This window comes from Parasteatoda tepidariorum, chromosome 6 (assembly GCF_982258835.1).
Source record: "Parasteatoda tepidariorum strain Cologne lab strain chromosome 6, Ptep-v5.0, whole genome shotgun sequence".
Lineage (NCBI taxonomy): Eukaryota > Metazoa > Arthropoda > Arachnida > Araneae > Theridiidae > Parasteatoda > Parasteatoda tepidariorum.
The window spans coordinates 112,757,571-112,901,749 of record NC_141760.1 but is presented as its reverse complement, the minus strand read 5'-3'; the positions used below and the strand labels follow the sequence as shown (position 1 = coordinate 112,901,749).

The 144,179-nt window shown below is 30.6% G+C and overlaps 1 protein-coding gene across 1 annotated transcript; it reads right to left on the bottom strand.

The window, feature by feature from the left end:
* Positions 1 to 62,972: 62,972 nt before the first annotated feature.
* Positions 62,973 to 140,451, bottom strand: LOC107436533 (uncharacterized). Its single transcript, XM_016048295.4, has 2 exons — positions 140,107 to 140,451; positions 62,973 to 65,026 (listed from the first exon to the last, which is right to left on the bottom strand). Exons 1-2 carry the CDS (start codon positions 140,206 to 140,208, stop codon positions 63,827 to 63,829), a joined length of 1,302 nt encoding a protein of 433 aa, XP_015903781.1. The 5' UTR covers positions 140,209 to 140,451; the 3' UTR covers positions 62,973 to 63,826.
* Positions 140,452 to 144,179: the final 3,728 nt, after the last annotated feature.

Below are 144,179 nucleotides of genomic sequence, written 5' to 3'. Positions count from 1 at the left end.
AAATAATAATAAATAATAAATAAAAAATAATAATAATTAAAAATAATAATTAATAATAATTGAAAGTAAATTACATACGATTTTTTTAGATAAATAAATTTTATAATCTAGTGCAGAAAATTCAGTACTGCAGTAAGAACGCGCTATAAAACAAAACCCTCTGTTCACCCTTTTACCTTAATTTGCGCTTCTGTTTTCATATTTTGAAATCTGGCAATCTTATTACGTAAATATTTTAAATTATTCTTGAAAATTTTCTCGTTCTTGTAAAATCATTTGAATTCGCTACTCGCTTTATAGATTTTGTTTTTTATGTTTTGTTCTGTTTTTTCTTTATATTTTATTGTCTGCTTTTTACATGATATTTATTACTTAATGTATTCCTTTCTATTTTGCTTCAAAAAAATTTTTTGGAGTGCTCCTCACACTTGTATGGATACATTTTGCTCTGTATACACAACACAATATTAGAAAGCACTCTTTTTTGCGGATATAATCGTGCGAGCTGATGAGGAAGGAGTTCATAAAAATCCGGAGAAAAAAAAGATATAAAGTTTTTAAAATAATTTTCTTTTTTTTATTATTATTCTGAAATTTTTTCCATGTTTTCTCTACATTTTGAATCTCTGCATTTACCTTGAGATTCAACTTTATAATTCGAGTTGTTTTAAACTTAAAATAAAATTTTAAAAAATAAATTGTTGACCTGTAAGTTATTCCTTTCTCATTTAACAGTATTTTTTTCTATTTTTTTTTAATCTGTTGTGAGTTCATTTAAAACCAAGAATCTTCCCATTTAAAACCAAGAATCTTCCCATGGGTCAGTAATAGAGACATATACGGAGGATGGGGAAAGGATGATTTGATATTAGTTTTCCCCAAGGAAATGTTAAGCTCTCTAGAAATAATAGATACATTTGTTTTCTTATATTTAGACATAATAAAAGTTGTTAATTTTATTACACAAGTATATTGGATGAAAAATTCTAATCTTAGAAGGGTTTGTCTCAAAATTTTTATATTGTGAAGGGGCTAAAGCCCCCTTTACCCTCCCGTGCAGAGGTCCCTGGACCAGGACCCCCTTAAGATAATTCTAGTTGGAAGAATACCCGTTTCGCTTAGCACAGATTTTAATCTTAACCCATAAGATTGGATGGGTAACACTTCGTGTTATCCCGCAGTCACGATCTTATCGGGGGAAAAATAGTTCAGGGTTATCTAAATCCAAAACATCTGTAAGGTACAGTTAAATATCTAAATTGTACCCTATAATTACCTCCGTAAATTAGTTCGATAAAAAAAATACCTGTCCAATGATGCGGTAATAAAACTCTTGAATATTAATTTCTTCGGCTGAGAAAGCCTCTGTGTTTCTTCAAGGCGAGAAACAATCGAACTTTTTGACCTTCGTAAGGACCTGTTTTGTCCTAAAGCTAAAATTGAAAGAACAAAAAAAAAAAAATTGCAACAGAGAACAAAAGATTTTCAGAAAAGGTAATAAAATGTATTTTTTCTCCCAATAAATTGTGCTTTCGCTAGCAAATAAATAGCTTATTTACATCGATTAAAGTTCTGGTCAAGTCCGTGTTATGTACAAATTTCTCTTAAGTAATTCATTCCGTTGATAATATAACAATGCGTTTGTTTGTATTAATGAAGTTTTGAGAAAAAAGTGATAGTTTTTAATCGTCTTGCTTTGTGTTGAAAGGTTTGTTCGCGGATAAACCGGCTTAATTTGTTATTTTTTTTTTTTGCTAGCTAAAAACAATTTTGAATTTATTTGGAAATGCATTGTTTAATTTTTTTTTCTTACTTCTGAACAAACTCATTTGAAGGTTAAAAGAAAGATTTGAAATTCTTTAGTTTAGCACCAGAAAACAATTTAGAATTGTGGTTTAAAATTGCTTCGTATATCGAACGTAAACATTACACTCCAGTGAGCAGATATGAAAAAAAAAACTCTATTTGATTTAACTTCATACTTCTTTTGAAAAAAAAAACACATAGTTTTAATTTCATTTATACCCCCCCCAAAAAACTATGCATATTTTTGTATTGAAACTAGAGTAAAAAGTGAATTAGTCAGATTCGGATAAAATTGGAACAGTATTTTTAAATATTTCCGAAAGTTAAAGAAGTCAAGCGCAAGAATAAATAAAATAAATTGCATATTAATTTTTAGATTAGAGTATTTTTCTCAATCAATTTACAGTCCCCCTGGCCAAACTATTCGACGCACCATTAAATTCTATGTAAAATCTTAATTATCAGGTAATACGATACAGCTTTATTGTTTTTACGCTACTGAAACTCCGATTTTTGAGTTAACAAATTTTCCTTTAACATTTTTCGAAAGAAAAAAGAAAACTCTTCCCTGTACATAATCATACTGCATAATCATACCATATCAAATCAGAACATCTGTAAACTGGAAAAACTACTGTCAAGCTAAAGAATAAGATCAATAAATTATACCACGAATATTTCGAAATCATGATTCCTCATCTCGAAAACTATATAAAACATTTATTTGAAAAGTTAGTTGTCGATTTTCTTTTTTCCACAAGTTGGGGGGAATTGAGGAAAGCAGGTTCCAGACGAAAAGAATATCCCAAATAAGGAATCTTAGCGAGTTGGTAATCTCATTACCACGTGCGAGTCGCTCGCCAATACTATTAAAAAGACTTAACAAAAAGGTAATTTCCCGATGAATGATAGTTCATAAAAGAAGTGGGCGATTTGGCAACTTGTGGGCGTACAGCGAAAACAGAAAGTTGGCGAAAGGTCCCAAGCAAAAACAATGTTCTTTTTGGAATGGATAAAAGTTTCACCCCCAAAATGACCTGCTAGTCTATTGTTAAGAAAATTCTTTAAAAGTTGATAAATGATTATAGGTGTTCTTCTTTAATAATTGATTGCTGCTTAATGATCGTTAGGATTTTTCTTTCCCTCTTCTGTTTGAAAACTTTTATGGAACTTTTAAATCTTTTTTTCTTCATTTTTATCTCTATTGAAAATTACTTTTAATAGCTTAAATGTTAAAGGCTGTAGGCTGCATTTCCCAAAATGAATCAGAATGTATTTTAATTGAAGATTGGTTGAATCTATAATTTGAAAAACTTGTGCCGAATTATTGAGGATGAATAAATATTATAGCATCGATTTGGGACAGTGTGATTTTTTATGGAGAGCCACTTGTTTCGTTATGGCTGATTAAAAAAAAGTAACGGAAGTTACCAGTGTTATTGTTTGTTCTGTTTGTTACCGATTTAGCGCAGCGTTAAAAGTAACCTATGTAGTGCAAAATTATTTCAAATAATGTATGGGTTATGCGGAAAAGCATATTTTCTAATTTACTGAACTTGGAAAAATCTATGCAATGGCTATTTTTTAAATTTTATGGGCATTCTCTTACATTTATAAGTGACGCAATTTATCCGATTCAATCCAAATCTATAATGCATCTCACAATGATCTACAAAAATGATATTTACATAACTAATCTTGTTATTTATCACGATTCATTGTGTTCGTAGATCCTCATCCTGATTTATAAGATGCAGTGTACCCGAATTCGGTTCCTGTCCTTCTAAAATCTGGTATAAATCTGAACCACTGAGACTTCTCTCGATGATCTACGAAAGTGACATTTGCATAACTAATCCTGTCATTTATTGTGTTCGTAGATCGTTAACGTCTTGACGCTTCTGCCATATTTACTACCTCAATGATCGACGATATTTATGTGGTGCATTGTAGCAGAATTCGGTTCCTGTCCTTCTATAATCTGGTATAAATTTGCATAACTAATCCTGTTATTTATTGAGATTTATTGAATTCGTAGATCGTTAACGTCTTGACACCTCTGCCATATTTACTACCTCAATGATCGACGATATTTATGTGGTGCATTGTAGCAAAATTTGGTTCCTGTCCTTCTATAATCTGGTATAAATTTGAATAACTAATCCTGTTATTTATTGAGATTTATTGAATTCGTAGATCGTTAACGTCTTGACACTTCTGCCATATTTACTACCATAATGATCGACGATATTTATGTGGTGCATTGTAGCAGAATTCGGTTCCTGTCCTTCTATAATCTGGTATAAATTTGCATAACTAATCCTGTTATTTATTGAGATTTATTGAATTCGTAGATCGTTAACGTCTTGACACCTCTGCCATATTTACTACCTCAATGATCGACGATATTTATGTGGTGCATTGTAGCAAAATTCGGTTCCTGTCCTTTTAAATTCTGGATTTTATCTGAGAGAACTTCAAATCATTTGAAAAAGTGATATTTACCAGACTAATTCTCCTATTTATGAAGATTATTTTTTTGCACATTCTGGAAAGTTCTCGAATTCCTTATTCTGGATCAGTAGCATGTTGAGATTGTTATGATACAAAATACAAGTTATTATTTCGTCTTCAAGTAGATCTTTATTGCGGTATTCGGAACAGCAAGACAAACAATTTTATGGGTTGTATTAATGTCCGAACTATAATTTTTGGTTGTCTTAGTCGAGCCGTTTAATCACCAATGAGTTAGTTAATTGCCTGATAGGAAATGTTTTAAGGAAATGACTCTAAGAATGAAAATGAAAAAAATGTTTATTTCCATGTATTGCATGTTACCCATATACAATAGAACCTCGATTACCCGAGCTCGGATATCGGAGATCTCTGCTAATAGATACTGTGTATAAAAACTACCCTTGCATGCAAATTTAACATCTTTTGAAATAAAAAAAAACAACAGAACGTTTTTTAAATGATAAAAATAAATAATATGTAAAGTTATGTTTCACAGCTCAACAAATTTAAAAGGGAAATCAACTATTAGCAGTAAATTTTAAAAAGCAAATAGTAATTTTTTTAAACTATTTTTAAAGTTAAACTAAAAGATGCCTTTTCAAAAATAACATAAATCTCAAGAAATGATTGTATTTTTGAAATTTAATATACGTTAATTTATTAATTTTACAGTAATTTTATTACAATTTTACAGTATTTATTACAATTTTAAAGTATAATTTTACAGTATTTATTAAAATGTCCTGTTACCTTTCGAGGCAAAAGTACAATGTTACAAAAGTACATTGTTACAAAAATACAATCCGATTACACATTATACCTGGTGTTCAATAGGGCCACTGAAAACAAAGCATTATTTGCCGCTGTTGACTTCTCAGGGTGTAATATTTATTGGAAGTTGAGCCGGACTGTAGAGCCGGACAATGAACTAAAAGGAAGGCCGGGATAGCCTGGTTGGTAGGGCGCTGGACCTATGTCCAAGAGTTCGTGAGTTCGATCCCCGCCCGGCCTAAGACTACCCGTGTAGTAAATGGTGACTCATGCTCGTTACATCTATCGAGTCCTCCATTTTTCCATAACAAATAAATACCTCTGGTTGTACTCATCCGGGAATTTCCTTGTCTTCTTGATTGGTTCAAAATTACAAGGTTACGGAGTTGAACATTGGAAATTACAAACCCAAAATTGGGTCGGCTGTTCAATGACGGATATTAAAAAAAAATGAAATAAAAAGTGTGGTCTTTTTTCAGGGCTCATTCAGAAAAAAAAATCAGACTTCGTTATCAGCTCGGCTAAGAGAAACCTCGGTTAATTAAAGCTTAGTTAATGGCAGTTCTACTGCAGATAAAAAAATATCTAGGTAATTAATGAAAAAAATATTTCACCAAGAAATACTTCGAGCGAGTAAGAGGGCATATGATATTCTAAAAACGACACGAAACGAACAGAAGCAAGCTTTGTTTCAATCAAAACAAATCCATCAACATTTAATAAAAATAAATCCATCAACAAACCTACTTCTTTAAAGAAAAAGCAATTAGAACATTGAAGTATTTATCTTCCACCCTGTAATATTCCAAAACCTAATGTCAGAAAGGAACAGAAGCTCCCCAAGAAAAATCAGCCTCTTGGGTGGCGATGTATGTCTTCCCTCTTTAAAGATGAGATAAAATGGAACGATATCTTCGACATGCATCAGTCCCTGTCACTGGATGGAACGTACCTGACAAGTGATCGGTCACTCTCCAAGACGAACTCACACTTGTTTTGCACGCGAGGAACGCGTACTAAAAAAAAACTGCCACTTTGTTGATAAATAGGCAGAGGGGGCACCAAGCTGAGATGACCCTAATGTAAATTGTTCTGAGTTGAGCCACCGTACTTGTTAAGTTAGACGAGGGCATGCCCTTTTGGGTAAGAATTTTATTATTATGCATTACAGGAAGGAGTCTTTAAAAGTGCTTCGAAATTGATGGGTGCGTTCGGAGGTTTATGCCTGTTTTCTGTAAACATTTTAAGGAAGTCCACACGTGATAAGTTTTTTTCTCTCGTTACATAATGAATAATAAAAGTTTAACGTCACAAATACTGGGAGGTCATTATCAAAAAAGTTTATTGGACCACACCTTTACTGTTTGACTTATAATCGATATCATCTAGAGAAAATTCCTACATGGGCCCATAGTGAGTGATGGGGGAAGAAAACCTCAAAGATTATCGAAATATTGCCAATATATCTTACGATATATTAAAATCTAATGATGGTGTCTCCTTTGTAGCCAATACACTTTTATTGGTCGGAAAATCACATGATATTATGCTGTTTTCCCAGATTAATTTTCAAAACGGTTTGGTTGTCATCAGCATAAAATTGATTTAAGTCATAAAGTAATTGTTTTCCTATAAATGTTTTTATTTCCCTAATTTGAAGGTTAAAATTACCTGTACCGTTATTTGATTTTGTTTGATTTTTAAATTAAGAGTTTAGGAAAATTGTTTTCATTATTGTTATTATTAAAATAACATAATTCTTCGTTATATTTTAGGATAATTTTATTTAAACCGGTGTCTGATCTTATTAACTGTTTAACAATTATTATTTTTTGTTGCAAATGACATACGAATTACGGTTTACGAGATTCGTAAAATGATTTAGAACTTGACTTTCAGCTTCATGCACATTCAAGTGATGAATGTTAAAATTGTATTTAAAATACATTCCTCCGTTTGGTATATTAAATGACAGTTGTGAATTCACCAAATTTGACCTTTTAATTTTAAATGTTATTTTAAAAAAATGATTTACTTAGAAAAATGATTTATGTTTACTTATACAGTGTTTTCTCAAAAACAGGGTGAGATTTCAAAAAAAAAAAAAAAAAAAACCCCAAGAGACTTGAAAAAAATTCATTTCTTTTATTATAATGCATTTTTAACATCTTCTAATTTTTAAAGCATTGAATATTTTTGCTGCATCATGATATGGAAAATGTTCCACATCTACTTTTTCATCAGCTATTCTCATTAGGTTGCTCAAATGCGTATTTGTTTCGTTTCTACCCACATTTGTTTCATTTTCATTTGTCCGTTTCGGAGTAGAAGATATTGGCTTTACAAGGTATTTGTCCATCTTACATTAACGAGCAAAAAATTTGAACATCTTACATGAAGAAACCTTACCTACGGTAAACACGTGGTTGCAGAGAAATGCGTTCTGAAAGAGGTTCGGAAGGATGGTGTTCTGTTGTTCTTAAAGGTTCTGAACAATACTGGTAAATAGGGAAGCTAGATAATGGGGCAGATGTTGAAAATAATAAAAGATCCAGGAAGAAAAGTGAAACGGATTTTATTCTAAATGGCGCAAATGAGAAATTTTTTTCAAAATGTGAGAAATTCGCAAATTTTGAAATTGGTTTATAGAATGCGCGAATTTCTCGCGGTAATAATTTTTTAATATAAAAAAATATGCGAGATTCTCGCGTTCTCGCGCTGTAGTGAAAACACGACTCGGAGTCGAACTCGTTTATAACGAGCACAAAGGGACCGTAACATGTACTCGTTAAAGCCGAGTGCTCGTAATAAACGGGTACTTAAGACAGGCGTGCAACCAGAAGAGGGGGGGGGGCTTGGGAGGTCAAATGATTGAATTTACTTAAAATTTAATTAATACTTACTTACTTTAATTACATTAATTAATTTAATCGCGTTTTTTTTTATTTCGCACACATTTCTTATCATTTTGAAAAAAAAGATAAGACAAAGACTAGAAAGATGAGAAAAGGATTGCAAGACAGAAAAATATTGCTTGCTAAAACCGGGTCTTGCTCGTTAAAAGCGACTTCTGTTCCATAGACTTAATATTGATCCAAACAAATATTCTCGTTTCCCTCGGTAAATCCGAGTTCTCGTTAAATCCGAGCTCGTTATAAACGAGTTCGACTGTATCATAAGGGATATATTTGGACGTGGGAAGTGGAGGCACAAGTGTTCTTTTTAGTACAAATATTTTTAGTTGAATAATTTCAATTGTTTTGTGCCGAGAAACAGCAATTATTGCGAAGCAATCATCGGAGTTAGTGAGTGTCAGTGAACAGGGTGCTTAGCCCCCCCTTGTAACTTGATGAAATTGCACAGTATCTGTTGTGCAGTACACAAAGTAATAATAATAGCAGCAACAAAAAAAAACATTTTCAATTATGAAATTAGACGCAAAAGCCCACTCCCTGTGAAAAAAAAATTTCTTTCATTTTGATGGTTTTGGATAAATATTATAGATGATAATAATAATGATTAATTATTATGGATGGGTTAATAATGATTTCGAATAATTATTATTAACCCTCCATATTTATGAATGGTTACCTTAATCTGGAAAGTAGAGTTCTGGTAGTTCAGGCAACTGAACGGTTCATTATTTCTTCCGCCTATTGTTTTACTTTTTTCACTCTGAATAATATCAAGAATCGTAGTTTCAATTTTCCTTTCTCCAGAACTGCTTCACCAATTCTGTATAAATTATGCATTTTAAGATTTAAAATTTCATGGTTCAACATTGCGTAAACATCTGTACACCTTTTATATTTTTAAAAACTTTTCGAACATTCTCACAATAGACGATAATAAAAGTAATTTTTTAGAATAGAATATTCGGGTAAACGAGTGTTACAATTGTGTGAAAAAATTATTTAATTGCCTAAAATATTTCTTAATGTATGAACATACGCAAGCAAAAACGTGAGATTAACATTTAGGGATTCAAACAAAGCGCTAGGTTATTTGAACCCTATTTATCAGATTGCCATATATTTTGAAAATCAAGATTTGAAATCCGGAGAAGTAACAATTCGGAAAAAAATAGCATTTTCGCGTCCTAACTCAAAATTGCACTTCATTAATTTAAGGACAGTTACTCGATTTATTGAGATGCATGGTCAAGCAATTTTTTTCTATGCCTGTGGGATCTAATTCTTAGCACACGAGAGTCTACTAAATTTTTCTGATTCCGACAAAATTTTCTCCCCTTATTCCACACCTTTAGAAATGACTGTACTTAATTGAAAAGTGTAGTGGGAAAAGGCACCAAGTTTAGCAGAAGCCTGAAATTTCGAGATCAAAAATTTATGGTTCTCTGTATGTATTGAATATTTGTTCTTACAAATATAATTAATTATTCCTTAAATAAAAGGAAGACTGATTACTTAACTGCTTTCCTTCTTCCATTAAGCTCTTTCCATTGTAGTGGCCATAGTCAATAATTATGAATCTTTGTCTCATTTATATCGACTTTATTTTTCATAAAGTTTCATACGAATCAACTGAACATAAAAATGTCGCCAGTTTATCATTGATTTTTACGAACTCCCCCTTCAGCAACCCTATCTGGCTTATTCTAAGTGAGCTTATTTTTCGGGACATAGCTCAAAATTCGTGTTTAATGAAATGGACACAGCTCGAAATGCGTGTTTAATAAGCGTAGATTAATCCTGACCCGCCCCCGTTCTGGACATCCAGGGAAACCGGTGACCCGGTCGTGGCAAGAGCTCTCGAGTCAGTGCGGAGGGACGGTGGTACATGGACACGAGATCCATGACTCCGAGCCGCTCACGATGAAGCATCCGAATCGCATTGAGATCTAAGGAGGCACAAGATGACCGAAGGGCGGAGGTGCCAATCCCTCTGCAAGCGCTTACAGTCAAGGCCGAGAGAAGGAAAGGACACTGCGACCCATCGAGGCATCCTCTGACTGGAAAATTTCAAAAACCATTCTGAACTTTATTGATTTTACAAACCGAAAACGACCACCTACTTGGTGGTCTCACAAAAATGTTATTTGCAAAGAAATAGCTTCCCCGGAGGAGGTGGAGGACACTATTTAATGGCTTACAATAAATGGGATCAGTAAATCCGGCTATTGCTCTTTGGTTTGAGGGGCATGTTCTTTTATTTGTAGGATGATTAGTATTTATTTTTAAGCTATACTTCTTGTTAGCAGCTTCGCAGTTGGACGCATTTACTTTTTCTTTTGCTTTCGCTCATCTTGCGTCCCTCTTCACAGCAGTTAGAGCAGCCTTCACGATTTAAACAGTCCTTCGCCATATGTCCGAGTACGTTGCACTTGTAACACCTCAAGGGTCTTTAATTTATAGATGGTCAAGCCAAGTTTTAACTTTCTCATGATCTTCTTGAAGACACACTTGGGTGTATCTGAATGACCCAATGCGTACCCCTTTTTCTCTTGATTGGGAAGCAAATTTCGAATTTTTTCTTTTTCTCACTGTTTTGGTCAATTAATTTTTCTTCAAGCTCTTATTGAGTTTTTCTTCTACGTCAAATAAAATGAGTCTTGAGATTTCCTTTTGATGGTGTTGAGCCCTTAAATGTTTTATCGAGACCTTGGTCTACGGTTTCTTCTTTAATTATTCTCACATCTTTTGTGAATACCATTTCGATTACTACTCCACCTCTTTTAATTCTTCTAATTCCATTGACTCGAACTTGAAGTTCCGTTGGGTTGATATTCACTTCTGTCTCCTCCGGGGAACTATCAGACGAGGACGTGGTCTGACTCCACTCTAGAGGGCAGCAACTTGTGCACTGCTCTTTGCGATTTCCGCGTATGTTTTTTGCACTTTCTTAGCACTTTTCTCAATTACTTGTTTTAAGGCATTTTGCGCTTCATCTTGGAGCCTTTTCGTGTAGGCCAAGACCTCGTTTTGGCTATTTACAAGGTTGTTGTAAGCAAAGGTAATTTTCGTAGCGTTTAGTTTTTTTTAAATTTAAATTCTTTTTAATAAATCATGAAAAACGCTCATTCAGCTCTTCTGATACCTTCGACCATGCTTTTTGAGACAAATCGAAAGACTCGTCGAAGTCCTCCTCCTTGATAGAATCCCCTTTTTCACTTTCACTCATGTGTGTGAGTTTTTGACTTGAAACTCAAAATGATTTCAAAAGTTTCGTATTGAGTTCTATAGTCAGCCCACAAAAAGCCGTCTTCTGTCTACCGCACCCTCTGTCTGCGTTTGCCATCTGATGGACTGATGTTTCACCCTCGTACCGTATTGAGGGGCAGAGCAGGATGTTAATTGCTGATATGTGATCAGGGGTCTGTCCAGACATTTTGTGAAAGGTCCGTTTTTCGTGAAATTGTGAAAAAACTACTCACATTATTTCAACCAGGGTCCGCTTTTATGAATTTGTGCAAATAGGTTTATATTTCCATGTATTGCATGTTACCCATATACATTCCATGTATTGCATGTTACCCATATATAGTTTGTCTAAAATAAGAACTCCTTCAGACATTCTTCTGGATCAGTGGCTGTGACCATGGTAATGAGGTATGACTATTTCAAGTAGGGGTGCAGGGTCGTTGTTTGGGAGTGGTTTCCGTAGTCTGTTCAACGAGAACTGATAGTGGAAGTAAACATAAGGGGTTGCTGTTTGATCGCCAACGTTTGCCACTTCAACGGTTTCTTCGCTGAATGGGCGATTTCGTTTGAATCGACAGCTAGCTTTCGCTTTTATAGAAAAACGAAAACGATATTCAGTTTTTGATACCTTAAAATTAGGTAAGAAAGTGCAAAATTAAAATATTTACATGAAAATACGTTTCTAATTGTTTCAATAAGCACATAATTTTATTTTGAGAATAGTTTTAATGTATTTTTTTTAAGTTAAAATTAAATTAGTTTTAATATATTTTGCATAAATATCTATGCAAAACATAACTTTTAGAATTCCATCGTAAAAGTCGTATCGAATTGAAAGAATATGTTAAAAAAATGCTCTTTATTTTCATAATTAAAAATTTTTTTTTAAATTTATTAAAAGTTAAATAATATTTAAAATAGTTTTATGTTTCACCGATTGATTTAAAAATATATTTGAAGGAACTTCATTTATTTCTATTTTTAAACTGTTATCTAGGGGAAGTATTACGAAAATAATTACACTAAAAGAAACTTGGAACTTTTTTATATGTCACACAAAATCTTTAGTTAAGGAAAATATACCCACTTAATCTATAAAAAAAAAAAAAAACACTTTGAAAACCTCGAATTCAATAGGCTTTTGAAAATTGAATGAAGTAATCAAAAATTTTTAATTTTAAGTAGCATTTGAATTTTTGTAATTAATTAACAACTGTACCGAAAGCAAAAATAATTATATTAAACTAGGCAGAAAACAACAAAATTTTAAGAATTACTGTATTAACGATGTATTAATCATAATTAATCATGGATAATAACAAATAATTATATCATTAAAAAGTAAAAATGAAACCAGTTAGATTTTTGATGTTTGAAGCCTAATTTTTTTAACAGGGAATAAAATGTCGTTATTTTAAAGTTTGGTAAATCAGAATCATCGTTCACAGATTTGAGAACTTTGTTTATTCTCGCAATTCCGTTACGGCGGAAAAATCATGAACTTTTCTTCTTACAGCATTTTTGTCGAAATCGTCAATGTCGTCCAAAAAAGTTTTACGAGATTTAGTCCTCTTCAGTGACTGTAATATACCATCCCTTTTATATTCTTTAATAATTCTGAAAACAGAAGCTGTGCTAACTCCGCATGGTCAGCCACATCAATGATTGGAACATCTGGTTTTGAATGCACTTCTGTTTTATAAATGCTCAATATTATTTCCTTTTCAGCTTTACTTATGTAAGATTTCTTCTGCCGTTTTTTAGGAGGACTTAAATCTATCACTTTATTTTCCTTATTGCTCATGAAACACCTGCAAAAAGACACCACGGAGAAACAAACAACCCTTTAAGACAGTGTTTCCCAAAGTGTGGTACGCGTACCCCCATGGGTACGGTAGCAGTTTAGCGGGGTTACGCGTTCTTATGCGAAATATCTTGCAACAAACTAAAATTTCAAAAGATTTTATTTAAAAACAATGCTAGCCTTGAAAATTTACGATTACGTATTTTTCTATTGGATATTTTTTGCAGAGTTAATAACAGCCAGTTATGATTTTTAACTTTTGTGCAGTTTCTTTATAGTAAAAAATACATTCATTTTTTTATTAATGGTACACAGCGTTACGAAAAATTTAGAAAGGGTACACAAAAAATATACGTTTGGGAAGAAATTTGTAAGAATAACATAAATAAGAAAGAAAATAAATAGAATAAAAGTTTTTGCTCTAAGAAATAAAAGTTTTTGCTTGACTGATAGGCGCTATTTGTCATTGTTCCGGCACCAAGCAGACAACGGTATTGCGCCAAATAGCACTCCGCTTTGTTTACTTTCACTATCAGTTCTCGTTGATCAGACTATAGTCCTAGAGTAAAGCTAATCTTTCTAAAATGCGCCATTCTTGCTTCTTTAGCACCAGACGACCTCAGACTTTGTGGCGGGAGGAGTTCTTAGCTTAGACTAACTATACTCTTGGCCCTTGTTTCACCACCAGTAGGGGAGAGTGGGGTCAATTGTAACATTTTTTACTTAACTATTTTTAACTAACAAAAAATCCAATATATTATTAGTAGTAATTGATAGACGAGTAAAGTAGACTATTCTCTACTAGGAAAAAAAAATAAATACCTTATTTTAAATGTTATTATATTAGTTATTAACAATTTTTGACAGTCGTGCACTTGTTACAATTGTCCCCACTTACGGGGTCAATTGTAACAGTTCATAAATTCAACTAAAACATAGTTAATTATATATATTATCATAGTTGTGATATATTTTTTTATTGATCAAAATGTAGATATTTTAGGAGTAAAAATAATAATGAGCAGAGACCTAAAGGGTTAAACTTTTAACTTTAAGGGGTTAAAATTTTTAATTTATGCTGTGAAAGGTGACAAATAAAATAATGCACGTGCAACATAATATAAATGATATACGAAACTATTGGTGGTTCCTAAAGAGTTACGTAATTTTTTGTAAACATAAGATTATTTATTTTCACCTGTTACAATCGTCCCTTTACTTATTGTTACAATTGTCCCCAAGACGCCATTTCAGCTTCATTTGTTAAAAGCAATGCTAGCTAATTAACAAAACTAATTTTTTTTTTTTACTGAAATGTTAATTAAGGTGTCCACTCACATATTCGGTTAATAATTTTTATTTGTTTAAACAAAATTACTTTGTTACAATATAATATTCTAATACCAAAAAAAGTACTTGCGTAGCGTGAAAATATCTTTTGTGATGTAACTCTTTCAAAAGTACATAAAAATGGTTGCCAGCAGGGGTGTACATGTAGATTTATTAAATGCACCTTGTGCGCCACCTAGAAACCAAATCTAGAACCCGACACTCGAAATTTTCGCTCTGTTACAATCGTACCCTGTTACAATTGACCCCACTCTCCCCTATTCTTTCTCGACATACTTTTATAGCTCGTTCGAATTCTAAGATGCAAGAGGGTGCGTGTTTAATAAAATTAACATAGCTCGAAATGCGTATTTAATAAAATGGACACAGCTCGAATTGCTTGTTCAGGAAAATAGATATGGCATTTGATTTAGTTTTTCGTACTAATGAATCAATAATCGCTAATGAATCAAAATAAATCAGTAGTATACACATTTCAGTTCATTTCGTAGTACACTTTGTATATTCTATTTAAAAGTATTTTTATTCAAAGATTTTTGATTCGTTGACTAGTTGGGAAATTTTAATTTTAAAGTTTTATTTTTTGTTTAAAGAATTTCATTCTTACTTCGAAAAGCAAGTGAAACGTTGAGAATAATGAAATCAAGGGATTAGTGAAACCTTTCATTCTATTATTTGAACAATTTCCTTCCTTCAGACAATGAAATTGAATTTTAAAACGCAAACACTTTTATTTTTCATTTCCTTCAAATTGAAGGGAAACGTGCGCAACGTCCCTGAAAGGTTTGAAGTTCATTTAAAATGTCTAAAAAGGAGGCAAAAGAGGCGTGGTCGTATTTGATAAACTGCCACAACAAAAGAGGCTTAAAAGAGCCGTTTTTTAAAGCCAAAATGGCTCTTAAGGGCATCACGAACTGTCCCTGACACTTAATAAGTCCCTTTGGCAAGGTGGGGATAAAAGGTAAAAAGAAAAATATATAGTTTTTCACAACGTTCCTTACATATCAGATGAGTATTATTGATTGATTTTACCACAACCTATTGTAAATGGATCTCTGACAACAAATAGGTTCGTAATTACAATAGAAACCACTACAATGCATCGAAAAACCATCGAAACAGAACAGAAAGTTAGGAGAGATTCTTTTGTTTTAGTTCATTTCTCTAAAGTAGTTGAATTTGTTTTACCTTGATGTCTATATTGATCTGTGTGGTAATTTACATACTTTTAGACGAGGTAAGCTTCTGTGTTGCGGGGGAATCCAATTATCGCCTTCGCCAAATAAAACGTGATTTAAATCTAAACCACTTCATTTGGCAGGAAATTCATCACGTTTCTACGTGAGAATTTCTCTGCAACGTGAGAACTTGATACCTTAACCGTGTCCTTGTTGGCATCAGAAAGAACGTTTTCCCATCAAAAAAATAATATCGATTGTTCTTTTTCTTTTTAATGTGTTAAGAATTAAACTCCAAAATCTTTTGTATCAATGTCAAACCTTTGACTTAGAATCCTGCAATCATGAAATAAAGTGTTAATAAAGAAAAAAAATACAGTCAAATCCCGCTAAAGTGAAAATCGGTATACGTAATTATTTTGAAGTAGAAATTTCAAAATTATTACAAAAAAATGAAGAAAATAAATCAGTTGAAGACAGAAAAAAGTTCATAATATGCAACTTCCTCTCTTGTTTTGGTTCACTATATCCACAAAAAATAACGCTATACGTGTGTAGTAAGGCACCGGAGCGAACATTTCGTTCACTATATCCGGGAGTTCACTATAAACCGTGTTCACTATAGCCGGGTTTGACTGTAGTGTTTTTTTTTAAAAGAGGATTCTGATTCTTTGGAAATAACAAATTCCCGAATAGCGGGATAATGTAACTATGAAAAAACAAAAAAGAAAAAGTTCACAAGAAGACTCTATACAACGGGAGAAATAATTCAACGGCAAATTCTGTTCTACCACCATTAGTAATTTAAAGTAAAGGAAGAAGAAAAATGAAGAAAATAATTTTTCCCGTCAATGAAATAACATCGATTGTTCTTTTCATAATAAACTATCAAATGAGAGACTATCGTGTCTAGAGTTGGGTACTGATTCGAGGATTCGAATCTCTGAATTGATTCTTTGATTAGAATCACCAACTTGCAACTGATCCGAATCAGAAAGAGATTAGAATCACCAAAGTGAACTTATTCTATTGATTCGAATCACTTAGCTGATTCGTTTTGTCCAACTCGAATCATGTCTCTATCAAATGAGTTGGATAAAAAAAAAAGAAAATGAAAATTTAAATAACGGATTTGAAACTAACTAAAGCCAGGCAGCAAGTTTTACCTAAGCAGTCTTTACAACATCACGAGCTAGAAAAACTACAGACTATGCTCTGCAGTGTTCCAAAGAAGAAAAAAATGAACCACCCTGAATAACTTTTAATTTAATGATGGGTTCTTCACGTCCTAGGACTCCATCTTTATGGTTCAAGGGGATTGCTAATTAATTAGAGAAGACGAAATCTTAAATTATAGAATCAGACGCAAAAACGTTCTTTCTCTGAATAAAAACACAAAATTTTTTTTCCGTCGGATTCGGATTTCTGATCCCCAAAGTATCTGATCCCCAAAGTCGAAAGTTTACTTTTAGCCTATTTCGCCATAGCTCGATAACTTTTAAAACGAATTGAATTATTTTTATTGTTTTATTAATTAATCATCCAATAAATTTTGATTTGTTAAGTATACAATTTTTATATTATTTTAAAGTATCTAATTTCATTACGAAATGCAAAATTTGAGCGAAATCGGTCGAATAGTTCCTTAAAAATCTATTTTTAAAGACTTCGTTTTTTTAAAATTCAATTTCTCAAGTTACTAAAAGTAATTCAAGGTAGTCCGTTTTTTAGTTAAGATATAGATATAGTTAAGATATAGATATAGTTAAGATATAGATATACACTGGTTATCATAAATTAAGGAAAATTCACAAAAATCGCGATAACTCAAGAAATTACACATGGAATTTTATGAAACTTACCCACAATATACAACACATAGTAAGGTATTAAACAACATAAAAAGAAATTATCAGACATTAATAGTAGTATAGAAATTAGCACATGTATAAAATAAACAAATTGGAAGTATCGGTTTGCAATAGAAAAAGTACCTTTAATATGGAATATGATTGCCTCTAGAAGCAATACAGCACAAACAGCGATGTGTGATGCTTTCAATTATGCGGTCTATCAGTTCAATAGGAAGTGAGAGCCATTGCTCTTGTAAAGCAGTTGCAAGCGTGGCAAGGGTCTGAGGGGGCGGATTGATGGCAGATACACGCCTCCCTAGAGCATCCCAAACGTGCTCGATAGGATTCAAGTCCGGGGATCGAGCTGGCCACTCCATGCGAGTAATTGTTTCCTGTTGAAGATAATCATCAACAATGCGAGCTCTGTGTGGTCTTGCATTATCGTCCTGTAACAGGAAGCAATCACCAATTGCCCCGGCATATGGGCGCACATAAGCATCAAGGATGTTGTCTCGATAAACCTGAGCATTCACGGTTCCCCTTGGAAAGACATGGAGGTATGTGCGCCCTCCTAAGGATATGCCTCCCCAAACACAGACACTGCCTCTTCCGTATGCATCTCTTTCACGGATGTTTGATGGATGATAACGGGTCCCAGGTTCTCTCCATATCAAATAACGTCTACTGTCACTTTCTAGACTAAACCTGGACTCATCCGTAAAGAGAACAGGCCTCCATTGATCTGACGTCCAGTGGACATGTTGTCGGGCCCACTGCAAACGGTCTCTCCTATGGCGTGATGTGAGCGGCACGCAAATGTCTGGTCGTCTCGCATACAGACCACCTTCGTGGAGCCTTCTGCGCACAGTTGACGTTGACACCAACCTTCCGGTGGCTGCAGCAAGAGAGGATCTAAGATGTGTCGGAGTAGCGGTTCTATTCCTGCGTGCACTTAATGTCAAATATCGGTCATCGGCACTGGTCGTAACAGTTGGCCGTCCTTGACTGAACCTCCTAGATGCCGAATCTGTGGTTTGAAATTGCCTCCAAAGTCTATGAACCACAGATGGACTCACATTTAGCCATCTGGCCACTTCTGATTGACTCTGCCCTGCCTCTAGTCTCCCGATGGCTCTCCATCGTAGTTCTTCAGGCAAATGATGCCTAGAGGTCATTATTACGAATTGGCTATCTCAGATTTTCAATGTCGCAATCACAGTAAAATTTGTGTGCTTTCTCTCAAACTTGGACTTTTATGCTCCAGGCAGATGACGTAAGCCGAGTGCAGCGCCACTAATTTGCATATTGCAATTTTACTCAGCTACTCTTAGTGGACAACATATGCAAATTTTGCACGGTTTGGCTTACTTTTGAAAGAGTTATCGCTATTTTTGTGATTTTTCCTTAATTTATGATAACCAGTGTAGTTAAGATATAGATAAGATATAGATAAGATATAGATAAGATATAGATAAGATATAGATAAGATATAGATAAGATATAGATAAGATATAGATAAGATATAGATAAGATATGGATAAGATATGGATTGGATAAGATATGGATTGGATAAGATATGGATTGGATAAGATATGGATTGGATAAGATATGGATTGGATAAGATATAGATTGGATAAGATATAGATTGGATAAGATATAGATTGGATAAGATATAGATTGGATAAGATATAGATTGGATAAGATATAGATTGGATAAGATATAGATTGGATAAGATATAGATTGGATAAGATATAGATTGGATAAGATATAGATTGGATAAGATATAGATTGGATAAGATATAGATTGGATAAGATATAGATTGGATAAGATATAGATTGGATAAGATATAGAGAAGATGGAAGAAATCAGAAAATGTGATTTCTGCACTTTATTGGTATCATATGTTTTATATATTAGTTACAATTATTCAACAACAGTTTCAGACTATAGAATTTTAAGCATATTTCCAAAATTTCTTTCTTTAAAATGTTGATTAACCGGCAAACTCGATCGCACACTTTGAAAAACATGCAGAACTTTAATGAGTAAGTTGAAATTATATTTGAAATTAAAATGATGGGGAAAAAACACTTGAAATCAATTTATTTTATAGCTTATCAATCGCTGATTCAAAAGTAGATAAGTTATGGCGTTTAAATCTAATAACTTGGGAAATATCCAAACTAATTCTAGTTCATAACAATTTAGAAAATAAAATTTAAAGAAAAAAACTGGCTGTATTCCTACCTATTGTTCGTTAATCAAATAATAAAACACGAAATTTATTTTAAATAAAAAAAATCATATTGTTTGTAAAATGCAAGGAAAACTAGTAGGATACCATAAGGAAGTAAGTAAAACGAAAACTAGAACCAAAACTATTTAAATTATCTAATATTGAAACCTGTTTCATGACTTTCAGCTGACAGGACCGCCGCAGTTTTATCTGTAATTACGAGTAAAATCACCCATTAGTAGTGTTTCACACACTCTATAAAATTTAAATATATTTCCCATTCGATTAGTAACGGGTTCTATTATACAAATTTTATCTATCCCTAAAGAAAACTAATATCCTTAAGTCGGTGTGCGTGATTATTTTATATTTGCCAACAATTGCAATATGCTTCCTTGTAAAATAAATGAAAAGTCAGTGTTCTGCTTTTTGGGGGGGAATTAAAAGTGCTCGTTTAAAAAGTAAATGTTAATTATTTTTCGCTTTTCTATAAATAAACATATTTTCATATCGATGCAATTGTTTTTCAAATTCTGAAATTATAGTTGTCAAAATAAAAAGTATCAGGTGCAATTAAAAAAATCGTCCATTGAAAAACAAAAATCCAAAATTCAGGTAAAGAGAATGTTCAATGCCTTCAATGCTGAGCTGGTTTTTAATATTAGTACATAATTATACATAAAAACGTAGTGACAGCAGCAGTTTAAAACGATGTTTTAAAACACTTTTTTATGATTTATATTTTCGGTTTTTATTACCCATTGTCAAACTGGGTGTTGTTTTGGGTTTGATGGCGCGCACCTTATTTGGACGTCATTACACTTTTCAACTGTGTTCAAGAGCAATAGAAAATAGTGCGCATGCGTCGTCATTGCATGCGTTACTATGGCGATCGCTGCTGTTTGATATTTTTTTTTTAGAATTCTTTTTTTCAATTTTAATTTTGTTACGCATTAAGTTGGTGAGTCTTATTTTTGAGATATGGGACCAGAGAGATCCCATAAATACTTCTTGAGTTTTGAATAAAAGAGAATTTCATCATTTGAACGATATTCTTTTGTTTTAATTGTTTTAATTAAGAATCAGAAATTCTTTCCTACATTTCAAACTATTATTGAAAACTGGATCGTTTTCAATAATAACTCGGGTGAATAATACAAATAAAGAGGGTAAAACTAGAAAAAAAATTAGACAACAACCATTTCGCCAATGGATAACCTGTGATCGCCTTTTCGGTGATCACAAATTTTTTCATTATTGAAAATTTAAAAAAAAAAAAAATTTAAATGGATTTTTTTACAAGAAATGTCTTTACCGTACAATACCGGTAATAGTTTTACCTATTTCTTTTTTTTATTATTGTTATATTTTTATCTATATTTCGAAATTAAATAATTGAGATTAGAAGTAAATAAATTTATGATATTCGAATTTTTTCAAACTTTTTTAAAACTTTCTATTTGATTTTTACTCAATTTCACTTAAGAATTTACAAATAAAATTCTTTATATTTATTTTAGGTTTAAAAGAAGATTAAAAGTATAAATATTAGCATAATCTCCATGCCTTAAATTTAAATGTAAACAGTAAAAACTGACATAGAGAGTATAAAAAAAACGGTACAACACGCCAACGATCATTCCTCATATCTGAAATTTTTGGTTTTAACGGTCACCTTCAGAAAAAGAAATGTTTCATTAGAAAATATAACAGCATAAAATGGAACAATAAAAAAAACGAAAAAAGAAAAAAACAATATCATAACAAAGAAAAAAATAATTAAATGAAAATTGAAAACTATTAAATTTAATTTCTCTTTAAATTAAAACTATTAAATGAAGATTCAATTTAAACCTTTAGCTCTGTCTAACCCACACACTAACTCTTATTTTGTAAATTTTTATTTATATTTTTGGTAAAAAAAAATTTGGTTTTATTTTTGAGTGGTTAAATATTTTTCCAATCACAGAGAAAAGTTAGGAATTATGAGAAAAATTAATACTCAACATTGTTTAGAATTTTTTATATTTTTTCCTTGTTTTAGTTGCGTATGATACTGGACAGAATTACATAAAAATTTATTTTAAAAGTAAATGTAGCTTACTACTTTATAATATAATAAACGAACAATAATTTTACTTAATTTAATTTATTTAAACAGCACAAATATACTGTTGGAGTAATAAATAACATGCAGGTAATAACCGTTGTAACTTTAATTAATTTCACTGTGATAACAGCCGAAGATATCAGGATTTTCTTTGTTTGTTAAAGATTTTATTTGTACTATGAGAAAGCAACGTGAAACAGTTTTAGATTATCTTTTTATGTTATATAGTGGTTTTGTCATTTCAGAATTTTGTATATTGCGCAAAATTTTGTATAAGGTACGGTTTAAAATGACATGTTGTGGTAAATTGTTAAACTACAAAGAATATAACGCCTTCTTAATATAACGTAAACACCAAGCGATAAGAGAGGTTTGTAATTTACTTATTTTTGCAGATGGGGGGGGGGAGCAATGCCTACATAAGAGCCGTGGTGGCTCATGGGATAGAGCATTCGTCTTCCGATGAAGCGACCCGGGTTCGAATCCCAAAGACGTCTGGCCGATACGAATTCCGCACCTGGCTCTCACCGACCACAGTGCTGACGTAAAATATGTTCAGTGGTACAGATCATGGGTTATTCCCCTTGCAGTCAGGCGAACCATGGGTAGTCTTCGTGGCGTGTCTCTCCATGTAACGCTAACTGGGGTTAGTTCCATCAAAAAATTCCTCCACGAAGGAAAACTTCACCCAATACTTGACCCAGGAGTTCCCTTGTCTTCTGGACAGGGTTCAAAATTACAAGGCTACGTAGTTGAACATTAGCAGTAGTAAACCCCAAAATTGGATCAGCTGTTCCACGACGGTCATAAAATAAAATAAAATGCTTACATAAGACATAAAAATCCCCTTATTTTCAAAATGGTTTTAAAAAGAAAGAGAAAGGGACACAAAAAAAAAAGCGACATGTTGAAAAATTTCAAAACTGGAATTTTGAAAAAGAGAAAAATTGGAATTAAAGAGTTTGAGATAAGGAGTTTTAAGCACGGATTGAAAACGCAAAAGGTTCTTAAAGGATATTCGAAAAAAATTTATAAAACGAATGAAAATGCAAATTTTTTTGTACCAAGTTATATCTTTCATTTGGATCTTAATCTACAGTCCCTTTCCAAGTTATTAGACACACTATAAGATTCTATGTAAAATCTTAATTATCACGTGATACTCTATACAGCTTTTATTGTTTTTAATGTGATTGAAACCGGTTTGTACTTGTTTAAGTTTGTGTATCAATTGGTTAAATTCCATGATAGGATAAATGACACGATATATTATATGAATATAGAATATTTAAGCATTATATTAGTACAGTAGGGAACCGATTATCCGGAACGATCGGGACCATCGCTATTCCGGATAACTGATTTTTCCGGTTTTCTGAATTGCTACAAAAAGCCGTTTTTTTATTGTTAAACCCAACTAAAAAAAAAAAAAAAATTGGAAATAATCTTAAAAAGAGGAAAAAACGATGAAGTAATACACTAATGATTATTTCCAAAATGATGGTAAGGTAAACATCTTTCAAAAAAGAAAGAAAAATCCTAAAATCTTATGAGGAAAAAAATTTTTTTTTTTTAAAAATGGGGGGAAATTTATCGAATTTCGGTCCGGTTTTTTGATTTTCCGGTTTTCTGAATTCCGGATAACGGGTTCTGTGCTGTATATTATAATAATTAGATCAAATTATTAGACGCACTGTAGTTTTTTAATAATGACATGATTTGCATGAGTTTATACGCAATACTTTTATATTTATGTAATGGGTTTTCATTCATATACTTCCTGTTTGCATTTATTTTTAAGGAATTGCATTACAGTGTTAAGCAATTGATACACCAACATAAGCGAGTGTAAACCGGTTTCAGTCGCATAAAAACAATAAAACTGTATTTTCACCTGATAATTACGATTTCAACTGGTAATATAGATTTTACATAGAATCTTATAGTGCGTCGAATAATATGGCAAGGGCAGTAAAATAAGATTACTACAACAAAAGTAAAAGAAAAACCAGAGGTGGTGTTGCAATATTCTTATATGAAAATATTCTTATATACAATTTTCCTATACGCAATATTCTATGCAAAATTCTTATACGAGTCCAAAACTGTGGAAAATATTTTAACGGCCCCTATATAGTTTTTGTATTCTATTTTTTTTATCATTTTGCTGATCTTTTACTGTACTATACCATACAATAAATTCAGAACGTGATACTGGATTTAACATCATATACTCCGAAAATATCTTTTAGGAAATAAAAATTTATAAAAAAAAGTCTTTTCATAAGAAGAAAAAAAAAGTACCAACCGATTATTAAAAAAAAAAGGAAAGAACAAAAACGGTAAATGCATTTTCCAATTTTCATTACATCAAGTAAAAGACATATTAATTTAGGAAGACGTTATGGGGAAGGAAGCAGAAAAATATGGAAATGCTTTTAAAATGGGCCTCTTGAGATGGAGGCTGGCCAAAAACTGAATTTTTATTCTAGGCCAGTGACGGATAGTTTATGCTGAAACGAATTTCGGTAATCCTCTTGGGCAATTCCTACGATTTAATAATATTCATAAAAATTCGGTTTTGACGTTTAGAATTGTCTTGTGAAAAATGGAGATGTGGAAAATATAATAAGAGTTTAGTTATTTTACTTTTGGAATGCTATGCAACAGTAACGGGTCACGTGATCGACGTGCGAAAACGTCTTATTCAGAGGATTAGAGAAACTCTTCGTTACTATTTTGAGTAATTTAAAGTGAGTTAACGGGTTCAGGTTAACATTATTTGGACCCAATAATAAGTTATGCGTCGCGTCTACAAAAAGTTACTGTAATCGGATAAAAAAAAAATACTGATTTGCTTATAAAAATTCATTTTGGCGTAATTTTGAGGATCGAGTTAAATATTTTTTTTCTTCTTCTTTCCAGTAGAAAAAATCATTTGCCAATACTTTCGCCAAACCACAATTTTATTCGACAAATTTACGATTTGATTGCAATTTGCGAGGTGGTTAATGCTTAGCGGGGACAATGCTTATTGTATACTCTAATAGAAAACTTATATATGTTTCCTTGGCTAGACTAGCTGTTATTAGAACAATCACAGAAAACGTGTGTTGCTTATTGCTTAAGAACGAACCTTGAAAAAGTTATTTGAGGTGATTTGGTTAGAAATTGTTGTTTGGGTAGCTGTTGATTTAAAAACTTAATTTGATTTAAAACTGTTGATTTTAAACTTAACAATTAGTGACTAAGACTAACATTTTGCAAACATAGTAATAAGAAGGGAATGTTTTTCTTTTTTTTAACTTCTACTGATCAGAACTAGTACAAACTCTCATTTTGCAAACAAATATTGCACTTCTCTATTTTGTAATAGATTTTACTAAGTTCTTCACCTGTTTTGAAATAACAGTCAGTGTTTTGAGTATCCAGAATAAACTTGGTTTTAAGGGTGCTATATTTAGGGAAACTTTTTTCCAATGGTATACAAAGTTATACATTACAGTTGTACAAAGTTATACATTTCAGTTGTACAAAGTTATACATTTCAGTTGTTCAAAGTTATACATTTCAGTTGCACAAAGTTATACATTTCAGTTGTACAAAGTTATACATTTCAGTTGTACAAAGTTATACATTTCAGTTGTACAAAGTTATACATTACAGTTGTACAAAGTTATACATTACAGTTGAGCATTACAAAGTTGCACATTACAGTTGTACATTACAAAGTTATGCATAACTGCTGTTCATTACAAAGTTATACATTACAATTATAAATTAGAAAGTTATCCATTACAGTTGTAAATTAGAAAGTTAAAAATTTCAAAGTAAAGCATTACACAGAGGGCCCGATTTGACCTAATTGGTTCCACGGGGCAAAAACTTCGTTGGGACTCCCTCTGCTTCACTACTTTAGTAATGAAGAAACGAACTTTATGGAGGTATTTAAACTTTGAAATTGACTAGAAACTAAAGAAAATTGACTAGAAACTAAAATAGCTGTAAGGTCCCCATTCCTTCACTGGTCAGACGAAGTATCGTTCTGTCCATTTTATTGATTTCTTGACCATTCTATGTCCATCATGTCGAATGCAGTTTTCTGATTGTTAACTTTGTCATCGAGCTGCGAAAAATTCATATCCTTACTGACATGAAGGCGTAATTTGTAAGCATATCGCCTTTTGCAATATGTAAAAATAGCGACTTTTCATTGGGCAAATTTGTCCATCGTAATTGCGAAAACTTAGCTGAATACTGCCCTAAAAAACAATGGATTTACGATGTGTTCATACGATAGATTAATAAAGAAGCTAACATAGAACTGACGGATTTTACACTGTACTGATATTTTGTTTTTAAAAAAAAGTTCATTAATGAAGGAAATGTGAAGTAAACTTTCTATTCGATTTGGGGCCCCCTCTGATGTGGGGGCCAGGGGCAAGTGCCCCACATGCCCCTGCCTTACTCAGGCTCTGATTACACATATTTCTCAACTTTATCCAGGCGTAGTATATTTTATTGGTTCTTTTATATATATTTGTTTTGTCAAGTTAGATCGGAGCTGAGAAATATGCGGCATTAATTATTTAGCAAATCGTCTTTTCATCAATCATTCGGCTAATTACATAGGGGACATTCGAATTATTTTTAAGTATTTATTTCGAATGTTTACAACTTCGACTTATTGCGTGATTTAGTGATCGGGAACTTGATGCCTCGAGTGTTAATGATATCTGTACGATGGTGTCATGTATGTCATTATGAAAAATGTATTTGTAGCATTGTACCCTAAAAAAAAATGGCTGGTTCTAAATTAGTTTTTAATAATATAATCACTACTATCTTTTCTCGATCCAATTATTTCTTTGTCACCTCATTACATGCTTGATATGCGCACTTGTGTCCTCCATCTGTATTAACATAGTTTTATTTCTATTTTTTCACACATAACTATGGTATAAAAGACGACGAGTCGAAACTACTAAAGGTCATGGGCTAATTAGCGTGTATGTTAATTTTGTTTAAACTAAAACTATATTGCTTAATTATACATTTAAAAAAATGCTATAACCTTATAATAAAAGTTAAATCCATATTGAACTTCATTAAATGTGTTCTAATTATTTTATTCATTATTAGGGATGGATTTTTTTTGTAGTTTTGTTTGAGTTTGCAGAAACTGTATTAAATTTTTTTTTAAATCTATATTATGAAAGGTACATGCATATCCAGTAAATATAAAAGCTGCTGCTTGCTTCATAACCGCTATGATTACATTTGAGTTTTATGAGTTAAAGTATGTTTTAAAAGTATTTCAAGTATATGGAATAGTTCAACTCTTTACTAATGTGGTGCTACGTCTTGGTAGTCGAATTTGCAAAGTAAATCTGTAGTACAATCTTGATTAATTCAAATTTACTTGCGATACCCTTATACAGTCAGACAGACGGTTGTAAAACTTAATCTAACTTGCATACAGCAAGATTTAACCATTTAGGGTGGATAAAAGTTATACAAAAAATGATTTTAAAAAATACGTGAATGAGATTCTTGTATTAAATGAGATTCTTAAAATTTCTTAAGTTTTTTTAAATATGATAAAAACTTTAGTAAAGTTCATTTAAAATTTTTTCATTAATACAGAGTATGCTTATCATATTTAGAGACACACATGAAAATTTGCATAAGATGACCACACATTTCCTTCATAAATAGGCTGATTTTTTAGGGGACTTATAATTTCTTAACGCACTGTATTTGTTTGCAGGATTTAAGTGGAGTAATTTTTTTTCCTGCTATGGATCACAAATTATTTTTTTCCGAAGTGAATCTAACTTTAACAAGTCATCTTCTTATAAACTGCTATGTAAAAACAATTGCATCTTTTTTATTTCTTCACACATTATCTTACACCAATCACCCCAGCTTTACAAAAAAGTAAATTATTAAAAAAAAATTTATGCATTAAACTGATTAGAGTGCGATATGAAAGAACATCTTGAATAACTTTTGATCTCATGTTTGGATTTTCACGTACTTGGACTCAATCTTAAAGTTTCGAGGATTAACCGTGCTAATAAACTTGTACAGGTGGTAATTTCAGTTATGAAATCAGGCACATAAGTTAGATAAATGAACCTTTTTCGTTTAATTTTTCAGCCTTAATATATGAGATGCCGGAAAATAGAGGCACATCTTTTTTAGATAAGAGAGTTCCACTTTGAGTTCTCAAAGAAATCAATAATGCAATCAGAAATGCAAAATACGCCCCAAAATTTAAAGAAAAATGCCCTATAAATTTAAAAAAATGCTCTAAAAGACAAAAAATGTCCAAAAATGCAAAAAAATGCAAATGTCATCAAAATCCGGGCCTTATTGATAACAATATTCCAATATACAACTAGCAGCAGCAGCATCCGGACGTACAACTTTTCTTTCTTTTTCTTTATTTAATTTTCCTTATAATATAGTTGAAATTTCCATAAAAATAAATTTGTATCCATGCATTAATTTAATTTTAAACATGAAATTATGCAGACGCAGTAATTCAACAAAGACATTCCGATAAATTAGTTATGATATGCCATTAAGAAAAGTGCTTTCCCTATAACATTGATAACAATATTCCAATATACAACCAGCAACAATAGTTTCCGGATCTACAACTTTTCTTTCTTTTCTTTTTTTAATTTTCATTATAATGAAACCGGAACCTATCCTCTCTATTAATGTCGAGTTGAATTACTAAAATGAGGCGCATTCAGCTCTTTTTATCCAAGGTGATTAATAAGAGTGGTATACTGTAAAGCCGTAAACACAGTTTCAGCCGCCTCTTCTCCCCCATAAGACCCCCCATCCCATTTTACTCATCTCGTTTACCTTTTATTATGGCGCTTCAAAATGGCCTAGGTGTTTTTACTTTAGTGAAAAATCAAGGTGCGTTATTGTACTAGGCGCCGGCTGCTTTTTAGAGGGATAGACCACAAATTTAAACAGATCTTATCGAGAGATCGATTTAAAATGAAGTTATCAGAATACTTAATTTTCTGAAACGATTATGATGGATTGCCTTACTAATTTTAGTTATAATACTGTAAAAGCTGAATTATCACAAAATGGTATAAATTTTTTTATTGTATTGCTAAAACTAAAATATATCAATTTAAAAACTTTAACACGATTTAGTTTTTAATGTATAATTCTAAATGTATAATTTTTATACGTTTTTTCTATCATTTTTTTTTCACGACGAGCATTATTGAACTTTCGTTCTTAACCTTGGAAGATGCCTGAAGTGTTGCTCATTTAATGTTACCCAGAGGGCACCTGTGAACCTAAGTCACGGAGGCGAGCAACATTGCCCACGCCACACTGCCACAGATACCCGTTCATAGGATGGGCCACATTCATAGATCACACAACAGAGAACAACACACAGAGAGAAACATCCAGGCCCTAAACGGGATTCGAACCCGCAACCATTGTCTTCACTGTCAGGCATGCTGACCACTCTGCCACCTGGCCAGTGAAACGACTCGAACGAAACGAAACGACAGTACGAAACGACACGGTGGGTAAAAATGTAGATTTAATTCAAAATATACACCATAGGCCTGAGTACAACGATCCCACTGCTGAACAAGCCGCAGGGTTCCTTGTTCCCAGAATTCCAGTGGCCGTGACGAGACCCAGTCCTTCACAGCGTCCTTGAGTACGTCTTCCGAGTTGAAGCGCTTCCCTTTCAGGTGTTTTTAGACCAAACACATGGAAATCGCAGGGCGACATGTCCGGACTGTAGGGCGGATGGTCCAACGTCTCCCACTTGAACTTGGTCTGTTCCATGTGTGTGACTCTGGAGACGTGTGGACACGCGTTATCATGGAGCAGAACCACGTCCTCCGTGAGCAGCCTCGGTCTTTTGTTCTTGATGGACCTGCGTAGGCGTCGGAGTGTCTTACAGTACACATAGAAATTAATGGTTTTTCTGTGCTCGAGTTTCTGTTCTTCAAACGAACTGCCGCATCATTTGGACGCCAGTTTTTATAAGAGCCTCTGTTCTCTCCTGCGCATGCGTGCTCCCGATCATGCTCCGATCCCAGTCAGAGGCTCCAATCGCATCCCGAGATGTCTCGCTACGTTCTCCCATGGCGGAATATGCAAATATTTAACTGTTACGTTTTTATGTCGTTCTGTACCTTTTCATTTGATCACTCCTTGTATAAGATATTCAGTTTTTCACATATTTTAAAGATAACATCAGTGATAATTTCTAACTTATAGTTCTATTTGAACAAAAAATGGTTTATTGCGAAAATCTAAATATTTAAATATTTTATATTCACTGTCAAATAAATTCAATAAAGAACAGTACGTGTGGTCCACGTCACCTAATTGATACTTTTATAGTAGAGGTCTTGAATAAGACTTCATAGTATAGTAGCCTTATTTTACAGTAGTCTGATACCACGCGCCTTTTTCCAATTCTTACTATTAATTCACACTCTCCCTATATATATTTGTATATCTTGTTCAGATTTTCAATCGTAAATAAAATACTTTTGATTCATCCATTCGAATAGGAATTGACTTAATTTTCATTTTTTTTTATTGTTTATCTTCTTTTCAAGAGACGTCCATGATAATGTCACAGTTCTTTATTTATGGAATTTTAGAAATAATTTAAAATCTATCCGACAGCTATTAAATGATTCAAAACCACAATAGTAGGCAAAAAATTTATTAAAATTTTTTTTCATTTCTGTCAAAACTCATTGTAGTGTTCCACTATCATACAATATATATGCTCATATATGCTATACAATATATATCGTACAATATATATTGTATATACCGCATGGTATATACCAGGGGTCTGTTTAGAAGAAATTTGGGTCCGTTAACGGACCCTTCACAAAATATTTTAACATACAAACGGACCCTTCACAAAATATTTTAACTTAAAAACGGACCCTTCACAAAATATTTTAACATAAAAACGGACCCTTCACAAAATATTTTAACATAAAAACGGACCCTTCACAAATTTGTTTAGCTTCATTATTGTTTTGTTAATCAACTAAACCCTTCGCAGGGCAGAAAACAAGAAAGATGGATGTAAACGAATTAAGTTTTGTCTTCGGCAGACGATTCTTCCATTATTCGTCCGAAATGAATATTCTGCGTTCGGCAGTCTAGGCTAAATACCAAATATTTGTATGTTGCATCTCTAATTTAGTAGCAGCAATTACTGTTTATTTTTGAAAATTAAATTTTTTTTACTATAATTTTACAGTGCTGAGCATAATCTTGTATTTATTTACAATTTAAAAACTCCTTGAAAAAGTTTTTTGCAATAACCGGACGCTATTTGCACAAATTCATAAAAGCGGACCCTGGTTGAAAGAATGTGAGTAATTTTTTCACAATTTCACGAAAAACGGACGTTTCACAAAATGTCTTCAACAGACCCCTGTATACAATATACTATGTAGTACTAGAAAAAGCAAGGACAATAGTCGGTACGCAGCCCCGTTTATGTTTGAAATTTCTATAGCTCTTTTCTTTTAGAAAGATTCAAAATTTTTAAAATAATTAATCAAAAAGGTTTTAAATAATTACTTTGTGAGTAAATTTTTATTTTGATAAAGATACAATATTATTCTTAATAAGTACTTAACATTTAACCCATTTTTAAAACAACTTAATGTTATTACTTAAGGCAACATAACAAAATGAATAATAACTATAGTGTTGCTAATAGACTTAAAATAATACAGAATAGACTTAGAATTACCTGAGTGTATGGTGCCACATAGCAAAAATCTATAATAGATGAACTTCAAATGTATAATATATAATCTATAATATATAATTTTATCGTTATTACTAGGAGGATAAGCCCCCTGTTCGCTGCCGCTCACCAACCCGATGACTGCTTCGCAATAATTGCTGTTTCTTGGCAATTATTCAACTAAAAAGAACACTTGTGCCACCACGTCCAAATATATCCCTTAGGATACTACTAAGATCTATTAGCGGACACAAATTATTTTTCTAAGTAATCATTTTTTGAAATAACATTTAAGATTAAAGGTATATTGTTATAACAAATTTGGTGAGTTCACAAACTCACTTAACGAATCTCTTTAACCGTAATAGTATATTAATGTCATCTGCACCAAAAAATAATAATTGAAAAACGCAGACACCGATTTAAATAAAATTATCTTAAAATATAACGAAGAGTTGCATTATTTTACTACTACTAATAATAAAAACAATCCTCCTAAACTCATCATTTAGAAATCAAGCAAAATCAAAAACGTTATGATAACAGTACAGGTAATTTTAATCTTTAAATTAGGAAAGCAAAAATATTTATAGAAAAACGATAACTTTATGACTTATATCAATTTCATACTGATGACAACCGAACCAATAAGAAAATTAATGTCGGAAAACTAGATCCTACCATGCGAATTTCCAGCCAATAAAAATGTATTGACGACAATATGACATCATCGTTAGATTTTTATAAATAGTAAGATATCCTGTCGATAAAAATGCTTTAATAACGTACGAAGAAAATTAAGAAACGAAGGAAATGCAATGTACCCATAATTTACTTTTCCATATTTTGCAACAGGACGACCCCCATAACTCAACGAGCACCTAATATACTTAATGCTTTATTTTCAAAACCTACACTCGAAGCCATATATATATATACATACATATAAAAAATAAAAAAAAGAGACCCCCAGAGACCAGAGCTCGAAAGGTTTTGCATCAGGTAAATTAAACAGCTCTCGGATATCGTTTTCCTACCTGGGGTGGGAAACGAATAAGAGGGGTTATTTCTAACAGAATCATTTCACCTCCCATATAAAAGCAGACGAAATAATAACAAAAAAATTGTTCAAAGGGAGTTTCGGTCTAGTGATGTAGAACGCCACGCGGTTTGCGGTCTGCACGCGTGCTCTTGCTATTGTTGCGCCACCATGCGGTGCCCATTTAATGGATGAGTTGATTTCACTGTCAACTGCAGCGTCGGAAGTTTATGGTGTATCCTTTTTTTTTTTTTTACCACTTGCTTTCTCTCTTTCTTTTTTTTCTTCTCTCCAAAGCGCTTTTTTCTAACTGAATTTTCACGATGAACTTAAAAACGTATAAGAATTCCATTTCTTTATTTTATTATATTTATGTTTCCACATTTTTAATGCTCTTTATTTTCTGCCTTCTCTAATTATAAATTTCTTTATAAAGCAATTTTCCACGTTGGTAAAGCTAACGATGCACTGGTTGAATATACAGTGCCTGGCCTAATTATTAGACGTACTATAAGATTCTATGTAAATTTTTAATCATCAGCAGGGGTCTGTTTAAAAGAAATTTGGGTCCGTTAACGGACCCTTCACAAAATATTTTTTCATAAAAACGGACCCTTCACAAAATATTTTTTCATAAAAACGGACCCTTCACAAAATATTTTAACTTAAAAACGGACCCTTCACAAAATGATTTTTCTTTTAATCGGACCCTTCGCAAATTTATTTATCTTCATTATTATTTTGTTAATCGAATAAACCAGGGGTCCCCAACCTTTTTGTGCCTGAGAGCAAATACCAGAATATCGGTCGAGTGGCGGGCACCATTTATTTTTGCAAGATAAATTTATAGTTTGTAGACATAGGAAATAATATACACTGCATGTAATGCACAAAAAATTTAATTTAACATATGAATATAATCAGTATTAATATCCTTGAGTAAAATAAATTATTACGAAATTGCTTGAAAAACATACAAAGTATAAGAGTTCATATATTCAATTCGCGAGTGGTCAGCTATATTTTGCTTTGTGCTTATATCTGTGGGAATGGAGATCCTTTTCCTGGCGATTTCTATTTTGGTTAGGCTTATCATCCATATTGAGAAAGCAAATCAAATTACATAACATTTTATGGGAAAATTGAAAACGGAAATATTTTATTCTTGGGCACAAGTAGCGGGCGCACCTAAACCAATCGAAGGGCGCCATGGTGCCCGCGGGCATAGGGTTGGGGACCCCTGGAATAAACCCTTTCCAGGGCAGAAAACAAGAAAGATGGATGTAAACGAATTAAGTTTTGTCTTCGGCAGACGATTCCTCCATTGTTCGTCCGAAATGAATATTCTGCGTTCAGTAGTATAGGCTAAATACCAAATATTTGTATGTTGCATCTCTAATTTGGATGCAGCAATTGTTGTTTATTTTTAAAATTTAATTTTTTTTATTATAATTTTACAGTGTTGTATGTCTTCTTGTATGTCTTTACAATTTAAAAACTCCTTGAAAAATTTTTTTTTTGCAATAACGGACCCTATTTGAACAAATTCATAAAAGCGGACCCTGGTTGAAGGAATGTGAGTAATTTTTTCACAATTTCACGAAAAACGGACCTTTCACAAAATGTCTGGACATACCCCTGATCAGATGATACTATACAGCTTTATTGTTTTTACGCGACTGAAACCGGTTTGTACTTGTTTACGTTCGTGTATCAATTGATAAAATTAGGCGATACATGATATAAATACGACCATTGGATAACTTAGACGATATATTATATAAATATAGAATATTTATTATATGAGATATTATATAGGTGTATTATAATAATTAGACCAAATTGTTAGACGTACTATAGTGTTTTAATAATGACATGTTTTGCACGAGTTTATAGGCAATACTTTTATATTTAATCATACATGTAATGGGTTTTTATTCTGGAGATTTTTCATACACTTCCTATTTGTATTTGTTTTTAACGTATTGCGTTACAATATTAATCCATTGATATGCGAACAATAAGCAAATGCAAACCGGTTTCATCAGCGTAAAAACAATAAAGCTGTACAGTATCACCTGGTAGTTAAAACTTTACATAGAATCTTATATTACGTCTAATAATTTGGCCTGAGACTGTAGTAAATTACAGAGTGGCGGTATAATTTTCTCTCCCCTATTATCTATCCTTTAGGATTGTTTTTAATTGATGTTTAAACGACCACAAATAGTGAAACCTTATCCAATACTTCTAAAAGAATAATTTATTTGCACTGGAGTTAAGCTGCAATTTATGCACGGGAGATTTATATAAAAATATTTCTCAATTTTTTAACATTTTAATAGACCTAATTTTCCCGTGTTTGTGCAAATAAGGCAGATACTTTTAAACCAAAATGCTCTCTGCAAATCTCATTTATTAAATTAATATTAAATGCTTTCGAATTGATCCTAATTTTACTTAAAACTGGCAGTTGAAAAATTGCTTTTGGTAATTGTTTTGAATTTTAACATTTCAATGAACACTTACGAATGAAATATTTATTTATTTTTTTAGTTATTCTTAAAAGGAATGGCACATTCTTTATAAGAATGACACTTAAGAATTATTTTGCTTGAAGTTCGATCAACAACTTTTGATTAATTTATCTGATGTTAATGTTCTAAGCAGAATTCAAATTAAATATTGAATCTCTTCAGAAAATGTAGAACTATGAGTTAATGAAACTAAATATTTATTTTGCTTTATCTATATACGTTTATTTAAATAAAACAAACTTATTTTTAATTTAAATATACGTTTTATTTACATTTCTTTTTATATCCATCAGCATCCTTTCAATGGAATGTACCTCTTCACTACATCAACCTCATTCTTTTTATAATTGAAGGAAAGTAAACCATTAACTAAACCCTCCCACGTAGTCAAACATTTTCATCTCAATCGTGCAAAGGCAATCTCACTTTTAAAAGATGAGAAGATTCAATGAGAAGAATCTTTAATTTCCTCCTGTCTTCTTATTTATGATCACGCCACAATCTAGAAATCTCGCTTGTGGTCAAAAAAAAAATTTGGACCAAATTTGATTTGCAGGAAAGTTTCAAATTGCTCCCTTATAAGTTAAATAGCTTCTAACTTTTGCTCTTTCCAACAAAAACGATTTTCTTATTGGTAGTAAAATATAAATCGAAAAGTCAATCATAAACAAATATTGAGAAAAATTAGACATGGAAATAAATATAACGCAATTCCCTCCTGTCTTTTCGTGGTCAAAAATTGTTTTTGGACCAAATTTGATTTACTGGAAAATTTCAGATTGATAAATTCTTCATAATTTTCATACCTGCTAACTTTTTTTTTCCAACAAAAACGATTTTCTTATTATTAGTAAAATATAAATTGAAAAGTCAATTATAAACAATTATTGAGAAAAATTACACTGAAAAATATAACACTGAGAAAAAATGATTGGTCAAAATCACCGGAATAAGGTCGAATTTACCATGTTTCTGGCTCTATGGAAACGCCAAAGAGCTCCCTAATTTTTTTCTTAGCGGTTTGGAGAGGCTTTTGGTAAAATTAATTATAAAATATGGTTTGGGTTAAAATTTGGTAAATTTGTTAAAATTTATCGGGATTCCTTAAATCAGAAAAACAATGTATACGGTTAGATTCACTTTTCAGTTTTGTATTTTTTATTAAATATGTGATAATAAGAAGTTAGAAAAAAGTTTAAATCAAAAGTTTAAAGTTTAGAAAAAAAGTGAATTCAGGTGAACCTAGAGTAAACCATAAAGTTTCAAACGTTGAAAGTATGCTTTAGCAATACTTAATTTTTAACAAATTAAGACAGAAGGCTTACACTGTGAAAAAGTACTTTAATTTATTTGCATTTCGATATTTTGGAAACATTTATTCAGCACTTGAAATGCACATGGTTTACTGTTGAACTCATAAGTAAGAATATTTTGTTAACAGATTAATTGTTACAAAATGAATGATTACCTGGGTTTAAAAAATAATGAACTGTAAACGTTTAAAAAAAATTTTTGGAACACACATTATATGACTCAATACGAAGAAATAAATAAGAAGTATTGTCTGGTATTAAATATATTCCATTGTATAAAGAGTGCATTTCGTTTTTCTTTTGACAAATAGTTATTAATTATCATGTAAACGAAAATAATTTGAGTAGTTTATCTCCAGGAGAACTTAAAAAATCATCCGAAATCTATTTTTCTGCGTTCCATTGAAGTTTTTATGAGCATTGAGATTTTCGGGGTAATCAAAACGTGTTTAAATTTTTTTAAATTATTGCACATCTTATAAATGCTTTATTTTATGTACCCCTGGACAAATTATTAAACGCACTGTAAGATTCTATGTAAAATCTTTTTATGTACTCTTTCTATGTAAAATCTATTTATCAGGTGATACTATACAGCTTTATTGTTTTTACACCACTTGCACTTGTTTACGTTAGTCTATTAATTAGTTCAACTAGAGGACATATAATATAAATTTGACTATAGGATAAATTGGACGATATATTATAAAATATTGTAAAATATAATAAACATGAAATATTTATTATATCAAGCATTATATTAGTATATAATAATTAGATCCTATTAGACACACTGCATTTTTACATGATTTGCACGAGTTTATAGGCAATACTTTTATATTTAAACATATATGTAACGGGTTTTTATTCAGGAATATTTTATATACTTCCTATTTGTATATATTTTTGACGTATTGCATTACAATGTTAACCCATTGATACACTAACGTAAACAAGTACAAACCGGTTTCATCCGCGCCGAAACTACAAAGCTATATATTGTATCACCTTATGAATAAGATTATACATAAAATCTTATAGTGTGTCCAGTAATTCAGTCAGGGACTGAATTACTAGACGAAGTTTGATATGAAGTTTTTTAAGTTCGATTTTAAACAGTACGACGTGAGGGGGGCCCAACACATTTACGTGTCCAGGGGGCCCTGCAGGCTATTAAGACGGGCCTGTACTGGCTACCAATACATAATGGATTTAGTGGAGTCAGAGCATCTAGTGAACCAAATGATTCTCTTTTATGAATAATTATAATAAATTATGATGAGATACGTATGAAAAGCAACTGGTAAGCTCCATTAGTATTCTCAAGACAAGATGATTATGTACGTTCTATAATCTACGGCGGACTTATTGTTGTTACACACAGAAGACTATCAAATTATCAGACATAATCCATTTTGGGTTTTTCCTAGACGCTTAACAGGAGAATAAATAAAATAAAAAAACTCTCCCTATTTCATCATCCTTATCTAATGATCTGAAAGAAATAAGAAACTTTGTTGCATTTTCTTATAAGGTCAGTTCTAATATACCTTCCGCAGGTATTCATTTATAGCTGGACCTAAAAGGATTTTTTAATTAACTTCATTGACAGTTTTAGTTGACGGATCGGCTTTGTACTGAAAAGAAATAGGTAGGTCGCGTCCGGCATGTTATACACAAAGATTACGAACATCAAACTCGGTGAACAAAAGTAACGTGAAAAACTTTCTCTTGTAAATATTATTTTGAATGAAATGCCTTACAGGGATGATGTTAAGGTTGCATTAGGTGATTTGATTTAAATAGGGTGAGAGAAAAACTAATAAAACATTAAGTTTACGTTGAAATAAAGAGAATTTAATTAAGAGAAAAAGTTTAAATTGAGAAGGGTTTTCTTGTGAATGCTTAACCCACTAAGCTTGAGTTGTAATAAATTGCTGTTTTTTTTAATGCTGTAAAATCAACTGGGAAAAAATTAAGTCTTAAAACATTGATATTTTGCAATGAGTTTCAAAATTCATCCAATAATCTACAGTCCTTCGAAACTAAAATAAAGTTAGTCTTACTTTTATAATATTTACTCAAAAGCTGAAACAGCCATTTTAATAAGAACAAGATGAATTAATACAATATTCATACTAAATACTGTTTTGCGGCTGTTCCAAAAAGAGGCTAATAAGTACATAAAGCAGAATATTCATACTAAATTTGGTTATGTAGATATTAAACCATTTTTTATTTTATTTTATAACAGTCGTTGAACAACCGACCCAATTTTTTTGAGTTTACGACTACTAATAACTAGCTGAACCCCGCCCCGCCCTGTAAGGGGGCATCCGGGGACACTCCGAAAGTTCGAAATGCGCGCAACAGTTCAATCACATTAGCAAACATATTCAAAATTTTCAAATTATAGTTTTAACAAATAGGTAGGATATGAAATCCAGAAAACAGCGTCACTTAGAAATAAACTAAATACAAACAAACATAACAAAGAAAATAAACTATCAACCAGTATTTATGACTACTAATAATGAACTCCGCAGTCTTGTAATTTTGAACCCAATCCTGAAGACAAGGGATCTCCTGTATCAAGTATTGGGAAGAATTTACCTTCGTGGAGGACTTTTTTGATGGAACTAAAGCACATTTGCGTTACATGGAGAGGAAAACCACGAAACTCTCCCATGGTTAGCCTGATGACGAGGGGACTCCAATCCATGATCCGTCTACCGCTGAGGATATTTCACATCCGCACTGTGGTCGGAGCGAGCCGAGTGTGGAATTCATATCGACTACCAATCGTTGGGATTTGAACCAGTTTCACCTCTTTGGAAAGCGAACACACTATCCCCTGAGCCACCACTACTCCAAAACATTTATTCAGTAAATGCATTAAACCAGGGATACATTTCCTTACGTTGCAGGGTGGGGGTTGACATTGTATTTTGTAGCGAGCATTATGGGTCGCACTCATATCATGAAGACGCATTTTGGTAAGAGGTCGTTCATGAGTGACGTCATGCTTGAAAGGGGGGAAAGCTTAACAAAAAGTGTAACATCCCACATTTTGTTTAGAATAAAAATGTTTAAAAACAGCAGAAAAAATGTCTTTATACCTATTGTTTCTTCTGTATGTTTTTTTCCTTCCTTTTCAACAAAATAAAGTATACATCTAATAACTTTTGTTATATCGTAGTTATAGATAATGTTTTGAATTTATATTTAAACTTCCTCGTGTGTTTTTCTGAACTGTTTATATGTGTTTATATAATATAGCGTGGCATGTGACAAAGGGAGGTAGGGGATGTGGTGCCGTATGACACTTAGTGACAAAGAGGAGTTAAGGAGATAAAAAAATATTGAAAAAACAGCATGAATTATAGACATCTTTAAATTGCTATGAAATTCATAATGTTGCTTACAGCCGCCTTTGACATTCATATTTCAATAATTCTTGTCAATAACAAATTAAATATAAGTATATGCAATTATGGTTTCTCAAATTCATACATAAGCAAGTAGAACAGTAATTATTACATTCCCTTCCAAGTTCCACCAAGGAATCAAATTAGTTACAGGTTTCTCCCGCCTTCCTCACTAGTGATAAGATAGATTTCGATAGCACTTTTTATTTTTTTTCCTTCGACAAGATATTAATTTGCATTCTTTGAGAATAAGGATTTGATTTGATATCATAACCGTTGTTCAACAGCCGACCCAATTTTTGTGTTGACGACTACTAATGTTCAATTCCGTAGCCGTGTAATTTTGAGCCCAATCCAGAAGACAAGCGAACTTCTTTATCAAGTATTGGGATACCTTCTTGGAAGACTTTTTGATGGAACTAACAAGCATTTGCGTTACAACTAGAGAAAAACTCCTGAAATTTTCCAAGTATAGCCCGACGGCAAGGAGACTCTAATGTATGATTCGTCTACCACTGATATATTCTATGCCATTGATACTACCACTGATATTCTATGCCATTGATACTACCACTGATATTCTATACCATTGATGTGATACCACTATCTATGACATTTACGTCAGCACTGTGGTCAGTGCAAGCCGGCTGCGGAATTCGAATCAACCAGCCATCACTGGGATCCAACCCGGGTCACCTCATTGAGAGGCGAGCGCTCTATCCCCAGAGCCACCACTGCTCGGAGAATAAGGATTCTAAAAAAATATATCTTATAGGCTGCCTTGCATATTTTTTTCACGAATCCTTATAGGCGTTAAAGTTCATCCACGAAATGATTTATTGAGATAAATTAGCTTTTTTATGCATTCGAGATGGCCATATTATATAGATTACCATATATCGCGAGAGCATATGACATAACACCTTACATTGAAGAAACTGTCGGATATATAGCATAAAGCAAAGTGTACATTTATTGTCAGAAGGTCAATAAACTGTCATTTAAAAATAAGCCTTGGTTAGAATTTTTAATTAAAATGTAAACAATTTTAAAAATTTACGATAGCATTTCTCTACCTGGATTGATGAAATATTCAGCCAATTATCAAATTAAAATGGAAAAAAAAAAGTCAAATCTATAAATATTCAATTAATTCAAATCAAGTCACTGGAAAAGTACTATCCCCAATCGCTAACTGTCAACTTCAGAACTGTCGGTCATTTTTTTTAATTTTCTTATCTGAGGAATATGCCCGAAGCCGTTGATTGCTCACAGATAAGGTTACGAATTTAAGTGGACACGTCAAATTCCTTTCACTTGAGCATATATTTTTTCTCTCGCCAACTGAGCCAACACTTATCCTGCAATTAATGAGACAAAATTGGAAAAATAAATAAAATTACCTCAATCACTACTAGTCAGTACAAGCAATCAGCAGCGGAAAAGACACATGTCTCAAATTTGATCTAGAACACGATTGATTAATTGCTTTTTTGGAAGAATCTGGGTAGAACTCAACCCCCCTGGGGGTGAACATCGTTCAAGTAATTTAGGAAAGTAAATTCATTAAATCTCGAAAAAAAATTTCAGCTCTGTGCTAATACATCTAAACTAATACATTATTAAGATATTTGATGTTGCAAAACAGTTGGATCCTCTAATTTCATTTTTTTGCGAATTGGGTACTTGCACTTCATGAAGACCTTCCCATACCCACACATGTGACCTATGACGTCAGTACCAGCTAATCTTTATCAGTAAAATGGCGTATTGAAGTTGAGCTAAGTTTGTCTACATAAGTTAGAATGTTAATTGACGATAAGTTAATTAAATATAAAGCCGTATCGCACATAGAATTAGTTGAGATACAATTCTTTCTCGTCTGCTTCCTTTAGACAACTTAGATTTATCATTTCTTTTTGTATTTTATTGTAATCGTGATATACTTTTGTTTTGTGTACCTGGCAACTTTGATGCATAATCAGTTTGCTTATGCTCCCCATGGCTTCGTGTATGTCTTGGTGTTAAGTCTCTGCTTAAATATATAGTGAAAGAATATAGAATGTGTCACTTAAGAGAATTTATGGGTTTGGCTTACTCGAAATAGAATGGAAAGAACAGTTGCTAACGTAAACAAATACCACGCTTCAACAACCAATCAGGATCGAGATACCCACACTACGTCACTTGCAGGTAGCCCATTCTTAGTCCCGAGTACTTTAATTTCATATAATACGGTAAAATGAAATTTCGTTTTGCTTATTCGATGTTATTTTCACCTGGGTTTACAAGCTACGTTTTTAGCTAATGCTAAGCATCTAAAGCATATGGAAATGAAAAATAGAATGGAAAAAACAGTTGCTAACGTAAACAAATGCCTCGTTGCAACAACCAATCAGGATCGAGATACCCACGCTACATCACTTGCAGGTTTATGTAACAAGGTAGTTGTAGTTGTAGTTAACTACAAAAATAAAGTAGTTTTTCCGATCACTGTATATATCTTAGTCAAAATAGCTTTATCTTCATAGAAACTGTTATCTCATCAAAAATGTTTAATCTCTACATATCCTAACTTACAGCTCACTCTTATTTGTTGATTAACATTAAAACATCTCAAATAGAACTACGAGATTTTTCTGCATACGAAATCTTCCATTTCCTTCGTATTTATATGGCTTTTTTTATTCTTATTAGAATATTTCTCTATTAATTCATCTTTCCTATTTTCTGTATGAACATTAAAAAATTTCCAAACTGAAAGCATTACTCTTAAATAAAATTTTACCCTAACTAGAACAATTGGGTACTTGCATTTCAAGAAGATCACGATACCCACACACGTGTCCTATGACGTCAATGTCAGCTGAGCGCTTATAAACAAAATGGCGTGTTAAAGTTGAGCTAAGTTTCTACACATAACTAAGAAAGTTAATTAACATGAAGTTAATTAAATACAGCTCCGTATCACACATAGAATTTGTTGAAATATAATTCTTTCTAGTTTTCTTTTTATTTTTATTTTACATCGATTTATTTAGCCCATTGTGCAGCTCTAGTGCGACGTAAATAAACAACAACAACATACTTCGATTTATTATCTGTTTATGTATTTTATTATAACCGTAATATATTTTTGTTTTATGTACCTGGCAACTTCGATGCATAATTAGTTTGTTTATGTTCAACATGGCTTCGTGCCTGTCGTTGTCGTCTCTGTGTAAATATATAGTGAAAGAATTGAAATCTTTGAGAAAGAATCTTTGTGAAAGAATTTAGAATGTGTCACTTAAGGGAATTTATACTTGACGTTCTTTGTTTGCTCGAAATAGAATGGAAAGAGCAGTTGCTTACGTAAACAAATGCTACGTTTCAACAACCAATAGCCTAATATATTGTGTGATTAAAATCACTTCAAAAATATACGGAAAGGAAACAACAGTCGACATGTTTCAAGAGCTTCATAGGTAGGTGCCCATTTTCAAGACATTGCCAGACGTGATTACATTTTCGAGCACTTGTCAGCCATTCATATCTGACAAGTCTTGAAAATGGGTGCCTGTTTTTGAAGCCATCCTCAATTCCGTTATGTTCTATGAAGTTTCTAATCAGGTAATATCTTATCGCTTCAATTTCTTGGAATTAATTATTTAATAACTTAATTTAGTATGAAAATATTAAACGTATCATTTTCAGTTCTATTTTACCACCTTAAAACACCAGTTTTTTCTTGTGGAAAAACGGGGGGGAAATTATAGATTTTTAAAAAAAATTTTTTTTACAGAAAATGAATAAAACAGAAAAGGAATATATAGGTATAGTGTAAGTTATTTTTACTAGAACGGATCTTATTATGGGCATTAGAGATAAAATAACAAGGCAAATTTGCACATGACCGTTGTTTCACACGAGCATGTGCAAGTTTGCCGGTAACTTTAGCCAGCGTCAGATGCGGGCAAATCCATTATGGTGTTGATATCTACTTAACCTAATTTACTATAAATATACTGCTTTAGTCTTTTTTTTTTTTTTTTTTTTTTTTTTTTTGGAAAAGATACATAACAGTATTTAGGGCCGTGATGGCTCAGGGGATAGAGCGTTCGCCATCCAATGAGGTGAACCGGGTTCGAATCCCTGCGATGGCTGGTCGATATGCATTCCGCATCCGGTTTGCACCGACCACAGTGCTGATATAAATATCCTCCGTGGTAGACGGATCATGGGTTAAAGTCTCCTGGCCGTTTGGCTAACCCGTGGGAGATATTCGTTGTTTTCTTCATCATGTGACGCAAATGCGGGTTAGTTCCATCAAAAAGTCCTCCACGAAAGCAAATTTCTTCCAATACAGGAGTTCCCTTGTCTTCTGAATTGAGTTCTTGGTTACAAGGCTGCGGAGTTGAACATTAGTAGTCGTAAACACAAAAAATTGGGGAGATTGTTCAATGACGGGTAAAAAATAAAATAAGAAATTGTTTTATATCTACGCAACCAAATTTAGTATGAATATACTGCTTTATGTATTTATTAACCTCTTTTGGAGTAGCTACGAAACAGTATTTAGTATGAATGTACTGTTTCACTTACTTATTAGCCTTATTTTTGGAATAGCTGCAGAACAGTATTTAGTATGAATATACTTCTTTATGTACTGATTAGCCTTTTTTGGAATAGCTACAAAACAATATTTAGTATGAATATACTGTTTCACTTGCTTATTAACATTTTTTTGGAATAGCAGCAGAACAGTATTTAGTATGAATATACTTCTTTATGTACTGATTAGCCTTTTTTGGAATAGTTGCAAAACAGAATTTAGTATGAATATACTGCTTTATGTACTTATTAGCCTTTTTTTTGGAATAGCAGCAGAACAGTATTTAGTCTGAATATTGCTGTATGTTTAATTTCATCTTGTTTTTTATTAAAATGGAAGCTTCAGCCTCGAAGCATGAGCCAAGAAAATCAATTTTTAATGTTGAAAATTGAAGCCAATAACAACGAAGCAAAAGGAGCCACCGGCACAAAGATGTCTAATAGAAGGAGGTAGTCAAGGGAGGTAGTAAATTGGAAACCTGGTCACCCTTCAATCTTTTTCTCGACATTCGGTGAGGCTGCTTGATTAATTGCGTGTGCCGTGATTGATCTATATTTCAACTCAGATGCAACCAAAAAAAATATGTATATAATGAGTTGAGAGACACAAGTCACTTTCTAAGCGAATTGTTAAACGAATAACAGGCCATTTTCTTAAATGGGTGCAATGAAAAATGGTCGCTTAGTGAGAGATAATTTGGTGTGTTTTTCAACGATACATTGTAGATCGCTTTCTAAGCTATTTTTCTTTAAGTTTGTAATGTAGTAGTTTTTTTTTAAAGTTTTTTTAGCTTTTTTGTTATTAGTGTTTAGAGTAATTGAGTCATATAAATTGAATAATAACTCTTGCTTCTGTCTGACTCGAAAATTGAATCTGGATGATAAATGAGAATTTTACGATCTGCATTGTAATATTACGATCTGCATAAGTACAGCATAGCTGTTTCGTTAATTTGATAAAGTCTTGTAAGCATTTTTTTCTTCTTCTAGTTGAAAAAACGCCCACCATTTTTTAATACTAACTGCTCCGTAATGACTACTCTCAATATATTTATAGAATCTTTGGAAACCAAAATTTTCAATAAGGAAGTCAAATATAAATTTCGTATACTACTTGGAAACTTCGGCTTTCTAAGAATTGTCGATGTCGATTTTTAGGCTTACTGACATGGACCTTGAGAAGTCTACAAAGCCGGATTATTAGATTAGCCTACGGCATAAACATTAGATGTTGAAAATTCATATTTAAGAGAGAAAAAAGTTTTTTTTTTTTTTGTTTTTTAAAAATCTAACTGATGTGTACTCAAGAAGGCCGAGTGAAAAACCCCAAAACCTGTTTGATCGCTGGAGGAAATAGAAAAATTGAAAGGCAATTTTTAAACACACCAAATTTCATCAAACACCTTTCGTCTCACCTTTCTCACTAGTGATTTGATAGATTTCGATATCCTTTTTTGCTTAAAGCTTAGATATTAGTTTGAGAATTTCCCGTCCGTTTTCATACCGCTAATTATTAACATATAAACATTGCCCTTCTATGTAAAAAGTTAATGATTCTAGCAGAAGGATAACAATCAACTGATCTTACCATCTTAGTTTGAAAAAATTCTGGAAGTTAGGTTTAGAAGTAGGTTTTGGGAATTCTGGAAGTTTATATGCAAAACTAGTTTCCTTTTCTTTTCAAAAACAAATAATAATAAATAAGTGAAGTAAATAAATAAATACATAAAACAAAACTAAAAAAATAGGGAGAGAAAAAATTGCAGCTATAAAATGAAAATTGCGAGCGAATAGCTAAGTTATATAGATATTCTTTTTGAAAGATATTCTTTTTATATGGATATTTTATTCAATTTCATGTAAATATTCTATTCTATATAGAGTTCCATTTTCTATTCTATATAGATTTCTATATTCTATTCAATATAGATCTATATAGATATTTATATAGATATTCTATAATATAGATATTCTATTCTATTGCGAAGCTCTGTTTTGTTAGTACGATGGAGATTGTTTAAGCAAAATATTTTTTTCAGATTTTAATGACTGAATTCTTTTTCTGTATTTAAATAAATATCTTCTGTACAGAAATGAAAACAGTTTATAATGGGATTTCCAAACAAAATATTTTCAATCATTGTAATTTTTATAATCGCTTCAAATTATTCTTCTACTCTAATCACAATACAACAAAAATGGTAAACTAAACTATTCTGTACTGCGTAATCAAGTAAGCATTCAAATAAACACGCAGTCAAGTAATGTTTTATAATAAAAGAAAGAAAAAAAGGACGTTAGCTACGGGGTAATTGCTTTCAAATAAAACGATCTAAATTTGTTAAAAATCGTGCAATTTGTCACGATCTGAATTTTTTTTTATTCGATCCAGATTGCTAAACAACAGCGAGTTAAAATAAATGAGCATAAATTCCAAAATGTAAAATGAAATTTATAAAAAAAAAATTGATTAATGTAATCTATCATTAATTCGCTCTTCTTTTACGCTAGATATTCAAAAGCGATTGAAATGATTACGATTTTATGATAACACAAAACCGGTTTCTTTTCAACTGCAACAATAGCTTTTCTACATGGATTTTCTAGATTTTTTGTAATATTTTTCCTATTATTATTTCAAAACTCTTTCGAAAGATAAGAAATCTTACATATTTTGAGAAATAATTATTTAAGATAAAACATGTTAGTCTATCAGTCTTTTTTAAGATTTATTTTTTAAATGAATGCCTATTAAATTCCTGAAATTTCTCTAATCTGTTTCTATCACAAACTTCTTAACACCGTGATCTTCCATTTTCAATATTGTTAGATCCGCATTCCTCTCCAATATTCTAAAACTCAAAAATTCTAAATAATTATAAACATAGAATGATTTTTTTATTTATTGGATGATTTAAAATGTTAACAGCAAAAGAAAATATTGATGAAGTTGATTTTTTTTTAATGTTCACCAACTCAATATTTTGCTTGAAATTTGGGTTTACGACTATTAATCTTTAACTCCATAGCCTTGTAATTTTGAACCCGATCCAGAAGACAAGGGGGAATTCGCCTTCGTGGAGGACTTTTTGAAGGAACTAACCCACATTTGCGTTACATGGAGAGGAAAACCACGAAAATCTCACACGTCCAATTAAAATTTGCTTGAACAAATAGAGAAAAGTCTTAGTTTTATAGCAAAACCAGAGTGTATTCAGTAAAAAATTTTCTCAAAGCGTTCCCGGGGATTGTTTTTTTCTTTCGCCAATTTTTCGATGCATAGAATAACGCTGAAAATTTTCCACTCTGGTCATCTTTCACGAACCCGAAAGGCCGGATTCGAAAATATAATTCAAAACGAAAGAAGAGAAATAAACCTAATAACATTTTCTGAAACTCTTTGCACTTTAAAAACCCAACTTCTGCAACTGATTTCTGTTCAGTTGTCTGTAGCTTGAAGATCTATTTCTTCAAAAAATCCTTTTGCAATCCATTTGGAACTTTTCCAACTAAAATAGTCTCATTGTTGGATTTCATACTGTATATCTAACTCTTTATTAGGAAATTCAGGAAAATATTACACTCTCTATACGATACGGAAGCGAGAAGTTGAAAGAAGCAATAGACCAAGTTTCAATAAGGTGACGCGGTGGCTTCGCTTTATTGAAACACGTCATTTCTCCATGTCATATTCGGACAAAGTGCGCCATGCCTCTACAGACATACTGTATTTGGCAAAAATATGGATTATAGCGATCGAAAAACGATTAAAACATGCATCATCAAGAGGATTGCTTCCGTTGAGATTTGAGTACCCCGGATAATTGGAAAGTGGTTGGAATCTTGATTAACCATAAATTTTACTTGACCATAATATTGCGATAAATTGGGTTCCTGGAGAAGACGATCACTGATACACTGACGCGTGACCTATGAGCCAGCTGATCGTTTATAAACGAAATGGCGAGTTAAAGTCGAGCTAAGTTTTTCCACAAGTTAAGTAACGTGAAGTTAATTAACTACAACACTCATATATTTTTTCAGAACTAAATTCATTATTAATGTATTTTATTGCAACCACGATATATTTTTGCTTTTTGTACCTGGCAACTTCGATGCATAATTAGAGTGTTTATGTTCTACATGGCTTCGTGTCAGTCTTTGTGTTAAGTAAGATAGGTATAGTATAAGAGTTAAAAATCTTTGTAAGAGAATATAGAATGTGTCATTTAGGAGAATTGACACCTAACGGGCTTAACTTACTCGAAATAGAATGGAAAAAATAGTTTCTATCATAAACAAATACCACGTTTCAACAACCAATCAGGATCGAGTTACCCACACTACGTCACTTGCAGGTATCACGTGATGCTTGGGGACGATAAGGGAAGATTTGAAACTTGTGGTGTTATGCAGCACACATCACCAATTAATATGTAAGTGCTTCGGTTAGTCAGAAAATTCTCTATACACCAAATTGGCGATATAGGTTCAACTTTTAGGTTTCACTAAACGCTGATACTTTGTAACAACTCATCAATCAAAGTGCTTCATTAGAGATTTCGGCGATGTATCATGAACGAACAGGTCAGACACTATAAAGCGAGATAATAGGAAGGTATTAGTAACATTGTATAGCTACAGGACAGTTTAAGAGAGCTCATTTCGAATAATTGAATCTACAAGAAATCTAAAGAAAATGACTCTCGAAATTCTCACTCTTATGTCAGCGGGCGCACAGTGGAAAGAAATGCGTTTAAACGACTTTTGCCAAAATGTCAATAAAATTGACGATGTTAGATACTAAAGTTATCTTTTTATTATCTTTTGATCTATTGCTATCATTTTTATTATGGTAATTTATTTTTTAACTACGTAAGTTAATTATTTTTTGTGGAATAAAATTTGATTTTTAAACAAATTTAATGAAGAAAAATTAGATTTTTGAAATTTAATCATTCTTTGCATTTTAGGAAAAATTAAATAATTACCGTGAATGACAGAAATCAACTTTCACCGGTGAATGTCAACAATCAGATCGCTTTGGTGAATGTCCGAAATATTTGTTATATCCGATTTGATATTAATTTATTCGTTGATATTATTATGTTTATTCGATATTTAAATAACTGCTGAGGATAGATTAGTTATATACATCAGTGTTTGAAGTACAGCTTAAATGCATTCTGGGCGCTGGCACTTGACCTTAAAAAAAAACTTTGAAGGGTATACCGAGCAGTGGCACTGAGCCTTAAAAAACATCAGTGTAAGGCATACCGGGCAATTTATAACGGAAAAAGGCACATAACTAGACCAGTGGCACATAACCGGTACTTTCCTATCTATCCTCAGCAGTTATTCAAATATCGAATAAATATAATAATATCAACGAATAAATTAATATCAAATCGGATATAACAAATATTTCGGACATTCACCAAAGCGATCTGATTGTTGACATTCACCGGTGAAAGTCGACATTCTCTGGATTACGGTTATTCACGGTAACATATATATACTGGAGGGGGCTCCTCCTTCTGAACCCTGACTCTCCCCATTCCACAAAGATTTCTATGCATTCTTATATGGTTTACCTAAGCAAACCCTTTTGCTGGCTACTAAATTAAACCTATTTCAAATGTGTTCGATGGTAAAATCATAAAAATCTAAATCTTTTATTAAAATGTTTAAAACTAATTCCTTTGTGAAAAATTAAAATTTTTAGCTTTTTTTTCTGAGTTATTAAAATGAAATAAGTAATTGCTAGGTTAATATGTTCGTGCTTTCACGTGGGTGCGAAGGAAAGAAGATATTTACATTAAAAATGAAATAAGAAATTGTTACGTTGCTTTTTTCGTGCTTTCACGTGGGTGCAAAGGAAAGAAGATATTTACATTCATATTAGTATTCAAAAATGCAAATTTCTTATTTTGTAACCTTAAGGAACGCAGCTTTTGAGATTTTTTTTTTAAGTTAATCTTATTTTAAACGCAATCCAACGAACTTAAAATGAGTTATTTCTAGATTTTACAGAAACATTACATTCATTTCTTTCATTACTTGAGAGAAAAAAAAAAGAACAGTTCTATTTCTCGAAATAGCGAAACAGTACAAAGGAATTTTTCCTGTTGATGGGCATATCGATCGAATGTAATGAATCGATACATGAATTACGTGCTGGCTGCCCTTAGTTACGACTACGCGACCGATCATTGTAGCGCATGCGTAGATTTTAATATGATAAACACAAGCTGCCTGGTGTGTTCAGTGGTTTGCGTGAACAACTAATCGATAATGCAATGAACCATTTATACCTGTACGTTAAACTTCTCCTTTGATTCGCTGCTCGTTTCTGCGGCGCTCGTCGGAGGCCATTCACAGGTCGCGAGACAAGCGAGAGATTTTCTGAGACGGTTCTTGTTATTGGCTGTTTGTGTTTTCTTTTCCAGGAGAAACTGGGATTAAGGGAATTGCGTGATTACAGTAAAAGCTTTTCCTGAAATCTTAATTTTCTAACAGATAGAACGAAAATTGCGCAAACTATACGAAATTTTCGGTTATGGGTTGTCGTTTTTCCATTCGTTTAATTTGAATCTTAGAAAATAAAAACATATTGAGTAAAACATTCAAATGTTTAAGTAATATTTAATGTTGAAATAGATAAAATTAAAATTCCAGCGTTGGTGAATGGGACGTCATTAACATTTGTATAACACGTTAATCTTTTTCAGTTTTATTTCATTGTTATAATTCGGATGAATGGATTTAAACAAAATGCATTATTATGCATAGAATATACAGAAGTTTAATAAATATATAACTTTTAAGCCGAAGTTGGAAATCTACTTCTACCAGGGTAATGGGAAAAAATTAGAAAAATAGAAAAGGAAAGAAAATAAATAATACCGGACAAAATGGAATAAATTATAAACAACCCATACGCAAGTTGAGTGATAAATATTATGAGATTTGTTAGAATGGCAACAAATGAAATTTAATACTGTACCAGAAAGTTAAATTTTTTAAGTCCATTTAAAAAAAAAAAAAACTATTTTCAAATCAGTCTTTAAATGATGCATGCACAATAAATAGTTTATAATAAGACTGCTTTTCTGATAAATTTATTTGTGTTCGTTTTACTAACATATACCTATTATTAGATCATATACACCATATCCATGCTAATATGCTATTATAGTGTGTCTATATTATTGCACTAATTCTATGTTATAACGAAGCTCAGGCATTCGGATGGACTAACGAACGCATACTCTCTGAGCACTTTTATTCTCTTATTCTACGTTATAAAGAGAGAGAAAATTTAATGTAAATAAAACTAAAATAAAATCATTCATTAGTTTTTTCAAGGAAACTAAATATAAGTATAAAGAAATTAATCTTAAAAAGTGCAAAAGATGAAAAATTGCAGACAGAAATATTCGCTTTCGCCATTTTTATTTCCTTAGTTTTTGCCTTTAATGGAGAGAAAAAAAAATGTACTAATTTTTATTTAATCAATATTTTTGAAATTTTTTTCCCTGTGCAATTTCCAGTTTATAACTTTTTAAAAATGCTGTAATTTGTTTCAGATTATTGCAGCAATATTCCTATCTTAATAAAAATAAATAAAATAATACAAAATCTCAAAACTTCATGAACGAAAGGAAATCAAGATTCATTGAAAAAGAAACGGAAAACTTCCTGTTGAAGTTAAAATAAAATATTTCAACTTTCTAGTGTTACCCAATTTTATTTCCGGAACAAAACTTTCCTTTCGCAAGAAATCACAAAGAGGTCTCCGAACTCGCTTAAATTCTGTAAACAAAAACTATTTTATTAGTTTATAATTTCTTTCGTTTTATTTCGCCGTTCGGTTTCAACGGAATTAAGTTTCTGGGCATTCTCGTGTTTCTCAGTTTTGAAAAATTTGAACTGAGAGTGTGTCGTTCGTATTGTCTGCACAGTAAAACTGGTATAAGGAAACATTTTTTTTATTTATTTAGAGAGAAATGGGATTAAATGAATAAGACGATAACAAAGGAATAAATAGAGTTAACTTTTGTTACGAGTTTTCATGAAATTAATTATAAATAATATTTATGTTTCTTTTATTTTTGATATAATTAAAAGTAAAGCATTAAGTAAATAAATAAAAGCAAGTAAATTTGTTAATCAGGCAGTCAAACATATATTTTATTATATTTATTTATTTATTTAGTTTACCAGACTTTTGACACATCTATAATTTTTTTTCCTCATGAATATGATCAAACTTAATTTGAAACAGTAATTGAAGACTGTTATATATTAACAAAATGCTATCAAATTATGGGTTTTTTGTTTTCCAATTATTCTTCTAGTCAACTTTCTTGGTTTAAAAAAAAACTTGTACTTAAATGGCATTAGGAGTACCTATAATCATTTGAATTATCTCTTTTCGGTAAAAGCTTGGGCTTTACTTTTTAAAAGTCCGAAGAACTCGAGACCGGTGGTCAGAAAAACTGCGTTATTTTTGTAGTTTACTACAATTATTTTGTTACAAATGTAGTTAACTGTAACTATTACTTTTTTAAAAGTAGTGACTACAAACTAACTACTATTACACTGCTCTAAAGAGACAAACTTTGCTGGAGATCTCAATTTACAATAGTTTTGAATAAGAAATTGGCTTACATTAAATACAACGGAATAATTTTTTAAAAAAAATTCATGTTTACATGAACCAATTTGTTAATCCAAAACATTTTTTTTCCAATTTGTTAATTGAACCTTTAACTTTTTATGCCTTTTTTAACAGCGAACGTATAATTTAAGAAATGCGAAATTATCAAATGATTGCAATTTTTTTTAATCGTTTATTGCTCTTTTATTTCCTCTAAGAAATTAAGTACATGGAAATTACCTTCCATTTCTATGAAATAATATCGATTTTTCAAGAGTTGTGCATTCGCGTGTGAAAGTGTGACCAAAGTGATTATGTATTTGTTGTAATGGCTAGTTTAAATATTAGTTATACGCGATTCTAGATACATAATTTCTGTTAAGGAACAGCTGCAGCCACAGCGTCGTTTTCATTGCATCCATTGACGAACTTGCGAAGATTTGTACCCGTCAACACTAAACATGCCAACACTTAATCTATACTTATTTCTACCATAGCCGTCAAATGACCGAACTTTATATTTCTTGATTGAATGTATGAAATATGGATGTTAGGAAGGAAATAAACTTTAAAAAAAACTTCATTATATTTTAAAAAAATTGTGTATTGCCAATTTTTATGTATTACAAACACAAAGAATACGTACTTTTTACATGTACTGAGTTTTTCCATTGTACATTTTCAGCAAACATATTTCTTCTAATTATTATTTACATAATTCTTATAATTATTCTAATAATTATAAGAATAATATAAGAATTATAATTATTCTTATAATTATTATTTCTTCTAAGAGCTTGTGCTGTCTTGATTGTTTCGACATTTTTCTGGGTAAAAATCAACGATTAGTTAGAAATGAAGTAAAGCTATCGAAAAAAAATAAAAGCTACTAACCAAAACAATTAATTTTTGTCTCTTTTTCTGACACAAAAAAGCCAATCTAAAATTTCAGATACTTTCTTGAAATTTGAATTTACAGCTATTCTGATTGAACTCACTACGCAACAGTTCAACTCATCGAATGCAATGCGTTGAACATGCATTGCATCGTCATTTCTGATCTGATAACCTTATAAAGCAATAAATTGTTCTTCCGGTCAAATGATCGATTGTGTAAGAAATGGGTATTGTTAGAAAAAGTCTTGAAGTCAAATGTGCATAAACGATAAGATTTGCGCATTTTCGATGCAAAAGTTCTTAAACGGTCATTTGACAAGTGGTTATGGTATGTTGAGTGTTAAATTTGAAAAATGTGTTGTATTAGAACAGTGATTCTTTTCTAAACTAACGTAAAAAGTAGTTGTTCGGATTCGCTACTAACTATTATTCTTTTTTTTCTTCTACACTACAAACTACGAAAAAAAGTAGCGAGTACAGTAGTTTCACTATTTGTAGATCGCTGCTTTCTCGAAATGTATGAAGGCTTTAAAAAAGAGCCGAGATCAAAATGCGGAGTTACATTATTTGAGATTACCTATTTTCGGATCATGAGATGTGTAATTTTCGCATCTGTTTCGATGAAACTTGCAATTAACTGTATCGGAATCGTCAATAGTATTAGGAGCATCCATATTCATTTGAGTTTTCTCTTTGAGAAAAATGCGGGCTAACTATTTTAGAGTGCAAGCTCGATGACCTTTAACATAAGGCCACTCGAGTCTGCGATTTAATAATATGTAAATGTCAGGGTTCTTAAAAGATATCAGGCTGAAAATTCGCAGAAATATAAATTTCACGAAATTACATAGGTTCTGGGTTCGAATCCCAGGCAAGGCATTCTTTCATTCTCTGTATTTGCCCTTACAGTGGGAGCTACGTTGGCCCACTTAATAGTGCTCCTGAAAGAGTAGCCAACAAATCTGCTCTGTAAATGCCAGAATTGACAAAATGTTACTACAGGTGGGTATTGGAAATATTAAAAAAAACCTATTTTCTGAAAACAACATTAATTCTGTTTCATCTTTAATCTCTATGAAATCCAGACGACCCAGCTTACATATCGAAATTAAATGAACTTAATAGGTCTTAAATTGATCGAAAAAACCTAAATAAAATTTTAAGAAATAATAAAATTTTATAAAAAAACGTAAATTCTGAGGTGCCTTTTCTTGACCCCTAAATAAGCCACTTAATATTGCCAACTTATTATTGTTCTTATTTTTCTGTAATATTTTTTCTCGTTTGCTCTAACCAACTATCATTTTAGAATTAACCCGACTAATGACTAGCTTATATAAGCGAGCTTATTCAAACATTTAGAGCTTAATCGTGATATTATTTCAAACCCAAACTTCCGATAGGAAATACTTTTTAAAAAAAAAATCAGTATATTACGGTAGAATTGTTAAGTATCATTCATTCGATTCCAGACCAAAAAAAGAAAACTTGTGGGTCAACAATCTTATAAATGTCATCTTCAACATCTGACACACGACAGTAGTCAGCAAAAAGCTTTAAATTGATCTCAATGTCCCGCGTGAAATGACAAGTTCAAAGACCAACAAATCTTCAGCAGGAGTGACAAAAAGAATCCAAACGATTTTATTTCTCCTTCCGAGCGCATTGAAACGGAATGGAAACGGTCTTTGTTAGTTAAATAGAGATGAAGCCATTTTCTTTTACAGGTATAAGAAGAAGGAAAAAAAACACAAGCAAGAAAGCATTTTCCATTGTTTGAAAAACAGCAAACGATAAGTGGGGCGTGGCGGGTGCTCATCCGATGTAACTGCTTCAGATTGCCCAAGTGCAAGGATGGTAAGTGAAGCATGCACTGGCATAACACTTCCCTCGCTTTCAGCCACGTGCCATTTTTCGAATTCTAAATCTTGTAAATTATTTTCAAATTATGTTTTTAATGTTGATGATACTGATGGGTTTCTATTGAATCTTTGACATTTTGTTTCATTAAATGTCAACCTTAATTGGGTAGTTAACTAAACGTCCCCCAAAATTGGGTATAAAAAAAAAGAAGAAAAAAAGCATTCGAATTAGAATTTATTTTGGAAATAGATAATAACTTTCATTTTTTAATGGAAACAAAATCTGTTTTGAATAATACATATTTTTAATAATTAAAATATGTAAATGCATACAAGGAATGAGGAATAGTGAAGTACTGTCTCCTAACCCCTTTACAATGATTTATTGTTACCATTCTTAGCAAAAACGAATTTAATTCTGTTGAATCTTTGATATTTTGCTTCACTTAGTGATTGAAACGTCCCCCATAATTGGTTACCAAAAAAAAAAAAAGCATTCGAATTAGTATTTATTATGGAAGTTTATAGTAACACCTATAATTTTTAAATGGAAATAAAATCTGTTTTAAATAATACAAATTTTCAATAATTAAAATATGCATACATGGAATGAGGAATGGTGAAGTATTGTCTCCTAACCCCTCTACAATTATTCAGTTATCATTTATGCTTACTTCGCAAAAACGAATTGAATTCTATTGAATCTTTTGACATTTTATTTCACTAAAGGATTATAACCTCCCCCTTAATTAGTTACCAAAAAAAGCATTCGAATTAGTATTTATTATGGAAATACCTTTTATTTGTGAATGAAACAAAATCTGTCTTAAATAATACAGACTTTCAATAATCAAAATATGCATGCATGGAATGAGGAATAGCAAAGTATCTCCTAACCCCTTTACAAGGATTCCCTGTTATCACCTATAGATACTTCGAAAAAACGCAATTAAAAATCCTCGGTTTTTTGTCTACCTGCCACGGCTAATTGAATAATCTGGCAATTTGCAAACTCCAGCCATTGTTATTTTGCTATAACCAGGGTTAATTGCAAAACTCCAGCATTTTCTAATCAGCCGGACTCTTTTTCTTCCTTATTGCAGTGAGCCTACATATATTCAGGCTGATTAAAAAAAAACATATCAAACGCGAAATTAGCCAGATTTATTTCAGGCTGCTTCGAGTAATTCCATCAGAGTAGTAAAGGTTTATTGCAAATAAGATTCGTAAAAGACTTATTGCGCTGAGTTTCATTCTCTAATTAGACTAAAGGCATAGAAACTTATTGTAATAAGCCTAATAATATCAGAAATTAAATGAAGACTGATTGCATAATATCAGTGCCCTCTGCCAAGAGCTTGATTTTTTTTTCTCCAGTCATTCGACAACGTCTATTTAAGTAAAGAGCAAGAACAACATTTTTCCCAATTAATCGATCTATTACATCTTGTTTATAATTTCTTACAAGACACGCATCATTACTTCTTGGCTAGTTGAGGAAGAAAAAAAAAACTTTCTCTCTTATTTTGTCAACGTGGTTACACAGCTTCCTGCAAATGGCGTAATTTTTAGGTTCTTTTTATAAACGGTAATTGATCTTTAAGTAACATCAAGACAGAAGTAAATATCTTCTTTCCAATCTTTATTCGGAAAAAGAATGCCAAAATGAAAAGTTGGCGAGAATTAGAGCGAAAAATAATGTCTCAATGGTAAAATGCTTTCTTCTTTCCATAATACTCGCCATTTTTATTTTCTTTATTGACTCTAGAAGTTCACGTGGGTCAGTGTTTTTTTAGGATCTTTTTGAAAATTGGGCGTCTGTCAGATAACCATTGTTTGCTTTTAAAGGAAGTTCCAGATGAACTTTACAGTAAAAATAGAGGGTAGTCTACTTTTTTTCTTCATAAAGTTCATTTGTATAAGTTTTCTATAATTTTAATCAAGCTACTGAATTTTATTTTTTCTATACCTTTATGCATACAGCCAAATTATTAGACGAACTATAAAATTCTATGTAAAATCTTAATTATCAGGTAATATTATACAGCTTTGTTTTTAAAAGACTGAAAAAGGTTTGCACTTGTTTACTTTCGTGTATCAATTGATTAACATTGTAATGCAATACGTTAAAAATAAATACAAATAGGAAGTAGGTAAAAAAATCTTCTGACTAAACACCCATTATATGTATGTTTGAATATAAAAGTTTTGCATTTTAACTCGTTCAAAACATGTAATTATTAAAACACAACAGTGCGCCTTATTATTTCGTATAATTATTATAATATACTAATATATTACCTGATATAACAAATATTCTATATTCATATAATATAACGTCTAATTTATCCAATAGTTGAATTTATATTATATATCCTCTAATTTAACCAATACGATACACGAACGTAAACAAGTACAAACCGGTTTCAGTCGCGTAAAAACAATAAAGCTGTACAGTATCACGTGATAATTAAGATTTTAAATAAAATCTTATAGAATGTCTAATAATTTAGCCAGGGACTGTATTTGATTAATTAATAGTATCGCAATAAATTAATAATGATGAATTTAATAAATTTTATGCTTATGGCTTCCAATGATCTTATAAATCTTCTATGTTTAATTATTATGACTTATGATTTCTCTGTTCCGAAAGAATTATTCGAGAAAAATGAACGTTTTTTGACCACTCGTAGAGAAATAAATTTGACATTTTTTATTGCATATTTTGTATTAAAAAAAAATTGTTTATCATTTAACCTTTTTCGGACTTGTTAAAATTTACATAGTTGTTATAGTGATCGGGATTGTTCTAGGACTAACAAGTTATGCAAGATAATGAAAAGCAAAATGTTATTCTTTTTTTAAGAAGGAAAACGACTATTAAATTTAAAATATTACACTGTTTGTGAAACCTTAGTTTGAATTTTATGTATACCCAAAGAGTATCAATTTAAGGTAATAGTAAAATGCAATATGCAAATAGGGTGCTGAAAGTAGACAGGATAATAACTGGAACGGTGAAGAAAGAACACTTTGATAAGACAGATGACTTTAGCAATAAAAAAAGCTTCCGTGGCTGAGAGCAGACACGCGACAGTACAGTAAAAACGATTTGGCTGAGAGTAGACAGATGAACAGAACAACGGTAATAAAGCGTTGTTGAATAGGAGACGACTGGAACAGCTAAAAGAAAGTTTCTGTGGCTGAGAGCAGACACACGCCTGGAACGTTTGAGACGATTTGACTGAGAGTAGACACATGAACAGAACTGTAATAAAGCTTTGTTGAGTAGAAGACAAACGACTGGAACTGTTATAAAAAAAAAAAGCTTTTGTGGCTGAGAGCAGACGCACGACTGGAACGTTTAAAACGATTTGTCTGAGTAGACATATGACCAAAACGGTATTGAATATTAGTTGAATAGGAAAAGGTGGACGATTGGAACAGTTACAGAAAAGTTTTGAGGCTGAGAGCTGGCATATTACTGGAAAGGTAGAAAATATTTTACCGTTGAGCGTAGACACGTGATCGAAACGGTAAGAAAACTCTCTTGGCTGACGATTGAGATCGAAACAGCTGGAGAAAAACGGCTGAAAGCAAATATAGAACGTGATATGAGTGATTATTACAAACACAAAAATGAACACACCAGATAGTTTTTACATAATTCATAATTTATAGATAACGTTTGTTTCTACAGCTGTTGAACACATAAGCGAGGACACTATTATTACTTAATACCGTTACATTCAGTTTTTAAACATATATTGACACCAATTTTTTTTTATACACATTCATAAAAACACTGAACAAGTTTACAAGATTTCATGTTTAGTACAATTATACAATGAATATAAATTTTCCGAATTTTTTCGAGTAAAATAAATTGGAACAATAATATACATTTCTATTTTTTTTAAAGACTTCATTCATTAGTACTTTGAAAAATTACTATAAGCTGCTTTGTTCTGACACATAATACTATTCAAGTTTATTTTCCTTTTCTTTAAATTAATTTAATTATAAATGTAAAAAAAAAGTGTTTTTTAAAGTTCAATACTGAGCGAGGAAAACCTTCAATTTAATAGAAATTATCAAAATCAATTCTTTTATTAGAATCTGCATAAAGTAGATTACATTTTTTGAAGAGAAATTACTACAGGATTTATGATTTTTTATTTAGATAAAACATATGAACTCATTAGTGCCAAAGTCACAATTTGTATATTAAGAAAACGATCGAAATCAGCTAGAAATTACTTCCCAATAACTGCATTTGTGAAAAGTAACAATTTCGTAATATTTTGAAATTTTAGAAAAACAATACTACCAAAACTGAAATAACATTTAGCATAAAAATATTATCACAGCTATATTTTCTAGGATTTTCGGAATTGAAATGTACATTCATTACAAATGTGTGAATTGTATATTGCAATTGAATATAGGCCCTAATGGCTGAATATAAAAATCCCAAACCCTTTACTTTAATTTAATTTTTTAAAAATGAGTCATTATTATCTATCGATATTATTTCGTCATTTACTTTAAAATATATTTTTTTCTTAAATTTTGTCGTCGCCAGTAATGATTAAGCATAGATATGATAATGTAGCAGAGATTTTTTTTCCCTTAGTATTACGTTGATAAAATATATAACGCTGATAAATTATTGATATATTATGTAACGTTGATAAATAGATGTTGAAAAATTGCAACTTTGGCTTTAATGGAGTCATAGAAAATTTATTAGAACTTATCGAGTTAAGCTGAAGTGAACGTATAAGGTTTGAATATAAAATAACAATATTAATACATCTTTCCCTCCTTCCACACCTGCTATAATTTACTTTTTTCTAGAAGATTTAGTTTAAAATTTCTTACAATAATTCTTTTATCTAACTAATGGACCATAAATCAAAATCGCATTTGAAAATTAAGGATCCACATTTAAATAGTAAAAAACATCTTAAGCATGAATAAAATAGTTAAGTTTCTCGATAGTCATTAAAACAATTTTAGTTTCACATTTTTAGCCAGAAAGTTTGTATCGACTCAAAATCTTCTTTTAGTTGTTAAATGAATACAAAAAATCAATAACTCAAAATGATCTATTGCATGCATAATATAAGAAAAAAATACATTGCAAATATAATTGAAATACTCATACAAGTATGGAATACAATTTCAAAAAAAAAAAAAGTCATTATCATTTTCTATTTTATTCGTTTACTCTTAGGGGAATAACCAAAATTTCATACTCTTCAATTCTAAATATATTTACAAAAAACTATGTAAAAAAATTAAAATATTTTTAGATTATAAAACATAATATTTCATTTTTTTTACCTATACATAAAATAACACAAAATATATAAAATCTCTCTTAAAATTTATAATATACAAAAAATATTTTCCATTTACACTCAAAATAATTATAATAAATTTGTAAAAATCTTTATATAAATCTCTTTTATAATTTCTTTATTTTCTTAGGAATGATATTTGGATTGGACTAGACAGTTGACCATCATATAATTCATAAAATAAACATTTTTCTTTTTTTTTTCTTATTTAAATTGACAGACTGTCAGATTTCAGTCAAAAAGTTAAGACATAAAAAAGGAGAACACAATATAGAAGATTTGTCGAGAAGTAATTTTCTTTCTGCATTTTTTATAGAACATCCATTTTGCTTTATACTAATAAAACATTTTAATTTACATTAACATTATTTTTACATTATTTTTATTATTTTTACATTATTTTTATCACCGTGAATGACGCCTTTATCAATAGTTAGGCATAATCATTATTTTTTCAACTTTCTTTAATAATTAGAAAAACCACCGTTTTATATTGTTACAATATTCTCTTCATATTTTTTTAATTTTCGTTTAAAATGTTCAGTATTTAAAAGTTTAAGGAGCATGACGAACAAATATCAGATTATAATTCTTAAGATTATTATTTCTTTAAAAATTTAAGATAATTTTCAAATACGTAAAAACAAAAATATTTTTTTTTTATCTTGAGAATGTGAGATATAATTTTGTTTTGCCCCCCCCCCTCTTCCAAACAAAATGCAACTGGTGCTGATATTTTGAAAGCTGTTTTTGAAAAACTTTTTCACGTTTTTGCTATTTTCCAAAAAATAATGTTAAAACCATGTGATATTTAACATGCATCTTAAATTGTAAACTTCACAAAATCAGGAATTTATAAATACTATTGACAATACAGAATGCTTCAGTTTTTTTCATAAATTAAAAAAAAAATTGACGTTTTGTTCAATTTATTTAGGAAAGGTACTGTAAACAACTATTTTTAACATACATCTTTTTTTAAATGTTAGTAGTAAAAAAGTCTGAAAATGAATAATATTATTTAAGTATAGTTTTCTTTGTAATAAATTTACATTTGTTTAATAAAACATGTTTTCGATTATATCAAAAATTAGTTAAATTTATTTTTAATTTTTTTAATGCTTCATGAAATATACCTGAACTTTTAATACATACTCATGCAAAAAAAAAAAACATCTTCAATAAAGATTAAAAATGCGAAATGAATCCTCTTTAACTTAAAATAAATATATTTTTAATTAAAATAAAAAAAATAATGTACTATATCATTTCTTATCGGGGGTTAAACTGTATGATAAATTTAAATAGTTTTTTTGGTAATGCAATAAAAAATGTGAAAATAGTCTAAATTTCAAAAACGCAATTTATTCAAATGAGCCTTGCATTCAAACAGAAATAAAATTAATATGGTTACAGTAGCGTGAGTGCAGCGTAAAATAATTTAAGAAAAAAGCTGTGAAAAACTTAAACCAAATGAAAATTATGATATTTTTATAATATTTTTTTTATCTATATATGACACTAAATCACCAGCACTAACGTTTGGCTAAATTTGATTTTTAAAAAATATTCAAGGAACTGATAATTACAAATACTTTTTTCTTTCAAATTAGTATCATATTAGCCTTAAACACATATTTCAACCGGAATTTAAAATTTCTCATTTTATTACAAATATTATTGTGTAGTACTTTTATTTTTCTGCTTTCTATTAAAAATATGATTTTATGAGACATTCGGTTTTTATTAATTATTAAAATATGATTTTAAAAGGTATTTCATTAACTAACAGTCTTTACCCAAAAAAAATATTTAATCGAAAACATTAAATAAATAGCTAAGAGAAATAGCGTTATCAAGGAGCTGAAGAGTATAGGGCTTAAATTAAGGCTGTTTTTAGAAAGCAGTTTCACCACGGCAAATAAATGTCAAAATTAGAGCTCATGAAAATCGAATTAAAGCATTACTTTTATTCCACGAATTCTATTTGTATAAAAGAGTCAACTCAACTATTAAAAGACAAAAGTAATAAACTTTGCAGTAACAGAGTAATTTCGCGAAAATATTAGAAAATTAGAACGCAAATGCTTTGCATTTTTCAATTGAAATTTTGGGCAATTTTCAATTAAAAACTGAATTGTCTTCAAATTAAAGTTTTGCACCATTTTCATTAACTGTAAAAGATTCTTTCGATTCTTCGAAAAGTTTAGAAGAGAACAAAACATAACAGAAATTCTTAACTGTTACGAACTCAGCAGTAACGGAGCAATTTCGAAAATATTAGAAAATTAGAACGCGAATACTTTGTTTTTTAAGACATTGTTTTTTTTTAATAGAAATTTTGGGCCATTTTCAATTAGAAGAAACTGAATTTTCTTTAAATTAAAGTTTTGCACCATTTTACTTAACTGTAAAAGATTCTTTCGTTGGAAGTGGACAAAACCTAACAGCAATTCATAACTGTTAACGAACAATTAAAAAAAAAGAAGAAATGCTTTTAAAAAAACAGCCTTAAGTATTGGGAGAGATTCATGTGTAATGGAATTTATACAGCTGTGTGCCTCTTCATGTGTAAAGAGAGATGGTCAGAGCGAGAAAATGCTCTCTCACATAGTCTGCACTGGAAAGGACGGTCACCAGTGTGTTTTCTGTAATGTCGTGTAAGTTCATCCGATCGAGCAAACTTCCACCCGCAACCTTTCCAGTTGCACTGATAAGGTTTCTCACCTGTGTGAGTGCGCAAATGGGCTTTGAGGTGCGAACTTTTAGTATAAGTCTTTGAACAACCTGGATGCGAGCAAGTGTGCGTCGTTATCTTCTTTCTGCCGAAACCTCTTCTGCCCCTCTTGGGTTTGGCCACCATGCTCCCCGGCTGTTGCTGCGACTGCTGATCTCGCATTTCGGGCATACTAGCAAATACAGTCTGATGCGTCGCTGTGAAACCAGTGGGAACCGCAGTGGTGGCACGATTGTTGTTGAGTAACTCCGCTAAATGGGGCGAAGATGGCGGCGTCACCATCCTCAGATGTGGCTGTTGAGGTTGCTGGTGCTGACCGGGATGGGACACCAATGGAGGCCCAAACTGCGTTTGGACAGGGTTTATGAGGTTCGGCGGCGGTACAAAGTTGTCCATCAGCAGGCCATTGGTAGATTTCATGACCAACTGCTGACCCGTCCGCTCGGGCGACGCAGGGGGTGACATTTGACTCGCAATCACAGCATTGGCGCTTGTATTGTATGTCACCCACATGTTGGGGTTCAGTGTTGACGTGTAAGGAGATACTATATGATTTGTGGGAGGTTGGTGTTGGGTAAGTTGCTGTGGAATACAGTTACTTAGTTGGGAGAACCTTTCCTTGCTCTGTTCCATGGGTTCTAGATTAGGCAAAATCGGCTCCATTGGCGAATCAGTTTCATTCACAGTCAAACTATTATTAATTTCTTGCTTTACACTTTCGTCGAAGTCGACGTTGTCGTCGTAAATCACAGTCGATTGCGCGTTATTGCTGGAGGAACCACAGAGTACGAAGTCCATGTAAGCACCGATATCCTCATACCTTCCGGAGGAATTGTTGTCTTCCGGAAGAGGATTGAGAGAGGGTGACGTAATTCGTTTCTGGACATTGTCCAACATGGATAGCTGGTTATTGGGCGGATGGAATTTCATTGCATTCATGGACACTTTCATTTGGTGCTCCTGGGGATGAAGGTCTCCTAAGAGAACACTTTCAATGTCCTGCCACATCTGAAAAATAAATAGAGCAATCAGTATTTATAGAAAATCTGCAAAAACTAAATGTTGACATGGAGGGGGGAAAATATTGATTTCTCAAGTAAAAACTATTTACAATTCGTTTTATATGCCGACCAGATGGCCGAGCGGTCAGCGTACGTGGTTGTAAAGCCAATGGTCGCGGGTTCGAATTCCGCTCAGGGAATGAATGTTTCTCTCTTTGTGTTGTGTGACTAAGGCCCACCCTATAAACAGGTATCTGTAGCAGTGTGGCGTAGTATTTTTGTTCGCCTCTGTGACTTAGATTCACAGGTGCCGACCGGGAAACGTTAAACGAGCAACACTTCCGACATCTTCTGAAATTCAGAGCCTGCCATTAAAAAAGAATTCTTTTTATATCTGGCGACATTCGAGTCTGAGGCACCAATGATTGCAATTTCGTACCAAATGTTTGTGTACGAAAATACTTTTGTATGATATACAACCATAGAAAATTATGCAATGTGAGTATTTAAACCTGTATTTTATTCCTTTGGGAAAGAACAAAAACATTATTTACAAAATTTTAATCCCTAGAAATTTGAAAGCCCTAAATCCGGCCTCTTCGGCCTTTTGTTAAATCTAATAAATATCAAGTACCTGTAGATATTTATTGTAAGAAGCTGATATTTAAATAATTCTGTTGTGATAAATGTGAGATAAATGCAGAAAAAAATATGCATAAAACTCATAGGTTTCATTTATCCTAAAGCAAATCGCAAATCATGTTAAATAAAATATACGAATTTCATACATTCTTTTGTGTCGGTCTTAGATCTTCAACTCGGAATACACTAAAGCAGTTTAATAGTAATCACAAGATATAAATTTAATGACTATTTTGGCATAGATTATACAATTTCAAAACTACACCAAGTAAGTTTTTGAATTTGCGCTAACTAAAAGACAAACATATCCAGGGCAACAACAACAAAAAAAAAGATATTCTAAAGAATATAAAGAAAGGAAGTCTTCAAAGTGTTCTACATATTCAAAATTACATTTATTCTTTTTGAGATATTTGAAGGAATTTGCAACAGAATGGCAAAAAAGTACTGGTGTTCAAAAGATGAGAACTGATAGCAAAAGTCTACTTGCATTCCGTTCTCTTTCATTTGTTCAAAGATTTTCCGATAAAGAATGACAATGCTGTCATAGTTTATAATTCAATGTATATATTAAATCGGATTAAAAGAGATTTAAGTGTCGAAGGTCACAGTTCACCAATTTAATATATGTTCCGTTTTTTTCTTTTTTTTTTCTTTCTTGATCTGGTACCACTTTTACAATCTGACCGCATTACTTTTGCTTGCTAAAAAGATTTGGAGTACTTTCTTGATTGCTTACAAGACGTTGAGTTGAACTATACATTACAATATTAATTACGTTGAGCAAGTTTAATGGGAACAACAATATAAATTAAAATGGTTAGAAAAAATGTCTGTAATTAATGAAGTTGAAATTAATCAAAAGATAGTGAACATTTATAATCCTTCGACTAATTACAATCTTATATGTAATTTAATTTTTTTTTTTCAGGGGAATATATTTTTAATAATTGTTCCCCAAAGATTTAACATTGTATCTAGTTTTTCCTCGTGTAACAAAGAGTATGCAAAGAAACCTGTGCTGTATTCTTTTATCTAGAACAGCAATAGAAAACTCTAAGAGAATTATATGACTTTATTAAGCAAAGTTGAACAATTAAAAAATATTTACATGAAGAATACTCCAGGTACGCGATGTTGATGATTTAATATCAGAGGTGTTGATTTTTACTTAAGAAAGCTTAAAAGGAAGTATACTCATATATACGATAAAATAAAAACACTATTATAATTCATTATTATTTTAGATATAATTTAATTTTTAACTGTTAATTAAACTAATTTTTAATTTTATTAAATTAAATTTTAACTGTTAATTAAAAAATGTTAAATTTTAACTGTTAATTAAAAAATTTTAAATTTTAATAAAAAAATGTTAATGAAACAATTCATTAGACTCAAATAATATGTTTATTTGCCATGGAATTATCCAAAAAGTTGCGCGGATCAAATCACTCAACTTCCTTAAAATTCTTCAATCTAATTAAAATCTCCTTAGATAACGTAAATTGTCACATAAACAATTGCTTTATAAAAGCATGCAAACAGAAACAAAAATATTTTATTTTTTAAGATATAGTAAATGCTGCTATATATATTGGGGTTTCAGGAGGCTCAATAAAAATTTGATACATATTTTAAATAATTGAAGTAAAATCATTCTTAACTTACAGCCTAAAACAATTTAATCATTGAAAACAGTGGCTGGTATAAAATAATTGGTCAATTACTGAGATCCGTTTTTTGAACCAAATCAGACGCAAATTTCCTGCAACCTACAGAAGGTGTTAAATTGTACCCTCAGTTTTTGTTCAAATTGAATCTTGTAGTTAAGATGTATGATGATGGGGGTTCAACTATAAGGTTTCTTCAGATTTGAAAGATATTGCGGTTCAGTATGTTCCAAAAATTAAACCAACGTGAAGCGAAAAATTCCGTTTTTATAAAGAGCATTTTCGAAAGGATTTTCTGTACACAAAATATGTAATTGAACACAAAATTTTATGCAATATAATCTTCGCAGTTATTATTATGTGAAAAACAAACCAAATAACTAAATTTTTTGTCATATTTTTTTGGAACAGGATAAAATGGTACAGAAGCTAAAACCGAGAACATCTCTGGAATAGAGTATACAATGCTTAACAAAACATGTTTTCATGAAACTGAACAATTTAAAAAAAATCGAAATAAAGTGACTCCACAAACTTATTATTAAAAATTTGTACTTAAAATAGCCCTCAGATATCGTGTTTTAAAACGTGAAATAATTTTATTATTAAATTACTACTATTATTACTTATTTAATAATTTGTAGAGATAATTACTATGTAATTATTGATTACTATTAATTTTAATCACGGATTCAAGTAACTGATCACTTTAAAAAAAATTACGTATGTGCCCGACGATGGTGGTTGTATTCGTCCTTAAAAGGACGCTATACCGTGGAACATACCTTTCATTGCAAATTCTTTTTCACCTACATATGTCATTTAAAAGTATAGGAAAAAAAGCGAGTTAAGGTAAACCAGGATGTTTCATATGCTGAAAAAATGTTTAAAATATATTGAAATACAATTGCGTTATTTGGAAGAATGAGGCAGAATTTGCCAGAATTGTAATAATCTTTACAAGTAATCTAAAGTTGTATATTTTTATCTCGTTAGGAAATGAAACTCTAGCAATTATTTCAACTGCTCTCTTAACATATTTTGTCAGCGTAAACGATTACTTTAATTGGAAGAATGAGGCAGAATTTGCCAGAATTGTAATAATCTTCACAAGTAATCTAAGCTCCTTTATATTGTGATCTTGTTTGAAAATGAAACTCAGTTCAATTATTAGTACTACTCTCTAAACATATTTTGCAGAAAAATTAATTGCGTTATTTGGAAGAATGAGGCAGAATTTGCCAGAGTTGTAATAATCTTTACAAGTAATCTAAAGTTGTATATTGTCAATTATCTTGTTTGGAAATGAAGCTCGGTTCAATTATTACAACTAGTCTCTAAACATATTTTGCGAGCGTAAGTGATTAATTTATTTTGGAAGAATAAGGCAGAATTTGCCAGAATTGTAATAATCTTTAATAGTAATCTAATGTTGTATATTGTGATCTTGTTAGGAAATTAAACTCAATGCAATTATCACAACTACTCTCTAAACATATTTTGTCAGCGTAAACGATTACTTTAATTGGAAGAATGAGGCAGAATTTGCCAGATTATCATTCATTCAATGAATAATTTAAGGGAATTAATTTTTGTTAATCCCCTCCGCAGAGGATCAAAATTGTGAGAGCATGTCTTCGGATCATCCTCCGGGATGTTTCCCAGACCGTCGCCAATAGCCCATTGTGAAGCTCTAGTGCGACGTAAATTAACAACAACAACAACAACAATTTTTGCTAATCATTAATTTTTTTAATTGAAAAATCAAAAATAACGCGACCTGAAATCTTAAGAAAAAAGTGATGGTAATTAAATTTTGGAAAGAAAACATACCAGCTTCATTAACTATTTATTTTATTCATTTTAAACGCATGTTGTACATTGAACTGCATTAAAATACAGTTCTCGAACAACAGGAAAACTATTTTGCTCTCTCCATTATTACTTCATGAATTTCTACGGTAAAGACAGCATAAATCATAGAGAGGTGTCATGTTTGTTGTTCCAACAATTATTGCCAAAGATATAGCAAATACGATTTTTATTCATGAGATCGTTAGGTACGTCTCATTCTATCGATTCAAGAACAAAAACTAGAGCTCAATCTTAGTCTCCAGTTTATCGAAAGTAGTTATGTTTACGTCCTCATCCTTGTTTAAGATCGGATCATTATTCATTGTGATAAGTTAATGAGTTCTTTTTCAAGTGTTTTTGAAATGAGATAAGTCTGTGATCTTGTTTACTTATACATTTTCCGGGTACTTTCGTTATACAAGTGTCGCTCACTTTTCTTGAAGAATCGGTTTTTTAAATGATTTAAATATTACACTGATTGGGTATTTCGTAGCAGCATTTAACACTAAACATACCAAAAACCGTCAAATGACCGTTTAGAAATTTTGCATCGAAAAAGCGTTTATTATCTTATCGTTTTTGCGCATTTGACTTCATGATTTTTTCTAACAATAATATAAAGTAAATCTTCTATTTTTTTCTCTTTTTTTGTATTTTGTTTGTTTCGAATAATACTTGTTGTATACCTATATCTACCATAATCGGTCATTTGACAGGGAGAACAATTTATTGCTTCTTAAGGTTATCGGTTCAGAAATTAGGATGTAATTGGTGTTCAACGTATTGCAGTTGCACATTTCTGCAAAGACTGTTTCATAGTATGAGTTCAAACTGAATAACTGTGAATTCAAATTTCAAAAAACTACCTAAAATTTTAGATTGGCTTTTTTGTGTCAGAAAAAGTGACAAAAACTAAATGTTTTAGTAAGTAGCTTATATGATTATTTCGATAGCTTTACTTCATTTCTAACTAACTGTTAGTTTGTACCCAGAAAAATGTCGAAACAATCAAGAGAGCACAAGTTCTTAGCAGAAATAATATTAATTATAATAATAATTATACGAATTAGAATTGTTATATATTCTTATAATTACAAGAATAATTATAAGAATTTTAGAAATAATAATAATTAAAAGAAATATGTTTGCGGAAAATGTACAATGGAAATGCACGTTGAGCAATGAATTAAAAATTCTTATTCTTTGTGTTTGCAATACATAAAAACTGGCATATACAATTTTGTTTAATAATAAAGTTTTTTTAGTTTATTTCCTTCCTAACATTCATATTTCATATATTCAATCAAGAAACATAAAGTCCTGCCATTTGACCGGCTATGTTAGAAATAGGTATATGTTAAGTGTTGATATGTTTATTGTTAAATATTACACTGATTGAGTATTTCGTAGCAGTATTTAAGGTATCTTACTAGTGCAAAAACAGGATTTTGGACAAAATTTTCGAAATTGAGTTTATTATAAATGTAAAATTCCTGTAGTCGTAGCTTTATAAAAATACTTTATTTTTGTTTATACTCCATTTGTTTCCAAAATTATAGCAGTTTTTGTGCAAGGTGGTAACATTTTATAGACTTCTGATTTTAAGTCTTTAAATGCGTTAATCTCCACTCATTTAACACCACCTTAAACATGATATCTCATAGTGTTTTTAAAATAATGGTCTAAAATTTTTCATGAGTGTTAATGATTATAGCACACATGTTTTGAACTATAGGCGAAGAGAAAAAAAAAGTAGAGATTCATTTTTTATGCGCGTTTTTTAGCAAGTGCGGAGATTTTTAAAAATTTAACAACATTGATCCCTAATTTAGTAGTATATGCATTTGCTTTTAGGATAAAAGTTCAAAACATAGTTGATAGCCTTCTAAATAAAATCCTCAAAGGATTTTTTGTTTAGGGCAATAGAATATTATTACAGTGTTTAACGTATATGCGAAAAATACCTTATTTTTACATAAAAATGGCCATTTAAAAATATTTTTTTCTACTTGTTTTATAAGTTTTTGCTCATAATAAAACATATACACAAGTTTTTAATTAAATTTTATATTAACGTTTAAAAAAAATTGTCCAAACTAGTCGAATACCTTAAATTGTTATTAAAGAAGCAATTTTAATTTATGTTAGTTAACCAGTGTTGGAACTATGAGAAACAGAAATTTCAATAGACGAAAAAAAAATATTGGCATAACTACCAGAAAATGGTAAAATGTACTGTTTCTCTTGTAGAGATGAGACAGACTCATCCCGAGCCCAAATAATACCCGGGCCTGACCAACACCTCCTAGAAAGAACAGGCCTCAGCACGGGTTACCATAAATATCCCTTAGTAGTCCAAACGTAATGACATATTTTGTATTTTCAACCACTGCGCAGCTTAGTACCCCTAACGTAATGACATCTTTCTTATTTTTCGTCTACTGCGCAGTTAACTTCGTCACATCGGACTACTAAATTGATCCGTGCTGAGGCCTTTCTACTTCTAGGAGGTGTTGGCCTGACGCAGGCTCGTTTACAGAAGAACTTCTTCAGACGGGATAAAATTTTCATTAAATTTTTTACTACTTTTAAACAAACATTTGATACAACTACTAAGCATAATAAAATCAAAATTTATATTTGGTATAAAAATTCGCAGCGATCTGTTCTTTTGCTTTGTGAGTGTGAGGTTAGCGCTAACTGTAACTGCACTCATTATTTTCTTTTTAAATTTTTCTTTTAGTCATCCTAAATTTCAGATGGTTTAATTTTTGTTTTCGCTTTTCCTTTCACTGGTTAGGGATAGAAAATTTTTTAATTTACTAATTCCCTTGCTTACACATCAAAAGCCAAGTGACGAGAACATATAATTGGGCTTTTATCCGATGTGTATCTCGGGCTCTGGCTCTAAGCAATCCTATGTATCCCGGACACGGGTGGGCTCTAATTAAAATTCTTTGGGCTCGGACTTCCAAAAGCGAACCCGAGCTCATCTCTAGTCTCTGGCTCTCTGGGAACTTCAAAAAGCTTGGTAATTTTTATCGAAGAGATTTTGTCGTGAATTTAGTAAAATTAACTATAAAATATGTTTTTTTTTTAATTATGTGATAAAATTGGGTCAATGTGGCAATTTTATCATTATACCATAGAGCATGGCATAAGAACCATTTATTCTGTTTAAATTTACTTTTCAGTTTTTTTATTTTTTACTAAATGCGTGGTAATAGGAACCATAATATTGAAAATCAGAATTTAAAGTAAACAGTTACCATGTGAACGGAAAAATTACCAAATCAATGGTTAAGAACCTTATATTTTGGTTTTATATTGCCAGAATTTTTTTTAACATAAAGGTCATTAACATATGTATGGTAATTTTTACTAAAATTTTTTTCCGTGTGCAACGGTATGTGGTAGAAATTTTCATAAAAGTGTGAGCAATGAAGAGTAAAAAATATTAATAGATCCTGGCAAAGTTAGGGGCAGGAATATAAATATATGGTGAAACGGAAATGTTAACGTATATTGAAACGGAAATGTTAATATATTTTGGAGCTTAAATGTTTAGATATATTGGAGATATAATTGTTAATATATCATGGAGCAGTTTGGAGCGAAAAATGTAACTGATGATGTAAGTGCAGTGTGGAATAGAAATTTCAATATATGTTCCAGGAATTTAGAGCATATAGTATATCAAATGATGTTAGATCTATTAGGAGAAGCATGTCTGATTAATATTAGATTAGGTATTGTAACTGATTGTGGCCTATTTTTCCCCTTTTTAAAAATTACCAACTTTTACAATGTTTATTTTTCTAAATCTGAAGCAAATTTAAATAAATCCTGTGTCTATGACAGGTTGAGGTAGATTTAGCAAAACTTTAAGAAAAATACTTCGTTTGGAAAAGTTTTGAACTCTGCTAAAATGATTTGCTGACGACTGAACAAGTTTGAAGCAATTTTGTACAGATTTGCGCGTTTGTGAGTAAGCTATGTTTTCGTATTACGCAATTTAGTGCTCAATCTTTTTCTTAAAGCTTATAAAAAGCTCATAAGCAAATAAAATTCTTGATTCCGGATTTTGCAATATTTCTTTTTATATACTTTTTTTTATAAAAAAAATCTGGGGGAAATTTAAATAAATCATGTGTTTATGACAGGTTGAGGCAGATTAAGCAAATCTTAAAAATAAAAAAATTATTTCGCCTGGAAAAGTTTTGAACACAACTAAAATGATTCGATGACGATTGAACAGGTTTGGAGTAATTTTGTACAGATTTGTGAGTGATCGTGCAGTGCTCTTGTGCAGTTGTGATCGTGCAGTGCTCCATATTGCACAATTTAGCGTCCAATCTTTTTCTTGAAAGTTATAAAAAAGCGCATAAGCTAACAAAAATTATTTTTTAAACTGATTCAAAATTCTTTTTTGCAAATAATTTGTTTCCCTTAAAAAAATTATCGTTTATTTTTTTGACGTGTTGTTCCATTTTTTTTTCTTTAAATGAAATCCTTCAAGCTTTGTTAATAAACGCTTACGATTAATTTTTTTTTTTTAATTTTCTTTAAATCCATTGGGAACTTTTGAGTATTCGGAATACCCTGCATCTCCTATAAGTCCGCATGGAACCTTATTTCTTATCGGAAGCATTCATTTAAAAACAAAATGGTTCTCTTAGTCATGTGACATTGAGGACAAGAAGGAATGAAAATGAATGGAAGTGGTTAGAGGAAATGATGACGGGACAGTTATTAAGGTATAATCGATATGAATAAAAGGAAATCGTGACAGTTCTTCCAATTAAATATTTTTTCTTGTCATAACCTTGGTCTAATTTCATCGGCATTATCAGTTAAACGAATATCCATTTGTATACAAACCTCGTATGTCTTACTAATATTTATGTACAAAAATAATTTGACTGTCACTAATCAACGAACGGAATTAGGCTTAAGATTTCAACAAGATTTTATAGATAAAATTTAAGAAATCCTCTCTGGAATAAATAATAGCCCGTGATCCTAATGCTTATTTAGATGTTAGTTGCAAATGCTTAGTTTAAACTTGAAGGCTACTTTTTAAAGCTCCATTCGCGGAAGTTAAAGAATTTAGTAGAGATCTTTAAAAGAGAATGAAAAAATTAATTTTTACCTCACAGGTTGGTACACCATCTAGTCAGGAAAATTTAACAAGGTATAAAAAATATTTTTTAAAATATTAGAAGTTTTTTCTATAAAAACCAATGAATTTGCAATGTCTTTTTTTTCATCGAGATTTAAATTATTAAAATCCATTAACAATTGGATACTTGCACTTCAAGAAGAAGATCACATATACCCACATTTGTAACCTATGACGTCAGCACCAGCTGATCGTTCGTACGCCAAACGACTTGTTAAAATTGAACTAAGTTTCTCCATTTAAGTTAAATGTTAATTAAAGTAAAGTTAATTAAATACAGCTCCGTATTGCACATCGAATTTATTGAATTATAATTCTTTCTCGTCTACATCTTTAACTTATCTCAGGTTTATTATTTGTTTATGCATTTTATCGCAACAGTGATATATTTTTGTTTTGTACACCTGGCAACTTCGATGCTTCGATTCTACGTGGCTTCGTGCCTGTTTTTATGTTAAGTTAGAAATATATGGTGAAAGAAAATAGATTAATGTCACTTAAGAGAATTGATACTTGACGGGCTTGGCTTACTCGAAGTAGAATGTTAAGAACAGTTGCTAGCGTATACAAATGCCGCGTTACAACAACCAATCAGGGTCGAGATACCCCACACTACGTCACTTGCAGATATCTCATTCTCAATTGTAGAATTTTTTTTCAAGTTTAAACTGTGCAACGTTTGCATACTTCTAAAATTGTCACAACTGCCCAACTTTAAAATTAATAAAACAATTATTGCATATTTTTAAAGATGCCAACCTGCTCCGATTTGCAGATCAATATTTTCTAGTGGTAACAAAATTTATTCTTCTGTGCATGATTCTTGGTTTAGTAAATTCGATTTGGTTTAGTAATTTATCGGGTTTTTGTCCTCCACTACTTTGAAATTATTTAAAGGCTACTATAAAATACCCCTTTGTTGCTGTTATCTCCGACTGAGCTTTTAAAAAGTACAGTACAGAACCCGTTATCCGGAAATCAGAAAACCGGAAAACCAAAAAACCGGAAAGAAATTCGATAAATTTTCCCGCCATTTTTAAAAAAAAAAATTTTTTTTCCTCATAAGATTTTAGGATTTTTCTTTCTTTTTTGAAAGATGTTTACCTTACTATCATTTTGGAAATAATCATAAGTGTATTACTTCATCGTTTTTTCTTCTTTTTAAGATTATTTCCAAAAAAATTAATTTTTTTTAGTTGGGTTTAACAATAAAAAAAAACGGCTTTTTGTAGCGATTCAGAAAACCGGAAAAATCAGTTATCCGGAATAGCGATGGTCCCGATCGTTCCGGATAATCGGTTCCCTACTGTAATAGCAAAACAGAAAATCTACAAATTTTAGTTTATAGAAGCTCTTCATCGTTTTTTTTTTAAATATTTTCTGGAAACTACAACAGTTGGCATCTCTGTATTTTCCTTTTACATTATTTATATATATATATGTATTTTTTTTAGTAATCATAATATAAATGACTATCCCTTGAGCTATCGAAAAACATATTTAAGTAGCCTGAATATAAAGAACAAGAATTTAGTTAGTAATGAAAAAAGAAATTGTGAAGCAATTCAGGAAAGGCTTCGCGTCAATTAAAATAGTAATGAAATGAAACACGTTGATATTCGGTTTTCCCAAATTTAAATTGGGTTTGTTATTTCATTTCATAACCGGTGCTAAAAAGCCGTCCCATTTTTTATTACTAATGCGGAACAATAAATTTATAATTTATTCTCTTTAAACTAACAGTTATTTCACACGTATGTTTCGAAATTATATGGTGTCATTATGAGGTTACTTTCTGATTTGCCACAGTAATGATCTCGAGAAGGAAAAAAAAATGAAAAGAGTTGCCATGAAGTTTTCAGATCATTGTTATTTACGTTGAATTAAGAAACCGGCTTAAAATACTGTATATATAATCAACAACAACAACAACAGAAAAGTTTATTATAAATCCGTTTGACTCAACGAGCTAACCTGAAATTATACCTCCAAATGACTTATTAATTATTATTTTCCTGTTATTCAAGTATTTGGTTTGATTGACGCACCGGACGTCGTTCGCATATTTTTAACAATTCCCACGCTGATTGGCGAACTTTTTTGAAGTTTTTTGGGGAAATGTATATCAGCTGAAATTGCTGACATTTAATTAAAATTGAAGAAGGAAAAATGCGTCATTGGTTATTGGAAACAGTTTCCTATTGTTCAAACCTCACTGAAAGAAACTGTGTCATTTCATTACGGTTTGCTTGACCTTGCCTGTAGGTAAATGAATAGGTAAATAAATATCTGGTGCGATTATGGAATACCGCTTTCTCACGCCTAAAAAATTACACCAAAAATTAAAAAAAAAAAAACATTTTCATTTTACTGAGAAAGATTGCTAAAACAAGGAAAAAAATTATTATTTTTTGAGAATTTTTTTTTTGAAAATTATTATTGAATAGGCCTAATGTGACCAAAAAAAGTATAGGTATAGGGAAAAAAAAAAGAAATGAGAGTCAAGTACTAATAATATAATATACCTTAATATACCTTTTTTCAAGATAATAATAAACAATTTGCTTTTACAAATGCAACAATTAGTTTTTACAGTAAAAGAACATAATTAAAATTTAGAATGACAGATGGAAATGTCGTTATATTGAGCTTGTCGTTATAAACAAATGCACGCAAATGTCGTTATAAACAAATGCACACAAACGTCGTTATAAACAATGTTAAAACAGCAAATAAACAAGTAATATATTAAATTCAATTTTTACTTAGGTCAACAACGAAAAATTTTATTTCAGTTACTTTTTATCAAATAATTAAATTTTTAAATTTAATTTTTATCAAATCAAATAATTACTTTTTATCAAACAGTTTCTCCCTGATAAGACTAGAATTAATAAATCAAATTTAATTAATGAATTAATATTTGAAAAAAACTTTATTAACATCACGTGTCATCCACCACAAGTTTAAAAGAATGTAATTGAGCTTAAACGGATGAATAAAAAGTATTTTATTAACGATTGAAAATTTGAACAAGATGTATAAATATATATAGGGAGAATGTGAACTAATTCACTGGACAATACAATATAATTCACTGGATGATGAATTTTACAATATCGGGTTCTTTTAAAATCCTCTGAAGTTCTAAATTATTTCTTATCAATGAACCATTTACCTGTATCCCAACCAAGTATGGGCTCATTGTAAAAAGTTTAAAAAAATATCTAAAGTAAAATTTTTTAAATTTTTTTTTCTCCAAACCATAAAAAACCGCTCCTGCATTGCATTAGAACTAACTCTTTGTTTATTTTTATGATTATTATAGGATTTATGTGGCGATAGCGAATCAAATTTGACTCTGTAATTTTATTTTCCTTTTATTAAATTCTATCGAAATGTTTAAAATTAATTATCTTGTAAAAACATTTTCACTAATTATTATCTTATCTTATGCTTTCAACTATAAAATATGAAATATCTATAATGTATCAACTATAAAGTGTTTTGTGCTTTCAGCTATTAAGTATGAAATATCTATAATGCATCAAATATAAAGTATCTTATGCTTTCAACTTTTACTTTTTACTATAAAGTATGTTTTTTAAATGAAAATTTTTAACAAGTGTATTCAAATAACAGAATTGTTTTAAATTTTGCATCAGCTATTAATATTTTTAATATCTGTATCAAATTTTTCGACGTGATTTAACACGATTCCATTTTTTTTTATCGGGAACACTGCGCTGAAACGGTTAAGAAAGTGTCAGTGTTTTTATGTACGAATAAAATTTTGGTCTTATTACCTACGCACAAACTAATTGCAGAAAAATAACTGTCTTTATTTATTTATTTTTATCCATCGTTGAACAGCCGACCCAATTTTAGGTTTACGACTACTAATGTTCAACTCAGTAGTCTTGTAATTTTGAACCAATCCAGGAGACAAGGAAACTCCTGGATCAGTATTGATTTGGTATTGATTTGTTATGGGAACATGGGGGACTTTGCGACTTGACAGATTTTATGTGCATCAGTCACCATTTACTACACAGGGAGTTTTCGGCCGGCTGGGATCGAACCCACGAACTCTTGGACATGAGCCCAGAGCCCTACCAACCAGGCTATCCCGGCCAAATAACTGTCTTTGAAGAATTTCCATATCAGTCGACCTGTCAATAGATCAACATTGAAATGGACAAAGTCGAAGGGTAAAACAAGTAGCCACCCCTAAGCCAACCATATTTGTTATTAATTTTGCTTAATTTTTGAAAAAAAAAATTTCTTTTTTAATTTTTGGAAAAAAAAGTAAACAAATCGCCGTCTGGACAATGTTATTTAGGGCGAACAGGTACCGATACGGAGTTCAAAAATAATGAAAAAAAGAGAGAAGATATTGTTATTTTCGAAAAAAATTTCTGGATCGTAAAACACAAACGAAAATGAATAAAAGAAGAAAAAAATTCATATTATTCAAGAAACAACGATGTTACTACAAGAAAATAAGAAAAGTTCGAATTTCAAACATTGGATAAATTACAAATAGAGAGAAAGAAAAAAAAAATAAACCGGATGTAGCAAAGTAGGATAGTTTCGTAATTCTTACAACAATAAAAGGTTTGTCGTCCGATGCGCTACACTGACTACGAAAGTAAATAGCTTCTCAATGACCTTTTGTTTTGGGAGATGGATTCGGTGACAAAAGACCGTAATTAACAGTTGATTTTTGACCAGATAGACTGCTTTACACAAAACGGTAACACGTTTCATAACTTTTTCTTATCTTACATGCGGACCTCTTTTAAACTACATTAAGTTTGATATCGGTAGATGTTTGTTTTAACAGTCGTACATTTAAAATTTGGTATTTCGAAAACTATTTGTCCGATTTCATTTAAATTTTGTATTTCGCCATTTAAAAGTATGTTTTTTTTTTTTTTGAAATGACGTAATAATGATTTTTGTTTTGGAAGATGGATTCCGTGACAAAGAGCGTAATTAACAGTTTAAGTTAACAAGATGAACCGTTTACACAAAACAGCAACACGTTTCATAATGTTTTCTTATCTTACATGCAGATGTTTTACAAGTTTAATATCAGTTGATTTCTTTTTTTTTTTTTTTTTTTTTCTTTTTTTTTTTTTTTTTGGTATAGCCGTACATTTAAAATTTGGTATCTCGAAAACTATTTGTCCGATTTCGTTCAAATTTTGTATTTTGCCATTTAATATTATGTTTTTCGAAAGTGAAGTAAAAATTTGTTTGCTTTACAACTCTAATTCTTTTCACCTAGCATTTAATGTAATGAAGAATAATAAATATTTATTACGAAATATTTTTTGCCAGGAATTATTTTTGAATGAACGAATATTATAACTATTAACTCTACAAATTTTTTTCGATATGGCATTTAAGCATTGTATTCAAAATTTAATTTTTAAAAAAATGTAAAATTTTCAAGAATTTTGTATTTTGGAAACTTATCGTATTTAGAACCAATGTAAATAAAAAAAAAATTGTATTACGAATGTGAATTTTATAAAATATTCTTCATAGCATTAAATATTAGTATTTCAAATAAGTTCAATAAGGTCTTTTTTTGTATTTTTCATGATGAGAATTTTTTCAGCTTAATAAGCTAGCCTTGTACTAGCATTTTTTTTAAAATTAGGAATACTGTAAAAGGTACCTCTAAGTACGCTACAACCGATAAGTACGAGTTTTAATAACTTGATGTATAGTAAAAAAAAATATGTTTGACAATATACTGCAATATTTTTCCAATTTCACTAATTTATATTATTTTTACGTTGGACAATATTTCCGTATTCCAAAAGAAACTTATCGTCACTCTCAATAATAATTATATTCATAAATTATAGTTATGTATAATATTTCCATTATTTTTTAGACGAGTTATGTTACGATTTACGATTATAATCGTGATATTATCGTATAGTGTATATTATAATATCGTATACGATTTGTGTTATCGTTCATGATATCGTATTATATTAATTAATTATCGTAATATATTATATTAATTAGATCAAATTATTACACGCACTGTAGTGTTTTAATAATGACATGTTTTGCACGAGTTTATAGGCAATACTTTTGTATTCAAACATACATTTAAAGGGTTTTTATTCAGGAGATGTTTTATATACTTCCTATTTGTATTTATGTTTAACGAATTGCATTACAATGTTAATCAATTGATACACGAACGTAAACAAATGCAAACCGGTTTTAGCCGCTCCGAAATAACAAAGCTGTATAGTATTACCTGATAATTATAATTTTACATAGAATCTTATAGTGCGTCTGATAATCTGGCGAGAGACTGTATCTTAATATTTAAAATTAACGAATGATCGCTTCATTTAATGTTTCTATCAATTAAAAATCTTAATGGCATTTTTTGATTGATCTCCCTTGTCGTTTTCTTCTTTTTCGATTGACTCAAAACCAGGGCAACGGAAATGCGACCTACAACTACAGATTGAATGAAAACAGCCACTGACTTCATTTTGCTTTTTTCCTCTTTCTAAAATGTCTTTCAGAGAGAAATAACTTTCACTTCCCTTTTCAAATCTATTATTTCGATAACTTTTTTAACATGTAAAAAATTGGTTTAAAAAGGTTTGAAATTTATGACGAAAATTAATTTTGGAAATATATACTACAGTCGAATGCCGTTAACGTGAAATTAGAGGGACTCTAATAATTATTTCATGTTAACCGGGTTTCTTCATATTTATCATAAAAACCAATTATGGCGCACTATTAATACCGTTTAAGAACTACAGATAGAACGTTCGCCTTCCAATGAGGTAAACCGGGTTCGAATCCCAGCTATGGCTGGCCGATACGATATCCGCATCCGGCTTGCACCGACCACAGTGGTAGACGGATCATGGGTTGATGCCCCCTTGCGGTCAGGCTAACCGTGGGAGGTTCTCCTTTTCTTCCTCTCCATGTAACGCAAATGTGAGTTAGTTCCATCAAAAATTCCTCCGCGAAGGCAAATTCTCCCAACACTTGATCCAGGAGTTCCCTTGTCTCCTGAATTCGTTTTAGAATTGCAAGACTACGGAGTTGAACATTAGTAATCGAAAACCCGAAACATTAGGTCGGCTTTTATAATATTATGTACTACAATAATGAATGTAAACAACATTAAGTATGAAAAAAAATTAAACTACAAAATTTTATCTACTTTATATAACTATTTTATTTTAACTATTTTATTCCTTTGTCCATCTGCTACTTCTAACAAGGGGGGATGAAAAAGCATTCCTCCAATTGAATAATTAGGGGCACTTCAGTCGCATGCTCATTATCTGTGCCCTGAACAGTTTCCTTTCAAGTTAAGTGATAATCAGCTTGAAAATTCCATGTTAAACATGTAAAATACTACGGTAATTGATTACTGGCTCACGGGACTAAACATGCGTAACGTGATGTTTCATGTTTAGCGATTTCGAGTTATTGAGGTTCAACTATATTTTAAGAATACTACTTTCGATTGTTAAATTGTATTTGAACTTTGAAATTTGTAAAATCACTTTTAATCATGTAAAATTACCAACGCATGTTTGAACAGCAAATGTTACTTATTAACTTCTGAAGCGCAATTTAAATCTCGAATAAGGGAATCAGGGGGGGGGGCAGATTATTTGAAATATCCTATCAAAATATTTACATTGTTAACTTAAACATGATGTTATTTACAAGTTACTTTAAAAAATGTAAGACTCGTTACTTTAAAATATTTACAATGGAAGAAGTGTTACCGTAAAATATTTACAATGTAAGAAGTGCCACCTTAAAATATTTACAATGCAAGAAGTGTCACTTGAAAATATTTACAATGTAAGAAGTGTTACACTTGAAAATATTTATCATAGTATAAAAGCTACTTCGGAATACTTAAGACGTTCTAAAGGATACTTCAAAATAATAAAAATACTTCAAAATATTTGATACTACCTAAATTATTTGATTTGTTACTGGAAATATTTAATATAAAAGTTTCTCTAAAGTAACAAAATGCTGGTTAGATGTTGAAAAATTTCGAAATGAAATTGATAAAACTTCATTAAAATGATCAATACGCAATCTTCGTAATCAGCATTAAAAGAATTGAATTGAACAATTAGACAAATTAATCCTTAAATAATGTTTTTGAATTTATGTAGCATTTAATATTGTTATTAAATGAACGTTTTTTCAAGAGTAAAAATTACATTAAGGAAGCATCTTAGAGAAGACATGATTTTTATAAATGAAGAAATAAAGACAAATCTTAATAACATTTTGAATCGTACAGTGCGCAAAATAATAAACGGACCACCCCAAATAACTTTTGATCTAATTATCGGATCTCTACGTTCTGGGACTCATTCGTAATAGTTCGAGATGGCGATGTCAAATATAATGACTAATTAGCGCAAGACGATATTTTAAGTTACGAAATTAGACATAAAAACGTACTTTCTCTAATTCGAAATAAAAATAATAATAATAAAGTCGAAAATTTTAAAAAACGTATTTTAAAAATTAGATTTCTCAGGTATTATTTGACCTAGAAACTTAAAATTTAATTTTTTAGCCATAAGTGCATATGGCATCAAAAAATTATAACTAATAGTTTTGTCTGAACCGAACACGTTGCAATAAATAAATAAATAAATAACTAAAAGTCTTTAGCATAAACTAACTTAGACTAATAATTTCATTGAAACTTATCAAAATGTCGTTTTTAAAACATATTTAACAAAATTTTGTATATTTTTTCATGCAATGTTGCATATGGCAGAAGCGTATACAAAAAATTTAAAAAAATAAAATTTCGAAACGACGGCAATTTTTTTTCGTTATAGAAATAAATATCATTATATGAATAATAATAAAATAGGTTTTTGTTAGAATATTCTACCTCAATTGAAAATGGGTTCATGCATAATTATTCCAATCGCTAATTATTATAATGGCCTCATACTATTCATGATTTTCAAACATTTCGCAAAAATATATCCTTTAAGACAAAGAATTTTCTCACAAAAAGATGCGAACTACTTTTTTCATATCCTAATTTAAAAATTCAACTATCTGAAAAGAAAACGTTCTTTCAGAAACAAAACTTAAGGTTATAACCTTCTTGAAACCTGAGCGGTGACCCCCAAATTTTCTAAATGTTTTTTTCTAATAGTGGCCTCACACTTTAATGACATAACTTTGCAAACGATCCCCCTTTTTTTTCCCCACTCTCGCAAAAAGGTATAAAAAAAAAGGAGCAAAAGGTGAACTTGTTGATAAAGGTACCTTTTGTGAGTAAGAGAGCGCCTATTGTTAGAGCCCTTGTATAAGACCTCCTGCAAACAAATTAAAAGCAGGCTGTTTACCCACAAAAGAACAGCATTGTAAAGTACCTTGCCTTTAACCCCTGTGCCATTGTTGAGCCAACAATGTACTGAAGCGTGTCATGGGTGAACCGACGCGTGCGCACTCAATAGGTTTTTTTTTCTTCTCTCTCTGCAAGCTAGCATCTTTTAACGTGGATTGAAGTGTTAATATTGCCATTTCTACATTTTCACTTTCTTTTTCAATTTAAGACTGTTTTTCGTGTTCTCCGTCTAATGAAATAATCCTTTTTAGCGAAGAGAATGCATTTTTTTTTAACTGTTGTGAGTTTGTAATAGCAATTCAGGACTGTTAGATTAAGATATGCCACTGTTAAATTAATTCAATTTTTCGTACTCTCCGTTATGTGAAATAACTCTTTTTTCTTACTAAGAAAAGTAAATTTTTATAACTGTTATGAGTTTGCAACAGCTTTTCACGACTGTAAGGTTAAGATTCGCATATTTTAAACGTAATCCCGCTGTACTATCAGTAAAAATTTTGAAAATGTCAATATGGAGCTAAGATGTAGTTATATAAAAATAAAAAGCATGCCAAGTTAGTTTTTTTTTTAAATATTTTATCCTGTTCTATTTCATATATCTATTTAATATTGCATTTAATAGTCTATTTAATATCTATTCCAACGCTGAGTTGTCTGGTTTCAAGAAAGCTCGCAAAATTGAGAACGTTATTCATTGTTTTTATTAATTTTCGTTTAAGGGGAAACAGCAGAGTAGAAAAAGTATTTTTTTTAAATGAATTTTACAACGATTTTGATAAATTTAACTTAATACATTTTTTTTATCTTATGGTACATATTTTAAACTTCATTTTATCAAGTTACAAATACAAAAATTCAAAACAATTAGTGTTTATATAACAATGTTTATAATTTATTTTTTAAATTATCCATAACTTGCTGTACTCATAAGATAACAAAAAAAATTTTTTTTATCTTATTCAACATATTTTTAACTTCATTTTATCTGAAGTTACAAGTACAAAAATTTAAAAAAAAAAAGCGTTTATATAACACAATGGTTATAATTTTTTTTTAAAATTAGCCATTCTTTGCCGTACTCATAATACAATGAAAAAAATCATCCAATTTTGAGTTTGTTTTGTTTTAAATAAAAAAAAACTACTTTTAAATAATTTTCTTTGTACTCTGAATTTTTAAAAAATCTTTTTTTTTCCCGCAAAAAATTTTGAAAAAAGGATGTCGAAAAATAACATAAAGTTAGTTACATTTTCGTGGATTACTCAAAATCAGTCAACTCATTTAAAAATCCCTACGTGCAACGAAAGTTGACATCGAGTCAAAATATGAAATAAATCGGTTGAAAATTGTACTGGTTAGAGATATAGCAAGCACGAAAAACGTAATTTCGAGTACATTGCGTTTAAAATGTTTGGTGAGAATAAATATATAAGACTTTGAAACTAAAAGTACAGGAGTCCATCAGTACAAGATTGAATGCAAGTCCATGAGATGTTACTTTACTATCACATGGAGTATCACCATCTTCAACGACTGCAGGTCTGCCTTACAGGCCCTCAGCAAAGGTACCTCAAGCCTTATCCTGAATATCATGGAACAACTTGGACAACTTCAGAATTTCCGGAAAAATTGCTTCTTGCAGTGGATTCCCGCCCATGTAAACCTAGAGTTCAATGAAATAGCTGATTCCTTGGCTAAAAATGCCAGAGATCTAAATCAAAATTCATTCCCAAAGACGTTGGCAGATGCAAATGCTTTTGCAAAGTCAAAACTATTCACGCCTTTAAAAATCAAAGCCCACGATCAAATAACTAATCTTGACATCGATAGAAAGACAGCCACTACTCTCATCAGACTAAGAACAAAACATCATAAAAACATGAAAATTTCTACAGATGGGACTAGAAAATATCAAAAATGTGGCAACTGTCTTAATGTGGAACTGACACCATATCATGAAGGCCTGCTGCGGCTGCAGGGCAGTTAAAAACACTTCTTAAACTACCCCACAGAAGAGGATTTGTATTCTTTTAATGCCATAGAAATAACAAAAACTATTCAAGCACACCATGAAATATGATTCAATAGAGGATACGACACCAACCAACCAACTTGAAGAGAGTATTCTTACGACAATGTCAACCTTCATCTATCAAATGGTATCCCAAGATAGACTAGAGTTAACATGTCTTATATAATAGTGAATTGATGTTTTATGTTATTAGTGGTAGTTAAGCCACAAAAATACCGATTCACGTCCGATCCCTGAAGTACAATTGAAGATAAATGTGGAAGAACTGTACTTGTTCATTTTTTAGAAAAATTACAATTCGATTGCCCTCGGTTGCATTTTGAGGATTACTAAACTTTGACAAATCAAGAATGTGGAAAATCGATTCACCCCGTGAGTTATTACTCAGTGTGCCGTGCTGTTTTGTTCAACACCATGGCGCCTCTCTTGTAAATATCCGTGGGCAAATTAGTTTTTTTTTCTTCACAGAATCAGCATGAACTGATTTTGCCTCTTCCATTAGAAACCACATTAAAAACAACATTTAAAAGGGTCAATTTTTATATTAAATTACGCCTTTCTGTATCACTGAAATGCATGTAGATTCTTAAAAAAAAATATTACCATTAGTAATTAACGCAATTTTTAATACAATTTAATTTTATCCCAAAGAATTCCTCTTACAATTTTATAGTATCAACATTATTTTATGAATTTTATATACTGCATTGTGTATTTTGAATGATTTAGTGTTAACATTAATTCAAACAGCATTTTAAAGTACAGTAAAAAGTTAAACAAATAACATTGACCCGTTTTAGTTAAGAGAAATACATTTAATAAGATCGGATATTATTATAATAATAAGAATGATCTTTTTTGTATTAAACAAATATTTGAATAACAGTGATTAAGTACATAATGAAGCACATTTTTTCATAAAATTAAAGCTTTTAGATACTTGAAAAACATCGTTTCACATTCATTAGTTGTAACACCGAAATGCGTATAGATTTTTAAAAAAAAATTTATCATTTGCAATTGACGCAATTTTTTAATACAATTTAATTTTATCCCCAAAAATTACTCTTGTAATTTTATAGTACCAACATTGTTTTAAGAATTTTATACATGATATTGCATTGTGTATTTTAAATGATTTAGTGCTTTCATTAATTCAAACAGCATTTTTAAAGTACAGTAAAAGGTGAAACAAATAACATTGGCTCGTTTCAGTTACGGGAAATACATTAAAAAAGATCAGGTATTGTTATAATAAGAATTATTTTTTGTAGTTAATAAAAATTTGAATAACAATGATTAAGTACATGATGAAGTACATCATTTTTTTCTTATAACCTCAAAGTTCATAGAAACATTCAACACTTAGTTTAATAATTAAACATCAGTATAAGTTGGTGAAGTATTATAATCCTCGCTGCATCTTGATTAATATGTAAGTTGTGAACTTTACACAAAACCCTTCATTTAAAATGTTACGTGATTTCCATTTCTAATTGACTCTCAACACTAATTGATTCTTATAAGGATCATTAATTTAATGAAACTGCTCAGTGAAAATAAAGTTTGTTGCCCGTTTCATGCGAGGCATTTGAAATGGCAGATAAATCTAACCATTTTTTTATGTATTACATTCTTAACTTTATATTTCTTCATATTGTATTTCTTAATATTCTTAAGATGGTATTTCTTAAAATTGTATTTCTTTATGTTCTATTTCTTAAAATTGTATTTCTTAATATTCTATTTCTTAATATTACATTTCTGAATATTACATTTCTGAATATTACATTTCTGAATATTACATTTCTGAATATTACATTTCTGAATATTACATTTCTTAACATGTATCTTATTATAATATATAATACAAAAATATTTTATAGAAAAACTATATCTTCATGACTTTTATTAATTTTATCCTGATACAATCAAAAATATATTTTATTTTATATCTATCGTTGAGCAACCGACCCAATTTTTTAGGTTTACAACTACTTATGTTCAACTCCGTACCCTTGTAATTTTGAACCCAATCCAGAAGACAAGGGAACTCCTGGATCAAGTATTGGGAGAAACTTGTCTTCGTGGAGGACTGTTTGAGGGAATTAACCGCATTTGCGTTACATGGAGAGGAAAACCACGAAAATCTCCCACGGTTAGCCTGATGGCAAGGGGACTCTAACCCATGATCCGTCTAACACTGAGGATATTTTACGTCAGCACTGTGGTCTATGCAAGCCGAATGCGGAATTCGTATCGATCAGTCATCTCTGGGATTCGAACCCGGTTTACCTCATTGGAAGGCGAACGCTCTATCGCCTGAGCCATCACGGCTCGTTCAAAAATATATGGAAATTAATGTGGGAAAACTGGATCCTACTTGATCCAGGAGTTCCAATACTTGATCCAGGAGTTCCCTTGTCTTCTGAATCGGGTTCAAAATGACAAGGCTACGGAAGTGAACATTAGTAGTCGTAAACCCAAAAATTGGATCAGCAGTTTGTTGTAAAATAAAATGAATAAGTTGATAAGATTCAAAGTTAAATATTATACATTTACGAACCAAACATGTTAACTATGGCAATGGTAGATATGTAAAAAAATTTTACATTAAATCGAAGATGTGTTTTTTTAAAAAACGTGATACAAAAAAAAATGAATTTTATTTAAATATATACATTTTAGCTCCCAATGTTGGGACTATCGACCCCCCTCTCCAGTGGGAGTTGATGACTTAAGGGGGCATTGAAACTTGCCACAGGTTTTAAAAAGAAACAACTTAAAAACAGAAGCATTTTTTTTTTTAATATCGATTACATTTTAAAATAATTTCAGTTAAAACTGAAAAACCAATACATATCTAACTCTGCATAAATGACCCGCTATAATTTAAGTAATAAAAAGCTACGAAGAAATATAACTTCCTCTATAGAACTGAAAAATCGAACTCTCTCTCTCTTTTTTTTTTTTTTTTTTTTCTTCATGCTAGGAAAAATGCCAAGAAATTGTGACAAAATTTTTACAACACAGTGCGACGATAAAAAGCTTAACTACTAGTTATGTGATGAGTTCACTTTTTCCTTTGATAGTTTTAAACTAAATTTATATAAAAAAAATTTTTAGATATAATAGTCCCCCACGAAGTTAAAATTTCTCCCAATACTTGATCCAGGAGTTCCCTTGTCTTCTGGATTGGGTTCAAAATTACAAGGGTACGGAGTTGAACATTAGTACTCGTATAACCAAAAATTGGGTCGGCTGTTCAACGACGGTTATGAAATAAAATAAAAATCATTTAAATTTTTGTTATATTTTAATTCCATAAAATGTTTAGACATTTTTTCTTGAAAGATGTTAAAGTAAATTTTTTTCTTACCTCCTAAAGTATTTTAAAAGGCTGTTAACATTTTTAGTAAGATGCATTTTAATTTGTTATAAATTAATATATTTGTAATATAATTTGCTATAAACTATTATTATTGACCGATGTATTTGGGAAATAGTATTTTTATCAATTTTCAATACCCATACTCAATGTTTGAGTAACAATTAAATTAAATAATCAACTTACTAATTATATTAAATAATCAATAAAATATTTTTTTTTAAATTAACATTTCATTTAGTGTAAGTGATGTGATTCTGGAATGCAATCTGGTCTAAAGTGTTAAGCAAAATGGTGAAAGTGGAGCTAAGTTTCTCTCCATAAGTTAGAATGTTAATCAATATAAATCTAATTAAATACAGCTCCGTATCGCTCATCGAATTTGTTGAAATATAGTACTTTCTAGTCTACGTCTTTAACTTAACTTAGATTTATTATTTGTTTATGTATTTTATCGTAATCGTGATATATTTTTGTTTTGTGTACCTGGCAACTTCGATGCATTATTATTAGTCTGTTTAAGTTCTACGTGGTTTCGTGTCTGTCTTTGTGTTACGTAAGAAAATGTATGGCGAACGAACTGAAATCTTCGTGAAATAATCTTTGTGTAAGAATATAGACTGTGTCAATTAAGAGAATTGATTTAAATATTTTACCTTCGATCTATTTTTCTTGTTCTTAAATTTATTTCTATGTTGAAAATAACTGACCACTAATCTTTTTAAACTGTTTTTCTTTCTTTTCTTCATTTATAGTAGAATTTATCATACTTTAATAAACCGGTGTAAATAAAAGTACAACAGAAATACTTTCATATGAAAATATGACATTCATATGAAGAATATGAATACGAATAGAAGTACCAGCTTCTAAGCCATCTTTAAAATGGAAACATACACACAAAAAAAAAAACGATCTTAATAAAGAAATACGCAATATTAAAACTTCAGCAACAACGAAATGGGAAACTAATAAATCCTTCATATTAAAAAATAAAATAAAATGGTTTCTTAGGTCGGTCTCATTGAAAATTACCACCACGCTGCGCCAGATGTGGCCGCCAAAGCGTGAAATTGGCGATCTTCCAACTGAAACTACTTTTCCTTTTTCTTCTGCATCAGAATGATCATCTTTCCCTCGCTCAGCGAATATATTTGTGTGAGGTCTATATCCCTCCCATGGAGAAAGCAATCACCTCTATAGTAATGATCTTAACTGTAATAAAATTTCTTTCCCTAAAATTTATGACACAGAATGAATTTTACATTGAGCGTTAAGAAGTAATTTGTTTTCGCCATCAGTTTCTAATATTTCTCGCGGCATTTCATTTCGTTGAGAGAATTATAGGATACTCAGAGATATGTTTTAAACTTCTGGCTCTTTCTGCACGCTGAGGGTGGTAATTATTTGATTTGTTGTCGTATCATGTTTATTCCGATGAAAAATATTTCGTTACTAGAAATTTTTATTATTATTTAGGAAACATAGTTTGAAAGCTTCTCACTATAAAACGGATAGTTTTCACTAAAATAGTAATAACATTGTATCGCAATTTTTGAGAGAAAGATTTTGCGGGGTATACTTGGTGGTGAAAATGAAAACAATAACTGGAGAAGGAGATTTAACTTTGAACTATACAAGATTTATAAACAACCTGATATTATAAAATACATAAAAATAAATAGAATGAATTGGATCGCCCACGTGATTCGAATGAGCGACGACAACACAATAAAAAAGATACTGTTTTTTAGACCCACTGAAAAAAGAAAGCGGGGAAGGCCGCGGTTGAGATGGGCTCACTCAGTGGAGTCTGATTTTTCTTGCAATTAATGAAAAAAATTGGTGATCAAAGATAAATCGGAAGAAGTCGTGGAGAAATCTTCAGAGGAAGGCATTGACTCACATTGCGCTGTCTGGCCAACTATGATGATGATGATGAGGTATACCTTCCACTTTAAGCGAATACTTTTTACTAATATATGAATACTTTTTACTCTAAAACGAAAAATTTTTGCAAAAATATATATTTCCGCAAAATGGTTATTTTTTTACTTAGATACTTTCGTACTTTCCGTTAGAGTCCCGCAGTTAACTGAACGTAAAGACACGGTTCCCAGTAGAACACCGAAGTCAAACATCACAGTCTGCGGTTAGTAAGCGGGTGGGTGATCACTTTGATCAGGCTGCGTAGGGACCGAGGGTGCGCAGTATCGGTCCTCGTTAAACTGCTCTACCTTAAAGAGCTCGATTTTGCGCGCAGGTCGTCGGGCTACCGTCCCCTCTGCAGAGGATCAAAATTGCAATGGCATGTCTCTGGATCATCCTCAGGGACGCTACCCAGACCGTCGCCAATAGCCCATTGTGCAGCTCAGTGAATCGTAAATAAGGTTCCGACCTACCTTTTCATTAGAAAAGAGGTGATTTGCAATTATACTAAAAAAATACATTCCATTTAAAAAAAGAAGTAAACCGTGTTTTCATTACTTTCAAGCGTATGGCACAATTTAAACGTAAATATTGTTCATTTATATTAAATTAAAGGTGCAATATATTCAATGTAAAGTTTTATTTAGATTACCTCAAAGAGAATTGTAAGAAATTACTTCATTTATACTTAATCATCAGCACAGGTGAGTTAATGAATGAGTGCAAAAATTGTAACAAACAGTAATGTACTCAAATGATACTTACATTTAGCTTTTCACAGAAATTGTCTAGATTTTTTTTTTTTTTTTTTTTGCTGGAAATTTGCTGCTCTCCGATTTATACAATTCTAGCGAATCTGAAATACCACATTAGACTCTCCTTATTTTATTTTGTCTTTTTCAAGTTTCAGACATAGTTCATAACAATTGCTGGATATCTTTAAAACAGTTCGAGTTTATTTATAAACGTCAAAATTTGGTAACTTAACATCAACAATCTGTTAAGTTACTATAATTTACACCAGTTTTCGCGTCTTAGTTTTTTGCACGACTTTTCATATTTGGAGAGCTTCACTTTTGAGGGATAAATATAAAACTCAATATTTAATTCGATTTAATATATTTTTTTTTAACTTTTCGATATTTATTGAAAAGCAAGCTTTAATTTTTTTTTTCATTTTGAATTATAATTATCTTTTTAATTGTGCTGTTTTGTTTATCCTAGCTTAAGTACAAAATAATAAGTTTAATTATTAATAATTATTACCGATGCAAGCTTAATTAATAAATATCTTGACTTGCTTTTTAAAACAAGCTTAACTCTTCGTTGAACAGCTGATCTAATTTCAGGTTTATGACTACAATGTTCCCCTCCGTAGCCTTGTAAATTTGAACCCAATCCTGAAGACAAGAGAACTCCCGGATCAAGTATTGGGAAATTTTTTGTCTTCGTAGAGGACATTTTAATGGAACCAACCCGAATTGGCGTTAGATGGAGAGAAAAAGCTCCTACGGTCAGCGTGACAGCATGGGGACTCTAACCCATGATCCGTTTACCACTGAGGATAATTTACGTCAGCACTGTGATCGGAGCGAGCCGGGTGCGAAATTCGTATCAACCAGCCATCCCTGGGATTCGAACCCGGGTTCACCTCATTGGAGCGCGAACGGACTATCCCCTGAGCCTCCACAGCTCTCAAAAGTTCAATTTAGTAAACGCATTCGCATAGGGAGGTAAAAACTATTATTTCAAAATTGTACTATAATAAGAAGATTATTTTGTTTTAAATATTTGAAAGCAAAATCCAAAAATGTTTTTTATTGCTCCGAACTATTCGAAGAGCTAACAGTTATCACCGTATTTTGTTTCTTCTTTTATCAAAGATATTCCCAACGGCTGAAATTCGCAAGCAATTAATTTTAATTAAGAAAAATATGCAGATAAAATTAAAATAATTATGCAGACATAAATCTTATTTACTATTCTAACATGTTTGCGATTAAAAAAAAATATCCATATTATAATGGTTCCATTGCTGAAAGGAAGTCGTTGAAAATTTCAGCCACGTAATATCCATTAAAGCTTAATTGTTATATTTCTTTTCTCGACGCATTTTTGTGACAAGAAAAAAAGATAGACAAGATATTTGGACATAAATTTTTCAATTGTGTCTGCGCAAGTGATATCTCGGATTGTAAAGTGAGATTGTCCTGATTTACGGTGTGATTTTGCGCAGGAGATTATCATCTCATGCTTTTGATTTACCGAGTTTGTTTAGCAGTTAATTTTAAAAGAATTACTTTGAAAACTGTGTAGAAAGTAAAAGACCATGTAGAAATACATAGTAGTTAATCATTACGCTATGAGAGACATTGATAAGTTTGAAGTAAAGATAACGTTGCTGAAGGCTTCCAGTTTTAATTCTTTTGTTTGGATTAAAACGAAGTCTTTTTAGGACTTAAGAATAAATTTAGTTTAAAAAATAAAATGCAATGAAATTGACAAAAAAAAAAGAATTTTCTAATTACTAACGAAACTAATTATTTGAGCGAAGAATTGTTTAACTATTACACCTTAATATTGTATTTTAAATAGATATTTAGAATAAGAAACACTGAAAGAAAATTTCTACTACTGTAAGCTCATATAATTAATCGAAGAAGCAAATAATATAACAAAATAACGTAGCATAAAAAAATTGGTTAATCCAACCAAATGATAGACTGTTTCACGTTTTTTTCAAAAATATTGAGTAAGGATGTTAGAAATTAGCATACGTTAGCATCAGATAACGTAAGTTAATTGATATTGAGATTAACGTAATAGAATAACGTAACGTAATAATTGAGAATAACGGAAAAAATTCTATAAAATATTTTTTAAGCTATTGTTGACTGACTCTAGCGTATTGATTGATGTTCTAATTGAATTTTTTCCGTTTGTTCGTTCATTTATTTAAAAATGCAAAATTTTCTTTGAAGAGTGGAAATATCTTGTTAAACTATTTTAAAAAGTATTTTTTACTAATGTGATTGATCACACAATAATTCCAATTATTTGGTAATAAATGCAGCTCAATTCAAAATTATTTTTAATGCACAGATTGAATACAGTCAATCATGAAAAACACCGTAACACATATCTTTTTTTACAAAAATAAAAAAATTATTATATTTGCTACTGTATAATTGTACTGTATTATTGTTCAGCACAATTTTTGTTACTGTATAAAATACTTCTAAATTGTATTAATTGATACTTTAAATTATATTAATTAATTTTAACAATAAATTAAACATAGGTATGTTATAATAAGGACTGCTATTTATTCAGAACGGAAACTGTAAGAAGAAAATTTCATTATTGTTATTTTTTGGCGAAGAATCTACCTCTATTTATAAAGTTATAGAATTTATCGATATATCATCTCTTCCTACTGATAATTCTTTAAAAGAATAGGGAAATCTAACACAGCGTTGTCACAACTACTTACTTCTTCCCTCCCTAGTCAAAATTTTTGATGGTTTTCCATTGATAGACGAACATAATATTGATGGTAACCATCAATATTTTCATCATGAACCATTATATTTTTTGATGGTAACCAACATAAGAATAGAATCTCAGTTTGATGGTTTGTCCATGTTGAACCGTCAGAAATTTCCATCATAGTTTTCTAGAAATCGAATGTTGGAACGATCATGAACAACCATCATCCCAATGCAGGAATTCAGACTGATTTATGATGGTCCAACATTAAAAAAAAAAAAAAAACGAAAGGGGTTTGATGGTATATTTCTGAGAACCAACTAGAATTCCCATTAAACCATCATGGACCATCACGGATGTTAGTCCATGAGAATAAAAACTTCTCTTGATGGTTAACCATCATAGTATTAAATTATCATTTTCCCCCATATAATGATAGACGCTTGCTAATCAAAAACCATAATAAAAAATATTGGATGTAGGTGACCATCAAATGATGTAGGACAGGACCATCAATGAATCGCACTGAAACTAACATAAACCATCAAAATTTTACTTGGGCTTCATTAAACAACTATGACTGATCATTAATCAACTCAATTCAAAAAGTTTTACAGTATAAATCTTCAAAATAATATTTGCAAAAACAACTATAAAATTATAACCCCAAATGTTAGTAAAACTAATTTTTTTTTTTTAAAAAAAAAGAGTAGTCAAGTTGTAACGATTGTAAACATAAAATTAAAATACTGAACCCAATTAAAAATGGAATACATCAATAGATTCACTTTTTGAAAGACGTTTATTTTTTTTTAATGCTACATCTTTAATTTTTAGTGGTTGCATTATTGAAATATATAAATACACGGAAATATAATAAATGTTTTAAACTTATAGAAAATAATGCAAGAGCTAAGATAATGTAGGAAATGACTAGTTACCTAAGGTTTTTATGATCTTTTGTGATACCACGAAGAAAAAAAAATTATAAAAGTGATTTTATAACAAGAATAAAGTAGAAAATACCAAACTGTGCATAAAAATAACGATAGAAAAGAAATTAAAAGTAATTTTACTTGACATCTTTTCATAATTTTAGGGGAGAACAACACAGTAAAATATTCAAAAATGAAAAAAAGAAAAAGAATTATTGTATTTTTTGATCGTTCATTCTTTTAACATTTTTGTACCGAAATATTAAATTGTTTTCCATAAAAATGTAAAAGTTACATCATAATATGTCGAGCCAGGAAGAGCTGAGACAAGAATGAACAAGTAAACTTGTGGGCTCAGTTCTATAAGTAGATTTTCTCACTCCTATCAAAGCAGTTTAGTAAATGACTGCCATTTTAACTATTTTATTGAAATAAAATGTTTAAATTATGCAATAATAAGAATTAACGATGTCACGATCACCTCCTATGCTATCAGTTCGCAAATACCCATAGTACTGCCCTAAAATCTTCACTGCCCTTTGGGTGGGGGGGGGGTGATAGCGCCCTCTTTTATAACTTATTGTCTATAAGAGAATCAAAAACCACAGTTAAAGTGCCTTAAACTATACTATTTTGCCATACACAATTAAAAGGGCTTTAAAACTGACAAACTTGAATAGGTAAAAAAAAAGTATTAAAATTAGTAATTGGACGAGATTTTTCCAATTAAGAGTTAACAATGTAATAAAATTCACAAAAAATTAAAGAAAAAAAATTGCATTTATTGGTAATTTATACTTTTAGGATTATCATATCAAACTATACAGTACCGATTTTTAACAATGTGAAATTGTAAAAGTTACAGCCTATGTTCAGTGCAACGCAGGACGCGCTATGACATGTTTGAACATGTGAAGTGATTATAAGATTACAAGTAAGTTGATTATTGTATTTTCTAGCACTTATCAAAACATTTTAGTAAATTACTATCATTTTAACTATTTTATTGAAATAATTTGTTTAAGTGAAATAAGGTTTAAAATAACTGAAAGGGGTTTGAATATAAATAATTGATATTGCAACTTATATAACTGTAATAATTTTTAATGAAGTTTGCAAAGAGTTGTTGGCAGTTTTGGAATAATTGGAAATAAATGTAGGCCTAGCATAAAAAGAATATGCTCAATATGAGAATCACAGCTGAATTTCGGCTGTTACTCTGAAAACATATGAGGTGCCACATGAGGGTAGATCGACCCGAAAAAGGGCTAGTCTAGCAATTAGGACTGCGGGAAATGAAGTATCTTATGAACCCGGTATTGATTCATTATAGTTAGTTGCAAAGTTTTATATATTTACATAGATTATTGTTCACAAAAATTTAAACTCAGTTTACTCGAAATTATGTTTCTCGTACTTGCTGTATCTGTAACTAGGACAATTTTCAATCGATTTATTTCATATTTTGACACAATGTTCAAAAAATATATAGTTTTTGTTGCACCATGGGGCACGTTGTTTAACGTTTAATTGGGTTGACTGGTTTTGAGTAATCAACGAAAATGTAACTAATTTTGTTATTTTTCGAATTCTTTTTCATAAAGCCACTATTTTGTCAAAAAATGGTTATTTTTAAAAGAATCCTGCGGGAAGCGAAACTTATGTTCATGCAGTTTTAAAAAAAAATCAAAGCAAATTAATTGGATGATTTTTTTTTATCTGGTTTAATTGAAATTGGCGGATTTTTTTTTTCCGTCGAAGTTTAAACTATGTACAATAATATGAAATTCATTTAAAAAAATACTTTTTATTGGTTTCTACTATTCCCTTACAAAAAAATGATAAAAAGCAATAAATAACGCTCTCAATTTTGCGAGCTTTCTTAAAACCAGGTATTGCAGCGTCCAGACGAAGTTTAAAATATGTACAGTACAGTAAGATAAAAAAAAAATGTATTAAGTTTATCAGAATAGTAGCAAAATTCATTAAAAAATCCCTCTTTTTTACAGACTTCTATTGTATAGTTCCACCTTAATTAAAATTTGGTTAATATCTTTGTACAACTAATACTCTATTGAACTATTTTTGGACTCTTAGTGAATTGACCACGCGATTTTTTCTCTCTCTACACCTTTCCCTCTCCGTTACCATAGTTACGGAAAATTTTGCTTTATAGGCTTCAGTAAGAAGTGAGAATACACTGGCGTGAGTAACGGAGAGGGGAAAAACGTGGAAAGTAAAGCAATCGTCTTAAGACGCTTATAATATATACATAGAATAATACTTTCATGGAACAGAAAAATCAACGTAAGCATTAACATTCAAAATTGCAATTTCTTTTTTATTTTTGTATGATGAAGCTACATATTAAGAAAAATCATTTCAATATTTTATTTTCACTAGTTTTCTGAAGTTCTATTTGAATCAAACCAAGAGTAAACCCTAAAGCTCCAAATACTAAGATTTTTTTTCCTCCAAAATATTGAAATGCAAACAAATTACGACATCATTACTCAGAATTAAGCATTACTCGTTATTAGTAATCAGTCAACATTGGTCTGCCTTTTGATATTCTCCCAATATTTTTTCAACATTTAAAACTTCATTTTTCACTTTAGGTTTACATATACTCTTGTGAAGTACTCAATTTTTTTTCTTCTATACTTTTAAATTCCCAATGGATGCTGAACAGAATTTGTCATGAAAATTGTCTCCCGCGGTGTAGCGCCTTTTTTACTATTAATATCTATATATATTAAGGTTATTAATACTGTTTTTTCATGCATGCCTGACTCTTAAAGAGGACGTTATACAATACAGTGAATCCTTCTCATAGAATTCTTTTTCATATACATAGATATTTTAAATTATTAAAAAGATTTGTTCATTATACCTGGAATAAACCATGAAGTTTCAAATGCTAAAAAAACCTTGCTAAAAAATACAAACAACAAGATTTTTTTAGTGTATGATCCAGCATTCTGCATTTATTTTTTTGCATTCTGATATTTTGGAAAAATCATTTTCAGCACTCGAAACTTCATGGTTAACTATAAGCTTACCTATAAGCTAAACTATAAGCTTACCTGAACTCATTCTTTTCTATATTTTAAATTACTTATGTAAGTGAAATAGAATTTGCAATAAAAGGTTTTTATAGCAGTATAGCCCCCTGTTTAGTGTAGGAATGCAGTCAATGCATGTGTGTGCAGTCAAACCCCGCTATAGTGAATCTTCAAGGGACCGAAATTTCGGTTCACTATAACCGGGAGTTCACTATATCCGTTCGGTAAACAATTTTAACTAATGGCTTTAAACTCCCCCTTTTTATTTACAAAAATATTTAAATAAATGACCCATAAAATGAAATACAAAAATGACTGAAAAATTATCTGTAGCAACAAAAATGAGTTAGCTTTTATTTTTTATTGCTCTTCTTGCGTAGAAATAAAATTAGTAATGTTTAACTGATGAGCAATCCTCCACATCAGATATGTTTCCCGACTCTCGGATAATATTTCCTGAATTTATATTATTCCGCTTTTTAAACTTGTTTAACCAGGCATTCGAGCGTCTCACCAAATCGTTCAGCAAATTCATTTGCTTTGATTTGAAGAATTAGTCCAGATACTGGAAGATTGTGGTTTTTTAATGCTGAACCAATTCAATAATGCTATTCAATAATGAAGCAAACAGGAAAAATGTTTATTGCTACATTCCATGCTATAGATGGTTCTAAACATCGGTATGTGTATTTATTTTGAAGTAGAAATTATTACATACGAAATGAAGAAAACAAATCAGTCGAGGACATAAAAAAGTTCATGATATCCAACTTCTTTTTTTTTTTTTTGGTTCACTATATCCACAAAAAATAATATTACAAGCGTATAGCAAGGCATAGGCGAGAACATTTCGTTCACTATATCCGGGAGTTCACTGTAAACCGTATTCACTAAAGCGGGGGTTGACGTGAACTCTCGGATAGAGTGAGCGAAATGTTCGCTCCCGTGCCTTGATATACACTTGTAATATTATTTTTTGTGGATATAGTGAACCAAAAAAAAAAAAGAAGTTGGATATCATGAACTTTTTTATGTCCTCGACTGATTTGTTTTCTTCATTTCGTATGTAATAATTTCTACTTCAAAATAAATACACATACCGATGTTTAGAACCATCTATAGCATGGAATGTAGCCATAAGCATTTTTTCTTGTTTATTTCGGGATGGGAAACTGAGATAGAAGAAGCAAAGGCCAACCGTAACATTTTTTGCACGCAAGATGAAGAATAAAAAATATAAAAGTTAACACATTTTTCGTTACTACATATTATTTTTTAATCATTTTAATATTTCTTTTTATAGGTGATATACTTAAATAATGTGTAATAAGAGGGAGCAGTTCGGAAAAATTGTTTGTAGTACGGATATAGTGAACTCCGGTTATAGCGAACCAAACTTTCGATCCCTTGAAAGTTCACTATAGCGGGGTTTGACTGTATCAACAATTTCTTAACTGTCCAGATTCAGTTTTAAAAAAAAAATCGTAATGCCATGGTAATGAATCATCTGTAATTTTATGGCTGTCGAGAGGTTTTCAATCATTACCTGAAACCGCTTCCTTTCCATTTGTATTAAGGGTAAGAATTTCAGTCAATTGCAATAATGCCTTTTAAAGATATCATTGCCACTGTCCACCTTAAGGCAAGGCGGTTGGAAATCAGATCAGCGGGTTTTCGTTTTTTTCCCTTTCAAACCACTGCACACACGCGTCACCATCTGCATATTAATAAATCTCCAACAGAACCGGTCAACGAAGAGGTCTTGGGTCGAGCATCAATATCGACAGTTTTCATCTCTCTTAAAGAACACAATAACACAATGGAATAAAAAAAAATAATCTGCTCTACTTTCTGACACGCCGGTTATTGGAAACGGCCGCGGATTATCATTCCATTCCCCCCCCCCTTTTTTTTTATTAGCTTTTGGGCAGATTTGATTATGATTGTTTTTGGTGGTAAAATGCACACCTGTAAACTGATGCTGACGTGTTTGGGAATCATTTTCAGCTGTGAGAGGGGGGGGATGAATGGAATAGTTTCACTACTGAAATATGGTGTGTTTCCTCATATTTCGTGGGTTGTTGAACAGTAAAAAAAAAGTCGGTTATTTGACACCGCGTTTTATTAATACGTGACGAAAAATATGATTGACGCGAAGCAAAAAATAGCAGCTGCATAGTTTGCGTGAAAAATGAGTTGTAAGGAACCATAAAAAAAAAACTCGTCAAGAGACCGAAATTTTGGTTCACTGTAACCGGAGTTCGCTTAATCCGTACTGCAAATAATTTTAGCTAATTTTTTTCCGAACTGCTCCCTTTTATTACACATTATTTAAATAAATGACCCTACTAAAAGAAATACAGAAATGATTAAACAATGTGCACTAACAAAAAATGTGTTAACTTTTATTTTTCGATACTCTTCGTCTTGCGGACAAAAAAATTTAGGGATGGAAAACTGAGATAGACGAAGCAAACAAGAAAAAATTCTTATGGCTATATTCCATGCTATAGATGGTGTTAAAAATTAGTAGATGTATATTATGTTGAAATTTCAAAATTACCAAAAAACAAAGAAAAAAAATCAGTCGAAGACAGAAAAAAGTTCATAATATGCAACTTCCTCTCTGCTTTTGGTTCACTATATCCACAAGAAAATATTGTATGCGTATAGCAATTCATGGGAGCCAGCATTTCGTTCGCTATATCCGGGATTTTACTATAAACCGTGTTCACTATAGCAGCGTTGACTGTATAAAAATCCTTAATAGTTTACGAACTTGAACGGCAAAATAAAAATCCTCAGTTTCAGTACTTAAAGTTTGAAGGAAAACTTTATAAATCAATTGGTGCTGTTTTGCTGTATAGAATTGTATGGATTTTCAAACGAACAAAATAGGACAATTATTAAATGGACAGTAAGTGAGATTTTCTAGTTGAAATAAATTAATAATTCTCAATTTTCACTCATCTTTGTGGGTCAAAACAACGAACCGTGGGTAAGCTTTCAAAATATCAGAAAAATCGATCACAATCCCTTTTCATTTTTATGAAACTGGCTTTTTTTTTTCTTCATGATGACATATTGCGCCATTTTCACGATTAGATAAAAGAGCAAGTGAATTTTACTAAGTCATGAATGACTGTGCCAATAATTATGAAAATAGCTAATAGATAATAGTTTTGAAAATAGCTGTAGCATGTTATGAAGAAAGCATATATGAAAGACGGCACTGCTTTCGAAGAACATACACAGAAATATCGCGTTTCAAAAAAGTTTCAAGCGAAAATAAATAAGTGAAATATTAGGCCCCTTGTTTTATTTTATCGGTACAAATATTTTTAATATTCGGGTAAGATTAGTTTTAATATAGCATTTAATTATACAAACCGTGTCGTATGTATTTCATTGTATTATACCTCATAATGCAACTAATTTTTTTCAACAATTCTTTTGTATAGACTTATCTTAAAATAAATGGTAGTTTAAGAAACACCATGGAAATAAATAACATTCATCGGATCAAATTAAATTTACGTTTAAGATTTTCGTTGCATTAAACTAACGTTATTGTGCAATTTTGTAGCATAACTACTCACTTCGAATATTTTGAATGTACGCTTCAGGTCTGGATAAGGGCCTGAAGGGTACCAAGGATGATGGGTAGCCTGGAGTACTACAAATTATTCAGAATTTATTACCTAATCTGATTGCAGAATGCAATATTTTTTTTCTCCTTTTTTTGACGAATGTATTAAAATCAGATTACGCGTGTTTTACAGAAATGATGAAAGAAAATTCTGCCAAATTTTCCAAAAAGCTGCAATTTCGTAGAATTTTCTGTTAGCTGTCAATTTTTATAGTAACAGCGAAATATACGTTTTATAGTAACTCATGTATAAAATACAATATATGAAATGCTTATTGATCAGCAGAAGGGGACATTTTTACATTTTTTGTTTCTTTAATTCGACATTTACATTTATTAAGAAGGTCTAAAGCAAACAAAAGCACAGTTTTATTTTCAATTTAACTGTTAGCATTTAGAAGAAAGAAAAATCCTTGAATTTTCAGAAATATCAATACAAATAAATTAGGAATTTTTTTTCGTAGATGTGACAAAAAAAAGAACGTCTGAAAGAATGTTTGGTCAGTGACAAAAGTGAAAATAGAAATAAAAGAAATCAAAGTATGCTTAACGTTTTATAAAAAAATGTGTTAATTTGCTGCAATTCCATAGGCCTCATAAAATTGTAACTGTTTTTTTTTGTACACGAAGAAAAGTATAGTCAAAACTATCAGAACATGGTACCGAGTTTCCAGCTCTATGGTAACACCAAAGCGTTTTGTAATCTTTACCAGATTACTTTGGTAAAATTAACAATAAAATATGGTTTTATATTATGTGATAGAATTGGGTAGTTTTAACAAAGCACTTTGATATGCAAACTATTTATTCGGTTAAATTTTCTTTTGAGTTTTGTGTTTTTTACTAAAAGTGTGGTAATAAGAACTATAATTTTGAAAACCAGATTTCCGGCAAACGTGTTACCATATGAACGGGAAAATTACCAAATTATTTAAATATTGTATATTTTAGTCCTTTTTACAATAAATGTTATTACCATACAGGGCGGTAAATTCACCGGAATTTTTTTTTCTGGGCAATTAGGGGAAATTGGAAAACTAAATTGAGACTAGTAGCAAAAGATGATCATTAAAATCGGCAAGGATAATCATCGAATCAATCAAAGAGATCATCGGCAAAGATAATCGTGAAAAGCGGCAATAAGGAACATCGAAGGCCCTGAATTAAACTCAACATGGTCTTTTTTATTTTTACTCAAATTGTGGATTGCATTTTTATAAATTAAGAAAAATACAAAAATTAGTTTTACTGTCTTGTGATTGGTGTATATTATTTTCCTTTATTCCTGTGTCTAATAAAAATATAGGGCCTCAGCCACAGCCCAGTTGCCTCATACACCCCTATAGCTGCCGAATCTCCTGATTTTCGCGAGAGAGTTTCTTTTATAGGTTAAAAGTTGAAACAAAATGGATTTGTAAATATTTTTTTCTTTGTTTCACGAAGTTGATTTATAATGATTCTTATATTTGCTTAAATTATTTATAAATTTTAAACATATTCTTTAAAAATGTTAAGAGTTTGCATAGTTAAAAGTAATTATTGTTGACAATTGTAAAATAAATTTTTATTATGTATTTAAGTACTCGATCCCAAGATTCCGTATTACATTATAACAATACTGTTTTCGGGAAAATTTTGTCAGATCATTCCCCGGTTTGTAACGAGTTTTCTGCTCTCACAGATTACTCTCAATTAAAAAAAATCAATTACAAAAGAAAAGAAATTATGTACTTTTTTTAGTTCATCACGAATAAAAATTTTTAATTAAAATGAATAAAGTTTTTAAAAAAAAAACATTGTTTCAATTTTCAAAATAAAATTAAAACATTTTTTCATAATTAAAAACTAAATATTTTGTACAAAATTTAAAAAAAAAAATTTTTACGTTTCCAATGTATATTAAAAAATAGTTAATAGCTGCACTAATAAGTTACGAAAAATGCCATGTAAACCATTCATGTATTTCCATTAATCTTTACCTTCTGTTGGTTATTTTTATACTAAAGTTTCTCACTGACCACAGTGCTGACGTAAAATAACCTCAGTGGTAGACGAATCATGGAGTTAAAGAGTCCCCTTGCCGTTAGGCTTACCGTGGGAGGTTTTTGTGGTTTTACTCACCATGTAACGCAAATGCGGGTTAGTTCCATCAAAAAGTCCTCCACGAAGGCAAATTTCACCCAGAACTTGATCCAGGAGTTCCCTTGTCTTCTGAATTGGGTTCAAAATTACAAGGCTGCGAAGCAGAACAGTAGTAGTAGTAAAATTGAGTCTGTTGTTCAACGGCGATTATAAAATAAAATACTAAAAAAATTATCTTATTTCATAACCAGCATTTAACAGTTCGACCCATTTTTGGGTTTACGACAATCATATGTTTCACTGAGTAGCCTTGTAATTTTGAACCCAGGGAATTCCTGGATCAAATATTGGGACGAACAAGCCTTCGTAGAGAACTTTTTGATGGAGTTAACCTATATTTACGTAGAGAAGAAAACCACAGAAAATTTCCTCAGCAAAGGGACTCTAACCCATGAATCGTCTACCATTGATCGTGGTGGATCAGAAGATAGAGCGCTCGCCTTCCAATGAGGTAAACCGGGTTTGAATCCCAGCAATGACTGATCGATTCGAATTCCGCACCCGGATTGCACTAAAAACAGAGCTAACGTAAAATATCCTCAGTGGTAGACTGATCATGGGTTAATGTCCCTTACCATCAGGCTAAACGTGAGAGGTTTTCGTGGTTTTCCTCACCCTGTAACGCAAATGCGGGCTAGATCCATTAAAAAGTCTCCACGAAGGCAAATTTCTCCCGATACCTTAATCAAGCAGTTCCCTCGTCTTCTGAATTGGTTTCAAAATTTCAAGGCTGAAGAGTTGGACACTAGTATTCTTAAACTGAATGTTCAGTTGGCTGCTCAACTGCGGTTATAAAAAATGAAAAGAAAAAAGAAGCAGTTAGAATATACACTTCTTTTTTCCGTCTCCATTGAATCCTTTCTTTAAAGAACAAAGTCAGGAAAGGAAACAACGTTTTATGTTAATGAACGTTAATTAACGAAGCACGAACAGATAAATTCCAATATTAAAACACGATGACAGATAACAATTAAACCCTAATTGTGAAAAAAAACCTTTTCATCTGTATTTTCTAATTAATAAAACTTTCTCCTGTGAGAAAAAGAACTTTGTTAACGGGAGATGAACTCCAAGGACTTGACTAATACAACAAAACTGCTTGTCTTTAAAAATAGAATGCAAAAAAAAAAAAAAAAGAAGCTGAACATTTTTTTAAAAAAAGACCGGCTATTTATCGGACCTTCAGGGTTTGAATTGGAAATCGAAGGCCGAAAATATACAACTAGTAGTCGGACTGGTTTCCTAATATTTCCGGTTGCCTATTACCTTGTGAACATTTTTTTGTTTTGTTTCTTTTTCTTCTATAAATATTATATCGAATTCTTCATTTAATATTTTATGAGTGGTTGTTATTCCATCTTTATGTCGGGCCATAAAAATCTGATTTTCATGGGCCTGAAGTCAGCATTTAGGCTTAATTAACGTCTTTATGTGTAGAGTTGATATTAAATTGTTCTGTGGGTACGAATTACAAAGAACGCTTACGTGTAGTTGCTTACTTTTTTGGGTCGTTAATAGAAGAAAATGAGTGGGTTTATTTTATTTTCATAATTGCGATTTAAATGAGATTATATTTGGTTTAGTACAACCGTTTATAGTGATAAGTTATTTTCCGATATCTTTTTTTTTTTTATTTTCCTTTTATTACTATTATTGGTATTTTTTTTTTTTTTTTTAGTCATGTTAAATATTATAAGTATGACATTTTCTCAGCAATTATGTTAAAGAAGAAAAGTAATCATTTATTTAAATTGCAGTTTATGAATGGAATTTATTTTTTGTTTATTTTCTATATACATAAAAATCTAATGAAATGGTGTCCGTTTCAAGCCTTCTCATTGGACAAAAAAAATCATGTGATATCTTCATTAGAATAAACAGCTAGAGAGATTTTGAGCTGCCATTAGGAGAAAACTAACAAAAGTTATTAATAAAGCTATAGTAATTGGCACTTTTTTTAAGAACCACAGATTAGTATTTAAGATACGTTAAATTTTTGACTTTGCCTATTAGTTAAAGCCAAAACTGATTGTTGTTTTAATCATTTTATCACAGGTTTCTTATAATTAAATAATATTTGATAGTGAAAGAAAAATGATCTGAATTCCCAAATGAATACAAATAATGGATTCAGAAATCCATGGATTGATATCCATGGATATAAATTGATGAATAAGTTTTTCATGAAAGGGATTTGGTTACTTGTGTATTATCATACGGAAAAATATTCTTATCCAAGGTAATTTTGAGCTAATAAAGCTACACAACATGAATAAAGCGCAAATAAGAGACCGCAAAATGTGCTTTATTCATGTTATCCATTCATTTTGTGTTTCGAGACTGGGGAAAGTTTTATTTTAAAACCCTTGTTTAACAGCCGACCCAATTTTGGGTTTATGACTACTAATGTTCAACTCCTTAGCCTTGCAATTTTGAGCCTAATCCAGAAGACAAGGGAACTCCTGGATCAAGTATAGGGAGAAATTTATCTTCGTGGAGGACTTTTTTGGATGGAACTAACCCTCATTTGTGTTACATTTAGAGGAAAACTACGAAAACATCCCACGGTTAGCCAGACGGTAATTGGAGTGTAATCCATGATCCGTCTACCACTGATAATGGGTTAGAGTCCAATTACCATCTGGCTGACCGTGGGATGTTTTCGTAGTTTTCCTCTACATGTAACGCAAATGTGGGCTAGTCAATGCTGTGGTCGGTGTAAGCCGGATGCGGAGATTCGAACCCGGTTCACCTAAAGTAGAAGGCGAACGCTCTATCCCCTGAGCCATCATATCTCCCGGGGAAGGTGTGTGAGCTTTTAGCTTTGTGATTCATCTTTTTTTTTCTTATTTGTCTTTCTTTTTTCGCTTTATTTGTATTTATATCACACCGCCTAGCTTTATTTTCAAAATATTTCTTGTTCATACGTTTGAGAGAATTTTAAATATTGAAGGGGGAAATAGATCGAGACAATTTTTAGGGATAACGTAAAATTGCAAACCAAATAACATTTATCAACATAAATAATTAAGCTTGCAGAGCTAGGCTAAGATTTTTTTGTCATAAGAATATTCTGGCTAAATGCATTAAACCTATCTTTAGAGTAAATTATAGAATAAATTATTCGATGAGCCTAACGATTGTTTCATGCAATGAGTCACGTCAACTGTAGTCGATATAGCATGTCTATATGGACTACTATGTTGATTCTATATCGACTGTCTATATCTATAAGCTATAGTAAGCAAATCACAATTCTGAACTCGCCATATATGCTATGAAGATTAATCAAGGAAGGCATAATTTTCATAGCATATTTAGCAAGTTATCTAGCATATTTGGAATAACATATTTGGAGCAGATACTCCTATTATAATTAAATCTTAATCCAATAAAATCTCAAACTACATCAGGGAGGCTAATCTATATTAATACAATAAAAAATTATGATCTTTTAATTGAATAATTATTAATTTTATTCTACTAATCTGTTTAACCCTTAACAGCTACCCTCCCGATTGTATTGTATATTCAGATTATTTTTACCCGTAGGGTGACTATTTAGGGTTTTTGAAACAAATAATGAATTTCTGCTAGGTGCAGTAGTTAAGTATAAATGACGCAAGTGTAGTTTTTTTTTTTCATTTTTCCAAAAGTTTAACGAAGTAGAAAAAAACATTTAATGAAGCTGAAAACTTATACCAATTTTATCATTTGATTACAACACGCTTTATATTTAAATTTTTAAACACATTTTATTGATTGGCGCTAAATCTTTGCCCAAATCGTATATCTTACACAGTGATAGGAAGTAGCTCATTACAAGTAGCGAAACTACTATAGTCGCTACTTTTTTTTTCGTAGCTTGTGGTGTAGTGTGCTACTTTTTTGGAAAAGTAGTGTAGTGTGACACTTTTTTTTAAAAAGTGTAGTGAGTAGTGCGATACAAAAAAACAGTAGTTTGTAGCGATTCTTAGCAACTACTTTTGAGGTTAGTTTAGAAAAGAAACACGGTTCGAACGCAACTAATTTTTCAAATTTCATGGGTACAATTTTTTTTCTGGTCCGTTATGAGTTATGGCACAATTCTTCTCGGATCCGTTAAAAATTATGGGTACAATTCTTCCCTGATCCGTTTAGAGTTATGGGTACAATTCTTCTCGGATCCGTTATGAGTTATGGGTACAATTCTACTCTGATGCGTTAAGAGTTATGTGTACAATTCTTCTTGGATCCGTAAAGAGTTATGGGTACAATTCTTCTTGGATCCGTTAACAGTTATGGGTACAATTCTTCTCGGATCCGTTATGAGTACAATTCTTCTCGGATCCGTTATGAGTACAATTCTTCTCTGATTCGTGAAGAGTTATGGGAACAATTCTTCTCTGATTCGTGAAGAGTTATGGGAACAATTCTTCTCGGATCCGTTAAGAGTTATGTGTACAATTCTTCTTGGATCCGTAAAGAGTTATGGGTACAATTCTTCTTGGATCCGTTAACAGTTATGGGTACAATTCTTCTCGGATCCGTTATGAGTACAATTCTTCTCTGATTCGTGAAGAGTTATGGGAACAATTCTTCTCTGATTCGTGAAGAGTTATGGGAACAATTCTTCTCGGATCCGTTAAGAGTTATGTGTACAATTCTTCTTGGATCCGTAAAGAGTTATGGGTACAATTCTTCTTGGATCCGTTAACAGTTATGGGTACAATTCTTCTCGGATCCGTTATGAGTACAATTCTTCTCTGATTCGTGAAGAGTTATGGGAACAATTCTTCTCGGATCCGTTAACAGTTATGGGTACAATTCTTCTCGGATCCGTTATGAGTACAATTCTTCTCTGATTCGTGAAGAGTTATGGGAACAATTCTTCTCGGATCCGTTAAGAGTTATGGGTACAATTCTTCTCTGATTCGTGAAGAGTTATGGGAACAATTCTTCTCGGATCCGTTAAGAGTTATGGGTACAATTCTTCTCGGATCCGTTATGAGTACAATTCTTCTCTGATTCGTGAAGAGTTATGGGAACAATTCTTCTCTGATTCGTGAAGAGTTATGGGAACAATTCTTCTCGGATCCGTTAAGAGTTATGTGTACAATTCTTCTTGGATCCGTAAAGAGTTATGGGTACAATTCTTCTTGGATCCGTTAACAGTTATGGGTACAATTCTTCTCGGATCCGTTATGAGTACAATTCTTCTCTGATTCGTGAAGAGTTATGGGAACAATTCTTCTCGGATCCGTTAACAGTTATGGGTACAATTCTACTCTGATGCGTTAAGAGTTATGTGTACAATTCTTCTTGGATCCGTAAAGAGTTATGGGTACAATTCTTCTTGGATCCGTTAACAGTTATGGGTACAATTCTTCTCGGATCCGTTATGAGTACAATTCTTCTCTGATTCGTGAAGAGTTATGGGAACAATTCTTCTCTGATTCGTGAAGAGTTATGGGAACAATTCTTCTCGGATCCGTTAAGAGTTATGTGTACAATTCTTCTTGGATCCGTAAAGAGTTATGGGTACAATTCTTCTTGGATCCGTTAACAGTTATGGGTACAATTCTTCTCGGATCCGTTATGAGTACAATTCTTCTCTGATTCGTGAAGAGTTATGGGAACAATTCTTCTCGGATCCGTTAAGAGTTATGGGTACAATTCTTCTCGGATCCGTTAAGAGTTATGGGTACAATTCTTCTCGGATCCGTTAAGAGTTAAGGGTACAATTCTTCTCGGATCCGTAAAGAGTTATGGATACAATTCTTCTCGGATCCGTTAATGGATGCACCTGTGGCTGTAGCTCAGCGTCAGAAATTACGTATTTAAAACAACGTATAACTGATATCTAACTTAGCTACTACGAAAAAAAGATAATTAATCACTTAGGTCACGCTTTCACATGCAAGTGCAAGCAAACTCGTGAAACATTGATGTTATTTCGAAGGATGGGAACGTATTTTGGATATACTTAATTTATTCGAGGAAATAAAAAAACGTTAAACAATTGAAAAAGTAAAAGTATTTGATAATTTCGCATTTCTTAAATTAAAAATTTGTTGTCGAAAAAGTTGAAGGTTAAATTAACAAATTAGTAAACAATGTTTTGGAATAACCATCTGGTTCATGTCAGTATGAAAAAATATTTCTTAATTATGCTCTTATATTTAATGTAAACTAATTTCTTATTCAAAACTATTTTGAACATAGATGTAAACTAAGCTCTCCAGTAAAGTTTGTCTCTTTAAGGTAAAGTAGTTACTATACGAAAATTATACATTTGAACATTGAGTTAAAAATACCTAAAAATTCTTATTAAAACTTCTTGAATTTAATTTTATTAAATGTTTAAAATAAACTCGAATGTTGAAACAATAAAAGAGGAACGCGGAACAAGAAGTTATTAAATCTTCAAAAAAGGCAGTTTATTTACCAATTCTCTAGCACTTGTTTGTAACATTACGATAAAAAAAATTTTTTTTTAAAAAAACTATCTCACTCTTAATAATAATACAAAACAATGTGAATAAAACATACACAAAAAAAATATAGGAACAGTTTTATGTCCATACTTGCGTTTTATTCGCGTTGTTTTACTTCATTTTATGAAGCTAAGTATACCTTATCGTTATTTAGATATATCTTATTCGTTTATAGAAAAAAGAGAAATCGAATAAAAAATTTATCCAATTTGCAGATCTTTGAACAGTGAAATTCGATAATTAAAGTACTAAAATACTTAATCCAGGTTGTGTCAAAAATGCTGTTTATTTTGCTTTAAATAAATCTCCAGCTGTTAAGCAGTTTGAATAACTGACTAATCAAAATAGCTTATAACTTAAAACTTATCTAATAAAAATAAAATCTAATTTAAAAAAAAAATGTACATAAACAAACATAAATTGTAACTAGACAAATACATTATTATTCACACAAATTACAAATGATTACCGATTTGATGAAAAGTCTTTTTCTAAATTTTTTTTAACATGTGACTGTTTTTTTTTTAAGCTTTGTTAAATTGATATAATAATTTTTTTTTTAAATTTTGTTAAATTGGGGTATTGTTTTTTTTTCTTTTTAATTTTTTTGAACAGCAGCAGATAAAATGAGTTACTATTTATTGAAAAAAAAGAGAAGGATTTGACTTTTAAATCACTGATAGATATGGCTTAATGTGTGGCAACCATTAAAATCATAAAACGAACGCGCATAATTATGCAGATGGATAATACTCAACCAAAAAAAAAAAAAATTCCTAAATCTTTAGACACAATGAACGTGTGTTATAACCTTTCTTATAAAAACATGCGAAGAGAGGGTATTTCGAACAATCAGATTAGAAGATGCCATTTTCGGCCTTGAAATAATTGCTCACAGGCGCTAGCCTTGAACCCAAAGATGTTCTTCTAGAAACAAAAGGCAGAGGAGAAATCGGATCGATTTTTTTTTCTCCTCGTTAATTTCGGTTTTTAATTTTTTTTTATTAATGTTATTTTTCCTTTCAGCTGCGCATTAAATATAAAAGAATGGAAAGTGGTGGGGGATTCTGATTGTTTCAGCTGCTTTTTAATCGTTTATTTCTTTTTAATTTAGAAACTGAAACGGCTATTGAGTTCGAGTTTCATGGCTAAATTGCAGAGAATTCTTTTTTATCTGTTGCATTGTGTATTCAACCAGAAGAAACTTCCAGACAGTTTAATAACTCGCCAAATTATATTTAACAGTTTTTTTTTTTTCATTACGTATATTCGTGTGTTCGTTTTTTCAGTTTATTATGTTCGAGTTTTAGGCGACTATGAACGATGTGTTTGAAAAGTATAAATTCCATTTACTTTTTTGCTAACTCAAATTTTATTTTCTAGATCGTCTATTCATCCGGGGAAAAAACCTCGGAGTAATTTAATAGCTTGATAATTTGTATTTCATTATTTTTTTTTTACATACATTCCTATGAGTTAAGTTAGTATTTATATTTTAAGCTATAAAAAAATACCGTTTAAAGACGTGTGAAATATTAAGTTAGTAATACTGACATGTGTGAAAAATATATTTTTTCTTAGGTATGATTAGCTAATTTCAAATGAATCGGTTTTTCGCCTTGGACTATCGCACTATTTCATTTTTTGGGGATATTTCCGTATCGTGATCCGTCGCTCCAACTACAATCACCTAGGTGCCAAATAGATTTTAAACTTGCAAATTTAAAAAAAAAAAAACTCGTAGATGTTTGCCCGGGGGTGGTTACGAGTTATACTTTTCAAGTTAATCCATTTCTGTGTTGTTTTTTTTTTTCGGGTCGGTGCCCGGAAGTTACCAATACTTGGCAATTACTGTGCCACAGATCACGATACGGAAATCTCTCCCCTTTTTTTAATACGAAGTACTATTGTGTTGTTTAGAAAGTAATTTCATTTTCTTGTAATTTTATGAATATGAAAGGCGATTTTCTTACAGTTAATTAATATTTTATTCAATCATAAATTCTGATCCTTTAACAATCTTTCTGTCAGTAGTATGATTCCACCTCGCAAGAAACTTTTGTTTGCAAAAAACTGATCCAAGTGATTTTTGGCCTCTTTATTTCAAGTAAAGGTTTTATCATCTAAAAATTGTTGCCGAGACTGGAACATTGTTTTTGACAACCCATTTCTCGTCTCCAGGGAATGATATTCGCTGCAAAAATTAATAATTTTTTTGACGTTAGAGAAGCAAAATCATAGACGTCAAAGCGACGCCACAAATTTCTTTCTGTAAGAACACGAGGAACTCATCTATCAAGCTTTGAGATTAAGCGTTAGGCTTTTGAAATTATCATTGTGGCGTAACTACCACTACGATTATTAAATATCAATTCACTAGTATATAAGAAATGCTGGCTCAATTCAATCCTGAGGTACAGTTAGATCAGAGGTTACCAACTGTGCATCCGGCCCGTGAAGTCTTTTTATGTGGCCCGCGAACTAAAATATATTAGTTGTCATTTTTTTGAGGACAATTTTCGTAAAAATCTATATGGGATTACAATGATTTGAAAAAAAAACTTATTTCTTCGTTTCGGTGAAATTTAACATACCAACGGTGAAAAAAAAAATATTTCTCAGGTTTTGTATACAAGAAAATATTTAATCAAATGCAAAATTAATCGTGTATGTTACTCTTTTTATTTCTTTTTTTTTGTGAATATAATTTAGCATGTGCGTATCTGACAGTAGTATTTAATGTTCCTTCTAATATAAAGAGTCCTGTATAAAATTTTGAAAAAGTTGCGGCCAGCCATTTGACTAGTGTTTTTAATTGCGGGCCCCCGGCCTCATGCAAATTGGAAATCCCTGCTTTAGATAGATGAAGGTTGGGATTGTCGAATGCTCTTCCCTCAAAATCATGAAAGGTCGAATTCGATAAATTAAATTTCTAAGTTATCACACAAGTTGTTATTAACAGATTCGCATTAATTAATGCCTTTATTGTGTCTTCATCAGCTTAAACTGGCGTAGTGCATCTTAATGGAAAATTTGCAAACCAATCTTGGTACTGACCCATTGCCAATACACTTTTACAGAGCCGTGATAGTTCAGATAGATAGAGCGTTCGTCTTACAATAAGGTGAATCGGGTTCGAATCCCGGCGATGGCTGGTCGATACGAATTCCGCATCCAGTTCACACCGACCACAGTGATGACGTGAAAAATCCTCAGTGATAGACGGATCATGGGTTAGTCCCCTTGCCGTCAAGCTAACCGTGGAAGGTTCTCGTGGTCTTCCTCTCCATGAAACGCAAATGAGGGTTAATTCCATCGAAAAGGCCTCCACGAAGACAAATTTCTCCCAATATTTAATCCAGGAGTTCCTTTGTCTTCTGTATTGGATTCAAAATGACAAGGCTATGGAGTTGAACATTAGTAGTCGTAAACCTAAAGAATTGGGTCGGCAGTTCAACGACGGATATAAAGTAAAATACACTTTTACAATACACATAAAAAAATATTTTTGCTTGAATAGCATTTTTGCGCTTGCCGTTGTAAAAGAGTAAAATGTGTCGAAAATTTTGCTTTTTCACTTTCAATATTTGATACGGACACCAGCCGTAAGCTACTGCCTAGGATCAATCAAACTTTTTCACAAGCAAACCTTGCTATACCAGCCCTCAAAATGTATAATGATAATGAGGCTTGAAAAAAGTTGGCTGCGAAAAAATGTATTTAAATCCTCTGTTGGGAAATGAAATTACTTTACGAACAATCCAATAAATTATTTCAAAAATTTGAACATTTTCACGTTGTTTTAGATTTAAGTCAAAAAAAAAATTTAAATTTAATGGAAGCGTACAGCGTAAGCCTTTTGATATCAGCTGTCAAAGTATATAATGATTATGTGGCTGAAATATGAAGTTGGCTGCGAAAAAATGCATTTAATTCCTCTGTCTGGAAAATGAAATTACTTTACGAGCAATCCAATAGATTATTCCAAAAATTTGAACATTTTCACGCTATTTTAGATTTAAATCCACACAAAAAATTTGAAATTTATATATAATGGATGCGTATAGTGTCTTTATTTCAGAAGAAAAAAACGGGAAAATTGCGAATGATTTGTTATCTATCAAAGTTATATAAATATTTTTTTTAAAATACAAAAATATTAAAATTGAAACAGTCTAAAATTAATTTGAAGAAAAAGTGAAATTTTACATTTTGTCATAAGAGTAAGAAGCTGTAAAATATTAAACTTTTACTGCGATTTTTACATCGAAAAATCGTCATTAGCATCTATTTAAATAACTAATTCAAAATTTAAACCAGGTTAAAATTAAAATATTCCATTGTTGGACGTTACGCAAGAAATTCAGAATTCTTCTGCTAGTGTTAAACTAAACTAATATATAGTATTCAAGTAATTAAACTAATAAACCCTTTCATTTTTGACTTATAATATTGTATTTAAGAGTTGTTTTTAGAATATATAAATTAATATATTTGAAAAAAAAAGTACTCTAAGAGATTTAGAAAAGCATTCTTATTAGTCTTTATATCCATGGAGAAACCTTTGAATCGGTTTTCTAAATCCATCTCTTTCATTATGGTTATCTATACAGTTAAAAATTCCCGGACACGTTGCACCAAAAATTGGTATTCATTTGCTGGCTACATAAAATGGAGCTCAATTTCACCCTATTTTGGCATTTTCATTAGCTTCAAATATCAGTAGAAGGGTGCACCGAAAGTAGGTGTTTTGATAAAAACAAAAAGCCATTATTAGATATTTTTAAAGCACCCAAATGCTGGACAACTTTTCTTATTTACCGTAACAAAACTATTTCTTGTAAGTAAGTTATTTTGTGACATACCTTTAACGATTTTATATCGCCAACCAAATTAAAATAAATGAACTTTAATGAATGCAAACAAAATATTAAGAGACATAAATAAGTTGCCAACATGCATGAGTCGTGTCGTCCCAATATACCGAAGACACAGTTGTAAAAAAAAACATGGCGTCGTTAGCAAGTTTACAGTCACAGTTTTGTGTCTTTTACCAAATTTTGCTGCACCATGGACATATTTCCAATTTACGGTGTAACTAAAATAAAATAATATCTCATTTAATTAAACTTTGGGAAAATGAGAAGTTTTGCACAAAATACTGCTCAAAGATTTATCGAGTTTCTTTACAGTGTAGAACAGTACAGTGTTTTTAAAATATAATGCGCGTAATTTATGCTCGAAATAGTAAAATATTTAAAATTTCGTGATTGTTTTTGTTAATCAGTTTGGTTATACAGTTGGACCTCTGTTTAACGAAGTCGCAGAATCCCGATAATAAGTTGGTTATAAGGAAAATTCATTCAATAGGAAACCATTTTTTGAAATACTTAAACAACACAAAGCAAGTTTTAAATTCTTAAAACCTAGACATAATTAAAATAGCAATTGATTCACCGTTATTTTGTAAATTAGTATCTACTATTTATTTTATAAATCTAAACCATGAAAAACAACTGCATGGAAAGCAAGAATAGAGCAAAACACTACCCAGTGTTACGCTATCATACTACATACAATTTCAACCAAAAAAAAAAATGCTAAATTTATGATTAAAATTATATCTGCATTTATTATAAAATTAATTTTCAGCATACATTACCATGTGCGTTCTTAAGTTTAATTGCTACTGATAAAAATCCGTTAATTTTGTCTCAGTTTTTCGTTAGAAATGCAGACAAAAGTAAAGGGTTACTGCTTTCTCGAAAATCAATTTGTCCCATAAAATGCGTTAACAAGTTTGAAATATTTTAGGAAATAGGGAAAGTGAATCTCAAAGAATAGTTCGTTAAAAAGAAATTTTACTTCGCTTTTTTTGAAAGTTATTTTACGAAGAAATTTTTAAAATGTTCTTGGTTCCTTGAGAAAAAACGCAAAATGGAAGTTCGTTAAATAGAAGTCTGACTGTAATTAAAAAAAAGTTTTCGTTAAAATAGCACGAAACAGAGCTCCAGCTGCAATATAGCATTGAAATGACTTGTAAGCATTCTCATTATGATCGAACTATTATTTAAACGACATGTGTCATTATATTTTTGTTCTAGAAAATAAAAGAGAAATTGTCGCCTGATTCACGTCACTTAGTAATTGCTAAGAGTCAATCTCTAATTAGTATTTCAGTCAATATTTGTCCTTCAGTTCAAATAAAGATCGGGTTCTGCTTTTCAAGGTGACATAATAGTAGGGTCTGATCATGAATACCGTGTGACAGTGTCATTATTTTTCTAAATTTAATAGGTAAACGCTTAAAACAGACATTTTGTTAAAATTTAGGAATGTAATGTTGCCTTTTTATAACAATTTTAAGACTATCTAAAGACGACATTTGCTTATATGAAGTGGGGAAAAGTATTCTACCTGAGACCAATTTTATTATTTTTTTCTTCTTTGCACTTTATACTTGTTACTATGAAATCAAGAGAATGCCGACTTTCACCATTGAACGTCAACAATCACATAGTCACTTTGGTGTATGTCAGAAATATTTGTTATATCCGATTTGATCTTAATTTATACGTTGATTTTTTTTACATTTATTCGATATTTTAGTACCTGCAGAGGATAGATTACGAGTGCATACAGGGCAAAAGCGCATACATCAGTGTGCATACAAGGCAAAGGTGCATACAGGGCAAAGGCGCTTGACCTTAAAACATTGATGTAAGGCATACCGGGCAAACGTATACCGGGAAGTGGCACTGAACCTTAAAAAAAACATTGATGTAGGGTATACTGGGCAGTGGCACTTGACTAGACCTAGTATATATTTCGGACATTTCCCAAAGCGACTATGTGAAAGTCAACAACCACCTATTTCTGTCATTTACAGTAACATACTCAATTAATAAAGCTAATTGCCGGAAATACGTTATACGTTTATCCATAAATATAGATATATCTTTTTCGTAACCGAATTCTGTCATACGCTTCAGAATTATTATTATTTTTAGTTTTAAAATTAAAAAAAAGTGGTCCAAGGTAGAAGAGCAAGTACCAGCAAGAAATTATTTCATAATATTTATTTTAGTTATGTTTTGAAATATAAAGTACGGTAGGGTTTTATTTTAAAATCTAGTGAAGAAGCTAAAACTGTCGCCAACATTTAGGTGATGTTATTGTTGCAGGTATGAACTACAAATACCGAATGCAGATATTCGCTATTAGGGGATGTTTTATCCTTTTCCACTCTCCCTTATTGCTTGATAGAAGGGGGGAAAACACTTCCAACATATAAAGGGAGCTTAATATCAGAAGTCACTAAACATTTCGAACAATTCTACTTCAAAACATTTTAAATAATTGATCAAAGTTGATATTTTAATAAAAGTCTGCATTCTAATAAAAGCAATATGAAATAGATATTCTAATAAAACTTTTAGATTTAAATCAAAAGATAATAATTTAAATTAAAAAAAACTTATTTAAATTTAATTAAATCGTTTTTTTAAATTTAATAAATATAGAACACTAAAACAGATTTTTTAAGATAATTACTTTTTTAGTGTCGAAGGCTTTTTACAAACTATGCAAAATTGATAAAATGTTAAAGGTGAGCTGACAAACCCTGATCCGTCTACCACTGAGAATTTTTACATCAGCACTTTGGTTGGTGTGAGCCGGGTGTAGAACTCGCATCGACCAGCCCTCGCTGGGATTCGAACCCGGTTCACCTCATTTCAAAACGAACGCTTTATCCCCTTAGCCACTACCGCTCAAACTTTGTATGAAATTTTAGAACCATTGTTGAACAGCCGACCCAATTATTGATTTACGACTCCTAATTTTCAACTGCGTAGACTTGTCATTTTGAACCCAATCCAGAAGACAAGGGGACTCCTGGATCAAGCCTTGTTAGAAATTTACCTTCGTGGAGAACAAACCCGCATTTGCGTTACATGGAGAGGCAGACCACGAGAATCTCCCACGGTTAGCCTGTCTGCTAGGGGACTCTAACCCATGATCCGTCTACCACTGAGAATATTTTACGTCAGCATTGTGGTCGGTGGAAGCTTCATGCGGAATTCATATCGAACTCTGGGATCTCTGGGATCGAACCCGGGTCACCTCATTGGGAGGCGAGTGCTCTATCCCATAAGCCATTGAGGCTAACTTCAATAAATTACAAAATTTTAATTTTTTCACTGATAACAGAAATGCTTTTTTACCTTAAACTAAAAAGCGAAAATTTTTTATGCTGAATATCCTCTTTTATGCTGAATATCCGTTTTTCAATAACTACAGTCAAATCAAATCCTAGTGTTACTTGCTTTGTAATAAAATAGTTGTATTTTATATTTAAACCAATTTATTTGTTCCAGTGTTAGATAATGAATTTCTATACATAAGTCGCCCTTACTTGTAAAATAGTAGTAATTACTAAAATTGAAAAGAAAAAACAAATCCTTTTGATTCATTTACACAAGATAGCAAGATAATTTACAAAATTCTTTTTAAGTTGTTTCTCTCAAAAGTATAAAGAACTTCAATTGAATGAAGTTGAATTAGTGTAAATTGAGTTTCTTCTTCAAAGTGAATTTAGTTCCTTCATTAAATGTGTACAAAGCCTAACCTAATTTCGTTTCTATTTTTATTTTTTACTATAATTTAGAAATATTTTACTTTCAAATCACAATTTTAAAAGAAACTTTATTTTTTTTTTAATTGCAAAAAATTATTTAATTGAAAACTGTTTTAAAATATTTCTTTAAAATTATTTTTTCTACAAGAGGGGAATATAATATTTTATAAAATGTTACATTTTATTTAATCATGAATTAAATTTTTTTTAAAAAAAATTTAGGCGAGAGCTCTGTTCCTTCGTCAAATGGCTCCCCAGTTATATTGTGCATTTTGTACAAATGTAGCTGACAACTAACTGTAACAACAAATACTTTCTATTGCGTCATGGGCATAGGTTTCCAACCTTTTTTGGACCACACCCATTTTTCAAGTCAGAAAATTTTGTAAGTCAATTCGACTAATTCTGCTGATCACTGATAATTTACGACAACGCACCACCCTTAATTTCTAGTCTTGTTGTATTTTCTGTATTACAAGTTAAAATGAAAATTAATAAAATAATGTTTGAAGAAAAAATTTGTAAATAAAATATAAAATCGTAATCTTTTTTCGTATTCGAAGATTTCTCTTCACCTTTGATAATTTTAATGTAATTAATTTTTACATAAATAGTTTAAAATATGCAATTTGTTAAATATATAAATAATTCAGTATTATTAATTTAATATAAATAATTTAAAATATTTAAAAAAAATTAAACATTTTAAAACAAATAGCATGTTATTAGGATTTGATTACATACTGATTTACAAAATATAAATAAAGAAATAAAATAATAAAACGTAGAACTTTCAAAAACTAAAAACTGACACTAACAAATATTTGAAATCGAACGAATAAGTTCTGTTAGATTTAGAAGTTATACATACTTATTTTATAAATAAGACATTTTGAAGCATTACAAGTTTTTTTTTATGGGAAAAAATTGAAAAGTTAATATTTATAAAATTAGAAGTTTTTTTTTTCTTCATATAACTTAAAACGATTTTTTTTTCCAAATTCTTCCACTGGTAAAACTGATTTTCAAAATGTAAATAAATAAGTAAATAGAAAGTGGGACTTTGGAAAAATTGACCCTAACAAATATTTGAAATTAAACGAATAAGTTCTGTTGAATTTCGAAGTTACACTTATTTTATAAATAAAACATTTTGAAGCATTTTTAGTTTTCTAAGGGGCGGGACAGATGGCCGAGCGGATAGCGCGCCTGACTGCGTAGCCAATGGCTGCGGGTTCGAATCCCGCTCTGGGCATGGATGTTTCTCTCTCTTGTGTTGTCGTCCCGCAGTGGACTCATCGTTAAGACACGGTTCCCAGCAGATCACCGAAGTCAAGCATCAGTGGCTGCGGTCAGTGTGCGGGTGGGTGACCCACTTGGATCAGTCTGCGTAGGGACCGAGGGTGTGCGGTATTGGTCCTCGTTAAACTGTGCTACCGTAAAGTGCTCGACTTCGCGTGCAGGTCGTTGGGCTGCCGAAGCGGGGGTGCCATCCCCTCTGCAGAGGATCAAAATTGTGATGGCATGTCTTCGGATCATCCTCAGGGATGTTTCCCAGACCGTCGCCAATAGCCCATTGTGCAGCTCTAGTGCGACGTAAATGAACTACAACTACAACAACTACAACTCTCTTGTGTTGTCCTCTGTTGTGTGTGATAAGTGAACGTGGCCCCCACCCTATGAACGGGTTTGTGGCAGTGTTGCTTGGGCTATGTTACTCGCCTCCGTGACTTTCGTTCACAGGTGCTCACTGGGTAACGCGAAATGAGTAACAATTCTTACATCTTCTAAGGCGAAACGAATAAAGTTCAGTGTCTGTCATTCGAAAAAAGAAAGTTTTCTAAGGGGAAAAAATTATACAGTTAATATTTATAAAATATATAGACAGTATTTCATTTATTTTCCTGGATCACAAACAGTTGGTTGGGTACTATAAGTCATCCGTATTATTATTTATGATATTTCACGTTCTAGGACTTGATTATAAGGTACAATTATCTTATAAGAGAAAAATGGCCCTTAAGAGATAAGTTTACTCGAATCGTCTTTCAAGGGCAATGCCAAATACAAACAAACATCTTGAGCGTGAGAGGACTGGAGAGAAAACTACTTTTGAATTACAGTAAAAATTTGTTCTAACGACAATTCAAAATGGAAGATTGTACCGCCATTATTTAAAAAAAACTTCTTTGTAAGCAAATACACATGTTTAAAATAGTAAAACTGTGAAAAATAAAGTATGCTTTTAATCTCATTGATACCAATGAATGTTACTTTAAATTTAATAAAAAAACATTGAATGTTGTTTACAATTTAATAAAAACATTGAATGTTGCTTTAAATTTAAGTGATAATATTGAATGTTTTCAACTTAATTGATGACATTGCATGTTGTTTTCAATTTTATTGATAACATTGAATGTAGTTTACAATATAATAAAGAACAATAAATGTTAGTTTGAATTTTATTGTTAACATTGAATGTTGTTTTGAATTTAAGTGATAACAATGAATGTAGCTTTCAATTTCAACAACGTTCAATTCATCAACGTTCAACGTTCAATTGATAACATTGAACGTTGCTTTTAATTTCATTGATAATATTGAATGTTGCTTAGATAGCATTGAATGTTATTTTCAATTAAGTGTCAATAAAAATCATACGTCAATAAAAAGTACATTTTTTTTGAACGTGTGGCAGAATTCCTGAGTAGAATTTTTATTTAGTGAGAAAGAAAATAACTTGGCAGGTGACGACCCACACGTTTTTACTTACAAACACAAGATGTTAAGACTGTAAGAAAAGACATGATCTTCGTTTCTAGTTTTCGCTATGGTGCGAGAAATAAAAAATATCTTTTCTTCGGTGCTTTTAGGTATAATATTGCTCACTTAAACAGCAAAAAAAAAACGTATTTTGTACAAAAACAAATTTCCGTTATTGTGGAAGTCTAGTAATTCGTTATAAACATAAAATTTTATATCTTTAATTTTAGAATTTCGACAATGACTTTAAACATTTTCATAATATGTCGCTAGATCGAATTTTTACAGCACGAATAATTTGTTTGAAACCTTTTCTTTTCTAGAATACTAAAACGGACTATTTTATTTACTTGGAAAATTTAATTATTGACAACGAAAGAAAAGATGTAAGGCTTGACTTTAAACACAAATCCCGAACCATTGACAAAATGGAAAATAAAACACAACTCTAAAACGCGTTTAAAAAACCAACATGAGGAACAAAAAGTGGTAAAAGACATAAATTTTTGTCGATAGTTGCACTAGATCATGTGAATAAACATATTTCATGTGACATATAATCCTCGAAAAGTATTTTAAAAAAACGTCAAAACGTAACAAAAAATGCATTTAAATGCGTATAAAAAAACAAAATGAGGAACAAAAGGAGGTACAAAACAATTTTTTTTCCATAGTTGCACTAGATCATGAAAAAAAAACATATTTTATGTGACTTAAGGTGCTCGAAAAGTATTAAAAAATTTTGTAACATATTGCTTAGTGCGCAAAAGACCTCTCTAGAAACATATCCCTCACTAAGTAACGTGATCTTAGGTTGATCGTAGAGACTTATGTACACATAGCTGAAAAACTGTTAATTTGCACGTTGCCTAGATAATCTTCGGATTAATTAGGACACTCTTTTAAAGTGTGAAATCTAGGATCTTTCGTAATTTACCTAGGTGATGTGCACATTAAGGGCTTCCATATCATTAAAGTTCAAAAAATTTTCTCATTTTATCGACTACTTTTTTGATTTTTTTTCTTTGATTCTTGAGATATTGAAAAATAAATAAATGTCATTACGCTAATTTCCTTAACTGGTAGAATATTTTAAACAGTCATATTCCTTTTATTGTAATTTTTAAAGTGATGGATTCTGTTAACTAATGTGTTGATTGTTTTATTGTAATAACTAAATTAATTTTCGCTATCTAAAAAAAAACCATTAGGTTACTTTAAGCGTGCAGACACTTTACTATTATTTCAGCGAAGATGTTATTTTTTACTTTAACGAGTGTAGGTAATGTGCAGATTTTCTAGGTAGTTTGCAGATGACCTAGGTAATTTACGAAAGGAATTTTTTTTTTTTTGCACTTTATCGGATTACCCTACTTAACCTGTACATTATTCAAATAATCTGGAGAGGGACTGATTTCTACACTTAAGGTAAGCGATTACTTAATAAGTTTAAAGCTATTGTTTTATTGTAATAACTTGATTTTTTTTTGGATAGCAAAAAACAAATAACATTATATTAATTTAAGCGTCCAAGACACTTTATTGTTTTTTCAGCGAAGATCTTATTTTTATTTTAACGAGTGTAAGTAATGTGCAGATTGCTTAGGTAGTTTGCAGATGACCTAGGTAATTTGAGAACTGAAACAATTTTTTGCACTTTAACTGGTCACACTACTTAATCGGCACATCATTCAAATAATCTGTAGAAGGACTGATTTTTACACTTAAGTGATTTCTTTATAAATTTAAAGCTATTGTATCTACCATTTTTTTTTTTTTTTTGATAAAAATAAACCGTTCAAGTAACTTCCGAGTGGTCCATTTCGTCTGTTATGCAAACTTGTTCGCCTGCAGGGACAATGGATTGTTTTCTGTCTCAAAATTCAATTGACCAACAAGAGCACGAGTTGAATGCAAGGGGCGTGGAGAAAAGTCCATAACAGCAGCAAAATTTTGCAACGAAACTTGTGTACTTTTTTTTTTCCTTCCCCGTTCCACAACTTGCATAATTGCAAATGAAGTTGTTCCCTGGAGGTGCGAATGAGTTTGGAAAAACGAAGCTATCGAGATCAACCTGTATTTCCTCCGGGGGCATCGATGTCTGATCAAGACTATCTTTCATTATGTAGAGCAAAGAGAAACCAAGAACCTATTTTTTATCTTTCTTTCTTTTTTGCAATAACTGGGGCAAGTAATTGCGTGCGATGCTTGCGTCCGTAAATCATTAAAGTTGTAAATGAGATGTTTTGTTGGAATTGGATAGCTGAAATATATTTATTGGGAAAAAGTTTTTTTTTTCCGTCACTTAAACGTTGCCTTATTTACCCCGTACTCTATTCTTTTATGAGGGGTCGTTTAGATATAATGCAAGCATGTTTTAGTCAATTTTGAACCCATTTCGTCCTTGTCGGCCAAAAAAAAAAAAAATAATAAATTTGCAAATAATTAATCCGCTTTTATGCTTCATAAGAAAAAAAAACAGTGTTCCTCGTATGTTTTGCTTTTTGTTTAATTGTATTAATCTAGATTTAGAAACCTTGTTATGTCAAAAAAATATTTTTCCATTTGACATTATGTATTCACCTAATGTTAATTTGAATTCCCATGTCGAAGAGTTTCTTCTCAAAACCTTATTAAGTCGAATTTTTTCGAAATAGAAATTGAATTTTTTTTTTTTTTTTGGAAAACCACGAAATCAGTTTATTATAAGCCATTTATTTCTTATTTAATGCATAATTATTTTGCCTTAATTTCAAAAATAAAATTATCATTGTTGTATTTAGACTTATTCTCAACTATGTTAATTTAAATTCCCATGTCGAAAAGTTTCCTCTCAAAACCTTGCTAAGTCAAATTTTTTTCGAAATAGAAATTGAAATTTTTTTTGGAAAAGCCACTAAGTCAGTTTATTATAATCCAATTATTTCTTATTTAATGCATTATTATTTTGCCTCAATTTCAAAAATAAAATTATCATTGTTGTATTTAGACTTATTGTCAACTATGTTAATTTGAATTCCCATGTCGAAAAGTTTCTTCTAAAAACCTTGCTAAGTCGAATTTTTTTTTAAATAGAAGTAAAAAAGTTTTTGGAAAAACCACTAAGTCAATTTATTATAATCCAATTATTTCTTATTTAATGCATAATTATTTTGTCTTACATTCAAAAATAAAATTATCATTGTATTTAAACTTATAGTCAAGTCAACTATCATTGCATACATATTTAATAGTAGTTATTCTTATGTTTAGTGACTCTACTTTTTACAACATATTTAGTTCTGAACTTGTAATCTTGAAAACTCGCTATCTCTAAATTTTTCAGCCTCCCTTCAACTTTGAGATATCGAGAGTACACTGTATATTCTAATAAAAGATGTAAATTTTCGCAAAACAGAATTTAAGTTTTAATTAACTTCGAAAATTTTTTTTAATAGAATATTCTTTATGAATTTTTACCTTTTCTTTCTGTAGTCACAGACTTCCAAAAATAGAAAGTTTTCCTAATTTTTCTTTCTCGAAACTTAACTTTTATTTGAAAGTTTTCAAGCGTTCATGATTTTTTTTTTCATTTAAAAAAATTTGAATTATTAGGGATTTTAGTCTCTTACGTATACATTGCTTTAACCTCTCTTGTCAGCAAATTACAAACATTAATTCCCTTAAATGTTTGCGCAATCCCCTAATCTCGGAGTATAAGGAAACATATCTCACTTTATTTAAAATAGAAATCTGTCAACTAATTTATTTTTATCATTATTCAATTACTTAAGTTTATTTTTATTATTTTGCTTTACAATCACTGAATAAGCAAAATACGAAAGTAATTGTAGTTAACTTAATCGCGTAACCATACTTTAAAACTTACTTTTTGTATTTTATGTACTTTTCTGTTTTTCTTGATTTTAATAAACATTTACCCGTATGCCCTAAATTGGGGCAGGTCGGGGTAAATATTTCATGCTTAAAAACTTAATTGACTTCAAAAAATTTGAAGATAGCAGCCATACATTTTGAAGCCAATGCAAATTTTAATCAAGTATATCTTACCACTTCAGGATAATTTATTTAATCTCGTAATTATTTACAGCAATTGATATTTCATAACTTTTCATACTTCAAACGTTAAGAAAACTGTATGGTCAAAACTGCTAGAATATGATAAAATTTACCGTGTTTATGGCTCTATGAGACTACTAAAAAGCTCGATGATTTTTACTGAAGTGATTTGATAATGATTTTGGAAAAATGAACAGTAAAATATGGTTTTGAAAAAATTTGATGAATACAGTAAAATTCAGTTGTTTTATGGCAGTCACGAAAAAACTGGGTAATTTTTACTAAAAAGTGTTGGTAATGATTTTGGTTAAATTAACGAAAAAATATGGTTTTATTTTTCTTGTAATAAAAATTTGGCAAATGTTGAGAAATTTGTTAATATTATTACAATATCTTACAGTATAAAAACCATTTGTTCGCTTGAATTTGCTTTTCAGTAATGCATTTTTTACAACCTGTGTGGTAATAAGAACTATAATTTTGAAAGCAAGAATTCCAGGTTTTAAAATTTAAAGATACCGGTATTATGCATTAATTTTCACTTTATTTGAAATTTTCATTACTTAAATTTTAAATAAAATTTTCAATTTATTAAAATTTTCTAAATTCAAATATGTATGTAAAAAATATAGTTTCTTGTAATCTTATAAAATAGCAACACATGATTGTCAAAATAAGAATGATTAAAATCAAACGTTAAGTAAATCGTTTAAAAAAATCTCTAATATTTTACCATCTTATGATTTACGATATCTTAACCTTCTTACATTATGTGTCATAAGATATAAGTTTTTTATAATCTATTGTCCCAATTTAAATCAGTTAAGGAATTCAAACTATTTGAATGTGAAAATAAACACATATGAATTCTTCTGTTGAACGTAAGATTTTTTAAAAAAATGGAGAAAGATAATTTTCAATTTTTAAATAAATCTTAATTTTTAACTAGTTAATAACGAGTAAAAGGAAAAAGAAATGTTTCCCCATGTTCGCAAGACTTGAGAGAGTATACGTACTAAATAGTACGTACGCGTACTAAATAGTACGTACGCGTACTATTTAGTACGAGATGTAATATGATAGCAACGAATGGAGTCAACGAATAGCACTGATCGCGTTCGTGTCACGGAGTTCAGCCACTGTAGTCGGCTTATATCATATATGTGTGTATTGAGAAACTGATCCTAATTTAAATCAATTAAGGAATTAAAACTATTTGAAAGTGAGAATAAACACATATGAATTCTTCTATTGAACGTAAGATTTTTAAAAAAAATGGAGAAAGAGAATTTTCAATTTTTAAATAAATCTTATTTTTTAACTTGTTAAGAGCGAGTGAAAAGAAAAAGATACCTTTCTTCATGTTCGCAAGTATACGTACTAAATTGTACGTATACTTAAATGAAATGCAATATGATAGAACCGAATGTAGTCACCCAATAGCACCGAATGGAGATACCGAATAGCGCCGATCACGTTCTTCTCACAGAGTTCAGCGGCTGGAGTCAGAAAAGCTTATTTCATATTGCGTGTGCCTTGAGAAACTGACAATGTTCCTAAAATTTTTTGTAGTATTATATTTAATGTTTTGAACGTAAAAAGAAGGAAAAAATAAGCAGTGGGGCTAGCATAATTGCTCTTGGAACATATAATGACAATACTTTAAATCTCTTCCGTGATTTTCAATATTCTCTTTTTTTTTTAATTAAAAACTCTTAAGCCTAGTTTGTTTTCAAAAACACTGAATAAAATTATTTCATATCATCTTCATGTAATTTAGTATCTTTTTCCATTTCTCTTTTCTCATGCATCGACAAATATCATTTGATAAATTAAATTTAAAATGCTCCCGATTTCTTATACCCATTAAAAACACATCTTAAATTATTCAGAGAAAAGCTATAATTTTGAAAGATTATATATTGCATACAATCTTATGTAAAGCAGGCTTAAAAATATCATAACCCTTATAGGAAAGAAATTAAAAAAAAGGAGATGCTTTGTGATATGCTGTAAAATAAAGCTAGCTGAAACGCCACAATAGATTTAAGTTTCGATTTTTTTAATTAAGAACCTTCATTGGTATTTAAACGCATAATGAAAGAATAACAATCTAAGGGTGTATTTTTTTTTCTTCTTAATCTTATAACAACAAACCACAAATATTTAATTTTAAATCTCTTGTGTATTTTCTTATCAATTATAAATAAATAGTTCAGATTCATTCACGTTATTATTTTTTTTTAAATTATAAATTACTCCAATATTTGTTTTGTTCGAAGAAAAGTGTTTTGTGTCCGGACTCACGGATAATTATAGCGGAAACCACAGAAAAACAAATCATTCCATTCATTGCCATCAAATTGTAAGAATAACCTTAAATTCAGATCATTTCATAAAAATATGGCATTTATTTTATTTCGCTATTTGCATGAAATTGATTGAATGTTTTGAATTTATAAAAGATAACAATCCTTAAATCACATTCTTTTATGAGAATTTGAATACATACCGTATTAAATTATTATTTTCTAAAGGCGAAGTTCGAAATTTATTTTTCTACTTATTAACTTCTAAAAACTCATATACAGCAAAGTATAATTAATAAAAGTTATCATTGCTATATATTTAAAAGTCTGAAATTATAATCACGGTAACTTAAAAGTTATTCGTAACTTAAACCATTATCATATGCACTAAAAAATGCTTTATTTTTAATAATTATATAGTTTTTGCTTAAACTCATAATCTCGTAATATGTTACAGTTACGAGAAACCACCTTTGTCTTCATTTATAAACGTAAATACAGTTTTTTTTAAATTTTATTTAGGGGAAGTAAAAGATATGTATACAAAAGTTGTTTTGTAAGGAAACTGATTCGGTTTGAATCGAACAATTTATCTTGAGCAAAAATCGAAACGTCCTACCTCCCTTTCAGAAAAAGATGTTGAACTTTTTCAACTTGTTTACGTCCATCGAAAGCATTTTTTTTTCTCTTCTTCGTTCGGAAACTCAGCATGGTTAGAGATAAAACCAGAAGAAAAAGATATAAAGGATTAAGTATCAAGAAAAAACGTGACTGATTTTAGTCAGGCTAGTTTATTTCGTTTTACCAGTCCCATTTTTTTGTATTATAATTAATCATGCGAGTTGTGCGGAAATAAAATCAGTAACTACCCACACGAATTGCCAATGACGCAAAACGACTTCAAAATACATCGCTTTTTGCTTTTTATTGTTTTTTGTTGTTAGATTTCGGTTTTAATTACTCATAAATCAATTTCGTTGCGATCAATTACTGTCCCTCTTCATACGCAGATTAATAATAATAAATATTAAAATCAGGATTATGTTCGTACTACGCAAAGATTAATAATTATTAAATCAAGGTCATGTTCGTACTAAACAAAATTAATTATTAAATCAAGGTAATGTTCGTACTACACAAATATTAATTATTAAATCAAGGTGATGTTTGTACTACGCAAAGATTAATAATTATTAAATCAAGATTGTGTTTGTATAACACAATGATTAATAATTATTAAATCAAGATGAAGTTCGTACCACACAAATATAAACAAAAACCGAGATGATGTTTTTACTACGCAAAGATTATTAATTATTAAGTCAATATGATGTTCGTATTATTACGAAGATTAATAATTATTAAGTCAAGGTGGTGTTCTTACTACAATATAAATAAATAAGAAATGACTTATACTGTCATTCGGTCATTTTAACTATGATTTACCAGTGCTAATAGAGACATTTCGAATTTTTGTAGGAATTGTGCGTACTTTTTACCTATTTTATTATTTCTTAAAGTTAATAGTGTGCGCTTAACTTCGTGAGCATGAGCATTTACTTCAAAACTTAACATACGGAAGATTCATACGAGAATGATACATAAAACTGCGAAATCTCACTGACAAGGCCGACAAATACTTAATAAAAATCTGCGATCCTCACCAATCCACCAGGATAACAGGAGCTTGTCATGGTAAAATTATTAGGGTCAAAATTTCAACAAATTGTTTTTTATGCTTCATGTATTTAAATTAAATATAAAACACACTTTTGGAACTTTAATAAAACTGCACACATTATTTATACTTTTTCAGTTTTTTATACCATTTACTGATTATACCATTTACTGATTATTTCACTAATATTCTACAAAACATTTAATAAATATTAACAAATTTTGAATAATATTTATTTACGAGGGTTGCTATTTATATTTCTGGCCTTGGCAACAGTAAGTGTTGCTAGGCGACCGCAGACGATTTTAATCGAAAGTTTGATATTTTTAAACATAAATTCAGCAGACGATTTACCATTATAGCTTCATTTGTGTTGTTGACAGTAAATTGAAAAGTTCTTCTCCTTCAAAAAATAGAATTGAATCGTGAACATTTTCGTGCCATTATTTTTCGTAACTTTCGACATGGATTGTCAAGACAAGAGTGCTTCGATGAACTTAATTCTTTATTCAGCGATAAAGCGCCATCCTACTGCACTGTAAAAAATTGGTATAACGAATTTAATCGTGGTCGATGTTCGATCCAGGACGAATCCCGTGCAGGTCGTCCAAAATCCGTTGTTATGCCAGAAAAGATCGATTCTGTGCGTGAACTGATAAAGCAAGATCGTCATGTGACATACCGTGAGATAGAGGCGTCTTTGGACATTAGTATGACTAGCATCAATAAAATATTGCATGAACATTTGAGCGTAAAAAAAAATTTGTTCGCGTTGGATCCCGCATAATCTGACAAACGCTCAAAAAAAGGCTCGTGTCGATTGGTGCAAGGAAATGTTGGAAAAATACGTTCAAGGTACATCAAAGGCTGTGTATAACATCTACACAGGTGACGAATCATGGATCTATGCATATGAGCCGGAAACAAAACAGCAATCAACTGTATGGGTCTTCCAAGACGAGGCAAAACCAACAAAAGTTGTTCGAGGAAGAAGCACATCGAAACAAATGATTGCCTGTTTCTTCGGCATTAACGGTCATGTGGAAACAGTGGCGTTAGAGCAACGCAGGACGGCCAATTCTGAATGGTACACGACCATTTGTTTGCCAGAAGTCATCGGAGAAATTCGAAAAAAGCAGAAGAACAGGCGAATCATTCTTCATCATGACAATGCGAGCTCTCACACATCGACTCAAACAAAGGCATTTCTGACGGAGCGAAAGATCGAACTGATGGGTCATCCGCCGTACAGCCCTGATTTGGCACCCAATGACTTCTTCTTTTTCCCACACATCAAAAATAAATTACGTGGACAACGATTTTCGACCCCCGAAGAAGCGGTTGATGCATTCAAAACGCATGTTTTGGAGTTACCTCAATCGGACTGGAAAAAGTGCTTTGAAAATTGGTTCAAACGCATGCAAAAGTGTATTGATCATCGTGGAGAATATTTTGAAAAACAATAAAACCAATTTCGATCCTACATATTTGTTTTTTCATTATTAGGCCAGAAATATAAATAGCAGCCCTCGTAAACTATCCAAAGTTTATTTCATCTAAACCATCTGTTGTTACTAGCCTTTGAAAATTCTTTTCATATTTCAAAAAAAAATTTTTTTAATACCTGAAATTATCTTGTGCACCCAAAAACCCTTTTGCTCACAGTTATAAAAATCGTTTCTCCAAATGTTGACCCAATAGCCCATTGTGCAGCTCTAGTGCGGCGTAAATTAACAACAACAACATCCAAATGTTGGCTTATATTCGATCCTCATTTATCCAATTCTATCTCGAAAATTCTTTATAAAATTCTTTTTTTTTTAATTACTTAATATTGGGCGAATCAATTTTCAAAAATTTTATACTATACAGTATAAAATTTTTGACATTAATTAAAATGTTAAATGACACAAAGGAAAATTTGAACGACATCGATCAAATAGTTTCAATGTTATTCAATTTATAAAAAAAACGTGCATTTAAAATTTTGATTTCCAGCAAACTATTCGAGTGATTGCTTTCTAACTTTGTATATTGTAATTTAAAATTGTCCACACGAAAAAGTTCATATTTTAAGGTATGCATATTTAAAGCGATGCTTCCTAACGATTGATGTTAAGTCCTAGGGCGAAAAGTCTGATCATTAGATCACAAGCTATTCAAGTTGTTCACTTTTTTGCGCACTGTACTCGTTACTAAGTCAAACCAATTTGAAATGCGTTCAGGCGTAAAATCTTAAGAATTTAAATGAGATATTTAAAATTTTAAAAACTAATTCATCTTTAAAAATTTTAAATTTTAGTCAATAACAAGTTATCGAAGTAAAAAAATTTAATTTGAGATAAATGACAGGAAATAGAAAAATTTTCGGAAGCAAAAGAATAAATAAGCTTTTACAAAGAAACTAATACGACGCTGCGCCTTTTTTTAATGTTAAGTCTTTCATAAAACTGTTGTCAACGCTTTCTTCTGCTCTTCGAGCTTGCTGTTTTACTGTACTTCAAAAGTGTAACAGCACGACTAATACGTATTTTTCAATGATTAAAAATTAAATTATCATTGAATCTGTATAAGTATATATAAAACATTATAAACTCGTTGCTTGTTGAAATGAATTATTCGCTTTTAACCTTTCAATTATAGCTCTGCTTATATCAGATTTTCCTTGTCCACGTGAGAAAAGGATTTTCATTCGAAAAGAGACAGGTTCGTTTACGCTTTCATAATTATGACAGCTCACATGCTTGATAATTAAATTCTTTATCGCAAACTCAAAACAGAAATGACTTTTTTTGCCACAGTGGAAGAGATGCGTAGAGATGAAAATTTCCACTGGTGATTAAAAATAAACTGGATTGCTACCTAAACTTTCCCTATAATGACATGCTCTCATTGTTAAACCCCTATTTGGTGGTTTAAAGCCCACCCGTCTTCAGAGTATTGGAGACTGGCTTATTGGAAAAATAAAGGCAACCGCTACTTACTGCAGGCTACTGCTCTAAAACCATTTTTTTTTTTTTTTTGTTCTACGAAAAAGCTTTAATATGATACAAAATTGCGAAATCCTACTTTAAAACAAGTTTTCATAGGATCTATAACACAGTATAATAATTCATTCGCTCAAAATACGTTCTTATTTTTCGCTTGAGATCGAGTTATCTTTTTGTGAATGAATAAATTTACTATTAATACACTAAAAATTGTGTTGTAATACGTATCCATATTTGATGTTGAAAAAATCTAAAAACTGTGCGAATGGTTACTTTATTTCAAGTTAATACCAAATCTAGCGTCCCAACACTTGTAAAGCTTGTAGTTAAACTCTTAACATCAATAACAGATACAGTTGACACCGATCTGCGACTAGTTAGCATAGAAGGTTTATATATATATATATATATATATATATATATATATATATATATATATATATATATATATATATATATATATATATATATATATATATATATATATATATATATATATATATATATATATATATATAACCGTCGTTGAACAGCCGACCCAATTTTTGGGTTTACGACTACCAATGTTCAACTCCTTAGCCTTGTAATTTTGAACTCAATGCAGAAGACAAGGGAACTCCTGGATCAAATACTGAGAGAAATTTGGCCTCATTGAGGACTTTTTGATGGAACAAACTAGCATTTGCGTTACATGGAGAGGAAGACCACGAAAAGCTCTCACTGTTAGTCTGACTGGAAAGGGGCTCCAACCCATGATCCGTTTACCACTGAGGATAATTTATGTCAGCACTGAGATCGGTGCGAGCTGGGTGCGAAATTCGTATCAACCAGCTATCGCTAGAATTCGAACCCGGTTCTCCGTCTTGGGAGGCAAGCGCTCTATCCCCTGAGCCACCACGGCTCGACATAGGAGGTTGTGTTTTTTTTAGGACACCTCCCTAAAATTTTTTTAAATTTCGGAGAATGATATACATTTAAACTGATTAACTAAATTCTCGTGTGAAATGATAGCAGGGCATGTTGAAAATTTATAACAAATACTGTTGGACTATTATTAGAAATTTAAATGCAAATAACAGTGCAATTTCAAGACGGTGGCCAAGATAACTGTTTTTATTTTTTTAATATGCAGTAAAATATGAATTCTTCTTGTCCTACTTTACTTAATTGCCCAACTGGTCATATCCTTTTTAATATCAAGTAAGTTTCAATCCTCTGTCCTGATTGATAAAAAAATATTGATGGTCAATTATTTGTCAATTAATTTCAATTCTCTTCTCCGTAGTAATTTCAAGATTTTTAAATCTTTTTTCATACGACAAACTACTTACATAAAATAATATAAAATGCATTTATGTTTTTAGTTGTAAAATAAAGATATTTATGTTCTCATAAAATTTACAGAAATCTGTCAATTGTATAAAATAAATTTTATAATATTTACGATTCATTTCGGTTTATGTTGTGGGATTCATATTAATATTCTGTTGTGCGTTAGGGTGAATGTTTGATAAACAAACACATTTTATTTTAAGCAGTATTGTATATACATACATCCTAAATTTATGATTCTTGTTGTAGCTAGTAAGGTTGGTTAAAAGTAACTTTAAGTATAGTAACTTTTTTAAGTAGTAGTAACCTAAGTAAAAGTAACATTTTAGTAAGGTAAAAAGCAATTTTACGAATTCTTTAAAATATCATATCTTAATGCTATTGAATAACAGACATCGTGGCGGTTACGATAAACGAAAAAGTGTAAAAGAACATTCTAGCAATTTAACTACTCCAGGAATGGTTAGTTTTGGTGTAGTGGAGCACCACATTAGTATAAAGTAGTTACCACCATTTTTGGTGTTAAGTTACGCGAGCTTATTTAACAGTGTACTTAAATGGAAACAATTCTAAGATACTTTTTTTTTAAAGCAAATTTAATTTACAATGGTATGTCAATAAACATTCAGACAGGATTTCTTTTCTTTGCGTAAGTATAATATTTTCGTGTAGTTTAATGGCCCTGAAAAGAAATGGTGTAGATATTTAAATGCATTTATCGCGATACGGAATTTAATAGTCTCTTTTTTCATGTGACTCAGTTGATTTTACCCAGTGATCGGAAAAACTATTATTTTTGTAGTTTAATACAAGGAATCATGGTTAGTAGTTTAACACAAGTTTAATCATGGAATTCGAACTAATAAAAAAAATAGCTCACGCACGCAACAATTAGAAACTAAAATTCGCTTAAAAATGAAGAGCTACGTTGGCTAAAATATTTTTAATATGATAAAATATTTTTTATTCGTTACAGCAACTTTCAATGCGAATGGAAATTTTACATTTTCACTTCACCGTTACTTCATTTTGAAGAAATCTATTTTTATCTATTAAATTTGAGAAAGTTGATAAACTTCCTTCTTTAAAACACCGCTATATAAGATAAAAATCTAATCACTATATTTTTTTTTATTGGTAGTATTCCATTGGCTATATTTTACCCCCAATATCTTGAAAGCATAATTACAGTCACACATCTAAGATTAAAATCTAAAAATTACTTTCCAAGAAGAATATTATCTTTTGGATGTCAGAACTAGAAAATCCAGTTTTAATTTCAACTAAATATCGGTATAAGACGAAATAACAATAGGATCCTGTGATTACGCTGCAGATTTGGGCTATTTTTACGTCCTACCTATCGACGGTAATCAGACGATCGGCGTGCCGACTAAGTGATGGCGAGCGTTCGGCCTCTTGCTCTTTATTCGAGCGAGCAGGAAGAGAGTTGGGGGGGGGGGGGAATTGCGAGTATTGTTTTGTTTGCAACTATTTTACTTGATACATAACCATGTTTTCGGAAAACGCCGGAGGATTATTGTTTCTATTTTAAACAGTAATTTTTCTTTTTTTTTACGTTCGAAAACTTTAACAATAGAAATGAGAATTTCAATTTTAGCGTAACGTGTCGTAACTACCCTATTGTAAGAATTGGTAAGAAAGTTACTAATGATTCTGTTATTTTCAACAGTTTCAGAATTCAATGGGTAGTTTGTTTTTTAAGTAGTAATAAAAATAAATACGCGATTCGATTATTATGTTTGAATTCGTTTTGTTGAAGGAAAATGAACGATTTTTTTTTTATTTGTTTATAAAAATATATTTCGAATTTTATGATGTTGAATTCTATTCTATGGACTGATGATATTCTGTAGTTAAATGATAATATAGGAAATAATCTCACAAAAGTGTTATAGTATTAGTTTTAAAATAATATGAAAAATGTTAATACACATTTGTACTATTATGAATAATTTCTTAACTAAAACTATGATGATTTTAAAAGAAATTTAAGTCTGATAACGAATTTTTTTAACAGGATTTTATTTTAATTTTCGTAAAAATGGAGTTTTTGCGATATATTTTATTGTAAAAACTTATTTCATAAAATATTTTATTCTTGAATAGGATTCTTAACAAAACATTGTTTCTTAAAAACGTGATATTTTTCATTTTCAAAATGGAAAATTTCAAACTTAAATTATTATTTTGTAAAACTAAGTCGATGACGTCATAATTCCAAAACCTAACCCTATTTTCTCGAAGTCTCAAAACCGTGAGTATATATTCAGAAAAAAAACTTTGGTTTGATACCAGCTCGAAAAGGCATATAAATCGTTTAATAATGTCTGTGGATTATAAGTTTTAGCAATCAAATGTTTAATAGTGGTCAACTTTTATTCGAAAACTTAAGTAAAAGTTAAACAGCAATAATATTTTTAATGTTAAGTCATAAAAAGTAATAAAATAAATAAAATAATAATAAAAATAGTCATGCTCCAATCATTTGTAACTTAAATTATTATTAAAAAATTAAAAGCACTGAAGAGCCAAACTATAAATAAATAAAAAGACATTTTTATAATAAGGTTAGCTAAATTTTAAGTAAGAGCAAAAATATTTTGACTGATCAGCTATATAAAATTTTATTGAATTTTGTTTCTCAAATTACATATTAAAGAAAATCTGCACAATATTTGTGAATGCTCATGAATAAGTATAATGATTCGTATTAGTTAGTATGTATTGTCGGCCTAAGTAACGTTTAAAATTGATTGAATTTTAGTTATAAAATTTTTTATTTTTTTAGATTAAAGTCGAATGAAAATAACAATGCTTTTAAACTGACTAGCAATTCTATTAAACATATATGACACATAAATAACAGGTATCATTATTAAACACAAATGATACCTCCTTAACCTTATAAGCAGGCATAATATAGATACATTAAATTTATTAAATATCATTTTAGTTATAAAAAATTATGTTTTCACTATTTTATCAAACGATTGCTTAAAGTAAATATAAAAACCTTTCTTTTCTGGAAAATGAGAAAAAAAGGCCAAAAAATTAAATTTTGTTAATATTAAATAAATTTTTCAATTTATTAATATTATAAACACTATATAAGTCACCATTTTATTCGAAAACGCATTCTCATGTTGAAATTGATTAAATACAAAGTTAGTAAAAATACAAGTTACAGATTCGAATTATTTTCCCAATTTATTGCTTCTATGATTTTGTAATAACTTTTGCATTTATAATAATAACTATTATTCTTACTGTCGGTAATAATTTAAGAATATAAATTAACGATCTACGATAATAAAAATCATCAAAATAAACGATAGTTTGGCTAAAAATATATATATATAAAAAATATTTAATGGTAAAAATATCTGCAAAAAGCTTAAAAAAATTTAAAATAAATAATTTACTGAAATTGCAATAGTTGTATTAACTTTTTATAAAAAGTACCACTTAACCGAAATTAAAGAAAGAATAACCAAAATGCAGGAAATGGAGAATTAAAAAAGAATTAAGAGAGAAATTAGAAAAATAAGAATTAGAGAATTAGAGAATTAAAATTATAAAATTAAAATTATAAATTAAAAAGGAAATTACATTTTGTTTCTACAGTATATGATCTAAAAATAGATTTTTTTAGACTACTATCGTATACATAGGGCAGTATAGTATACATAGGGCTAAAATTTTGTACCTGAATATAAAAAAATTACTTTTTCTTAAAAAGTTTGGAATGGTATTATTATATTATTCCTGAAAAAAAAATTTAAAACATTTTCATTTTCTAGGACAAAGCCTTTTTTTAAAAAAAAAAAAAATTATTTTACTACTATAAGTACGCAAGTTCTCATTTTTCTGTTCTGAAATTTAAATTTTGATTTAATTATTTAGAGGAACACTTTCTTTTTTATAGTAAGCATTTAGGCACGAATAATGCTTTTAAATATTTTCGTTTGATTATTTTTGTGCAAAATTACGTAAGAAAATTATTATAGAAAGCTCTTAATATTTGATTTTAACCAATTGATAATGAATTTCAAAGAAATATTTTTCAAGACTGACACATTCCAAGAAGAAACTCTTTTTGACATTTTTTATTATGTACTTATGAAAAAGAAAATTATGATGTTGATAGCAACTTTGTAGACATTGGGGAAAATTTATAAAACAATTAGTAATAAATACTTAAAAGGATTCATGATAAAATTGTTTCACCGTAAAGATGGAAATCAATAGTCTTTTTCTAATGGAAAAAATTGTTTATTATGTTAAAAGACTGTTTATTCTGTAATAAAAAACTAAATGCTATTTTTTATTTATTTTATTTTATTTATTTTTTGTTGCTAAACCTAGTGAAATGTTTCTAGAACTATTTTAAAAGTTATTTTGTCTTTTAAATTCAAAAAACTTTATGTAAAACAGAAAAGGAATTCTTTAATTTTTGTGAATTTTAATAAATGCAAATGCTGAAATAAGTAAATAACAATATATGAATTTTAAAAAATCCAAATAATATCATAATATCTTAAACAAAAAAAAATCGTATATAGAGAGAAGGAGCGATATGGTTTTAAAAAATCATAGTGTATTTATAGCAACTTTGTAGATATTGGTGAAAAATTCTAAAATGAATTGTAATAAATACTTAAAAGGATTCATGTTATTGTTTCACTGTAAAGAAAGAAATCAATAGTCTTTTTCTAAAATTAAAAAAGGCAACATTAAACCTGTGAAATTTTTACAGAATTATTTAAATAGTTATTTTAGTTTTTTAAATTCAAAAACAACTTTATGTAAAACAATAAAGGAATTCTTTAATTTTTGAGTTGTCATAAACGCAAATGCAATAACAAGTCAATAACAATAAATAAATTTCAAAAAAATCCAAATAATATCTTCAGAAAAAAATCGTATATATAGAGAAAGAGCGATGTGGTTAAGAATAAATGATTGCAACTTTGTAGATATAGGGGAAAAATTCTAAAATGATTTGTAATGAAGTACTTAAAAGGATTCATGATAAAATAGTTTCACTGTAAAGAAAGAAAGCAGCAATTTTTTTCTAAAAAAAAAATAATAAAAAAAACAACATTGTTTATTATGTAATAAAAAAATTAAATGCTAATTTTATTTATTTTTTTCTTATTAATTTATTTATTAATTTAATTTTTGTTTTTTCTACACTTGTGAAGAAATTTTAAATTTACAGAATTATTTTAAAAGTTATTACGGTTTTTTTTAATTCAAACATTTATGTAAAACATTAAAGGAATTTTTTAATTTCAGTGGATTTTCATAAACGCTGACATAAATAAATAACAATAAATAAATTTTTTTTTTAAAAATCGAAATAATATCTTCAGAAAAAAAAAAAGAGGCGTATAGGCTTCAGAGGGAGAGAGATAACTTACATCCTGGAATTCCACCATATCCGTCGTCATCATGAGATTTTTGAAAGGTACTCCACCGTTCACAACTAAAGATGCTAAATTTGTACACTCAGTACTGGACATTCCTTCAAAAGTACGCACTACAACGATACACCTTCTCCCATGTGAGGTCCATATTAACAACGATAATAATCCTCTGTTGAATAACTTTTTATTTACACCTCTGCCACTGAGAAGTGGCGCAAAGAATAAAACTCCCACACATAATAGAAATGACCAGTGTCCACATGCACATTAGGGTCCGCCGGTCGGGACGGACACACCTGTACTTGTGCATACTATCCATCTGACTACCTACCTTTCATTACCCGCCGGTCCAAAAGTAGGCCGCCCCCTAGCGGTCGGTCGCCGGACAGGTAAGAGAACCGTTATGACCAATCACTTATAGAAAAAATATAACTCTTGTTTCCTGCCCTAACACATTCTATGCGTTCAATTCTTTAACAGAGACGGTAAGGATAGTCCAAAAAACGCGGTTCGTTTTGCGTTAGGGATATTTCAGTTTCAGTATTAATGATTTAATCTTTTTATCAAAATCAAAAAGTATGTTGTAGGCGATTTGGAATTATATTGAGTGAGTTTTCAAAAAAAAAAAATTATTTAAGCTTCAATTGCTTCTAATGTACGCGTAAACACATCTAATCATCAAATTGCGTCATCTTTTAACAATATAAAATCGCATGATAACACTTCTGTACTTCTAATAACACGCGCCAAAAATTTGAGCGTAATTAATGTAAAATGTACATTTACGATTAAACAATAGGTTTTCGTTTCACACTTTTAAAATTCTACAGCTACTTAAAAATACTCAAAAGTGTTTTTTTTCTTCTTCTAAATGTAAAGCAATGTTTTAAATAACGTCAAAAGGTTGGCTGTTTATTAAAAATAACGCATTTTGTAAAAGATTGGAAAAAATTCAATTTAAAAAAAAAGTTCTAGAATTAAAGAAAAAAAAATCATTTTTTCGTAATAAAAATTAAAGTAATTTCATTCGAAATTCAATATATCTGAATTAAATTATATTAAATTAAAATGTTCTAAGTCTTATTCTAAAATTCATTCTAACACTATATTCTTATTCTAAGAGTCAGCTTTAAGATTGGATTACGAAATAATTCCTATGCACATGTGTTCAATAAAAAAGGAAAAACGTTTAAAAAGCTCTTCAATTTGGCTTTGACTTATCGCAAATATGTATACTTAACTTTCACTTTCGATTTGTGAGCAAAATCCATAGAATTAATAATTTTTTTTTGCACCTACACCATCACATATGTACCAGTTAGTTATTTTAATTTTTCTATACATATGTTTGTTATCTGTCACAGCAATATCTTATATAAAAACATAAATCCTCATTTTAGATTTTTTTTGCATTATTTATAAAAACAAAAAATTTTTTTCAATGAAAATTGTAAAAATCTTTTATTTAATGCTAATTTCATGCAAAATTTAATTTAATAAAAGAAAAGGTTTTTATTTATATAATGGCGGATAATTTTTTTTTTTAAATTTTAACGCATACAATTTTTTGCACTAACTACATAACTAACTACATTTAAACTACATAATTTTAAATGAAAAAAAATATAAAATTTCAGCAAAATCGGCCGAATAGTTTGGGTAATAAAATTTAAAATCATTGTAAATGTATAAAATCATTCTTTAAATTATATAAAATATGAAAATACATAAAATCATTATCAAAATCATTATTAAATATTCATTATAAATAATATTACAGTCATTATAAATTTTCATTTCTCAAAGTACTATTCATTATATTTCGTTTAAATTTTGATTTTTTTAGTTAAAATTATTCTATGTAAATATTTTTGTCCCTTGAAATTTCTCAACGATAATTTAAAAATAATAAAAAATATTAAAATCTGTTGTTTTTTTTTTACATTCAATTGTGTTTGGACAGACTAATTTTACAATTCTGCTCAATAAATTTGAGACTCTGATAAAATATTCTAGAGATTAACATAGTTAAGAGAGTTCTTAATCTTAATTTCACTTGATACGCATTTTTCTGTACCTCAAAAATTATTTATGTGAATTAAAATATGTTTGCACACATTTAAAATATTGTAACCGTAAATATTGCATCTAGTACACAATACTCCGGTCATTAGATTAAAAGTTATTAAGGTATTTCGTTTTTTTGTTTTACGCATGCGCTAAAACTAAGGACATTAAGAAAGAAAAATGGCATTTTTTAAAAAAAAAATGTTGGCTCATGATTAATTTCAATGAATAGAACAATTTTACAGATGCATGCGATCTAACTCGATCATTACTCGCTAGAAATCGAAGATATATTTATTACATTGAAAAATTTCTATTTTCCATTAATCAAAGAATCCAAATGTGAATTATAAATGTTCAATTTATATGCAAATAGTTGTCCTCGAGATTTGAATATCATTTAAGAATCTTTGCATTTCAATAGTCGCAATTTCCTTGAAACTGAATTGAATCGAATTTCATCGGCGATTAATCATAATGATAAAAACAAAGTTTAAGAATTTACATAAATGACAATCATTCTATCTTCGATAGCATCTTCTGTAATATATGTATACTTTAAGAGTGTTAGTAAAGATTTTGGTTAGAAATCAATCCACATTTTACTGTTAAAGTGTGAAATCCGTTCTTTTCAGAGAATAACTAGGTAATTCATGCAATAAGTCAGTTAAAGTAAATAAAATTATTCAATTCTATGATTTGACTAGGTATTCTATAGAATAACGATTACAAAATAGCAAAACGTATACCTAGGCAAAATAGTATACGTAGTTTATAAAAACCCTTAAGCACAGATTCCTTTAAAAAAAAGTTTTTTTCTATTTTAAAATTTAAAAAAAAAATATGATAAAAGGTTGTTTCCAACTTTTAATTTTAAAAAAAATAATAAATTAACTCTTTACTTGAAGTTTTGAATAGAAAAGCAGGAAAAGTTAGTACATTTATTTTGAGTAAAACTCTGTCTATTAATGTAAGAAATTTTGACTAATTTAAGGATTTATAGAGCGAAAGAAACTAGGAACTTGATACTATCATTTTTAATTTTTAATATCTATCATTTTTATACTATCATATGTATACTATCATTTTTAATTTTTAATTCGAAAAATACATGTTTCTTCACGTTTCCATCAATCACGGCTTAGCCTAGTCAAATCACGGCTACGATTTGACTAGGTATTCTATAGAATAACGATTACAAAATAGCAAAAAGTATATGTAAGCAATATAGTATGCGTAGTTTATAAAAACCCTTAAGCACAGATTCCTTTTTAAAAAAAGTTTTTTTTTCTATTTTGAAATTTTAGAAAAAATATGATAAAGGGTTGTTTCCAACTTTTAATTTAAAAAAAATAATAAAATTAACTCTTTACTTGAAGTTTTGAATAGAGAAGGAGGAAAAGTTAGTACATTTATTTTGAGTAAAACTCTGTCTATTAATGTAAGAAATTTTGACTAATTTAAGGATTTATAGAGCGAAAGAAACTAGGAACTTGATACTATCATTTTTAATTTTTAATATCTATCATTTTTATACTATCATATGTATACTATCATTTTTAATTTTTAATTCGAAAAATACATGTTTCTTCACGTTTCCATCAATCACGGCTTAGCCTAGTCAAATCACGGCTACGATTTGACTAGGTATTCTATAGAATAACGATTACAAAATAGCAAAAAGTATATGTAAGCAATATAGTATGCGTAGTTTATAAAAACCCTTAAGCACAGATTCCTTTTTAAAAAAAGTTTTTTTTTTCTATTTTGAAATTTTAGAAAAAATATGATAAAGGGTTGTTTCCAACTTTTAATTTAAAAAAAATAATAAAATTAACTCTTTACTTGAAGTTTTGAATAGAGAAGGAGGAAAAGTTAGTACATTTATTTTGAGTAAAACTCTGTCTATTAATGTAAGAAATTTTGACTAATTTAAGGATTTATAGAGCGAAAGAAACTAGGAACTTGATACTATCATTTTTAATTTTTAATATCTATCA

Excerpts from the sequence above, each read along its gene's own strand:
- LOC107436533 (XM_016048295.4), bottom strand. The coding sequence starts at position 140,208 with ATGTCCAGTACTGAGTGTACAAATTTAGCATCTTTAGTTGTGAACGGT. Across the intron at positions 65,027-140,106 it reads ATATGGTGGAATTCCAGGAT|ATGTGGCAGGACATTGAAAG; the intron begins GTAAGTTATCTC and ends TTTATTTTTCAG.